The sequence below is a fragment of the Crotalus tigris genome, unplaced genomic scaffold (genome assembly GCF_016545835.1).
Source record: "Crotalus tigris isolate CLP2741 ecotype Arizona unplaced genomic scaffold, ASM1654583v1 scf7180000023636.1099087, whole genome shotgun sequence".
Taxonomy (NCBI): domain Eukaryota; kingdom Metazoa; phylum Chordata; class Lepidosauria; order Squamata; family Viperidae; genus Crotalus; species Crotalus tigris.
This window is the reverse complement of record NW_024100093.1, coordinates 38,155-179,440: the sequence shown is the minus strand read 5'-3', so window position 1 is coordinate 179,440 and position 141,286 is coordinate 38,155. Positions and strand designations below refer to the sequence as shown.

Genomic DNA, 141,286 nt, shown 5'->3' with positions numbered 1-141,286 from the left:
CCACCTTGTGGGAACACCCTCATCACACACCACACTTGCCTTCTGAAGACCTTATATTGTGGAAGGAGGACAGGCTTGTGTCCCCAGGCCCTATGGTGGTGATCTAAAAGGCCACCATTTTGTCCCACCCATTTGTGGGAGGCACAAAATGGCAGATACCAGAGATATGCTTCATTTTGCTGCCTTAAAGGGATATGCCTTAAAGAGGTATGTACACTGCTGCAGAAGCTTCTGAACGCTGAGGTTTTGGTGAGACAGTAAAACAAAGCCCTTGTCCCTGGGCTGTGTGACCCTAATGCAGCTGCCATTTTGTCCTGCCCACAAACTGGTGGGGGCAAAATGGTGGCTGCCAGACAAACTGTTTCATTTTGCTGCCTTAGAGAGGTCTCCACAGTGCTCCAAAGGCTTCTGAATGCTGCAGAAAGCTTCTGCAGCACTACAGAGCTTGTTAAGCAGCAAAATGAAGCAGTTTGGCACTGAGACATGTGACGGCAACTTGGCTACAGCTGCCATTTTGTGGGCAGGACAAAATGGCAGCCGAAGCTTCCAGGCTTCCAGTTCCGGGTTGCGGCGCTGATGGACATTTGAAGCAATTGCTCCCCCCACCGTCGACCCTGAAAGGGGTCAAAAGTCACCTTGGAGGGGCGATGACCATGAAGAGGACCTCCTGTTTGATTGCAGAAGGGCGACAGCCCTTCCGTTTGTTCCAGAGCAGCTCTTCGGACCGACAAGGAAAAGATCGGCCATTCACATGACCCATCATTAAACTGCTACCTGCTGAGGCCAAATTCAAACCAAGAACTTGAAAGCAATGCGGAGGAACTGGATGAGACTTTACCTTCTTGTATCCCAAGTACTTTCCTCTCAAAAGTCCTCTGAAATTTCTTCCCCCTGTGAAGAGAGAGGGAAGGGAACGCTTCTTTCCCACCCTCCAAGATGGCGGCTCCTGATTACGCAAGGAAAACAAAGCCCTAAAAAATACAATTAAGCAGCTGGATTTATTTTACCTTGATATCTGGGGATCCAAAGATGATTAGGGGACTGGAGGCTAAAACATATAAGAACAGTTGCTGGAATTGGGTATGTCTAGTTTAACGAAGAGGACGAGGAGGGACATGATAGCAGTGTTCCAATATCTCAGAGGCTGCCACAAAGAAGAGGGAGTCAAGCTATTTTCCAAAGCGCCTGAAGGCAGGACAAGAAGCAATGGGTGGAAACTAACCAAAGAGAGAAACAACCTAGAACTAAGGAGAAACTTCCTGACAGTTAGAACAATTAACCAGTGGAACAACCTGCCTCCAGAAGCAGTGAATGCGCCAAGTTTTTAAGAAGAAACTGGACAGCCATTTGTCCGAAATGCTATAGGGTTTCCTGCCTGAGCAGGGACTAGATGACCTCCAAGGTCCCTTCCAACTTTATCATTATTATTATTAAGCCTGGCTGGCACAAAAAGAAAGCCAGAGTTAGATTTTTAAAAAATGGGATTTTTTGATCTATGATAGTAGATTCTAAAGTCTCAACTAATGGGCTAAAGGGAGATTTTTAGAGGAAGGGAAATATGATTATTGCATTTAAATATTCTTGTTAAATGATAAAAAATAAGGGATTAACTGGCTTAATATTTAGGATTTAGACTTATAAGGGAAATGAAAAATAACGATTAGGAATTAGCTTCGAATTATTGTTTAGCCCAAATAATATAGATGATGGGTTTGAGACAATAAAGAATACTCTACCAGCAAGTGATGATATATTAGGATGAGAAATAGAAAATGTTTATGAAATAAGATAAAAATATATTCAGGTAAGTAATATATATATTCTAGATATGATAACTTTTATGTAGTGAAATAAAGGAAATTTGGATTAACCTTAATTTAAACACTATGGATATTAAAGGTTAAATTGGAATATTATAATAAAAAAGTAAAAATTAGGTAAAACTTAAAAACAGGATATGGATATGTATTAGCAAAAATATACTGATAAAGGTTGTAATTAACTTTGTTATAATTAAAAACCTATTAGCCTAAATGTGATATAACAAATGTTAAGGGAAATAGAGAAGGAATTTCTGATGATGTAACCTGAAATGTGTACTAAAGATTTTGTTATTGGACCACTGACTGCCCAGTCACCATGCTGCTTTCTGAATACTCAACGTAAAATTTGAAAACCAATAAAATTTGTTTTTTTAAAAAAATGATGGCTGCTTCCGAAAATGTACCATGAGACCCCATGGAAAGAGAAGAAAATTATTCCAGTGCTCCAGAAGGCCTCAAAGTTCTTCAGACGGTAAGGAAAAGGGTGTTTGTCTGAAGGGGTGGGAATTAGGTCTAAGGCTTGGTAGGACCTGGTGAGAGTAAGAAAAGACCTGTTGGGATCTAAGGCAGGGAAAGTGGAGCATGACATATCATAGGGATGGGGTGGGGGGTTGGGAGGGCTAGAGTAGGCAGATTTGGGCTTGTATTAGGCTTTCAACAGCCCCCCACCTGTCCAGGAGACACCCTCATGCTCCACTTAATGACCCAAATGTTTGTTTTAGGTTTTGTGGAGACAGCAGGGATGGGGGGACTACTGCAACATGTGACTGTAATGGACAGGCTCCATTATGGTCGTATCTTGAGGATTACCTATAGCAGATTGGGCTGATAAAAGAACAAGGGAAAGCTCAGTTGTTACAGTTAGTAAAAGTGATATTTAATTAATAATTAAATAATTGATCATTAATTAAATATCATTGTACAGCATCGAAACTCAACAATATAAAAATCCCAGAAATCCGCACTCTCCATTGACAGTGACAAACACAATCATAGAAGCCACTTGATCAGCTCAAATCAACCGGGGTCCGCTGACCAAACCTTGTTTTCAGGGCCATTTAGAAAAGGAGGAAGCCAACCTTATTTGTGAGGGAATGGTGTTTCAAAGGGAAGGAGACACTACAGGTAGGTCCTTCTAGGTCCCATCTAGTGGACTTTCTTAATAGATGGGACCTGCAACGCACCCTGCCTTCCTGCTCTTATAGACCAGGTAGATGTAACTGGCAAGATGTGGTTCTTCAAATAGCTTTAGAGATATAGATTTCGATTCAGATAGATTTAGAGATAGAAAAACAAGAATAGGAGCTGTTTACAGAGAAAGGAAAACACAACCTCTATTTCTAAGTTGTTAATAGAAAAACTAAAAACATATTCTGGTGCATGGACTATTTCAGAAAGTATGGATTAGAATCTGTGATCCTCCAACCTGTGCTAAATCCAGGATTTATTTTTTTTTAAATCTGTGCTTTATTTAACAAGCCAATATAATCTGCTTCACTCAGCAAGCAATCCACAGTTTGGATGTATAACCTGCTTATTAATATCAGAATAACTGGGAAATTCTACTAGTAAGATTTGCTTTCTTCTGGACAATGTGATATACAGTGAAATCTTGTTTTAATAATAATGATTTATTAAATTTATAGTCCGCCCAACTACCAATGTCTCTGGGTGGTTTACACGGTTAAACCACTTATAAAAAAAAACAGAGAACCATACAACAAACAAGAAAACAATGTCAGGCAAAGGAAACAATGAAAAGAAAATAAATCCAGAGAGGAAAGGAAGGAAGAAATGGACATCAGTCATCTTCTGCAAAGGGCTGGTCTTTAAGGCCCTTAGGAGTGGGAACAATTTTGAATGTTGAGGGAAACTTCATTTCAGAAGGCAAGTAGTGGTACAAAGATGGTGTATTCCCATAGTCCAATAGGTGACATTGTTTAATTATTTCCCTGGAGCTTAATAGACTCATTAGAGGAGCAGGCAGTCTCCATTATTGCCCATAATTTGATAAATCAAAGTGTATGTAATGGAAGTGACACAAATTATGACAGTTATTCAGTGATGTCATGATACAAATGGCGTCATTACCCAAAGGACACACATTGCAATGGAATTTGGTCTATTGCTAGGAAAATCAACATTTCTCTGGACCTATATTAACAGCTAGAAAGAGAATGTTTGATGAAATGGCTGTAAACTAGATGAAGGATTCGTTGTTAAAATGTTTTATTCTGTGGAATTGAATTTTTATTTTTATTTTATTTTTTTTGAAATGGGAATATTTATAACATTGGTCTGAACAACAAATTAAATGCTCAGGAAGAGGTTGTTGTTGTTGTTGTTGTTTTAAAAAAAAAACAGGATCCTGGTAATTAATTACAGCTAAAAATTAATGTATCCCAAAAACATTTTACAATTTATAAACTAGGGGGCAATGTTTTCCGTAAGATATTTAACAGAAAGAAATTTTCATAGGCAAGAAATTCTTGCTTGGAATCCAAAAGTTGCAGTTATTTCAATTTAGATTTATAAATACCACACCTATTGCCTATATAGGTAACCCTCGACTTACAATCATTCATCCATTGACTATTCGAAGTTACAACAGCTTTGAAAAAAGTGACTTATGACTGTTTTTCACAGTTACAACCACTGCAGCATTCCTATGGTCACGTGATCAAAATTAAGGCACTTGGCAACTGGTATGTATTTATGACAGTTGCACTGTCCTGGGATCATATGATCACCATTTGTAACCTTCCCAGCCAGCTTCCAACAAGTAAAGTCAATGGGGGAAGCCAGATTTGCTTAATGACCACATGATTCACTTGACAGTTGCAGTGATTTGCTTAACAACGGTGGTAAAATGGGGTAAAACTCACTTAATAACTGCCTTGCACTTAATTGTGGTCATAAACTAAGGACTACCTGTACAGTCATGTTTCTCAACCTTAGCATCTTTCAGATATGTGGACTTCAACTTCCAGAATTCCTCAACCAGCCACGTTTGTTGACAAATTCTGGGAATTAAAGTCCACACATCTTAAAATTGCCAAGACTGGGAAAAAAAAATGTTTATAGAGTCTGGTGTATACCGCATTTTCACCCTCTTTGACCCCTAGCCCTCATTTGACAACTTTTTAGGATTCAAGAGTCAGTCACAGGAAAAGTTCTCTTGTTCTCTATCGCTGCCACCACCTGTATTTGCAAACACTGCCCATGTTGTGAAATTCCATTGCAAAGCTGAGCAAGCTACTTCAGATACAGCAACAAATTATTGCTTTGTGCCGTAAGAAATAGGCTGCCTTTCCATCAAAATAAACTTCTGTCTCCCAATTCCTGTTGCAGTGATGGGCCGCTATGATCTGAACATTCAATTACTGCAATGTCTGCATTACAGATCACAGGGATTTGGAAGACAATAGAGGTTTGTTGCCATGGAGAGTTTGTTTATCTATTTATTTATTCCTCAGATTTATATAGCCACCCATCTCAGAGAACGTGACTTTGGACTGGAAGTTTCTGAAGGTTTTTAATATGTTTAGGTGTGTGTGTGTGTGTGTGTGTGTGTGTGTGTGTAAAATCAGTTTCCTTTTGTGCAAATTTCCTTTACTGTGTCATTAGGATGTTTTGTGCCATAATTGACAGATGTTCAATTAAATTAAATTAAAACAAATCAATTAAATACTTATGCCAAAATATATGGTGCACAAGAAAGGAGTAATAATAGCATTTTGTTTTTACTCTTTTTTTAGAGATGTTTTAATAAGATGGGTAAGAGACTGAGTAGACCCTAAGAGGATAGGACAAAGTAATAATTTATTGGTCAATAGAAAAATGAGCATTACTTAACAAGTATGCTCATCTATGCTCAGTAACTGGGTCAAAAGAAGAGTCTTGACTGGCTGATGGTTCTAGGTTCAAAATAGTTAAGATATGCCCAGGTTTATAGTGTCTTTATATCCGAATACATCTATAATAGTCAATATACCTGGATCAAACTCCAGTGGATTAAGTGAGACTGGGAGGCAGAGAAGTTGGTCATCTCCCTGCAAACACAGTTATATTCCAACTCTGATGACATCGATAGTTTGGCCAATGAAAGCTTTAATTTATGTATAAATTAAAAGAAAAGCGAACACCAGGATAAAATAACCAGACCGTTTAATGCAAACAAGCCTGTAGATAAAAAGTCACTAAGCTTTTGTTGGCCAAACTACCAACGTCGTCACAGTTGGAATAAAAGGAGATTTGGGAGCTGATTTATGCAACCGCCTGCCTCTGCGCCCAGCTTCTCGAGCTCGTCATGGGCCCATTAACTGTGCTTGACAGTAATGCGTCGAGTTGCTCCACACCTGGTAACTTGCCCATGGCCCCAATGGTTGTCTTCCGATCCTGAATCGCTCTTCTGGCGCACATACAAGCACCCTGGGGGCGACTATCTAGCCATGTCTGTGCTTTGTATATGTATACGTATATGCATATGTATATGTATATGGAACTTCATTTGCAGAGACCAGCCAACTATGCTTTGTGTGTGTAGTAGTAGTAGTAGTAGTAGTAGTAGTAGTAGTAGTAGTGGTGGTGGTGCCATTACAATATTAATTATCTGAAATATTTAATCAACCTTAGGATTTTTTTAAAAAGGAACTGGCGGAAAGGGTAAAATTGATAGTTGCGAAAGTGTCTGTTCATAATTTAAAATATTCATTTATTTCAGATACCAGTTAAATGAAATCTTTATTCTGGTCATATACCAGCACTGAAATACCAATCAAGATTTCTCAATGGATGAAAAACTGTGAACCAGACTATAAAAACCACATAGGGGTAGACACAAAGTTGGACAATCACTAACTTTCCTTATGTGGCTGTCTTCCTTCTTATCAATGGCTGATGGTGAAAGTTGCTGGAAATTATAGTCTAGCTAGATTTGGACTCCCAGAGCACCTATCCCCAATACTGAAGAAAGAATCCTTCAGATTGTGCCAATCTCAGACATATTCTGGCTTTATTTCCACAAACTGTCATTTTATTTGAAATACTGGCTGCTTTTAAGAGACAACGTCAGTTCACGTAAAAATGCATCAAATACCAAATCTGACAAGTTTCAAAGCAGTCGAATGCTAAGGTACCACTTTACTCTTCAGATCAAGATTATCAAACAGGATCAAACTGTGTTGCAATCCTGATTTGAAGCCATGCCATAAACAAAGGAAAACCTCATCAAAGTGTGGCTGATTCTAATGGCAATAGATGGCCACGTTTGACATTAAGCATAAGGAAGACAACAACAATAAAAGGACATTTTTTTAAAAAAGAGGAAACACTGGCCTGGAAAACTATACACTTTAAGTGCAAATTACTACCTGTATTTTCTATCTGATTGTTTATCTGTTGTTTACAATTACCTGAAGGGTTATTTTATTTAAACATAGGGCTTTGGTGAAAATGTTACTTAATTTTCAAATCAGCTGAAATTTTATTTAATTGTGGAATTTACTTTTACTTTAAATCTGGGGCAACACATGTTCTTTGTTACTGAATTAAGGCCCAAAGCACTCATCCAGGCAAAGTGGGCAGGAAACAGGACTTGTTAGCACAATTGTCTGGAACATCTTCTCTGCACAGCCCCTTGAACTAAATACAAGGTTGTGCAACAAGATGCTTCTGGCTGCAATCCACCTGGACAGTCTTTGGTCTTTGAAATTAATTGGAGGCTGTCAGGCACCAGATCAATTAATTTTGTTGTTGTTTTTCCTAGGAAAATGTCTGATGGTTTTTGCTAATTTTTGCTCTTTATTCCTTTCCATTCGAGGGATATAACAAATTGTGGTTCAAGACAGGGACAGACAACATGGTACTTTCCAGACATTAACATGGACTGCAACTCCCACAATGATTTTCTATGGATCATGCTGGTGGAGCTGCTGGTAATGTAGAGGAAAGCCATTTAGAGAGCATTGGGTTGTCTAAATTTGCATTACCTGAATGAGAAGAAACCTTTTGCAACCACCTGTTTCCTTTAATCTTAATGCCCCTTCAGGTTTTCATTTTAATGATTAATCAGCTCCTAGTTTACTATCACACTTGAACACACTTTCTAACATTTTCTTCAAATCAGGATTGCAATACAGTTTGATCCTGTTTGATAATCTTGATCTGAAGAGTAAAGTGGTATCTTAGCATTCGACTGCTTTGAAACTTGTCAGATTTGGTATTCGATGCATTTTTACGTGAAAATTATGTCTCAGTACTCGTTTGTTTGATGCTTAATGCACAAGCTAGAAGTATATGAAGATTCTCAGTCATGCAGGTCATGGTTGTCCCAAAGGTGCTTTTTCAGGAGGCAACTGGACTTTGTTTTCCTTTGGGACAGCCATGACCTGGATGACTGAGAATCTCCATAAACATTTAGCTATGCACTTTGGGATGAACACCCTTCAAATGGTGAGACAGTATGACTGGGTTTCCAGAAAACATGGCAGACTACGAGAACCATTTGCGCTGCAATCTGAGGTGCAGACAACACAGACTCATTCCCAACAGCCTGGGCCTGTCTTCAACAGTGAAGGGACACAAGGCAGAAAAACACCCTGCAGCCAAGAAAGCTCCACACACATTTGCACTACTCAAGTGACCCTGAGGACACAGACAAACCTCCAAATGGCCTCAGTGACTCTCTAAATGAATGCAAATGACCAGCTGTCTGCAAGGAATATAAATCCTTCCATTCCCCACCATCTAGTCAGAACTGAAGTAGCTTCTTAGATGAGAAGCGAAATGTCTTCAAAGAAAAAAAACAAGAAATTCCAGTTGCCTCCTGAAAAAGCATCTTTGGGGCACACACTAGAACCTGTCAGTGTCAATTGCCTCATGACAAATACATTATTTCTTACAGGAACTTGTTGCATCTCCCAGAAACAATTGACAAGTACCAAGGAACCACTATACAAAAAACTATAACATCCCAGTTCACATTTCACAGCTAACTAAGGTTTCATCAACCCAGAACTTATTTCAATAAATAGGCCAAATGCAGAATAAGAACAAAAGAAAAGAAAGGAATGCACAAGCACAAAACTAGTTCCTGTTATTATTTTTCCTCTTTGACTGAGAAATGTTATGTCTGAGCTGTTTCCTTGTCATTTGGGTTGGGAAAAAGAAATCCATCAGATATTTTTAAATGGACAGAGAGATAATAAAGTGATGGCAGGTAAGCAACTTTGGTGGAGCATTTGGTAATAGGGAAGAGCAAAGTAGGTACAAATAAATAAGGTGCAAGGAGATTTTCCTTTTTTTTAATGAACTCCAGCAAACTCAGATACATTATGGCTGCTATTTAATCATCCGCATTAGCAGCATTCCTCAGACATAACATCTTGCAGGGCAATCTCTCAGGAGATTACATTATTAATTTTGATCCAGGGAGAAAGGGAAACAAGGGAAGGCAGGGATAAAGGGGGAGGGGGAGATAAGCTATTTCAGTTGCATGTTTCTGTGGGAGCTGAAACCCTACCAAAGATTATTCTCTTAGGTGAGTTTTGAGGATGGTTTTGAATGCTGTAAACAGTAAGTTGGCAAACACCTACAAACATATCTGGAGATAAAGAGAGAAACTATACCCTTTTAAAAGAGCAGGAAATCGCTAGACTACAAAGGGTGTTAGAGAAGAACAGGGCTATTTCAGAAGAGGAGAAGGAAGAAAAAAACAAGCATCTATTTTGTATTGTATATTCCACCTTTCCCAAAGTAGATCAGAAAAAAGACTTCTGCCATTACATCTGTAATATACATCATGTACATTATCTCCCCATGTAGTCTATGTCATGGAGAAAATCTATGTGATCGCTAAACCGATAAATGACTTGATGGCACATAATCATTATCTCCATGCCCTTCTATTGCTAAAGAAAATTGCTTTGGGTAGCCATACTGAACCCTAATGATTCAGTTGCCTGGTTGAGCCTTGAGGTCACAAAATTTCCAGCTGGTACATTACAACTTTTTAAAAAAATTAACCTTTGATGCAGGAAAGCTTTAACAGCTATTTGTTGGCAACAGTAATGCAGTTGTGCTTGGCAACATTAATCACTGCAAAAAAAAATCTATTTGCATACAGGAAGCATCTGCAAAATATACTTCATTAGAATTGTGAGAATATTGTAAAGATTAAATTGGTTTGGAATGTTGTGTTTTCTCATCAGCCACACACAGTAAGTAAAAGTGTTAAGTCATCCTAAATATTATTTAGAGAACAGCAGGTACAGTCCTAATTTTTTATTTTAAAAAGTACTTGAAATTAAGAATTAATCCTTCCAAATATGAGGTACTCTCTTTTTATGCATCAAAATGCACTATTTAGTTAAACCATTTCATCCATCTCTTCCATTATACTCTATTTATTTTCCATTGTGGCACACTTCTTCTGTTTTTATTTATTACTCATCCATTCATGGATATTAAACATCTATTATTTTCTGTAGAATGCCAGAATTACACTTATTATTATACTGTTGTCCATTTCTAAAAAACAGAATTGTGGATCCTTTAAAAATATGCTTCCTGGAAAAATAGGAATATAGAGTTTAATTATTTAAATTAGCATTACATCTTCTTCAGAGTACAGATTTATCCAGGAAACATTCCAGTTCCGGTTTACCTAAAATTCAGAAGTGAATCTCAAATTTTAGACATAAATAATACATTTTGATTTCCGTGAAATTATGGAACCCTTCACATATAAGTGTAATCCTCCAGGATGTACCAAAATAATGCCTGTCATGAAAAGATATTTCTGTACCAGATACAGCTGATTAGAAATGGTGGGTGTTAGGTTTGACTCCATCTGGAAATGTACCTTCTTCAGCTATAGTCTGCGAATTTACTGGGATTCCCAGGAACAAAACAAAGGAAATATCACTGTGATGTTGCTGAATATTCTTTCATGATATGAGCAGAAATGCTTTGTGAAAGTGCTCTCCTGAATACTATACATAGAGGAGGATTGGCTATTTGATTTGAACTAGCCATTTCCATAAATAAAACTAGTTGTAAATAGAAGAAAAAATATCATCTAAATAAGACAGGCAATCTTAGTTGGTTAATTCCAAGAAAACATCTCAATGATTTCCTCAAGGTAGGTAGTCCTTAAGAAATGACAGGCCATTTAATGATGTTCAAAACAATGGTGGCTGCTTGCAGAGTTTTCTTTACTAATCAGCTGTCCACCCATCAGCTGTCCATGGGGACTCTGCAAAGCTCTCCTGCCTCTCTAGGCTTTGAGGAAAGGGTCCTTGCATAAAAGACAACTTTAGAACAAGCTTCCCAAACCTTTCCCTCCCTTAATGGCCCCCTCCTTCCCTCAGAAAGTCACATTTCTTCGGTTTTTTTAAAAAAAGCTGAGAGGAACAGACTTGTTGGTCTTTCCTCCCCCTGCTCCAATTAGGTACTAACACTACACTTTCCTTATGGCTTCCAACCAATATCCCTTTTAAAAACCTTACATTGATTCCAGGCTGAAGAGTAGAAGAACACAGCGAGCAAGGAAAGAAAGTCTTTCTGCAGTTTTTTCCACCCTGAAGTAAAAAAAAAAAAAAAATCCTAAAAGTTGTGTCAGAAAATGGAGGATGCTGGGTCTTTGCAATCTTTAGCTGTCCTGACTGCTTATAGAAGGCAATCTACAGTCTAGCCTTTAAGTCCTAGCTGGACTCTACAGGCAGTCAGGCGCCATTAGGGTCATAACTTTGAGGACTACTTGTAAAATAAAAATGAATGTTCACTTCTGTATTCAAAACCTTTGTTATCTTTTCCTTTCCAGATGTTGAGCAGTTTTACATTCTAAACTACATCCATTTGGATGCAAAACTGAGATGGTGTTTATAGTTCTTAGAGAGATAGATGAAGATAGAACAGAAATAAGTATTCTTGAAGTCCATGCATTCAACACAATGTGCTTTTAAATAAAAAATGATTCTGAAGCCAGAATTCAAATTTTTAAAACTGAGTTTTCAACGTTTTGTGTTTTCGCATGTTGCACCAAAACCTCAGGAGCAAAATTCTTGTGGTTCAATTACCACTTCTTTCTCCACACCACAGAACTCTTAACACTAAGCATTATTGTGCTTTCCACTTTTATTGAGAACTTAATAGGGAACCACTCATACTGTATAACATTATTCAAGCATGGAGCTTAACATTTCCTAAGGGTCAAGTCTGTAAATTACCTATCATCTGCCACATTATTTTCTTACCTGACTGGTGTAGCAACAATACTATCTAATTAACAGGAGGTCTTATCTAACTGAAGTCCAACCAACATTTACCTTGATATAAAGCCTAAGATTACAATAATTGCTTATTAGCAAAGAGGTTTCTAATTTTACTTTGTTTATAGCAAAAACTGTCATGTTTTAACATTGAACAGAAAAGTCAGTTTTCAAAAGTAAGGCCCATAGCAACAAAATGCCTTTTATTAGCCAAGACATATGGTGCTTCTATCAGTACACAGGTTATCCTTCAGGAACAACTGGATCCAGAAGTTGCTTCACTTTGTTTCAGCTGCTAGTCTTTTATTTTCGGTTCCATCCTTAGTGCAAATAATTTGGCAGCCTATGAGATGGTTCCTGGAATTTAATATTCCTGGAACAATATATATTAAAGCATCTTTTTATCAATATGTTTGAACAATTAGGAAGAAAAGAAACCACAGAGAAAGTTAATATGTCAAAATGAAATTGAAGAGGGACGAACTCATCCAAGAGAACTTTGCAGACTATTCCACAGAGGCAATTTACCATGAAATTTGGAGGCCTATGGTCTGAATGAACTCCATGCGGTTGCACATCATGAACTTAATCTTGTTCAAAGTCTTCTTTCTGCCTGGCATATACCAATAACTACTTAGTTAACAAGGCTCAGGCCCTTGGCACTAAAGGAACACTTGGTCAGGATTTAATGAGCATTGCTTGTCGCTCATAAAGGGTGGTTTATATTGGGAATCTGCAAGTAGACTCAGAGACTCCAAGTGCCCACACATATGCAAAGCATGAATCACGTGGGTTACATACCCTTATGCAGAGTCACAAAGCCAATGGACAAAAAGAATCTCCTTTCTACCAGAAAGTACCCAGTTAAGCAATGGTCTTTGGAGGCACGGTCCTAGTACAGTGTAGCAAAATAAAAGAGAATTTTTTCCCACAAGCAAACATTGTAGAGATGTTGTGTTTTATCGGATATATGCCTCTAGTGCAGTGGTTCTCAATCTATGGGTCGGGACCCCATTTGGGGTCGAACGACCATTTCACGGGGGTCGCCAAACAACACAGTCTGCCATTTTCCCCCCTTTTCCTTAGCTGTGCTACTCCCTTTTATTCTATCGGCTTTTGAAAGCCAATAGAATAGACTCTCTTGAGTAGAGTCTAATTCTATTGGCTTTCAAAAGCCAATAGGAATTGTCCAGGCTGTCTCTGCCCTGCTGAGCCCACCAAAAGTCCCATTCTGCAAACGGTGCTGCACCAGTTGAGTAGTCCTGGACTTACGATCGGTTGAGTAGTCCTCGACTTACAATCGGTTGGGGGTCACGGCATTAAAAAGGTTGAGAACCACTGCTCTAGTGTTCCTTAAATTAAAGGACAATAGAAGAATAATGTACGCACTTTAAATTAAAGTTTTCTTCAGTTCTCCTAACAATTGTTCTATTAACTAAATTATGTTGCAGCTTGGTTCTGTTAAAATCCAATCCACTTTCACTGTGCCACAACAGTAGAATAATAATTTTAATAGACTAGTTCCCTGGTTCCTCTTGAGATAAATCATTGGTATTATTAGCAGACTAAATATCTCTGACTTGGATTGACATATCTTGAACCATGTTATCTCAGTCATTTAATTTTATTCATGTGTGACTTTGAATTAGGTAGCCCTCAACTTAGGTCCACAAGTGAACCTAAAATTTCCATTGCTAAGCAATATAATTGAATTTTGCCACATTTTATGACCTTTGCCACAGTTCAAAGAATCACTGCAGTTATTAAGTTACTAATATAGTTGTTAAGCAAATCTGGCTTCCCCATTGACTTTGCCTGTCAGGAAGTTTCAAAAGGGGATCACATGACTCCGGGACACTATAACTATCATAAATACATGCCAGTTGCCAAGCATCCAAATTTTGATCACACGACCACTGCAATGGTTGTAAATGTGAAAAATGGTTGTTACTTTTTTCAGTGCCATTGTAACATTGAATGGTCACTAAATAATAGTTAAAAATCAAGAATTACCTGTAACATATTCAACATAATCCATAACCCTCTGCTATAAATAGTTGCTTCAATCAGGCACAAGAAATCAGAAGTCCAGGCAGTTCAAATGAATATAAATGTTATTGCATGTTAATGCTCTCTACAAGAATCTGAAGTACTAAAGGTCAAAGCAAATTGGTGGTAGATAAGAATCAATGGAATTCAAAGTGGGCTTGACTTAGGTCTCTTGTGGACACAAAGGGACACGGGACTGATGATGCGCTTGACCCCTCCCTCAGGCTCAGCCTAGTCATCTCCTACACAAATATATGAAGAAGCAAAGCACAAAAACCTGCTATCCCAACTCGTTGTTCTTATGAACCTTGCTTTGGCTAGAATGATGAGTGATGGCAGGTTCTGTTCAGGCACTAGAAGGCCCAGCCCAGCCTAAAAGAATGTCTAACTGCATAATAGGCCTACTTACTAGACTATTTCATGAGGTGTGCTGATAGCATTTTCACTACATTGTCATTCTAAACTTGTATGTCTTCTGTGGTTTTTTATTATAAAAGTATTGAATCTTGGTATCTACTTGATCTTGAAACCATTTTTGTGAATTGGTCTGATGAATAGGATAGAAAAACTATATTGTATGTATTAATTCTATTCATATAATGACTATTATAAAATCATCAATACAAGTAAACAGAACATCCTATGTGATAATTGTTGTGTCCTGAGCCTGCAGAGGCAGGCTCGGGACGTTGCAACAGTCCCAGGTAGTTGCAAGCTGCCCGGGACCAGACAGGCTGGTGCTGGCTTCGCGCGCATGCGTGAGGTGCGGAGCGCGCCAAATGTTGCTATTTGGTCGGGGAAGCGTTCTTAAGAGAGGCAGAGAGGCCTGCGTGCCTCAGAGCTGTAATGGAGCTGAAGAAACAACAATAAAGGCTTCTTTTTTATTAAAAGTTTTTTAAAATTTTACAATAAAAACCCTTTCCCCAATCCCTCCCAACGCTCTCCAAAACCCTCCCCTTCTTGACACTACGAGATGCTCTGTGATTATTCACCATTAAGCTGAGGACTCAACACTGGCGATGAAGGTGGGATGCCTTACAATCAATTAAAAGAATTGTAAGCTTACCCAGGAGTCCTGAGAGCAGCTAGGAAGATGGCGTTAAATTCAGCACCTGCCTGCCAATACAGCGTTGTTGGAGGTAAGCTGGCTGATAGACCCTTTCCTTACAAAAGAGAAAAATGATGAAGATAGGAAGGCTCTCTGAATTTGAAGTCACGCACCCAGAAAGATGGGAGTCATATGTGGCCAGAGTAGAAAACTACTTGAAAGTAAACCAAATAAGAGAAGATGGCTTAAAGGACGCTACTTTGCTCTGTGTTTGTGGTCAAGATGCATTTGAAATTGCTGAAAATTTAGCAGCCCCTGCGCCTCTTGAATCTGTAACCTACACAGATTTTAAAAAATTACTAAAAGAACATTTTCAGCCCAAGTTGTCTTTTATTGCATGGAGGCATACTTTTGAATAGAGGGATCAATGAGCTGGTGAGTCAGCTAAAGAATACATTGCAGCTTTGAGAAGAGCAGCTAAGCATTGTGAGTTTAAAGACTTAGAAGAAAGGTTGAGAGACAGATTTGTATGTGGGCTTAGAAACAGAGACTTGTAGCAGAGACTTTTTGCAAAGGAAGACATATCGTTCCAAGATGCCTTGAGAGAGGTTACTGCAGAAGAAGCAGCAGGTGGGGCAATCAAGAATATGAGGCCTATCAGAAGTACTCCAGAAGCTGTTTCCGTGCACCATGAGGGAGTCCAGGAGAGCTCGGAAGAGAATCCTGAAGAAGAGGTGGATCATCTCTACCCAGCCAACGAAAGGAAGCAGAAGGAAGGCAAAGAAAAATCTTCAGCTGTACCCAAGTGTTTCGGGTGTAGAGGTCACCACAAGAGGACCGACTGCAGGTTTCATTCTGCAATCTGTAGAGCATGTGGAAAGCAAGGCCACATAGCAGCTGTGTCTCTGGGCCGTCAGAAGGTACAACCCCGAGAAGAATTGCGCCTGAAAGGTACCAGGGTCCCCAGCCAAAACAGGGTGGGTTTCTGTGCTTCATGAAGAAGCATTTATAGGACAGGCACACACAAGCCACTCAAAAAGAAACTGTCACTTAAAGTGAAGTTGCAAGGAGTTCCGTTGGTTATGGAACTAGACACCGGGTCTGCACTTTCAATTCACACATTCAGAAAGATTTGCTCTAGCAGTGGGTTCCAGGCCAAGCTTAGGACATCCAATATAGTTCTAACAGACTTTCAAAACTCCAAAGTGTGTGTTAAGGGGGAGGCCACCCTTAATGTACAATACAAGGATTTTGAAGGTCCATTAGATGTATTGGTAGTTGGGGGTGAGCGCACAAGTCTCATAGGACTCAATTGGTTTGAGGCCTTGGGAATACAAGTTACAGGGCTTAACAGTTTGCAAACAGTAGGTCTACAAGAAGTCTGCAAAGAATTTGCAGATGTCTTCAGCCCGCAGCTGGGTACATACAAAGGGCCCCCAGTTTCCTTAAAGTTGGACCCCACTGTCACTCCTATCAGAGTAAAAGCAAGGAGAGTACCTTTTGCTTTAAAAGGAAAAATTGATGCTGAATTGGACAAATTGATTCAGCAAGGAGTCTTAGAACCTGTTGACTCAAGTCCTTGGGAAACTCCCATAGTCATGCCTCTTAAGGCTAATGGGGACATTTGCATCTGTGCAGATTACAAATGCACTCTAAACAAGGCATTGCAACAACATGCATATCCTGTACCTTTAGTCAGCCATATTCTGGCCTCCCTCAAGGGGGGGCGTATTTTTGCAAAGCTAGATTTAGCACAGGCTTATCAACAGTTACCTGTTGATGAAGCTGCTGCTGTAGCACAAACCATTGTAACACACAAGGGGGCATTCAAAGTCAAAAGACTACAATTTGGAGTAAATGTGGCTCCTGGAATTTTCCAAAGCATAATGGAAAATACCTTGAGGGGTATACCAGGGGTTTGCCCCTATTTTGATGATGTCTTAATAGCTGGAGATTCCACTCAAAATTTAGCTGAGAGATTGGGGGCTGTCCTGCTGCGGTTCTGGAAAACAGGCCTCAAGCTAAAAAAAGACAAGTGTAAAATTGGGGTACCTTCTACAGATTTCCTGGGATTCAAAATAGATGCCAATGGGATTCATCCTGCTGAATCCAAATTAAAAGCTATCATGCAAGATCCTAGGCCTAAGTCCAAAGCTGAACTACAAGCTTTTCTGGGCCTCTTGAATTTCTATAATGCATTCATTCCTAACAAAGCTAATGTAGCTGAACCACTTCATAGGCTTCTGGACAAACAGGCAGTGTGGCAGTAGTCACAAGCACATGAAGCAAGCTTCAATGAGGTTAAGGCCTTACTCACACCCAATAATGTGCTTGCACATTTTAATGAAACTCTCCCTGTGTGCATCACTTGTGATGCTTCCCCTTATGGGGTGGGAGCAGTACTTAGCCATCTACAACCTGATGGAACTCAGGTTCCTGTTGCATATTACTCCAGAAAATTGTCTTCTGCTGAGCGAAACTATGCTCAGATAGACAGGGAAGCCTTGGCTGTTGTTGCGGGCATTAAAAAAAAATTTATATGGCAGACATTTCACAGTCTACACTGACCACAAGCCTTTGTTGGGGTTGTTTACTACAAACAAACCCTCATATCATCTCCCCCAGGATACTGAGATGGTCCATCTTTCTGTCAGCCTATGATTTTTCTTTAGTTCACAAACCTGGCAAAGAAATGGACCATGCTGATGGCCTCAGTAGATTACCCTTACAAGTAGTGGAGGCTGATCCTGCCCCTGCCATCAACATCTTTTCCATTCAGGCGCTGCCCGAATCATCTTTAAATGCCAGGGATGTGGCTGCTGAATAAGCCACAGATCTCACACTCTCTCGTGTATTATCCTGAGTTATGTCTGGATGGCCAGAGAGTTGTCCGGGTACTGAGTTTCAGAGTTTCTGGCTTAAGAAACATGAGTTATCCACTTTTCAGGATTGCCTGCTGTGGGGCAGCAGAGTTGTTATTCCTACCTCAATGAGGTCTAGGGTCTTAGGTTCCCTTCATGAGGGCCATCCTGGCATTGTAAGAATGAAGGTGCTTGCGCGCAGCCATTTGTGGTGGCCTGGGTTAGACAAGGAAATTGAGGCTAAGGTGCACGCATGCCACCTTTGTCAGCGCTCACGCCCAGAAATGCCCCAGACTCCTGTGCATAGATGGGAGGACACACAGTCACCTTGGTCTAGGGTGCATATCGATTATGCTGGGCCCTTTCAGGGTCAATTCTTCTTGGTCCTGGTTGATAGCTATTCAAAGTGGCTTGAGGTTGTACCTGTCTCTTCAACCACCCATGCCAAGACCATTCAAGTACTGAGGGCAATTTTTGCTGCACATGGGCTTCCGGATGTGTTGGTGTCTGACAATGGCCCTCAATTCACCTCTTCCGAATTCCAAGCTTTCTTACAGGCCAACATGATTCGTCATGCCACCTCTGCACCTTTCCACCCTTCCACCAACGGTATGGCTGAATGGATGGTCCGCATCACCAAGGATGCTTTAAAGAAACTGACCTATGGAGACTGGTACCACAGGCTGGCAGACTTTCTTCTTGCATACTGCACCACACCTTCAACTTCTACTGGGAAAAGCCCAGCTGAACTTCGCTGGGGGCGCAAACTGACTACTAAACTTGACCGGTTGCACCCGAACAGACTGCCTCCTAAGGCTACACAACCAGGCACTGAGTATCTGCAAGTGGGTGCCCCGGTATGGACCCGTAATTACGGGCCAGGCCACTTGTGGGTTCCTGCTGTAGTATGCAAGGTTACTGGTCCCTTGTCGTACAAGGTCTCGTTGGATGACGGTCGTGTCCTACAGCAGCATATCGACCAGCTGCGTACAAGATTGGACTTACCCTCAGAAACTCCTGGGCCTTTTCCAGGGGGGGAAGGGGACCTCCATGGGCAAAGGGATGGGTGTTGGCAGCAGCCGGGCCCCAACAGAGAGGCCACAGATGGCCTATTCCAAGATTCCACAAGTGTTCCAAACAGAAATCCATGGGAACTAGGAAGCACAAAGGCACCAGTGCCTACTCCAGCCAGGGAATCACCCAGGGGGCATACTCATCATTCACCAATACCATTCAGCACTCCAGTCAGGGAGAATAACCGGGAGCATCCTAATAACTCAAACATTGCAAGAGAGCTGGCACAAAACCAGTCTAGTTGGCCCAGTACTGCTACTGTTTCCAGAAGGAGGTATTCACACAGGGAGGTGGCCGGAGAGGCACATCCCAATTCTGACACCTCCGGCACAGATGGGGGGGCAACTGAGTTTTGGGGAAATACTGAAACCCCAGACAGTCCCGTTACGGGACTGGGGAGCGAAGGAATGCAGCCCCTTGATAGGTCCAGTGTAGGCCTGGGAGGCACTACTAGAGTTGCCTAACAGTGGCAGTTTTATAGAGGGGCCAGAGAGCCTGCAACTAGGCAGGTCAACCAGGTTATTGGGAGAACAAAGTCCTGGTCTGACGAGCCCGGTGGGCAAGCAAGCAGACCAGGCAACAGGGCACGGTCCATGGGGACCACCAGGGTCTGAAAGAGGGGGCGAATTCATGTCATGGATTGGGGATTCTCAGGGTCTAAGGAGGTCACAGAGAGTCAAGAGATCTCCTAAGTACCTTGAGGACTTTGTAACTCTGCTGGCAAAGCAGAAACATTGAGAGGGTGTCTGCTGTTGGGAGCAATGGAAATATGGGCATTTGGTATTAATGCCCAGAACAATAGCCCAGTACCATTTGGAGCATGGGTTGGCACACCACGCTCATGTTAAGGTCGCGTGTAACTATTCATATAGCTTATTAGTCTTAGCCGGTGGGGAAGGGGTGTTGTGTCCTGAGCCTGCAAAGGCAGGCTCGGGACGTTGCAACGGTCCCAGGCAGTTGCAAGCTGCCCGGGACCAGACAGGCTGGCGCCGGCTTCGCACACATGCGCAAGGTGCGGAGCGCGCCAAATGTTGCTATTCGGTCCGGGGAAGCGTTCTTAAGAGAGGCAGAGAGGCCTGCGTGCCTCAGAGCTGTAACGGAGCTGAAGAAACAACAATAAAGGCTTCTTGACACTATGAGATGCTCTGTGATTATTCGCCATTAAGCTGAGGACTCAACAATAATGGTTAATAAATTTTAATGTAATATAATTATAACTATAAAATGTTTCTTAATCATTCAGAAGCTATTTACTTGCAATAATACATTTTTTGGAATGTGCTACTCAAAGCTCCCAAGTTTGTTCCCCCCTTTTTTCTTTGTTTTCACAATGATGATTTTAACAGTTAACTAAGATATTTGCAATTTTATATTTTCAAAAAATGCAATTATAGTTAACATGATTTTTTGGGGCCCAATTAATATAAAGAGAAATTTAACACTGGGCAAAATATGTGTTCCAAAACTTCATTATTCAAGCATAATTGTGCATACAAATTATGTTTACAAAGAAATATTTATGTATGTTGTCTAGCAAGCTGTGGATTTCATTCATATTTAATCAGAATTTGGAGGCCTCTTTTTTAGCCAAAGTTCAGTATAATTCAGAATCTAGTGATTTTAATTGATTTATAATATCCTTTATCCATGGTCAGCCTCTCCTAAAATGTCTAGAAGACTCAAGTGGGGGAATAGGAACTGGGCAGCCTATCTGTATACATACACACACTGATCCTTCCTCTCCAAGATCCTTGGCCAAACAATTTAGGGATGGCATAGTGTGACAATCTTTATTCTTAATACCAAACACTGAACTGGGTCACATTTTAATCAAATATTGGTATCCAGATGAGCAACAAAACCTCTTAATTTAAATGGACCCGTACTGAGAATGGTTTTAATTCAACCCAATGAAACTTGAAGACAGCAAGTAAGAAATCCCTAGGAAATAATTTGGGACCATCAGTGTAGATTGAAACCATATTGCCCTCAAAGTTTGAGTTACAGCTAGATCAATCCTGAAAAACAGATCATTTATTTAGTCAAAGGATAGAGGGATATTTTCAAGCTTTTCCCCAGGCTATCAGCATTTTTATTTGTGGGAGAGCAGATAGAGGCAACAGATACTGAATGGCTGAGTAAAAATAAACATGTTACTGGCTTCCACTATTCTAAGCAATAAATGCAAAGACTTATTTTACTAGCTATCCAAGGATTGGATAATTAAGTGGACATAGGCCACATTGAACAGAATATGGGGAGTCTTTGATTTATGACCGTAATGAAGCCCGGAATTTCTAAGTTCTAAAGCGAATTCATTCATCCCTATTGGGGTTTTTTTTTTGCCCATTGAAACCCATTGAAAAGAATAGAAACCAGCAAAAATGTAAATCGTAGTCACATGACCGTAAAGCGCTGCAACTGGCTATAAAAATGAGCTGGTTTCCAAGCACATGAAATGTGATAATGTGACTGTAGAAGAGATGCAGCCATTGGAAATCCGGAACTGGGTCACAAGTACCATTTGGAGAGGATCCATTGTAACTTTGAACAATTGTTAAGCGATCGGATGTTAAGCGAGGACTACCTGTTGAACTAATTTCTAAATATGCCTGTGTTACAAAAAGTGTCTATGGCTCAGTATGTTCAAATCCTTTATGTTTGTTCTGATCTGTTCTTAGTGTTCTACTGAAGAGGTAGGATTTTTACACCTGAGCAAGAAATTGTACCCACCTTCCCCCAATTAGAAATTCTTTTTTACTGTCCTCCCTATGAGAAAATGGGGGGGGGGTTTGGTAACAATCACTAAATTATTGCCTGCAAATTGCTTCCATACTGGATGCTATTAGTACAGCTATAAATAATAAATAGTGTAATTATGATAACATTTTCAAGTGAAGTCACTATCCTATTTAGATTCATGTCCCTAAAGGAAGCATAATGAGCATGAATTAGTCCATATGGAGTCTGGAAATAAAACTAACAATCTTCATGATGAATCAGTTTTTGTTTTGCTTCTATAAAGATAGTTCCTGCTATTTATTCTTCCTTGAATAATTGTTACTCCTGACTAAAGAGTAAACAACATTTCCTTCATAGGACACTCGGAAGCTTCTGTATTCTGCAAGTCCACATCAAGCATAAAATTCAGCAATATCCTCCACCTTGCTCTTTAAAATCTTGAAAATAATATCTTTAAGCAATACGTTTATTTTTTCCCCTTTGCATCATTGCAGTAGATAATTTTTTTCTAGCCAAAGCCTTAAGCAGCCTAGGTGCTGAAGCCACTTCACATTTTAGGCCTAAAGGTCAAGGAGCCAAAATCTTATCTACTTGCATTAGGCACATCAAAGGGCATCATATCATAGCATAGCAAGAGATATATCTTCTCTTTTTTAAAGTTATCTAGACAAATGCACATCCAGTTATGAATTCCAGCTGTAATCGGACATGGCATCTACTCTGTCCAAGAAGAAAACCTGATTTGCAAATCCAGTGCACACAAAAGAGAAATTCTTTTGCTTGCTGCTTCCTGATCTCATTTTCCTTTAAAACTGCCTTGTTCATAAGCACCCACAGGAGCAGAAAAAGAAAGCAAGTGGCATAATCTATGTGGCAACATTGCAACACAAATGTCTTTCCATTACGTATCTCTGTGTAGTGTCACAATATAGGTATGAAGAGAACATACGTCGCAAAATCACAAAGGTTGGGGAAACAAGCCAGTTTGATCTAATGGTTAAGGCATCAGACTAGAAACTAGGAGACCATGAGTTCTAGTTCTGCCTTAGGCATGAGAGCTAGCTGGGTGACCTTGGGCCAGTCACTCTCAGCGCAACTCACTTCACAGAGTTCTTATGAGAAAATAGGAAGAAGAAAGAGCATTAGATATGTTTGCTGCCTTGAGTGTTTATATATAAAAAAATAGTAAAGGCAGAATATAAAATAAACAAATGAAGTAATTTCTCCTAAGGAAAAATCAAGCACTCCAGCAAGGGTTAAGCTGATTTTATTCTAATAAAGATCATATTTCTCCACAAGGGAAAAGGGCACTTGAGAAAAAAACATGGAGAGAATATGTATGACTCCTGTATGCATATTCATTTAATTTCATTCATTTAAATTAATTTTCCTATATATAAATTATTTTTCCTATGTATAAGTAACTAAGCAAGGTAGTATAATGTCATGCACAAATTGTTTATGTAGAAAATGCACCTGCTATCTGTAGGAACATTTTGACTTGAAAGGATAAGGACTGATTCTCATCAACTTGGACAATGGTAGTCATGCCAACTCTCTTGGTTCGGCTGGAATTAACTTCAGGAGAGCTCTTCAAGGCCATCTCACCTAGCAATCTCCTGTTCCTGTCTGCAGATTTTGCTTTCTTCATATTTTTCCTTTTGAGCCAAACCCTCTCCAGATGACGCAAATGTCATCTGTGGAATTTTTAAGAATCATAAGTAGAAATTTCAAGCTGTTTCACAAAAACACTTTTCCTGTTTTTCATAAAAATTCAGTGAGAAATGGGGGAAAGGCAATAACATTAGTACTTTATATTCAGTAGAGTCTGCTTCACAACACCCTCATCCAGGGGTCCCCGATCCATGGACTGGCACTGGCACTGGGCCGTGGCATGCCAAAAAACAGGCCACACAAACAAGCCCCAACCAGGGGATGCAGGCAGCATGTGAAACCATGGGCCATCAGTCCACGGAATAACCTCTCTCCACGGAACCAGTCCCTGGTGCTCAAAAGGTTGGGGGCCGCTACCCTAGTCAACTCACAATTGAAAACGTCTTCTCTTACAGATATATTGAAACTAATGTGTAAAATGCCTTTTAATTTTTCAACACCTTCTGCCTCAAAGCCCCAAAGTAATTTGAATTTGTTCAAAAGTTTGTTTTAAGTATTTTTATGGAAGGACATTCCATTACACATTCAAAAATTGTCAAGGATTCAAATATTTCTTTTGGCAACCTTCTCATTTCAGTATTTTTTTACCTGACATACTGGCAATACAGCTGGAAGACATATTTTGCTATCCGCATGGAAGAAAAATTATATTGCAGCTTTTCTGGCTAGTGTTTTATATAAGTAAAGGCTTACTTCTTTTAGTATCAGCTTAATATCAAAGACACTCACCCAAAACTCTTTAAAAAAAAATCAAAACATATTGCTAAAAACATGAGGAAGCTCACTCCCATTCTGGAAGTATGTGAAGTCTTGAAATATGTGGCCATCTCTTTTAGAACTCATGTAGCTGAAGATATTTCATTATTTGTTGCCCTCCTGCTTTGTGGGATGCCTTGCTTTAATGAAATGGTTGCATAAGAAAGACAAGACTGCTAGTTACTAAAAGATTATATATATATTTTTTCTGCATAAGAGCCCTTAGTGTGAAAAGAGATTGGTTTGTTGTCAGTCTGAATGATGTTTTTTTCTTTTTTCCATTCAGTTAAATCCTCCTTAATTTATGACTAAGAAAACCTGCATGAAAATTTATGTTTAAACGTATACAACATAGCAATTAAAAATGTAATAATGTACAGGTAGTCCTTGATTTATGACCACAATTAATCCAAGACTACTTTTTCTAAGCAAGGCAGTTGTTAAGTGAGTTGTGCCTCATTTTACAATCTTTTTTTGCCACAAGTATTAAATGAATCATGCAGTCATTAATTGTGTCTGGCTTCCCCTATTGACTTGCCTTGTTGGAAGCTGGCTGGGAAGGTCGCAAAAGGTGATCCCATGACCCTGGGACACAGCAACCATAATAAAAATCATGAACCAGTTGCCAAGCATCCAGATTTCGATCCCGTGACTGTGGAGATGCTACAACAGTCATAAGAGTGAAAAATGGTCATAAGTCACTTTTTTCAATGTCATCGCAACTTCAAAAGGTGACTAAATGAATGGTTGTAAGTTGAGGACTACCTGTAATCAGATCATCCACCAGTCAAAATAATCGAGTTGGCAACTCATACCATGCCACTCTGGTTTCATCTTCTATATGTGTCACCCTCTTCACTCTTTTGCCTGCCACCTTATGAATGCCATTAAATGTAGCCAGCTACAATCTTTGATTCAGGGTTTGAGTCATTACAAGTATCACTTCACCTACAATTTCCTAACTCCCTCCTGTGGCTCATAGGCACATTTGGCTATTTCATATCTATGCAGAAATGCTCTCTTCAAATTATCCCGCTCCATCTGTCCTACTGGAAGACTAGTGAACTCTGAAGGTTTTTCTAGGTGCCAGATGTGTCACCCACTCCCCTTTGAGTCACTTACATGCCATTGCCATCCTCCCACTGTAAATAAGTGAGGTATGGGACCCATGGGGGCTGATGTCCAATCTCTGCAGAGTCAGAGATTTCCCACTCCAAAATCAAGTGAAAAGCAAGGACCATACCTTTAAAGAGATGGAATGTAACAACAGGTAGACTGGTTGTGGATTTAATGTCAAGCTTTGGAGCTCTCAGCCTTTGCCCTGTATTAGATTGCTCTTGTATAGTGCTTTTTAGGACTCGCCTAGATTTGCTGCCTTTTCTTTTAACTAGGAGGGCAGTCTTCTTATGTGTCAGTCAGAGACTGCCATTTATAGAGGACATGAACACAGGCCTTTTTTGTTCTCTGAAATTCAGTTAGTCTGTTCCCCTACCATCACACACACACACTTTTAACAGCCAGGGAATCAGGGAAGACATGCATATTTTAACAATTCTTGGGTAGCAGGGTTGTTATAACGATCCCTCTGGATTGTTTAATGGTGTTTTGGAGGGTGTTTGATTCCCGGTGCACACTAGGCTTATACTGCAATTTTTGGTTTTAATTTTCCACTTTTATGTATTTGCTTTACCAAAAACTACAGATATGGGGATTTGCATGCCATTCAGAGTCAATAAATTGGAACAGCCTATATGTAGCCTGTATCTGACATGAGTAAGGAAATAAATGTACTGTTCTGCTATTGTGGATTTGTTGATAATACTTTTATTGTTGTTCACCATTTATGACCAAAATATCCTACCCCTGCCATTCAAACAAATGTGGACACACATAATTTACATATTTCATCAAGCAAGCATGACAGGTTTAAATGATCAAGCTATGAATTATCTGTTTGCAGATTGTCATGGAAGGAATTGTATTTCAATAATGTGCATAACTGCCACTAGTATAAAAAATATCTTGAAATTATGCCATTTAAATGTTTTCCCCAAAGCCCCAAAATAATGGGCATAAACACAATATTAAATTGTCTTGCATTTATTCTGATCTGTTTAAATATTTTATAATTAAAGAACACAGAGTTTATAGGATTAAACATTCTGTGCAGACTGAAATCTAATAACAGCAATGGCAAAATAATAATAACTTGATGAGGTACAAAATGGTAAATTCATTTAAAAAAAAAAGAAACAGAAAATCTGGCCTCTTTTGTGGAAATATGCTTTCTACTAATTCAATAGCATACCCCCCACACACATTTTCCATTATCTATCCTCCTATAGAAGAATCTTACACAACAGGCCCTCTGTCAGGTAAAACAACAAACAAAACCTAAATGTGAAGCAATAAAAGGCTATGTACTCTGGATGTATATTATTTCATATCACACAAAACTCAGCAATTCATAATTACAATTTATAAGGACTAGAAATAAAACAAATTGGAATATATATAGATAGCAAGCTCTGCAACTGAACTCTTCTTTGTAGGTCTTCGTTAATTAGATTGGTAAAAATGGTTTCAGTGTACTTTGTTTTCAGATGATTACAGTAATGGTGGTGATGGAAGGAGAATGCAATTTTCTATGATTTTCCCTCAAACCACTGTTTTTTGTATTCGTTTTGTAAAGTAACTCTTGCAATTAGGCTATACTCTAGTGAACATAATTAGCTTGTTGTTTTTCCAAGATCTCTTTCAGAATATGATTACCGCTTCCAGTCTCCCTGAGTCTTTTCTCAGATTAAAAAAACCCAAAACTATACTTTGCTGATTATGAAAAACTGTAATCTGCTTTGGCCATTTGTTACTGATAATGACAAAAGCTGCTAAAAGCCAAATAACACATTGCACCCATCAAGCCTTTTAAACACATCAGCTTCAGCTGCTGCCTTGTAGTGAGTGCAGAAGGAAAACAGCTGGAGAAGTCCCTTGAATAAAATGGATTTAGATCCAGCTCAGGAGAAGCAAAGTCTAAAATGAGTTTGTTTCTGACTTAAAAGAGCCAATTTCTGCAAAGTTTATATATTTTAAAACTGCATATTTAAATAATGCATCAGGATTATATATATCCTGATGCATTATTTAAATATGCAGTTTAAAAAAGTTTCCCAGTCTATTAAGTCTTGTAAAATTATTCTACGTGTGGACAGCACTGCTTCTATAGAGTGTTTACTCTTAAAACTTGTGTTTTTATCCTGAAATCTAATTTGTCCAGTAGTTCATCCTCTCAAATGAGCATAACAGCCATTGCAGCATAAAAGAATCCATATGCTGATTCAAAGCTGTCAGGATTTCTAACACATCCAATCCATCAACTTCTCTCTCAGGAAGCAGCAGCCAAGGAACCTGCATGTTAGCAGATGATATTTTTCTACTTAACAGATAATCTAGACGTAACACTTTTTGTCACTGCCAAGACATCTATTTTTTCTTATTTTTAAAATTAAAGAATTGTTATCAATATCTTCATCTTCTTGAGTCATTCTTGTACAGCATTAAGAGAAACAAAATAAAGCCTCAGCCTTCCAGAATCTTTGGACTATATGTCCTGAAAGGTGTCATTCCCAGTTTCCAAAATGGACACCAGTTTAATTTTGGGAATGGGAATGAGAGTCATAAGACAGAATATCTACTTTACCTGCTTCCTCTGCTTAGGGTGAAAGAGAGTGGATCTTGGCTCAAGGTCACCAAACTGGCTGATGTCCAGACTCTGCAGCTTCTCTTGTTATCTTTCACTGAAACAAGCAGCCCATTTGGCCTAGTGCAGGGGTAGGCAACTTTGGCTCTTTTATGACAGAGCCAAGGTTGCCTATCCCTGGCCTAGTGGTTAAGGCACCAGGCTAGAAAGCTGGGGACCATGAGTTCTAGTCCTGCCTTAGTCCTGACTGACCAAGCCAGTCACTCTCTCTCAGCCAAGCTCACTTCGCAGGGTTGTTGTGGGGAAAATAGGAGGAGGAAGGAATGTGAGATATGTTTATATAATATAATAAAGGCAGGATACAAATAAATAAATAATACAAATGTAAACTGTGAGGGATGATCCAGTTAGTTTTTCTCTCTTGGCAATCCTTCCTAGATAGCCCTTTTTCTTGTTTTGTGTCCTTCTTACAATGATCATATCCTGTAGCTTGTTCTGTTGATTTGCCTTTTTAAAAAAAAACAAAACAAAACTTATCCCTTTATTGGTAGCACAAATTAATAATAGATATTTATTTGCCAAAGAATATTAATATTTTGAAGGAAAAGAAATAATTTGAACTGGATGATTTAATTCAAAGTACTTTTGATTGCCGCTCTCTGTTACATACTATTTGGCCGCTATTGTTAGAAATGTTATCTCTCTGGCTTATTTTCAAAGTAACAAGAGTTTCAGCTTTTCCAGTATGGAGTACAAAAGATATTTAAAGTTCTTTGCAAACATGCAAGATTTCTTCACAAAGTTTAATTCAACCTTCTTCAACCCAGGGCCAATAGTCTGTATTTGATTTCAACTATCCTAATTTTGGGCCAAAAATCCACTAATACAATAAAGGTAATCTAAATTCTGCAATTTTAAGAAGAATTATATTTCTTTGCTTGCTTGCCAAGGCAGGACTGGCTATTGTTTACCTACAGCTGTCTACTGGATTGGTTTAATAGGAAGAACAATGTAGTGCTGTATAATACTGATCCTATACCTTTATCAGAACAGGCTCCTAACCATCAGTTGCTAGAAGGAGGGATCATTTCATTCTGCTTTGTGAATATTTAAATATATCTGTTTTTTAATATATTTCATAAATCAGGTATAGCAAGTGATGAAAGAGTTCTTTTTTTAATTTGTGCAAAGATTTCACATCTTTATTTTTATTAATGTATTGGTTGTTTAGGACACCCCTGCATATATGCTCATATTATTATTTATGCTTCATGAAAAAAGGAAAAAAATATAAGAATTAAAGAAGAAAATCTGGGAGAGAAAAATTACATATCAGTTTAGTATATGCAAGATAATCCACACCAAATTATAGACGGCTTTTATAAGCGCTAAAGGAGAATTTGATTTCCTTCATGCACTAAAAACAGAATATTCAAGATATATAGAAAACAAAGATTCTAAGAATAAAATAAAATATCTGGCAATTTATTTGCAACCATATTGAAACAATTACAAACAAGCTATTAAAGGCGCTCAGAGTGAAATATACAATGTTTTTACTCAATAAATCAATATTTTAATGGTTTATCTCAACATACATACAACAAATTAATATATATGTAATACACAACTTTTGAAAGTTATGTATTAACAATCATTCCATACTATGTAGTTCTATAAAAGCAAAGTCATCACACTTATGATAATGTTAGATTATTAAATGAGTTTTGATTAGAAATCAAAACCAATAATAGCTCTTTCAATGAATGTGGAAAAGGACTCTTATATAGTTGACTAGATATTTCTGAAAGAAGTTTAATGTAAATAATCTGTTTTTACCTTTTTATCAGTTGAATGCCTAAAATTACTAATATATAATATGAGCTCTGGAATGAAATGTTTATTTAGTAATATTATTTTGTATCCTGCCTAGCCATAAGATTCAATTAGAATACCATTTATTAATAAACCAATGGTCAAGGGAACTTAAAGGATAATTTATGAATTTAAAATCAAATTAATTCAGCAAAATATTCTTCACATTATACACCCCAGTTTTTTAAAAAAATAACTATTAATTTCAGTATGTTGAAAGCATAAAATGAATGAGAGGACTCACATATAGATGTCTTATTATATAGAGGTCTTATTATTGCATAGTTTAGATCTGATATCCATAAGTATTATTATTACTAGATTTTTTTATCCTGTTCTATTTTTGGTAAACTCAAGGCAGTGAGCATACAGTACCTAAAACTTCTGCCTCCCATTTGCTCCCATTTTCTCAACAACATTTTTTCCAGACTTGATGGAGAAGAACAGGGATTGTCTTTTCCTACCACAAAGATTCAAAATGGCAGAGGACCTGATCGATCTCTTAGTTAAATCTTTAGGAAGCTTGGCTCACCTACAGCAGCTTCTTCTCTTTTGCTGTAATGAACCTGTGGCATACTATATAATGCGCACATCCAAGAAGAACAGTTAATATTACAGCCACTGAGTCTGCATTGACCACTGCAACCCAGCTGATACGGATAAAAGCAATTTTGTGCACAGGCCGACAAGCAGATTCATCACAATAGTTCTTGTTCTCCTCTTACTGATCATGTTTTTGATTATCTGAAAAACTCTGTTGATTGACTTTGAATTAGTGCAATAGTAGTTGAGAAGAGTACTTCAAATGCACCCAGCTGTGGTCAAATTTGCCTGAATTTTTGCTGCTGTACCTGCAATAGTATCTAGGACAGGAGTGTCAAACTCACAACATCACGTGACATGTTGCGATGTATTGCAACTTTTTTTCCATTGCAGGCAATGGGGTGGGCGTGGTTTTGGCATGATGCATCTGGCCTGCGGGCTGACAGTTTGACACCCCTGATTTAGGATAATCCCAACTCTTAGATATTTGAGCAGATATTGCTGCAACTTTCATTCTTATTTTCCTTAAGTCTAAAGGAGTTAATTGTTGTATATTGGGAGGGCTTGTTCCTCTGATATTTTTAAAGGCAATCAAGGATGACTACTAGTTTGGTTCATTCTGTTTTTAACTCATGGTGATATTTGGTTAAATAATATTGTGATATCTACTGGAATACAGTAAGTTGTACATATTTGTAAATTCATGATAAAGGAGTTTTCTAAATTTCTAAAATGTGAGCACAACACTTAAGATATATGGTCATGTTAATTTGTTACAAATTTTTCTTTAGTTTGACGTTTAATATTTAATGTATATTCTATATGAATAAAATTCATATATTCTAATGTAAAATTTAATTAGTGTTTACATTTTTTATTTTAATTTTTGCTAGCCATTTCATACACTTTGAGTAGAAAGATATTTATACTGTCAACCTTCCTTCCTTCCTTCCTTCCTTCCTTCCTTCCTTCCTTCCTTCCTTCCTTCCTTCCTTCCTTCCACTTCCACTTCCACTTCCACTAAGATATTTTTAAAACTTCTTTGCTAGTTGAGTTCAGATTTAGCAAGAAGAAACTGGAAGCTGGTTTTGCGAGACCAATTCCTGGCCTGAGCAGATTGAACTGGGAGTAGATCACACCGATTACAAGAAAATCACTTTGGCTCCAGTAGTGTCTTTTCCTTGACCAGTTGACATGAAAACTAGGCAGCCTGTGACTATTCATTGATTTGGAAGTTTACTGAAGTATATTTCATTGGAAATTATTTCCAAATAAGTGTGACAGAATTGCAGCTTTCAAACCAGTGTCAACTTTCTCAGGTGTAAGCTGGTTTAATGGGACTTACAGGCATATTTGCATCCTAATGTTTCTTTAGACATTACAATTGCCCATAAAGACAATCTCATCATGAAAACACCAGAAAACAATGGAGATGAGACTCACAGCATCTAGTTATATTATACACCTGCTTGACTTCTTCATCTTTCACCTTCTCTTTTTATGTGATGCCTTTTAAACAATAAACCAGGGACTTTCAAGTTTTAAGGTTATTCCTGAATTTATATAAATTATTCTGGAAGGCCTATCATGTCTGAGCTGAAAATTACAGATGACCACAAGAATGCAGAAAAGTAATCAAAATTTGAAGTAATATCTTTGCTATCCTCTAGACCAGGGCTTTTCAACCTGTGGCAGGTGGTACACGTATGATGGGTTGAAAAGCACTGTAAAAAAAGATGTTAAAAAAGTGTAAAAGTGGAAATGGCAGTAGCACCGCACAGGCTTGTGGGAGAGTCAGCTAGAGCTGCAGTGTTGCTGGGCCTCTGCTGAGAGCCCAGGATTTGTGTGCACAGCTCCAGCTGATCAGTGCTTCTAGTGACCTTGGGGGTGGCAGGTAGCCACACACGCTCTTCAGTGCTGATTCAGCTGGAGCTGTGTGTGGTGTTGCCAGAACTCTGCTGAGAGCCCAGGACCAATCTAATCAGTAAAACCCAAAATCCCCCCCCCTTTTTTTTTAGTCATCTAGTTTTTGACACAATGCTAAGCATTGGTGGTACTCGAATATTGTCGTGTCCTAAAATTGGTACAATCTGTGAAAGGGTTGAAAAACCCTGCTCTAGGGGCCATCAGGATTCATGCAATCCAGATAATGATAGTTCTACTGAAGACCAAGATTTAAAAAGACAACGAATGTAACTAATTGGCATTTTGTGTATGTGTGTGTGTTGCACACAAGGACTTTTGAGTCACTTTCCTGGTGACTGCCTGGAATAGTCCCTGAAGTTTTCTTCGCAAGATTTCAGAAATGGGTTTCCCTTGCATTCTTCTCCCTATGATTGACTGGCCCTAAGTCATCAAGCTGGCTTCATGCCCAGGGCATGACTAGATCTCATAGTCCCCCCCCCCCGTTTCTAACCTGATTCCAGAATCACTAGACTAAATTGGCCATAGCAGCCATATGTAAAGAATAAAATATTACATTTGCCTATTCAAGAAATAAATGTCGTAAGTGCCTTGTCTATTAAATGTGAATATATAATGATGAAATTTCAATTTCATTTTATCATCTATTAATATAAGAGAAGTAATAAAAAAACTGATTCCAGGCTGTGGCTGATTTCTGGGAGTAAATAACATAACTCATATTTCTAAATTACTACCAAGGGTATATTATCTAACTTAAAGGGATGGCTTCATTCTGTGAGCATTATTAGTGCCAAAGTATTTTGTTTTGCTGCCATCTGCTGGCTATTACATATTAAGGAAAAGAAGACATTCATCTCTAGCACCTTTTCAAGCAATCATATAAGTATGGGGAGACAAAGGAAAACTTGTCATTTCCTGATGATAAAACAACAGTTTCAGTTTCATTAAGCTGATCCTCGAGATTTTACAAATTAAAACTGCTATCTACCATGGCTGTTATTACATTTAATCCTTTGCTTCTTAAGTCTTAATCAAATGCCTTAAACACTAAACCACATTGACTCTAAAATTATATTTTACCAATTTTTTGTTTACTGTAGTCCACATTTAATTATAGATTAAAAGCCTAACCAAAAAGCAATTTGAATCCATAGAGATTCAGCCTCTTGCTATACAGAGTTATTTGGTTTTGCAATTCTTTTGCTCCTGGTCTACCATTCACTCACCAAGGGACTTTTTCACCTAGCCTCTTTGAGAGCAAATGCACTGCCTAAGGATTTCACCCCACAACGGGCAGTGTCTCCACCTAGCCCCACTTTTGTTCTCAAGGAGACAGGGTGAAAAAGTTCCCCCAGAAATCCAGGCAGATTGATTTTTGAGGTAGCCTGCAGGGAAGATTGCACATGGTGATCACATGATCATCTAAGCCAGAGGTCCCCAACCTTTTGGGCACCAGGGACCGGTTCCGTGGAGAGAGGTTTTTCCACGGACCGAAGGGTGCGTGGTTTTGTGTGCTGCCTGCATCCTGTGGATGGGGCTTTGCTTGTTTGTGCAGACTAGTTGGTGGCATGCTGAGGTCCAGTAGCAGTCCATGGACCGGGGATTGGGGACCCCTGATCTAAGCCATAAGTGCAAATGAATTGCCAAATGCCCAGATCACAATCAGATGATTGTGAAGATGTTGCAATGGCCGTAAGTTCAGGCATGGGTCTTAAGTCATAATTTTGAAAGATGGCTGAATAAATGGTAATTAAGTGAGGAATACCTGTACTGAAAATCGGGAAACAGAGCACAGAAATCCTTCTGAAAATATTTGGCTAGAAATAAGAGAGAGTTAAAAACGATACCACTGTGAGATTTCAGATGAACTGGCAAAAGGTACTGATGAGGCCTTTCTGGATCAGTGATCAATCTTTTAAAGAGTCATAAAAATAATGATAATCAGACATTATTACAAAACTGGAAAAGCAACCAATCTTTTAAAAAGACTCAAAAAGCCCTAGAAAGGCTTGAGTAGTTTGCTAAAACAAATACTGCACTATTGAATTTTACAAGAAGAAATGTTATACTGTACTCCACATCTGGGTTAGAAAAAAGTAAGCCACAAATGTAGCATCGGGCAGACTTGGCCTGGCATTAGTACATATGAGAAGGATCTTCATACTCTCATCGGCATGAAATTAAACACGAACTACGATGCAGCTGCCAAGAAGGTAAATGCTATCTTCATGTGCATTAACAGGTGCATAGAATCCAGAACACAAAATAATTATTTGACTCTACTCTGCTCTGGCGAGACCTTATTTGAAATACTGTATCCAGTTCTCAATAGCACCATTAAAAAAAAAAAGGACAATGCCAAATTGAAGCAAGCTACCGAAATGAGAAGGGACTAGGAAATCCTGTGAAGAACAATGAGAGGGTATGGGTATGTTTAGCACACAGAAAAGACTACAATACTGTGGGGAGATAAGGTAGTAGGCTACAAATAACTGGGGTGTTGTTACATAGAAGAGGGAGTAGGCTTATTCTATATTGGCCCAGAAGGCAAAATCAGAACCGATGAGTTAAAACCCAAAAGATCAGGCTGACAGTACAAGCTGTCAGTCAGTAGAAGAGGCTGTCACATGAAATGCTATATTCTGCTTCCCTGGAGGTCTTCAGAACAGTGGCTGGATTGTCATCATGATCAAGGGTTGGATTACATGTCTCTAAAGCCCTCCCACCTCCCCAGTTCTATCAAATAGTAATAAGACCCAATAAACTCACTTTTATTACCAGAAACTCCACAAAAATTTATTTAACCTTGAATGTCCAGCATATTACAAATGTCGACAGAAAAACCAGCAACCGTAGCTAGTTAAATGCAGTTTAACGCTTTATGTAAATGCAATTTACTGGAAATCTTTGCACTAATATTTAACACAGATCTTGATGGAAACTGTACAACTGAGTTGATTACGATGCCAGAACATTTCTTGAATGCATCTCATTTTACAAAATGAACACTGAAAAAAAGCAGCATGGCAGAGACTGTAATTACAAGGAAGCATCAGAGGTCTCTTGTAAATTTTTGGCTTGACATTTGCAATTCTATAGAAAAAAAAATGGTTACCTCACCTTCAGTAATCAGGATGAACAGATTAAATAAGGTTATGCTTTATTCTGTGAAGATTTGCTTTTCAACTACAGAAAACCTTTGCCAGACTATACTTGGAAACCAAAATTGTAAATGCACATTTTAATCTATTTTAGAAGCTTCCAGAAATGTTTTTCTTGTGGATAGAAGCATATAATTGAATATTTTGCATAAATTCATTAAGGTCAGCATAGCTAAAAATACACTGCATCAAAGTGCCCAATGATAAATTAAACATTGAGAAACAGATAGTTTGTCTTTCTCAATATAAAAAGACACAGAAATTGGGGAAAAACATCAACATGTGAAATAACAACCAGCAATGTTCCATTAAAATTGTATATGCTGGCTGAATATAAAAATCTTCACAGTGATTTACACTTGATTACCAAGTGCAGAGGGTCCAATCTAGATTCCAGCATGTGCTGCTGGGCAAACATAACAATCAAACTAAACTCATTGGAGAACAGAGCTGGAATACAGAGAGCGAGCCATGTTTGACAAGCAGTCATGATTTAAGGTAAGGAGAAGAAACTGCTGTTGCTATTTTTTGTGAAAACTAAATTCAACTGGATCAGAGCCCCAAAATCCCATACATTAAATATGGGAATTTTTTACTATATTATTTTACACCATAAGAGGTACTTCAGTTCCTAGGAATTGGAATTATTGCCAGTTTTCTTCCTGAGTCTTGAAAGATCACCAAGAGCAAGTATCAAGGCTAGTCTGCCACTTATACACCTCAGATTAATAATTTGGTCCCTTTCTAAATGGATCTCTTCCTACAATTGCACTGAAGCATAGAGATGGATCACAAATTCCAGGCTGTCCAGTTTGCCCTGGGATTCCAGGAATTCCACGTTCTCCATCTTTCCCAGGCTCCCCACGTTGTCCAGGATGTCCATCTTTACCAATTCCAGGTGGGCCTTCAGAACCTAGACAAAATGTGGAATATATAGATGAAGAATGGTTAGCATCAGTACAATATTGTAGTTGGGTAAGAGTTGTAGCCTGAATTATCCCACTTAGATAACCTACTCCTATTGCTTACTCCTGCTTTACAGCTTCAGAGCAAAAGAGACAAGTTATGAGGAAACTCATTCTTACAACTATACCAGGGGTAGACAACCTTGGCTCTTTTATGACTCAGGGACTTCAACTCCCAGAATTTCTGGGAGTTGAAGTCCACGAGTCATAAAAGAGCCAAGGTTGCCTACCCCTGAACTATACCATTACAATACCCTTCTTCAGCCATCAAATTTCAGGGGATCATGTCCTAATTCTGTCCTTTTCAGTCTTTCAATTTAAAAAAATATAATTGTCTTTCCTGAATAAAATAACTTTTCAAACCATGCTCCCAATGGCAACTGCTACAGAAAGATGCTATTCAATCGAATTAAGCTTCGGGTAACCCTCAAGTTATGATGGTAATTGGAACCAGAACTTTCATCACTAAGCAATGTGATTATTAGGGGAAACATCACATGATTGTATCAATTAGTGACAGCAACCCCAGTGCTCCCTGTTGCCATCATTAACCAAATCATTAGGCGAGGACTCAGCCTGGCCCGAGCCATTCTCGGCTTGGTCTGTCCCAGCTCTTGAGCCTCAGTAAGATAAGCTTCCTCCACTTCCTCTTGAGCTACCCCAACCACCATTCACCAAATATGCACCCCATAATACTTCAGAAAAACGTTTGAAAGCTGCTGAGGCCTACTGAGGTATCGAGAGACCAGTGACCCCCCCCCCCATTCTCCAGTGGTGCATCCTGTTCTCATAATACTTCAGAAAGCTTTTGGAAAACTGCTGAGCCCTTCCAAAGCATCACAAGAATGGGGTGCATATTTGGAGAATGGCACAAGCGACTTTGGGAAGAAGGCCTGGTGGAGCCAGGGCCAGGCTGAGCATACCTCATCAGGAAAACAGCTAAGGTCAGCTGGATATGGCGGGGCCTGCAGAAAACAGGGTGGCGGGGCAGCTGGGGCTGTGGGCTGAAATATGGGGCCTGAGGCAGCACTCTTCAGTAGGGGCTCTGGGGCAACGGCTGGCAGCCTAGACTACTGAAGGCCCCAGGTTTTTACTTCAGCCCTAACATCACCGTTGAGGAGTGCCGTTGTGTACAACAGTCAAAAGAGCAGAGATGGAGGGGGCACAAGAGGGACAGATGGGGGGATTTTAAGTGCCCTGTGGTCGTAGGTGTAGACTGATGCAAAGTGCTTAAATTTTGATCATGTGACCATTGCAATAAACATAACTTTGGGAACCAGGCATAAGTACCATTCTTTCACTGCTGCTATAACTTTGAATGTTCACTGAACAAAGGATTGTAACTGGAGGACTACCTGCAGAAGTCAATTAATAGTTATATTCATTACAAAAACCTACAGAAATGTCTGGCTTCCCAAACAATACCTGGAGGTCCAGGAGGGCCTTGAATCCCAGGGACTCCAATACCTTGGTTTCCTTTAGCTCCATTTTTTCCTGGCAGTCCTACAAGATAGGAAGCATAGGAGATCACTAATTCTCAAATAGTATATATTAAGGCATATTTCTACGCTAAATTACTATACAATGTCCTAGCTGTACCTCCTATTGGAAGTTACCAGATGGAGCACATAATTCTATATTTTACAATGGATATTTAATCACTTGCAATTCATTCATTTGCAGCTTCAGAAGAAACAGCCTCAGTAACTCTGAGTGTTGCAGGTTTTTTTTTACTGACTACACAGATGAAGTAAAAATTTGCTTCAAATAATCTGGTAGTTCGTGGCTATATCACAAAAATCCATGCACCACAAAGGAAACCCTGCGGTAGAAATGAACAGAACATAGGCAAAAAAAGTTACTACGCAAGTCTTTGGTTCAGGTAGCTGAAATTGGAAAATGGAGATCCACTTTTGCAATGATACAAGTAGTCCTTCACTTATGACCACAATTGGAACCTGTCATTGAGGTGGTGGTTATGCCAGATTCTTCAGATTCTCTTTCCCACTGTGATTGTTAAGAAAATCACTAGGGTTATTAAGTGAATCAGATGAACATTAGGCACATCCAGCTTTCTCCATTGGCTTTGCTTGTCAGAAGCTGACTGGGAAGATGGAAAATGGTGGTCACGTGACTACAGAATACTCCAAATATCTTAAGTTCATACTGGTTACCAACTACCCCAATTTTGATCACATAATTGTAAGGACTGCAACAGTTGTTAAGTGCAAGGACTGGTCACTTTTTCAGTGCACTTGTGACTTTGAACAGTCCCTAACCGAATACTTAGTTATAACAGTTCATTTAGTGACTGTGTGAAGTTACAATGGCACTGAAAAAAGGAACTTATGACCATTTTTCACATGACCATTGCAGCATTCCCACGGTCACATAATCCGAATTCAGACACTTAGAAACTGACTCATATTTATCACAGTTGCAGTGTCCTGAGGTCATTTTGCAATCTTCTGACAAGGTCAATGGGGAAGCCAGATTTGCTTAAACAGTATCACTAGGTTAACAATTGCAGTGATTCACTTAACAACTGTGGCAAGAAAGGTCATAACATGGAACAAAATTCACTTAACAAATGTCTCACTTAGCAACAGAAATTTTGGGCTCAATTGTGGTCATAAGTTGAGTACTACCAGTATACAGTTGTAAATAAAATTACAACAATCTCAAAGCTCTGCTTTAGTGATGGGTGATGTGCTTTAGCTGTTGCCAATGGATAGCAGCTTATATTAATGTCTCTTAAGTACTGTTGATTAAATAAGGAATAATAAGATTAAATGTCAGTCCTTTAAGATGCTCAGAAGACACTTTTGGCACTTTTTATCTTCCTTATGAAAATAGATTTTTTTTAAATTGCCCCGGTTTTATTACAAAGAGGCAAATGACTAAAGGTGTGCAGTGATGTCATCATGCAAATGCCGCAACTCCCATTCTTGTATCAAATGTTGCATTTTTGGAAACTCATGTAACTTTGAACAGTCTCTAAACAAAGAGTCATAAGTTGAAGACTATGTGTATATAGTTGTAAATAAAATGGCAACAACCCGACAGCCCTGCTTTAGTAATTAATTGCTGATGTGTTATTATTTTGGTTTGCAGTTTATTGCTGCAGGGAGTTTTTTTCCTGCTAATTATTACAACTAAAGTTCAAAAAGCTTTGTGTAGGTTGCAAGCACTTTTTCCAATGTATTAGCCTTCTATTTATGACAGACATTTTCCACATAATTGCTCTTTCTTGGCTCAGGACAACCCTCAAGGAAAAGTGGCAATTTTCCCAGTCTCCCAATTTAAAGCACACAAAAGTCCACTCTGTTTCTTAAGAAGGCAAAGGAACCACTTTTTAAAGAGGGAGTTTGAGAAATAACCTGATCCCCAGGCCTACATTTTGCCTTAGAAAACTACCATTATAAACTTGTCATAACTTTAGTTAAACAGTTAAGTATGTATGACTGGACAATGGCTTTAGCAATGACACGAAAACAATTTTAAAAGCACAGGCTTGTAGATGTGGGTATCACAAACAGAGAAAACTCCCTACTGAAGGCAAGAAAAAACTTTATTGGGTCTGAACCTTTGAGTCTGTGAACCATTTAGAAGGTGACAGGTGATTCTTAGGGGGATTTTGAGGGAAGGATATTGTGAATCAATAATCAAGAAAGCATACAAGTTGCTTTAGAACTGACCCAGCCCCATGTGACAAGGGCTATGGCCTATTCATATATTTTATTTATTTATTAAATTTATTTGCCACCCATCTCGCTTTGAACTGACTCTGCATGGCTTACAGCATTAAAAAATATTAAAATCATCAACAATAAATATTCCTAACCCAATAAAATGACAGTACCATCAAACTATTGCCAAAATAATTCAAAAAAAATTTCTTTTTTTGTCAAAAAAGCTCAAAATTCTGGCAAGCTTTCTCAATAGAGAATCTTCATTCTTGGACCCTTTTATCTCTCCTTGCTCAGTTAAGAGCTTTCCTCATTTTATTTTTTTTCTAGCCACATAATTGCTTCTTCTTGGTCCTTAAATAAAATCTTGTGTTTGTTATTTTTGTGAATCCAACAACAACCCACTAGCATTCACCAAGACCTGACAATGATTCTCAAAAGCGTGCCTGTTCTCACAAGATTTTTGGAGGCTGTGGAGACTGCACACAAATGGTGTGTGCTCTTGCACAACCTCCGGGCCCTCTGAAAATTGTGAGAGGGCAGGGCATGCTTTTGAGTGGCTTTCTGAGGCTACACAGGCTATGGAAGTGATCATCTCAGGTTGGAATTGGGAAAATTTGTTAAAGGAATTGTTGAAGTAAAAAGTTGCAGCTGCGATGAGTGTAACAAATGGTGCAACACTACTGCCTAGCAAGAAGAAAGTTGCAAGTTAGAAGAACACGCTAGAAGGATGCTAGCTAAGGCATATATAAACTTTGGTAAACCCTAGTTTATTTATTACAATAGTAAAAGACACACCTCTTTTGATAAGAAAGCTTATTAACATAAACATGTGATGTATGAAGAAGGAGGATAAAGTAGAAGAATCCAATCAAAAGAAACTTGTGTCAAGGAACCAATGTGAGATTCTTAGGGTGTTAACTTTCTTAATTATAACTCTATAAAATTTGTGCTTGTGCATTGTTCGAGGTCTTGGCTCTTTTGAGGCTGTGACCCTTTTGCTGGAGTACTCCAATAAAAGAAGCTGAAAATACCATTCCTCGTGTCTTTATTGGCTTTGGCGCCAGGCTAGGACCCATTTTAGGTACAACAGAAGAGCATTCTCTGAAAACACTGCAAGAACAAAGAGCTTGGGCAAGCTGGAGCAGCCTCAGGTAGGCCACAGGGCCTGTCAACAGAAAGAGAGAGTTACGTGAAGGCAAGCAGCGCTTGGCAGATCCCCGGGGAGTGCAGAGCTGGGGGAGAGGGGCAATTGCCCCTATCTCCCTATCCAGGAGAAGGAAATACGGTAAGTAATTTCATTTATCCCTTGTGTTTTTAAGATTCTCCTTGCCTAAAACTACTAACAGGGTCTGTCTCTCAGAAGAAGCAATTATCTTTGCTTAAGAGATCATTAAAATAGTTATTCTTTAAAAATATATTCACACACAAAGGTACATAGGATAAATAACTCTACTTTGGTGAGGAGGAATTTGGCAGCTTTCGTCCATTTATAAAATATCAGGATGGAATAGTAGTCTAATTGTTAGAGTCTAGTACATCCAGAGAGCAGTGAATTAGAGAAAGTTGCTTGCATTCCATTCCTGTTCAAAACAGATTAAACTAGAAATAGGTTTGTAATGCATTCATATACCTTTTATACCACGAGATCCAGGACGCCCAGGAATTCCTGCCAGCCCTGGAGTGCCATCATTTCCTGGCAAACCAGGAAAACCTCGAGGACCTTGTGGACCAGTCAGGCCCGGTGGACCAGGAGGTCCAGAGACGGTATCAGGAGATTGGCAATGATCGCAATGCTGCAACCTTCTGTCCCTAAGTATAGTAGGCAACTGGGCTAAGAAGAATTCAGACAACAAATATTTAGACCAAACAGAAACATCTCATTATCAAAGCATAACATCTATTGACCTCAAATTTTGGGGGTTAAATTTAGACCTCGATTACCTAAACAATTTAAAGCTACTCAAATTTCGCAAGAAAGCTTCATGCACAGCACATTTCACCTCACAATGTATTTTCCACAATCCTTTGCTCACCGTTGAAAAAGTAGGGCTAGTAAGCCATGAACTGGGAGTAAGAAACACTTTAGGCACTTTTATACCTGAAATCTGACCCATCAGTTTTGCCCTCTAAACTGTGCCATCACAAGTATCCTCAACAGTTCCCACTGAGTGGCCAGCACTTCTTCAAACTTGCCGGCTAAAATATGTTTCATCTAGACCTTTTGAATTTCATCTCACCAAATGTTTGTCTACAGCAAGGTAGCAAACAAATGTGGGGAAGGAGCAAAGTTATCACTGAAATCATTCAGAAAATATCAGGGCACTGGGAGAATGAGCAGCCACTGTACACAAGTAGTGTGCTTCAATAACAGCCCTAAGCATCCAGCACAATGGGACAATAGCATCCTTTCAAAACTTTATTTCAGATATTTGCTTTCAAGTGGTGAGGCACTAAAACATATAGGGTGATTGTGAATTGGTAGCCATAATAAAGTTATCCAAAGATGGGGAAACAATTCATTTAGAAACAGGAAATCACTAAATCAGTAATTGTTTTTTTAAATAAATATGTCAATTAGGGGTGTAATTCATCAGTTCAGATATGAGTAGGATGCGTTATCATTAGGTTGTATGCTTATAGACAGGAAAGGAAAAAATGATATTAGAGTAGTTAATTTTATTTGGGCATGGCTTGTTTTTTAAAGTGTGGAACAAACCACCCATTTGATTATGTGATTATGTTGTTCTTATGAATGGCCATGCCCAATGGCAACCATTTTTAGGGTGCCTTGACACTTCCTAAAATTCCAAGACTGCCTTTGATCTCAAAACAGACTGCTTTGCCTGCCTCTACTGTAAATCAGTTCTGTTGACTGAGGACTCACTTCTCAGCACATCTGCACAAACTTGCCGAATAAATTCTTCTGAAAAACCTCTTCCCTGCAGGGAACAGAGATATTTTAGAAAGTTTACAGACAATTTTACCATGAAATGAACAGTAGTTTTTTTTAAAAAAAACAAAAACCATCAACTGATATACGCACAGGTTTTCCATCTGATCCAGGGATTCCTGGAAACCCCCTCTCTCCTTGTATTCCCCTTGATCCTGGAGAACCCATCAAGCCATTCACCCCTGGTTCCCCCTTCTGACCATGGTTGCCATGGAAGCCGGGATTTCCTTTCTCACCTATCTGAAATCCACAAAAAAGACAGTATTAAGCCACAGTGGAGGTTGCTATCAGCACATTAACATTTTCAGCATCATGTGTGGCCATTTTACCAATAAAGAACGCAACATACTTGTATGAGTCAGTCTTGCTATTTACTGCTACAGACGTAATGTTAATATTTACCTCTATAGTATTAAAACTCTATTTTCCGTAACCTTTAATTGGGCAAAACAGTGCATCATAGGGCAACCCTTTTTGAACTAAGATACCTCAAATGACCTAACTTAGAGACTCATGACTCAGGAGGAAATGAAATTTAGGAAGATTGTAGCTGCTTCAGTGCTGCTGGGCTGCTGCTGCTGCTTTGGCTCTGCCTGTCGGCTGCTGTGATCACATGATGTTCACTTTGAATATTCTGTGACAGTTTCCCAGCCATTCTCGCAATTATTCCCTCACCCAGCAGCAACCACTTACATGCCTGCTGGGAAGGGAAGGAAGAAAAGGAGGATTTGAGAGAAAGGAACCCTCGCGTACCCTTCCTGGCCCATACCATCCCCTGTGCTCCCCCAACTGCTCCTCCTTCCTACATACCTTTCCCAATCTTCACAGCACCTCTTACATACCACGACTCACCACCCTTTCTGAATTTTCTCCAACCTGAGCGGCATCTTTTCTGCATCCCTACATATCCTCCCTGAGTCACACCGCTTTGCACATGCCTTTGTTGACTTTCATGGCACCTCTCGCACAGCCCTACATACCATTCCTGATTTCGCACACCCCTGAGCTCCCTCCCCCACCCAGTAGCAGTCACTTACCTGTGTGCTCGCCAGCTTCCCCACTGACTTTCTCCTTGCAAGCTTCCCACAAGCAAAGTAAATGATGAAGCTGGCTGAGAAGGAAGGAAGGAAGGAAGGGAGGGAGGGAGGGAGGGAGGGAGGGAGGGAGGGAGGGAGGGGGGAGGGAGGGAGGGAAGGGAGGGAGGGGAGGGAGAAGGAAGGAAGGAAGGGAGGGAGAGAGGGAGGGAGGGAGGGAAGGGAGGGAAGGGAGGGAAGGAGGGAGGGAGGAAGGGGGGAGGGAGGAAGGGAGGGGGGAGGGAAGGAAGGAAGGAAGGGAGGGAGGGAGGGAGGGAAGAAGGGAGGGAGGGAGGGGGAAAGGAAGGAAGATTTTGATGCTTCCTGCCAGCTTCCCCCAGGGAAACTCAATGGGGAAGATGTCAGGAAGTCAGAAGTCGCTCCCATGCAACTTTTATGCCCATGCATGATCATTCTGCTTCTCTGTTCAGTAAGGAAATATCTCTGAACTAATGACCCAATGGGGCACATGTTGTGTAATGCTTTACACCAAAAGTTAAAGTCCATTGCAAGAATAATCCTTTTTTCTTCCCCCTTTGTCATGATAGACAGCTTAAATGCTGCTTAGATTGTTATCAAAACTGGAAAATGTGAAATTCCAGACTCATAGGTGACATAAAAGAGAGAGAAGCAAGGTGAACTGTATTTTGTTTCAAGACAGTTAATTTATATAACTACTAAATCAGCCTTTCCCTATTCATTTCCTCCCCGATGTTTAAGAGTTTGAGACTTGGCTGGGACTTTGGAGGAAGAACGCACTGAATGATATGCAAACCTAGGAGTCAACGTTCTGAAGCCTCAGCACTTCTTCTTACAAGAGGTCACTGTGAGTGCAGTCAAATGCAGATCCTGAGTGCATTTCAGTTCATGTATTTCAATGGCTCCAAAATACAGTTAAGTCTATGCTGGAAAATCAGTCAGGAATTATATATTTTTTCTAAATAGAACGCCAAATCCACCTCAACCACAATGGAACAAACACTTGGGTAGACAGGTTTTCTTTTACTATTGTGACGGTGATTAGTAGCACATCCTAATCCTGTTTTAACTTCCTTGCAAAATGAAGTAATCCAAAGCCACAGACAAATCTGCAGAAATGAGATGGTCCTTAAGAAACTGATACCGTTTCTCTCATAAGATGTTCCCTCCTCTTGTCTTCTGCCAGTCTTAGATAATACCATGTTGAACTAAAATAAACTAAAATCAGAGCGGTCAGCTAAGCTACTACAGTACATTCTGGCAGGGCCCATTCTTTCCTCTTGGCGATTTATTAGCAGCTTTTTGAATTTTTGAAATTCTGACCAAGTGCTAACTTCGAAAAACAGAAAAGTCTGACAAAGTTGGCAAGACTCACTCTAAAAGAACTGGAGCGTAGCAGCCTTCTGAAAGCCACTAACCTTCTATTCACGACCTTTCATGCCAACCTTCACTTTCTGGCTCAGATAGTTTAAAATAGATAAAAATGCTAATCTTATGATTGGAAAAACTCTTCTCCTATTCAAAGAATATAATATAGCTTACAAGAAGAAAAAGGAAGCCAAGTAAAATAATTATACAGTATAAATTTCATAAACTAAAATAGCAGATTGAAAATACCTATGAGGCATTCATTAATAAGGTATGCATGTAGCTTTGGTCTAGCCCTGAGGAGATTGCTTCTCCACTTACCAAATCTTTCTCAAATATTTAAAGGTTAGAAGAATAAACTAAGAAGGGGGAAAACGAAAGATGATCCAAACCTTGTGCTTCTTGGGAGAAAGAATAAAAGTCAAATACAATAACTAAAGTTGAATGTAAAGAGGGATTTTTTAAAATATATATATATGAAAAAATAGGATATCCTACAACCATTAGAATATAGCAAATCTTTTCTGCAAAAAAACATACTTTATCAAACCAAAGGGGGGAAAAATGTGCTTGTTAAATAAGTTTGCAATGTAGTTGGGAAAAAAAAGTTACTTAGCATTCTTCTCACTTTTTCAGAATCATGAATGGAGGTAGATGGCCTTTTCTAAGTCTGAATGTTAAGCAGAATAAAGCTTGGCTAGTTCTTGCATAGGTCTTTGCAAGGAAATACCAAAGCTGTAGGCTAAATTGGGAAGTGAAAAAGCATCCCAGGAGACAAAGGTAAATCTCTTCTTTGTAAGCCAATAAAATTACACAAATTGTCTACAAGGCTAATCAGGTGTCAAGGTCAAAGATAATGAGACTAATGTAATGAAACCTCACTGGAGAAGGCCTAATGCTGGGAAAGATTGAGGGCAATAGAAGAAGGGGACGACAGAGAATGAGATGGCTGGATGGAGTCACTGAAACAGTAGGTGTGAACTTAAATGGACTCCAGAAGATGGTAGAGGACAGGAAGACCTGGAGGAACATTGTCCATGGGGTCGCGATGGGCGGGACACGACTTCGCAATTAACAACAACAACAATGAAATCTTGAAAGGCTGCAATTACAGTTACAGTTCCCAGTAAGAAGGTTGTTCACTGGCTACACTAGTTGGGAATTCTAGGGTAGACTATAGTAATTAAACACATCACGCAACTAATGCTTGAGATTGACTGATATTTGAGTCTTTTCTATTTGAGCTCTAAGTTATATTAAGCAAAATCAAGCTGACAAATTTATATTCAATAATGCAACATAAACTTCATGCTCCAACTAGCAGCTGAAATACTCAGAAAAAAAACAGAAAAGAAATGAGCATAAAACTAAAAACAGCACATACCTCTCCTTTATCTCCTTTTAATCCCATAGATCCCTTTTGGAATCAAAATTGCAAAACACATAATGAGTTATTGTGACACTGTACTATTTCTACTGACACATAGTTAAATTTACTTACATTAAAACATACACTTAAAAAAACAACAACCCATCTTTTTCATTCTGACATCCAACAACTTGAACTATTATTTTTTTTCCAACAAGGAAAAAAAAATCACTCTGCGAGATGAAGACGGGGAAAATGTCCTCTTTTAAAACTAAACATATAGACTTGGATCTAAAACTCTTCTTAGAAAAATTCAGTTAATAAAATATTCTCCCTTTGTGGATGCAAGCGAGAGGCAAGAAATTGTAGCTGACTCCTCCTTCTCTCCGGAATCACCCAAAAAATGCTCCTGGAATGGTCAGAAAGAAATGGGACTAAGGTGTCCAGTTTAGTTCCCATGGAAAATGTGTCCATTGTTCCAGTCAGGCTTCCTGCTTTACCATCCTTTTAAAAAAATCTTTTAATTAAAAATAAAAGAATGGGGAGCCATGAAAAAAGGGCAGGTCTCCACCATCATTTTTTTTTGTTTTGTTTTAAAAATAAAGTTAAAAGTAGTAAACTTTGTTTAGTTGGCAGCAAGCAAAAGGCACCCAGGTGTCCCAAAAGTAAGTTGGGTCTGGCACAGAACATCCTGAGGGAGGGAATGTGGTCTACGTGTTGCAGAAGAGGAGCACATCCGTTTAGTTTGTGATGAAAACATGCATGTTGTGACTGACCACTTACACCATGGCAGCTATTTATGACAATCTAGGTATATGCTGTTGGCACAGGTAGTCCTTGGCTTACAACAATTCATTTCGTTCAAAGTTCCAATGGCACTGGAAGAAGTGACTTATGAACTTTTTTTCACACTTATGACCGTTGCAGCATCCCCATGGTCACATGATCAAAATTTGGACACTTGGCAACTGGCTCATATTTATGATGGTTGCCTTGTCCAGGGGTCACGTGATCACCTTTTGCAACCTTCTTACGAGCAAAGTTAATAGGGAAGACAGATTCACTTAACAACCATGTAAGTAACTGAACATCTGCAGTGATTCATTTAATAACTGTGGCAAGAAAGGTGGTAAAATGTGGCAAAACTCATTTAACAAGTGTCTCACTTAGCAACAAAAGTTTTGGGCTCAATTGTGGTTGTAAGTCAAGGACCACTGGCATATTCCTAATATGTCCATCAACTCAAAATATTTCTAGTGTCTGGTGTAAGAAATCAACCAGAGCCTTACGAGAATTGCCAAAATCAATGGGTGACAAGCTTTGTTTAAGGACAAAAGAATGGAAAAAACACAAATATGTGATATAGGAAATTGTGAAATTCAAAGGGGGCTTGATAATCTCTCCTTCTTACCTTATGGCCTGGAGTACCCGTTTTGCCTCCTTCGCCCTTATGACCCTTAAGAAAAAAAAACCCAAACAGTTACTGATGTGAAATGGGATATCCACACACTATCCATAAATTGGATCCTAACAAACTTATTCATTTATTTCAATATATCTGCTTTAAGGATGATTACATGCAGACTTGACTGCTTGAATTATTAAGTTCCCTTATTTACATTCCAACTGTGAAATTTATGTTGTCCAAATTTCAGTACATTGTTTTATATCACATTTATATTGATTCAAACAATATACACACCACACCAGATATTTATAAACCTGAAGCAAAACAATGGGAAATGACAGCAGAATTAAGTAGATCTTAATTTTAAGGAATATTTAAGCCAAAGGTGTAAAAACAGCTTAAGAAATGTCAGAAAAAGATATCGGAAAAAATTTTTCACAGGTGTAAGATCAGATAGGACTTTCATTAATATATATATATATATATATATATATATATATATTATATATATATATATATAGATATATATATATATATATATACAGTGCTTTTTTTCTAAAAAAAAAAAAAAAGGTGCCGGAACTCAGACACATTATACAACCCGCCTTGCCTACCCTACAAGGTTCCATCCAAAAAAGGTGCCAGAACTCTGTTCTGGGCATTCTATGAGGAAAAAAGCCCTGTATTGATGTTTGTGTGTGTGTGTGTGTGTGTGTGTGTGTGTGTGTGTGTGTGTGTGTGTATGCAGGTCTTGGTGTATTCAGGACTTTTCCTGTGTAAGATTGAGAGTATCTTGGCGACGTTTCGACAAAGTCCCACTCATCATCTTCAGGCTGGGGTCTTCGGCTTCGTGCTTGTGCGAGCAAAGTGTGATCGGAACTGCCGTCTCTCTATATATATTGGTGGGGGGTGTGGAGTGCTGGCTTAGTTGCTGTAGGTGGATTGGTTGGCTGTGTAGGAGCTATTGTTTGTGGATTGTTTGGCTGTTTCATAACATCCTGAGTAGTTGAGGTGCTGGCTGTGTGCCCATTAGTCTTTTGTGTTGTAACGACCTGGGTAATGTAATGACATCCTGAGATCTAGTGTAGTGATATCCTGAGTTCTGTGTTGCACCATCCTGGGTGGTTGGCTGTGTTGTAACATCCTGAGCTTTGGCGTTGTAGCCTCCTGAGTTCTGTGATGTGATGTCCAGGGCTGAAGGCTGTGAAGTAACATATCGGGCTTTAGTTTGGCTCCGAGTTTGCGGTCTAGCTCTGTGATCATGGCGTGTAGCCGTTTGCTTTGTGTGGGGGTCGGAGGGAGGTACAGCAGCTGGTGATGTCGTCATGGTTTGGCTTCTGGATGGTGGTTGCGTTTCGTCTGAGAGATGGGTTTGGGCTTGGGTTTGGGTCTGGTGAGGGTGAATGGTGGTGGCGTACTGTGTTGTTCTAGGTCCGGTGTCAGTTTTCGTGGCTAGGACTTGTTTCTTGATTAGGGCTAGTTTCCAGATGTCTGGTAGGCGGGAGGTATCGTCACGTTTATTCATGTTGTGGGGGTGTTTTTCTATTTCGATGGCTTACATAATTATTCTCTTGTTGTGGTGTTCAGTTTTGGAGATTAGTTTGGTTCCTTCAAAATCAATTTCATGTCCTGTAGCTTTAAGGTGCTGGAAGAGGGAGGAAGTTTTTTCTTCTTTTCTGACTGCGTTCTTATGTTCTGCAATGTGTGCATTTATTCTCCTATTACTTTGTCCAATGTATGTGGCTGGGCAGATTTTGCATGGTATTTCATAGACTCCTTGGTTTTCTAGCTGGATCGTGTCTTTGGGGTTTCTTAAGAGGTTGGCTATTTTTTGGTCGGTGCTGAAGGCTGTCTTGATATTGTGTTTGTGGAGAATTTTGCTGATTTTATCTGTGGTGCCTTTGATGTAGGGGAGGAGGGCGATGTCGTTGTACTGTTCTATATCTCGATCATTGGGCGGGTGTTTCCCTTTGGATTACGTTGGTAATAGTATTTCTTTGGAATCCGTTGGAGATTAATACGTTTGTGAGAGTGTGTAATTCAGTTTTCAGGTGGTCTTTGTCGGCTAGGCATTTGGTTCTGGAGATGAGGGTCTTGGCTATGGAGTTGATCTGTGCAGGGTGGTGGTGGGATTGTGCATTTAAGTAGCGGTTGGTGTGTGTTTTTTTCCGGTAGATGGTATGTCCTAGGGAGCCATTGGGTTTTTTGTAGATTAGGACGTCCAGAAAGGGGAGTTGGTTGTTAGGTTCTATTTCCATCATGAATTGTATTTTGGGGTGTAGGCTGTTGAGATGTGTGAGGAAGTTGTCCAGTTTTTCTTTCCCGTGTGGCCAAATTACAAAAGTGTCATCTACATATCTGAGCCAGAGTTTGGGTTTGTGTTCAGATTTGTCTAAGGCATTGGTTTCGAAGTGTTCCATGTATAGGTTTGCGATGACAGGTGAGAGGGGTGATCCCAAAGGTGCTCCTTCTATCTGTTTGTATCTTTGTCCATTGTGGATGAAGTATGTGTTGGTTAGGCAGTGGTTGGTCAGATCTAGGATGTGCTTAGGGGGGTTGTATTTGTTTTGGATAGCTGTCAGGGCTTCTTTGATAGGCACTATGGGTTTAAGTGGTGTTCCTTCTTTGACTACCAAGCCAAACTATCCAACCTACTCCAAGACCCCACTTACAAACCTCTAAACCCGACCACCTACCTGGAAAAAACCACCAAATCCAAAATAAAAGCCTCTCCCATCAGTGAAGAGATCCAGCAAAGAATCATACCCAGAGAGAAATCACCCAGATGCCCCAAGCTCTATGGCCTCCCCAAGATTCACAAAGAAGGAACACCACTCAGCCCATAGTCAGCTCCATAGGCTCACCTCTACAGAATCTTGCCAAATTTCTTGCCAAACAACTTCAGCCCTACACAGAATCCATCTCCTCACACGTACAAAACTCACTCCACTTCACAGAAACAATAAAGAAACAAAACCTACAACCCTGCGACCTACTCGTGAGCTTCGATGTCACATCCCTCTTCACCCAAGTGCCTATCAAAGAAGCCGAAGCCGAAGACCCCAGCTTAAAGATGACGAGTGAGACCTCGTCAAAACGTCACCAAGATACTCTCAATCTTACACAGGAAAAGACCCGAATATACCAAGACCTGCATACCTATACCCGTGAAAATCTATGAAAACGTATATATCCTCTACATACTGTCAGCTAACAAACTGACCAGCTTAATTAACTCTACAAGATCACATTTATGATCCTGGGACGGTAGTCTTGTTCTTTCTAGCAGAGATCAGAGAACAAAACCTAAAAAAATCTATGGCTTCTCTGACTGAACAATAAAGCACAGATTCACATGTTATGCAGTTTCACAGCTTACATTCTTTACATCAAACAAGCATTATTCCTAGTTATATCAGAATTGAAGAAAAAAAAAAGCAGCATACTTGGATGCCTTTTTCACCCTGATTTCCTCTCTCTCCCTGAAAAATAAAAATCAATTTCTTGTTAAACTGTTATTTGTAACAGTAATGATGAAATTAAACTAAAGAAATTAAAAACTGTGGCAGGTGGTCCTTGACTTACAATCACAATCGAGCCCAAAATTCCCATTGCTGAGCAAGGCAATTGTCAGGCAAGTTTGGCCCCATTTTACAACCTTTTTTTTTCAGAATTGTTAAGTTAATCACTGCAATTGTTAAGTGACTCATGTGGTTGTTAAGCGAATGTGGCTTCCTCTATTGACTGCTTGTTGCAAGCCAGCTGGGAAGATTACAAAAGGTTATCACATGAACCTGGGACAGTGCAACTGTCACAAATATATGCCGGTGCCAAGCGACCAAATTTTGATCAAATGACCATGGGGATGCTGCAATGGTTGTAAGTGGGAAAACCGATCACAAGTCACTTTTTCAATGCCGTTGTAATTTAAAATGGTCACTAAATGAATGGTTGTAAGTCAAGGACTATCTGCAGTTGTAGTTGTAGAAATATCTTGTGCATATGGATGGATTTTGCCCTGACATCATGAAATACATTTGCACAAGGCAATGTGCAATCTCTCAAACAATAGTTTGCACATCTTAGAGCCATGCTACTACAATTTCCATTTTTAATTTCACATCTCCAGTCATTGTTGGCAGGCCAGTTCATTAGAACACATCACTGTTAGAATTTCTTTTGCGCCCACATTTCTGGATCCCACTTATTTGCTTAAACAATTTTGAATGAAAGTCCTCAATGCAGTAACAAGTATATCAATGTATCTTTCTGCTTTGATTAAAAAGCCTGTGATATAAGAAGAAAATCTGATGTTAAGGAAGGATATTGCACTTGTTTAAAGTCTTCAGATACTGAAAGGTCTTCAGAAGACACTCATCTTCAACTGCAAATAGGATGTTACCGTTGCGTTCAGGTAAATCTTGCCCAGTTTCCCTGAAGGGCACTAAAAGTCCTTTTAAACAAAGATGTCAAGTGATGTGTAATTTTAATACTAAGTTTGACATACTTATTTCCCCAAATGTAAATTTATAATATTGAAAAGAAAATACGTTGATCCTAAAAAGCTATTTCAGAATACTATAAAGCTTGTGTTCTTTGGATAAATGTGTCTTTTGGGATACTGAATTAAAGATTAGGAAGAAAATTGTTTAAAAGTGATAAAAACAATATTAATACATAATATATTCATGGCCTTTGGACTGACACAAATGAGGAAAATGTGGTGGAGGGGTACAAATTAGACCTCATAATAGAAAGATCTAATTTCACCCACCACTCTTCAGTTGTTGTTTTTTTGTATCCACATCCCCACAGACCATGTATCATGTGGCCTTGTGGAGAGATTGATAAGACAAACCATGTCATATCTTTCTCTTCAAGTTATTATACCATGCAAGCGGGACTATGTCAAATGTAATTTTCCTATGTCAAAGCTTTCAGTGGCCTTCAGTACCACCAGCCACGCTATTCTTCTCAACTGCTTAGGAGGGCTGAGGATCAGAGATATTGTTTGAGGGTCTACAGGATGGTGATGAGATAAGAGAAATGGTGACTTTAGCCATCCAATGTAAGATAGTCACGGGTATAATTGTCCTCATATTTAAGTAGACCTCAGGTTACAATAGCAATTTGGACCATAATTTCTGCTGTTAAGCGATGCAACCATAAAGTGTGACATTATGTGACTGCATTGCTTAGCAACAGTTGCCATGGTTAAGTGAAGCTTTCAGATAGTTAAGCAAGGACCCACTGCTAGGTCGGGAGGGTCTGAAAGTGGTCAGCATGGTATTCACATCACAGTGGTGAGAATGGCTGCCGCTGCTGGTATAAGGGTACATGTGTGACTTGACATAGCATGAACTCAACAGGACTGAGGACAGCTGTTTCCAAGTGGAGGGGTGTGTGCATGAGGGTGCTCAGGTGCCAGAGCATGGTCTGAGCATGCTCATATTGGACATGGTTACAGGTAGGTGCATGGGTAGCCATCAAGACTTGGCACAAAGGTGGCAGGGCCAGGGGTGGCTGCTGCCAGATGTGCCAGGTGGCATGAGTGGACATCAAGGAGAAGCAGAGGTGCTATGGCTGCCATAGCCAGGTATCTCAGGGGAAAAAACAGCAGAGTGCGAATTCCAACCTTCCCTGCCAGCTTTCCTATTAACTTTGTTTGTCTGAAGCCAACAAAGAACATTGCAAATGATGATCACATCATTTGCAAAGGTGCTTTTTCAATAGGCAGCTAAACATTCTTTGTCTTTCCTTGAAGACATTTCACTTCTCATCCAAGAAGCTTCTTCAGTTCTGAAGAAGAATTAAAGAAGCCTCTTGGATGAGAAGCGAAACGTCTTCAAGGAAAAACAAAGAAAGTCCAGTTGCCTATTAAAAAGCACCTTTGGAACAACCATGACCTGGATGACTGTGAATCTCCATAGACATGATCAGATATGTGGGACACATATATTATCGTAAGCCCAAGATGGTTGTTAGCATCCAGATCACAGTCACAAAACTGCAGGGTGCTGGAATGACTAGAACTTCAAGGACCTGTCTTTAAGTACCATTATTATAACTTCAAACACAAAATTATTGGTTGGTTTTTTTCTTAAATTTTGTGGCCTTTCACACATGAGAGCTCCCAAAGTATGATGGTTATATGGGCACAAAAGCTGTCTAAATTAAGCCAATAAATATTAACTAATGTTTCTTCTCTTCTAAGGAAAGCCAAACATGGAATTTAATCCACTAATCTCTACTTTTGTATTGATATTATACGGACAAAACAAATGATTCTAGCTGGATATTCACCTGTAGAAGATAAGCTGAACGTTAAAAAACAATACCATCAGAGGTTAAGGGAATTGTCTGAATTAGATGTACTTTTCATTGATAAAAGTAAGCAGTGCAACCATGTATTTTGAGAAGAATCCTGCAATTTCTGGTTCTGATTGGGAGAAATGTTAACTACAAGTTAACTTTTTGTCTAATGATCTTAAGCAGTGGTGGGTTTCATATATGGGAACAACCGGTTCTCTGGGTGGGTGCCACTTCCGGAAATCCATTCTGGGCCTGGGCAACAAAAAATTAGCTACCGGTTCTGGCGAAGTGGTGCGAACTGGCTGAATCTCACCACTGGTCTTAAGTATTAATATGTAAGGGTATTCCACAGCTAAAGGCTCACTGATTCTTTGGGCTTTGTTATAAAAGGAAATACAGGTCCATAATAATAAATAAATAAATAAACAGGCATACCTTCAAACCCGCAGGACCAGGCATCCCAGGATATCCTGGTTCACCTGAATCACCCTGTCTTCCTTGTTCTCCCTAAGTAACCAAAAAGAACTCCATAAATAGGAAACTACACATGATGAAAATGCATTGTTCTTGTGCAGCTGTGGACACAATATATGATTCAAAAGCATATGGGTGGTAATGACGGTGGACTTCTTTTTTTTCCTGGGTCTTCGCATTACAGTCATGCAAAATCTTAAGAAAAGGTTCTTCACAATAGGAGGGAGCATGAATGAAATGGCTCTTTAAACTCTTTACATAGTATTAAAGTCACTATATTATTCATGGAGCATACTGTATGCAGCTGTCCCACTTCCCCAGCAAAGTGTTTCTTTCATATCCTTATTTCACAACGCTTGTTAGAGAAGAAGACTCATATCTTTCAGGGGGGGAGTTCCTGAATATTTCTACCACAGAGTAAATCCCTGCGATATTTTGACATCAAATGAGCCGTAAACATAAGAAGCTTGATGAAAACTCATAAGCACATTCATCATTCTTGCTTTTGCTCAGAATACTGAAAATATCCATCAACATTAAGAAAACTGAATTGTTTACATAAAAGCACAGCTCTTTTATCACAACCCTGATAAAATTATTTTAGAACTTAATTTATGCAAACATTTAAAAGAACTGCAGTGTTAAATAATTTTTAAAAATCACCTCATTTCTAACTGCTACAAGCATTTCGCCAACAAGTTCCCCACCGAACCATGACAGACAGAAGTTTAAATTGGCAGTGAAGCTCTAGATACAGATAGTCCTCCACTTATAATCACAATTGGGACTGAACTTTCCATTGCTAAGCGAAGCATTGTTAAGTTTTCAATTTTGTGGCCTTTTCTGCTATGGTTGTTAAGCAAATCACAGGGGTCATTAAGCTAATCACACAGTGTTTAAGTGAATCTGTCTGACTTTGCTTATTGGAAGCTGGATGGGGAAGTTGCAAACAGCAGTTATGGGATCCTGGGATACTACAAGCATCATAAATACATTCCAGTTGCCAAGCACCCAAATTTTGATCCTGTGACCACAGAGATACTGCAACGGTCATAAGTGCAACAATTGGTCATAAGTCACTTTTTCAGCACTAATATAACTTTGAATGGGTCCCTAAACAAATGGCTATAAGTCAAGGATTATCTGTACTTTCAACAAAGGTTATCTTTCACAAACTTTAGATGTAAAGGGCTCTGGTTAAACTTTGTGCAGATGTCACATGGTTAAAAGTGACAAAAATTAACATGGAAAAGGAGGTACAAGACCTGAATACACTGTGTATGGGTACTGGTCCTCCATCCTAGAACATATACATGGAGCTTCTGCATAAGGGAACTCCTTCCGTAAGGATAGTTCATACTTTTTGTTATTAATAAGGAGTAGCTAATACATGCAGTTTGTCCTTGGATTAGCAGGAGAAGCTAAGTATTTAAGTAATCACAAGTTCATGTCAGGAAGAGAGAAATGAACAATGAACACAAAGCAAGCATAGTTTTTCATGTTAACCAAAGAACGTAATTCCTTGCCTCGCAACACACCGAAACTTAGTCAAATTTACCTTGATACCTGGAATTCCTGATTTCCCTTGTGGTCCTTGTTCACCCTTGTTGCCCTGCAAATGTGAGACTTTAACTAGTTAATGGAGTTACTAAAACAAACTGAACAAACATTCAGAGAGGCAAATTAAATGAATAAACCATGCTACATCACTACAACTCTTCCTCTCTGGAGCTACTGCTTTTCTGAAATTCCCCTATCGTAATGAACACAGAGTAATTTAGAGCAGTACTATGAATTGTGGCTGTATCTGAGCGTGCTGGTGTGTGTAAGAGGATAAAGGAACGTATTAGAGAATGAAAGGGGGATGGATACAGTTCAGTTTACAACTTCATCCTTTTTCATTTCTTACATACATGGAGATGCATTGAAAGACTGCAGTACTGGGCTTATGGGACTTACAAAATCCCATGCAATGAGCATGGGCAAAGACGCTTCAGTGCACAGACTTTTATGTTCCAAGATTTCTACAAGAAGCACATAGACTTCACCTATTCAGATGTGCAAGCTCTTGCTCCCCCTTCCAATTTAAGGAAAGAGTTTTCATATATTTGATTTTTCTCTTGTTACTTATAATTTGGGTAACATTTTTAAGACTTTCTTTTTTACAAGTCAAAGCAAAAAAAATGTACCTTAGGACCTGACTCTCCAGGTAAGCCTGATGCTCCTTCAAGTCCAGGAAGACCCTAAGAAATAGAAATAAAAACGGACTTATACAAACAACCCTCAAAATCTATTTTTAAAACTAAGAAGGAAGGGACACAATCAAGACAGATTACAATTTCTTCTAATGCAGTGGTTCTCAACCTTTTTAATGCCGCGACCCCCAACCGGTCGTAAGTCGAGGACTACTCAACCGGTCGTAAGTCAAAGACTACTCAACTGGTGCAGCACCGTTTGCAGAATGGGACTTTTGGCGGGCTCAGCAGGGCAGAGACAGCCTGGAAAATTCCTATTGGCTTTTGAAAGCCAATAGAATTAGACTCTATTCAAGAGAGTCTATTTTATTGGCTTTCAAAAGCCAAGAGAATAAAAGGGAATAGCACAGCCAAGGAAAAGGGGGAAAAAATGGCAGATTGCGTTGTTTGGCGACTCCCGTGAAATGGTCGTTCGACCCCAAATGGGGTCCCGACCCACAGGTTGAGAACCACTGTTCTAACGTGAACTCTTTCATTTCTTACATTTGAGTAACACAGATTGAAAATGTGCATATATTGCAGTGTGTTACTGCACTCCACCTCTTTTTGCCTTATATTTTTTGCTTTCAATTGAACATTTATCATTAATTCCTTTCAAATACAAATACATATAAAGTTTACATATTTATTATTTAGAGACTGATAATCCCTTTTCCTAAAAGCCTTTCCAAAAGATGAAGTGCTCTTTCAGAGTTAATATGCTTGCTTTAAAAAAAACCAGGCATTTCTACCACTCTGCCAGCCCATGTTCATCTGAATCAATTCTGCCTTATATGTATACAATTTCCATTTATTCAATAGAGTGGAAAAATTTACTCACAATGGAAAAGAGAAATAAGAGGTGGATGAGGGACTAGCTGAGTAAACAGCATTGTCATCAATACTAGACTTAAAACCTGACACTGAAACCAAATTAAACAACAAAGAGCAGAGTGATCCAAAAATATATTGTGTGAAGTGCTTGACCAGAAAAAATGTTGAGAGGCTTCTCCAACATGAGCAGCACCAGTGGGATCCTGTTTGGACTTTGGCAATCACAATAGAAATTTGGGCTTAACTCCACTAAGTCATGATTAATTTTCTCTCTCTTCATCTGCAAGGGCCAATTAAAGTTACATAGTTGTTAGTGCCTCTTAAGTGCAATGATCCATTAATTAAGGAAGGTTAGAACATAAATATTTAATATTACCAACAGTTATAAAATGTACAAATGATAAACTGGCACAGAGGATACACGTTCGCTCCTTCCCTTGCTCTCTTTCCTATCCCTTTCCCATAAACAGTGTTTACGTTATATCTGCCCAAGCATTAAGTACAATGAATTCAAACAGTCAGGGTTTGCAAGCCTATTTCAAGCCTTTGCTTGAAAATCCTCTGTTTATAATAGATCAAGTATGCATGTAACTGGTGCTTTATGTATGGCTCAGGTTCAAGCCAGACATAATACTAAACAGACTATCAAAACTACATTCTTAAAATTAACGGCAAGCACAAGGTGCTCAGATAATTCTGTTTTCACTGGAATCATGGGGCGATTTAACCTTTTTGAAGGTTAATGAAATAAGCCACTCTAGGAAAAATTTCTTGTTCATTTGAAAAGCCTGGTATTAAATGGGTGTGTGTGTGTGTGTGTGTGTGTATGTGTGTGTGTATGTATATATATATATATATATATATATATATATATATATATATATATATATATATATATATATATATGCATATCCTTAATGGTTGTAAAAATGCGAATCCCGGGCATATTTGTTCAATAATGCAATCTTCGATCTCCGGGAAGGGTATAATCTAGTTATTTATTGTTAAAACAGTATTTAACTGATGACCAGCAAAAGCTAAGTTCTTTTAACCTTGTATATAACTGTTTTTTATTGTTTTAAATTTTATTGTTTTAAATACTGTTTTAACAATAAATAACTAGATTATACCCTTCCCGGAGATCGAAGATTGCATCATTGAACAAATATGCCCGGGGTTGGTTTCGTTAATAGCTAGACTAAAAAGCCTCCCCATCTCCCACTCCCCCCCACCCAAAAAACCAAACCTTGCAGAACGCACAAAACTAACACAATAATCTCCACGTGTTCAAAATCAAAAGGGCCAATCCCACATCTTAAGTTAGGAAAGTTTAAAGAAAGTCTTTTGGGGGGGGGGGATATTCCTTGAAAATAGGTTTTTCTTACATAGTATAGAGCAGTGGTGGTGAACCTATGGCACACATGCCAGAGGTGGCACTCAGAGCCCGCTCTGTTGGCACACGCACCACCACTGCCAGCAGCAGGTCCATCAGGCCGCCACCACTGCCTGGAGCAGGAGCCCCACCCAACACAAAGGAGGCGAAGCAGCCGACTAGCAAGCTCGAGTAGAGGTGGTAGAGCAGAGATCACCAACCATTGTCAATTGGTGGACTGGAAGAAAAAGGAGGGGGAAACATTTTACATGCATGCATGCATGCACGGGGTCGTGAGCACACACACGCTGCAAATGGGGCAGAGCTAGTGCCTGCATGATACTCACTAGCCCTGCCCCGTTCTTGCGTGGTGCAGCTCCTTGAATCTGTACCCCGCGATGTGGCAGTGGCCATTTTTGCACTTTGCAGCAGGTGGCCCAATTTTGCGCCCCTGGTTTTTGCGTGCCAGAGGCAGCACTCAGAGACACCTCCCTGCCCCCCCCCCCGAGTGCACCACAATGCTGATGCGGCCCTGGCACTTTGCGATAAATAAGTGGGTTTTGAGTTGCGGTTTGGGCACTCGGTCTCTAAAAGGTTCACCATCACTGGTATAGAGCACAGACATGAAGAGCCTGTACCCTTTCAAATGCTACTAAATCCCAACTCCCATGAGCCCCTGCCAGCACTACAAAACACAAGAGATGCTAGGAGATATAATGCAGCAACATCTGAAAGTCCCCTGGCCTCCCACTCATGATGTAGCATTTTTACAAAAGTAGCCAAAACTGATGCAACAAGAATGAAGCAAGTTTTTAAAATACAGCATAACAAATTATTGTTGCTTCTTTCTCCAAAACTGGAGTTGCTAATGGCAAATATAACAATAAATGATTGAATTTGGCAACTATAATGAGAATAATTATTCCTTATTCCTGATGAAATTTCCCTCAGGTATTACACATGAATTGTCAAGAAGATTTTCATCCATTCTCTTCTGGAACAACTACTGTAACTAACAGCAAATAAATTTTGCTTTATATTCTGGCTGATTTCTCTTCAGCCACTCTAAATATTTAAATAATCCATGCACTTGAAAGTAAATGGATCCTATCATGGGAAGAAGAAACTGAAAAATAATCATAATAAATGATCTGGAAAAAGTACTATTCAAACTGATATAGTGCTTCCTGCACATGCAGAAACAATCTTGGAGAAACCATAACCACCATGCTGCAAAGCAACCCTCCTACACCAACCATTTTATGGATGTGCCCACTACATGCTTTCAAAATGCAAAATGTATCCTAGTCTAAAAGGATGCCTGCCCAACTTTGAGATTTTAGGATATGTATGTAATATCTTGAACACTGGGTGCTATCTAACAAAACAAAATTCAATGGTGAAAAAAGTAAGGTTCTACATTTAGGCAAGAAAAACCAAATGCACAGGTATAGTATAGGTGGTACCTTGCTCAATAGTAGTAACTGTGAGAGGGATCTTGGAGTCCTAGTGGACAGTCACTTAAATATGAGCCAGCAGTGTGCTGCAGCTGGCAAAAAAGCCAACACAGTGCTAGGCTGCATTAACAGAGGGATAGAATCAAGATCATGTGAAGTGTTAATACCACTTTACAATGCCTTGGTAAGGCCCCCCTTGGAATACTGCATCCAGTTTTGGTCACCACGTTGTAAAAAAGAAGTTGAGACTCTAGAAAGAGTACAGAAAAGAGCAACAAAGATGATTAGGGGAATGGAGGCTGAAAAATATAAGCAACAGTTGCTGGAATTGGGTATGTCTAGTTTAATGAAGAGAAGGACAAGGGGGGACATGATAGCAGTGTTCCAATATCTCAGGGGCTGCCACAAAGAAGAGGGACTCAAGCTATTCTCCAAAGCACCTGAAGGCAGGACAAGAAGCGATGGATGGAAAATAATCAAGGAGAGAAGCAACCTAGAATTAAGGAGAAACTTCCTGACAGTTAGAACAATTAACCAGTGGAACAACCTGCCTCCAGAAGCGATGAATGCTCCAACACTGGAAATTTTTAAGAAGAGACTGGATAGCCATTTGTCTGAAATGGTATAGGGTTTCCTGCCTGAGCAGGGGGTTGGACTAGATGACCTCCAAGGTCGTTTCCAACTTCACTACTACTACTACTACTACTACTACTACTACTACTACTAATTATTATCATTATTATTATTATTATTATTATTATGGATCATCGCACAGTCAGCCAGATTTTCAGACTGGATTTGGCATTTTGTCTACCTATCGAGTCCTTACCCAGGACCTGGGATAGGCAGATGTGGATGTTTGATGGTATTACAGATATCGTCGCAGGATGGAAGCGGTTCCTAGTAAGGCCGCCTTTTGCAATTGACTAATAGCGAATTTGTCAATGCCAATTGTGTTCAAGTGGTGCTCCATTTGTTTTGGGATTGCACCCAAGGAGCCTATGACTATTGGTACTACCCTTGCTTGCTTTTGCCACAGTCTTTCTATTTCTATTTGTAGGTCTTTGTATTTTGTTATCTTCTCCATTTCTTTCTCGTCTATTCTGCTGTCTCCAGGCACTGCCACGTCCACTATCCAGACTTTTTTGTCTTTCTTATCGACAATTGTTAAGTCTGGGGTGTTATATTGCAGGTGCTTGTCTGTTTGAATTCTGAAGTCCCAGAGCAGTTTAATTTTATCATTTTCTATGACTTTCATTATTATTATTATTATTATCATCATCATCATCATCTAAATGATAATTCCGGACATCCCAAAACCAGATTTCTCTCTATAAAAATGCTGTCACCCACATGCAAATTGCCACAAAGTGGCAATACTTTAAGTGCTAATATAGCAGGAGCACTTGGCAGACTACCTAAACTTATTTATCACTGCTTTATATTACATTAATGAAATTACACCCCAAACCACAACCCAACTTAGTAAATTCCATCTTGATTTATTTCAGTGGAATATACTTCATCTTCTGATCTGAAAGCATCAGGTTTGCTCAAAAATCTCAGGGTACCAATCTTGTGTAGTGCAAATTTGCTTTAATAATAGTGATCTGACCAAGAATAAAAGTTTAGGTCTATATTGCAAGCTCACATTCTTCCTCCTCTTTATTTATTTACTCTAGTTATTTATCTAACATATATGCTGTTCATCTTGCAGTGCAAGCCAACACTAAGCAGCTTACAACATGATAAGAATCATCATCTTCCTATGATATTTATGAAGATATAATAAACTGTATATATGCACTGGCATTCTCCTTAGTTTGAGTAGGAAAGGACCTTTTCTTTCCAGAGATAATGATAAGCACAGGATAAATATAAATAAGCAAACAAGGATCAGGCACAGCCTTAATTCACATCTTCCATTCACACACATATTCAAATGTGAGAACTTCTATGTAAACTAGAAGATTGTTATTATTAAAGTGGTAAGTGACAATAATTAAACTGAAACCTAAAGCTAAATATTTGATTTTAAAATATGCACTGAGTTCATGAATCTTTTTAACAAAAGGCAAAAATTGCTTATTTGGTAAACCTGTCACAGGGATCAGAATACAAATTCAAACAGGCAGGAAAAGATGGGGATTGCAGTAAGAAGTCTTTGTTCAGAGAATAAGTGGAAACTGCTATTAAAATGGCAGAGAAAAAGCTTAAGTGGCAATCTTAAAATAGATGACCAATCTATCTTTATGGTGGTCACCACAAAATAGAAAGCCTGACTTGGGTATATATAATCTTATACCAGCACAAATATCAAGAAGAGGGGTAATAGAGTATTTTGCAAAGGGACCATGTGAAACCATTGTATGCTTTTTGTTTCCAGATGTTTGTCATGTCATTCTCTAGTAATAGCACTTTTTCTCCCTCACTGATTGAACTCCTCAACTATTATAGTACTTTCTGAGATTAAATCTACAGTTGAAAGATGAAGCCTCTTCCAAAATACTTCTTTATTAAAATGGAGTTAGTATGTCTACATGAAGAATACCCATCACTTTGAATTTACATTAGTGACAGCCACCATCTGTTCAAAATTAACGTACCATCCATTCTGGAAAGAGAATCATTTTGTGGAAGCTATTAACAGGTCAGAATAGAGGCGCCTCCTTGTTCTAAAACAGTTCAATGTGATGGAAAGAATCATAATTTTCAAGTTCCCTAATAAGTGAATGACAGAACATTTGAAAGGATCCTTAAGGCAATGAATTGTCTCCCCCTTTCAAAAAAGCATTTAACTTCAGTTTCCATGTAGTATTCAATATGCATTAATTCAAGACAGCGCATCTGCAGCATAATTAGTTTGTTTTAATGAAGTTATACTGGTCTCTATTTTAAAACTAGCATTTTTGCCTTCGTTCCATCATTGTCTCCAATTCATTCAGACATATTGACTTCTGGATTTTATAGTTGCTGTGAAAGTACAATACAGAACTGGGTAGCGTGATTTTCTTCAGGTCCATGACTCCTATAATCTTGGCATTTTGCCATACCCACTTCAAAAAATATGGAATAACCAATATAAGCCTGAGACATTTTTGTTAGGAATTGTTGAAGAAAATGTTAGTAAAGAGGATATGTATTTATTCATGTGGTTACAGCGGCAAGAATAGTATTCGCTCAGAATTGGAAAAATTCAGCTGTACCTAGTGAGGAAATTTTAATTTATAAAATTATGCATTGCGCAGAATTAGATAGGTTAACTAAAAGACTCAAAAATCAGGATGTTATGGATTTTTACCAAATATGGAATAAATTTTATAAATGGTGGGGGGAAAAATTTGGAGGTCACTGTGATGAGATAAGTTAAGATTGAGTTTAGAGTGATGTTTTTGTATAGAGTTTAATTAATTATGAATAGGAATGAACTGAGATGTTGGTCAAGTCTGATTTACCATGTTCAATGTTTTTAAACTTTTTCTTTTTTGTTATTTAATAAATTTTTTTTAAAAAATATGGAATAACAAAAACATACAGGTAATCCTGGCGATCCTTTTGTTCCTTCTTGTCCTGGCAGCCCACTTTCACCCTATGATAAATTTAAAAAACAAAATAAAACATTATTTAATTTATTATAGAATACACTGTGGCAGTAATGTTTTAAAGCAAAAAAAAACAGGAAATGTCTCTATATAAAGTCTACATCCTGATAAATACCTTATCTCCTTTTATTCCTTGAATTCCAGGGATCCCAGGAATTCCCTTGGGAAAAATAAATTAAAGCATATTAAACAGAAGCACCACTGTGTTTCTCACGTGAGGCTCTTTACTCCTTCTTTAATTATCCATGGAGATAATTATGCATTTATATCCCACTGTGATATCAGACTTGAAACAGAAGTTGTAAGTGCATATTTATGTGTGAACGACTATCCATTATAAGGAAACACAATCATGAACATTGGTTAGAAATAGCTGCATGTTGGCAGTATCGCCTATTATATTTCTATATACCACTTTGCATGGTATATAATCTTTGAGCTGTGAATCAACAGGGGAAATTAGAATTCTTGACTGATTCTTGAGCATGACTCAACAATGCACAGAGGGAAGCATCTGAAAATTCTTGATCTGGATCTTTAACCACATACATAATTATTCTTATGAAGCATTAAACTTACATAGCTGTTTCTATCCTGGGCTTCTAGCTCATTAAATAAAAACTATGGAATCACTATGCATAATGTATCTTCAAAAGTATTTTTAAATTGATTTTGATTATTTTCTTCCAACATAATAATGTTCCTTGTGTCTGCAAGATACTAATCTTTCTTTCAAGAGAATGTTTTTGCATGAAACTTTCTCTGCTTTCCTTTTTTTCTGTTTTATTTTAGGGATATTGTAAAATATTAAGAAAAAAGTGTTTCATCTCAAAAACAGCTTTTATTTTTGGACAGAGTTGTTTTCTGGGAAACTAACAAAAAACAATGAGGTCTTTATTAAAAAAAGAAAATCTAATTTCCATCCTCATTGTAGCAAGGTTTGGGTTATGACCCTTTCCTCCTACGCCATAAAAAGCATTGGCAAGAAAACATTCAGAAAAGTACTTGGTGTCTCTGTGGAAAACCCTGACTATCTAAATGCAGTTGTGCTTTTTGGCTTGGCTGGTTTGAGTTTACAGAACTCTCCACATTCACAGTGGCTGTGACTCATTTAATGACCACCAAGGCTCATGGCACCCACAATCATTTAACCTTAGCAGAAGTTTCTTCATCACACAACTTGCATACCACAAACAGAAGCTGCCAGTTCACTTTGCTACTGGAAGCCACATGAAAAAAACCAAGAGTTCTTGCCAGGGGTGAGCATATCATAGGATTTACTTGCTAGCAGCCAAGAACAGCCACATGCTGAGTTTTACAAGGGGATCTTCAACCTAGACCTCACCTATCCCATTATGCTGATCATAAGAAGCAGAGGAAATACATTTGTGTGCAGAGTTTACAAGCACACTTTGCCTCCAAAGGTGTAACACATAGTAATTAAATTCTTAAGGCAATATTTTTAAAAGAACAGAATTTATTGTTCTAATTAAAATGTGTAGTATACTTGGATATACTAAAAGTGGCATCCCCTACTTTCTACATTTGCAATTGCATTCAGGAACAAAGACCATACAGTATATCACTATTAGCTGGTGTAACTTTTGCTTATGCACATAGATCCCAAATGCTGTACTGCTGAATATATTGATGTCTTATGAGACTGCTGTTGGAGAGACCTGCACTGCATTGAAAACAACTAGATTTGTAACAGAAATCACAGATGGGAAGAATGTGACTGATGGGCATTCTTTCATACATCGGGGTCCCAAGACTTCTCTAACCATTTTGCTTGGGGTGATACGAGTAAAAGCCTAAGACATCCGGAGGGCTTCTCTTTACTTATTGAAATGGACTGATTTATACATTAATAAATGGAAAACTAACATAAATTGATCACTGTTAGAATTGAATGGTCCATCCGATCTAGAAGGTCTGTTTATGTGGCCTGGAAGAATTGAAATAGACTCGATCAATCAATCCATCAATCAAAAGTCCTATCAAGACAGCAATCTGGCACTCATATTTATCTAAAAAATATTTTCTGGCTAACCTATCACTACAACAAGGAAAAACTATGCACAGTCTGAAACATATAGTCTTCTGGATATTGTTTTTCATCAAGGCACTTTTAGATTTTTTTTTTTCATTCTGAGTTTTATGAAAAACTATTATGTTTATTTCCTGTAATATTTTTCTGTTAATGACTGATTTTAGTTCATTTAGCTGAAGATATACCAAAGCCCATATTATATATTTTCTATGCCCTGGGATGTCAAACCACCTAATAGGGCTGTATTACTTATTATCCTTCTCATCTGTCCTATTACCATATCCTTAGATTCTTATGACTATAACTTGTTGTATCTCATGATTTATGTTGATTGCTTTTTAGTAACCTATTATGATTTATGCTGATTGCTTTAGTATCCTATGACTATCATTGAGTGTTGTATCTATGATTTATGATGATTGTATTTTTATGATTATCATTATGATTGTCACTTGTTGCTTGTATGTACTATGAGAGCTTATGCACCGGAGACAAATTTATTTTGTGTGTCCAATCACACTTGGCCAATAAAGACTTCTATTTCTATTTCTAATAGATTTTGTTAGACTTCAAGTTGCAGTTAATTCTTGTTACCACTATTCTTTAAGCCTGCCTCAGAATAGCTGAAAAATTAGTAGCAATCATGTTCAGTTTCAGCTTAAAAATAATATATGTCCACCAAAACTGTGATCAGAAATAGCCTTCACTTTGATTCTTCTTATGGTATCTCCACACGAGAATTCACTATGGCTGACACCTACATTTTTATGAGCAAAAATTAAAGAAGGAAGAATCACTTCACATCTGGGTGGATCTTATTAACAGGCAAATCCCTTTTATTTTCTGTTCAAAATTAAATTTCCTTGTTACATAACATTTATTCCTTGATACACAGAAAGCTGCCAGGAGAACAACCAGAGCACACAGCATTTGACAAAAATTATAGATGGAAATTTTAAACGAAGAATGCTCTGTAAGTCACATAGAAAAAAAGGCATGGAGTTCTAGGAAGAAAGGTCATTCTAAAATAGGTAGTATTTTCGTCCTCTAATCTGTCTAAAACCATCTGGCAAAGGCTGGATATTTGGTCAAATACTGGCAAACAAGTCTCATGTTTTTTTAAAAAAAAATTCTTTTTTTAGAATAACAAATACAAAATACTTCAGCATAGTTATGAAATTGTTGTTTAATTTCAAAAGTGAATTAACTTTTCATCTGAACGAATTAACAATGTATTCTGCAACTCGAGTGAACTTTTTCACTGTTCTAAAGCAGATTCAAGGAATTTGTGGAGTGGAAAGGTATATCTGCTTTGTGATAAACCACCCAGATGTCTATGGAGATTCTCAGTCATCTAGGTCATGGTTGTCCCAAAAGTCCAAAAGGACTTTGTTTTTCCTTGAGAATGTTTTGCTTCTCATCCAAGAAGCTTCTTCAGCTCTGACTGAATGGTGGAGGATGGAAGGAGGACACATTTCAAACCCAAAAATACACTAAGGCAAAAGATTGTCCACCCCAAGGGTAAAATACCCAGACACAAACTGAGCAACATGCTATATGTAGTACAATGCAGTGAGACATGTACTTATATGATCTGTACATTGAAGAAACAAAACGCATGGCACAACAAACGCATGGCACAACATAGGAGAGCAAAGCCATCAGGACAAGAGTCAGCAATTCATCTGCATTTGAAAGACAAAGGTCACTCTTTTGAATACATCAAAGTCCACATTTTGGACAGAACACTGCTGGTTTGAAAAAGAGGTCAAAGAGGCCATCTACAGCTCTCTCTCAACAAAGGGGGAGGGATATGACACCACCTATCTCCTGTTTACTATATAATCCTTTCAGCAGTTCCAAGAAGGTTCCACACCCATTTGCATTATTCAGGTGACCCTGAGGACACAGATTAACCTTCAAGTGGCCTCAACAACTCTCAAAAAGAACGAGCAGATGACTGCAAGGAATATAAATCTTTCATTCTCCACCATTCGGTCAAAGCTGCTTGGATGAGAAGCGAAACGTCTTCAAGGAAAAACAAAGTCCAATTGCCTTTTGAAAAATTACTTTTGGGATATACCATTCAGAATTTCATCATTGAAACACTTCTGAATATTCTAAATGAATAAACTAAATGAATAATAAGAATGCTTGTAGTGACATGAGAAATATAAGAGCTGAGGTGGCGCAGCAGTTAGAGTGCAGTACTGCAGGCCACTTTAGCTGACTGTGTTCAGCAGGTCAGCGGTTCAAATCTCACCGGCTCAAGGTTGACTCAGCCTTCCATCCTTCCGAGGTAGGTAAAATGAGGACCCAGATTGTTGGGGGCAATGTAAATATATATATACATTGCTTACTGGTGTACACCGCTTAGAGAGTACTTGCACTTAAAGCGGTATATAAGTCTCATAAATAAATAAATAAATATGTTGGTGGTGGGTATAAATGTTCATGTACGTTTTTGTTTTGCTTATGATGTTGTGCTATTGGCTGATGACCCAATTGAGGTGTATGGTGATTTTTAGACACTATAGCTCCTCCATGAAGAGGATCAATCTGAAAATCAGTATGTCAAAGACCAAAATGGTTATTAAGTCCCTGATATTTTGTTGTGGGTGTAAGTAATATCTTCAGGGCTACCTAGCTACAGTGCTAGCACTGATGTTACCTAGCTAGTTAATGAAAGGTCTGCAATTAAACAATCAAGCTCAGAAAGCACCAAGGACCCCACAACTGTATATCTGTCCAAATGATATATAGGATAAAGAAACAATGGGTGATAGATTAAACAATTGCACAGTAAATACAGATAGGAAATTAAACATGAAATGTAAGTTTCAATTTAATGTTTCTAAACAATTAAAACTGCTGGCTTTATTCAATTTAATCTGTACCATATAACATCTAGCTTTTGTGAACATTACATTAACCAAAACGATAAAGAATGTCGGCCTCTGATCAAACACTAACTCAAAGCAGATTATCCATTCAATGGTTAAATAACTGAGGGAAACAGAATGTTTGGATGCTTTACAAATGGGAAAAATGCCACTCTCTGGGAGTTTTATAAAAGTTGTATGGAGCATTTCATGAATCATTGGCTTTAGGAAAGGCAGTCTTAGGGGAAGTCCTTTGTGGAATTAACAGGGTATATCCTCCATTGGCATATGAGTGAAGAATTTTAATTTGCAATCCAATTCTCTCTCCTGCTCTAGAAAAATTGTTTTTTGTAAAACATGCAGTGTAGGGTAGGTCTACAAGTACTTCCTGGGCTATGACTGTAATTGAGCCTGGCAAATATGATCATAAGTTGTGAAAGTTGTAAACTGGGTGAGTAAACCCAATGTTATGACCTTTTTGCAGTAGTCATTAAGCAAATACTACAGTCATTAAGCGAACGCTGCAATTATTAAATGAACCCATTGTCCACTATGGGGCGGTTTTTGCCAGAAATGGGAAGTAAATGCCTGTTTCTTGCAAAATCATTGTAAATTGAGGTCATGCAACTGCAAATGGCCATAAATGCAGTAAGTTGCCGAGCACTCAAAATGGGGTCATGTGACCAGGGTGGAGGCAACATGGGCACTTTGAAATGGGGTAGTAAGTAGATTTTAGGGGTCTACCATGCTTTCAAATGGTAACAGCCAGTCATAGGTTGAGGACTACCTGCACTAAAAAGGTATTGAAGAATCACAGAGACTAAAGTAATGGGTAAAATGTTGACAGTACCTCCAAGAAGGAAAAAATGGAGATGTGGAGCAGAAAAATGGAAAGGTCCAGGAAACTCTGGAACATGGGCTGAGCAGGCAGAGTTTAGGAGGAAGAATACTGGCAAGTTAGAATTTTGAAGAACTTGGAACTACAGTAAAAAATATGCACCTCGCAAGGATGTTTGGATCAAAATTCTTTAGTTCCTGACAGACATTGCTTTATTGTTCTGTCTGTCTGTCTGTCTATCTCTCACCACTCACTTTTGGGGGTAGATTGAGATGCAGATCTTACTGCTAGTTAACGATACTCCCCAGGGTGAGGTTGGGTGGAAATGATGAAAGCAGCACTGTGAACCCAAGCCCTGCTCCTTTAATATGTGTGCTAAGATGTCATAGAAATGTATGAAAGAGTTATAACTTGCATTATGATGGCACAATGACTCTTTTCATCACTTTAATCCGTAAAGTGGTGTGTCCTGCAGACACCAATCTCAGCTTCCATTCCTCAGAACTCTAACTTCAGAACGCCCCCAAATATTAATCATAAACCACTTTGAGTCTTCTTTTGATGGAAGCAGTAGAAAGTTGTTTTAAATAAATAAACAATATAAAACATTACGCCAACAAGCTCCCTATGAAAGCACTACTTTGCAAAGATGGAAAGGAAGAAATAGTCATGTTGATGAATGTCAGTAATTGCTCATCAAAAAGAAAAGTACAGTAGTGACACAAAGAAGAAAATCCTCCCTAATCTCTTAAAGCAACATTAAAAGATCAGCTGCCAGGATTTGGTATGTGGTTGTGTTCTGTTTGATGCTCAACTTTTAAAAATAGATTTTAACAAGGAAAAGTGAATGCCAGTAAAACAACCTCAAAAGATAAAGAACTTGACATAAAGGTCATTGAAAAACTTACTGGATTCCCCCGTCTTCCTTCTGGTCCTGGAGAACCCTGTTGTCCAACTTCTCCCTTAATGTTAATAAATAATCATGAAACTATTAAATTTCCAGTAGCACACTGGGAACTGTAACAGAATGGACTTAACTCAACCAATATATGGGAAATATCGAAAATCTGCCAGTAAAATACACACAGCTAAATCTTGCTGCTACACAACATGTTTCTTTAAGCTGTTTTTTTAATTCTTCCACTTGTATTTAGTTACAGATCTTGCCAATGATGCAAAATCTATATTCAGGCCTGTTTCCTATGAAATAAATCTCTGGGAAAGACCAAGAGTCCATCCACATTGAGTAGAACATAAAAACTGTGCTGATGTATGCGGCTCTATTGGTTTCTGCCTCCAGAGGGCATAGCTAACAAAATGTGGATATCCTTTCCAAAAGAGTCAGGGGGGTAGTTGATTTGGCTGCATTTGTCAGCTAACAATGACCCAGTGATGTAGACCTTGCTGATTTATGGCTCTATTATCTGCATTTACAGCAACTGGAACAAGTATTGGTTCACACTGGAAAGCATTAGGAGCACATACATGAGATTAGTCAGGAAAATATATAAAAATTTGCCTGGTTATTTTATCAGAGAATTCAGGACAATAGTACAATAGTACAAAAATGGTTGCTGTGTCTGAAATTTTGAAATGACAACTTTTAGAAGAGGATCCAAGCATATTATTTCCCCAATGCTATCATTCTGAGTTGCTCAATACTGCTTGCATTCCATATATACAGTATGTGTGAGAGAAATTTAGAGATGGGGAGGCCTGGAAAAAAACCACAACAATTGGGGGGAAAGACAGGTTATTTTCCTTTTTTTCCCAAAGCCATTTGGGGGAGAGAAAAAGGGGGGGAGACTGTTTTTTCCCTAATTTTTCTGTGTGTGTGTTTTTTTTTCCAGACCTTCCCATCTCTAGACTGAGAAAGCATGTCTGGGCACACTCAAAATAGAGATTCAAGCCATTATTGCCCTAAAATAATTAGCAGCAGCTAACAACCATGACTGATCTCACCCTTCCAAAGCTCATAATTTGGACTTCAATGGGAGATGAACAAGAAATCCCAGAAATGTAAGCTACAGTATGTAAGATTTAGTATGGAGATGGCATCGGTCATGCTTATTCATGATCTGTGCTGGACTCAGGACATGGGTAATGTATCCATCTTTGTGCTCCTTGATCTGCCTGTAGCTTTTGAATTGGGGTTGGGAGGTTCAATTTATCAGTGGTTCTTCTCTTTTCTTTGTGACTAGTTTCCACCAGTGTTGACAGATGGGGAGAGGTTTCACTTGCAATCCCTCACATATGGATGTCAAAGAGCTCCACACTCCCTCCCTGTCTATTTAACATCCACATGAAACCATTGTCTCAATGTAATCCAGGAATTACTGTAGATTTAGTTGTTCTCCCAGGCCTTAGGCGCTGTGTGTGGAGCCTCCTTTTCATTTTGTTTTGCTTTGCTTTGGTTTTTCTCCCTGCTTCAATTAATTTTGTTTTAGTTTGATTACTTCACTCTGTTTTGTTTTTTACATGATGTGTGTGTGTGTGTGTGTGTGTGTGTGTGTTTAGGTTCCTGGTTATAAGCTGTGCACAATTGTATAGGAGTTGGCCATCCCATAAATGAATAAATAAAAGCATTCCAGAAGGCAGCAATACCAAACCACTTCTCTACTGCTGTCACCAGCAGCAGCAGCAGCAGCTCAAGTCCTTGACCTACAATCACAATTCAGACTTTCAGAATTTCCATTGCCAAGCAAGGTGGTTGTTAAGTGAGCCATGCTCAATTTTACAACCTTTTTTTGCCAGAGTTAAGCAAATCACCGAAACTGTTAAGCGAATCATGCAGTCATTACATAAATCTGGATTTCCCCATTGACTTCGTTTATTGGAAGCTGCCTGGGAAGATCATAACACATGTCCACAGGATGCAGCAACCATTGTAAGTATGTGCCGGTTGCCAACTCCCAAATTTTGAAAATGTGACCCTGGGGATGCTGCAATTGTCATACGTGCAAGGACCAGTTGTAACTCACTTTTTTCAGTTCTGTTGTAACTTCAAACCATCACTAAACAAAAGGTTGTAAGTCAACCAGTAGTCATTAACTTACAACAATTTGTTCGGTGACTGTTCAGAGTTACAACGGCACTGAAAAAAGTGATTTATGGCCATTTTTTCAAATTTATAACCATTACAGCATCCCCACGGTCACACGATCAAAATTCAGAAGTTTGGCAACTGGTTCATATTATGACGGTCGCAGTGCCCTGGGGTCATGTGATCACTGTTTGAGACTTTCTGACAAACAAAGTCAATGGGGAATCCAGATTCACTTAACAACTGTGTTACTAACTTAACTACTGCAGTGATTCACTTAACAACTATGGCAAGAAAAGTCGTAAAATGGGGCAAAACTCACTTAACAAATATTTTGCTTAACAACAGAAATTTGGGGCACAATTGTGGTTGTAAGTTGAGGACTACTTTTATTCTTATGATCCATTCTGGCTGGGAATTTAAAAACTAGTGTAACCTGTGGATAGGATAACTATATAATGTCCATTCCCTACATTTTGAAGAAAGTCTAACTCTGAAGTACTCATGCTCTGAGTTTCTTAAAGAGGGGGGGTTATGAACAGTGGAAAATTGATAAATATTTGTTTTCCCATCCAATGGAAAGAGTTCCCAATGAAAACTCTTCCACAAAGAAGGGTGGGATTTGATTATTCCACAGCAGAGTGTTTGCAATGTATGGGTCTACAGAGGCCATCTTATGGAGCACATGATTTTGATGTGTAGCAGAGTATTTACTGTTTTGGGGGGGAAGGAAAACCCTATTTCTGAATTTTTGGGAAGAAACTGAAGAAGATTCCAGAAGAAATGTTCAAAGATGCTTTTCTTGTTAAAATATTCTGACTTTGATTACAAAAAACCCAAGTGAAATGATGTTTTATAGACAGCAGATGTTAAAAGGCAAAATGGTAGCATTTTAATCCAGCAGAAACAAGAGATCATTGCTTTTATAATTTCAAACTATTCAGAAATAAATGCTATACTTCTTGTTTCTGCTCTGTATTATAACCTAGGAATGACTGAAAGAATACAATGTATTTAAACAAAAGCATATATTAAAAATTAGATTTAAAAAAAAATCAGATCGCAAGAAGGAAATCCAGACGATGCACTTGCATTGCTCTTCAAATTTCCTATGCTCCCCGTTTATTGCTGCCAGAGCTACGCTACATGCCAGAAAGAGCAATTTAACCTGATTAGGGAATTTCCAAGGTATGTAGCAAGGGAAAGGATGGAAGAAGTCCCAGCACAAACTTCCTAAGAATTCCATATGCAATAATAACATACGGAAGAGAGCCAAATCATGCAGCTGATGACTGCAAGAGTCTCAATTCTTATATTGTACCTGCATGCCAATAAGCATGGATCAGCTTTGATGTATTGAACAGTCTTAATTAGGTTCGTCCTCCCTTCCATGGAACAAATTTAAGAGCACATAAACATGTTTGGAATCCTTGCAGGTCCTATTAGAAGGTCAAGACGATGAGTGGTGTAAGTAGGAGGGAGTTGTCTGATGCTCCTTTTTATATTATGAATTGTTTCCTTGTTCCCCTGCCAGATGGATTCCCAGTCCACTGAGTCCATTGGGTCTCATTTAATAGCTGCACTTAAGTAGCTGCACTTAAGTAGCTGCACTTAAGTAGCACATTTGTTTAAAAGAAATATAAACATACAAGAATAAGATTAATAAAATAAAAATGCATTAATAAAGTAGAAAAAAAAGGATATGCATACAGGTAGCCCTCGACTTACGACCACAGTTGAGCCCAGAGTTTACGTTGCCGAATGAGACAGTTGTTAAGTGACTTTTGCCCCATTTTATAACCTTACTTGCTACAGTGGTTAAGTGAATCACTGCAGCTGTAAGTGTGAAAAACGGTCGTAAGTCACTTTTTTCAGGGCCACTGCAACTTTGAACGAATGGTTGTAAGTCGAGAACTACTTGTATACGTCATGCATATACAGGAAGTTAATTTCGATTCCAGTTATGAATACAATATTTGCACAAAATCAATACATTGGGTACCTTAAAACCTGGAGTTCCAGGTACGCCATCCTTCCCATTCCTCCCAGGTTCTCCCTGTTTTTATAAATAGAGCTAGAGTTAATCACCAGTTGTAATAGAGCAGGAAAAAGGAAAAACAAATAGAACTTCCCCAAATTTCTCCGAAACTTACAACCCGTCCAGGTATTCCAGGAAATCCTGCAGAACCTTTTTCTCCTTTTGCGCCCTGGTTAAAGAATAGGAGAAAGATAAATAAGAGCAGCAGTAAATCAAACTGTCAGCACCCTGGCAGTGTTTCTCAACCTTGACAATTTTAAGGCATGTGGACTTCAACTCCCAGAATTCCTCAGCCAGCAAAGCTGGCTGTGGAATTCTGGGAGTTGAAGTCCACATGCCTTAAAATTGTCAAGGTTGAGAAACACTGCTTGAAGGCTGACAGAACACCTGGGGAGTTGAAGCTGGCTCATTAGTCCTTCTCATAAAGTGCTAAATATACTTGACCAGTTGTGGAAAAACCTGGACTTAGCACTGTGAAGAAAATTTCTCCCTTATTTTTTTTTCTTTTAGTACTTATTCAAGGTGATAACATTCTTATGGGTGAAGTGTAGTGTCCTTGCTCTTGTTTTAAGATACAAGTTGGACAAGGGATTTGTGGAAATAATTATACAATAATTTCTCCAGCAGTTTACAACCACCTAGGTTTCCCAGGACTGAACTAAAATTGCAAAGGAAGGTCGCCTATGGGAACTCTTCCCATTGGATTTTTTAAAATCTCTAGATAAATGTTATTAAAGTTTTAAAAAGAACATAAAAACTACAACAAATAGTTTCGCTATATATTCTTTTATATTCTATAAACTAGCGTTGAATGAAAAGAAAGAAAAACAAGAGAAAAGATAAAAAGAAATAAAAAGAAGAAGCATCCAATTTCCTTTGCAGCAAATATAAGAATGAATATAAAGCTAACTCTTATTCTACGGTTACAAAAGAAAGCTCACTTTTTTCTATTATTTATTTTTTCCCCTAATCATCAAAACCATGTCATAAATTCATTTTTTTCTGTTTCATGCAAAAAATCTATAAGGGGTTTCCAGTCAGCCATAAATGTAGATATTGTCTTTTCTCTAATCAAAGAAATCGATTTGACCATCTCTATAATTCTATAATCTTCAGCACCTTTCCTCTGCTCTGTGTGGTATTTTTTATTTTGGAGTATATAGTAATCCAGTTGCTTATCTATTAGTCCCAAAAGAAAGTCTCAATAGTATATTAGTCTTTAAAATCTTCTGAATTAGTGTAATTATTTGTACACCCTCCTTTTTTTTGCTTTTTCACAGATCTATAACAACATGATAAAATGTCCATGTTGTTCACATTTCCAGCATAAATTTGTAGTACCTATATACATTCTATACAATTTCTTTGGTGACAAATATCAAAAATATATCATTTTATAAAATTTTTCTTTAGGTACAGAAAATAATATAAATTTAAATTCTTTCAACCACATATTTTCCCACTGAACCATTTGTACATTTTAGCCCATTTTATCATACATTCTTTCACTTGTTGTCTCTAATATTTCAACAAAAGTTTATATATTTTACCAATAACATGTCCATAGTTTGTATATAATTTTATTTCAAACTCAGTCTTGTATTGTTCAAAATCATAAGTCTTTTATCCATTTTAAACATCTTTGAGATTTGTGTATAAGAAAATTATTGACAACTATATCCTTTTGTTGATAAATCTTCCCTTGATTTTCTTTTGCAATCCCTTTGAAAAAAATCCAGTACATTATGATGCTAACCATTTGTATTAACTTTTATTTCTTGCCTATAAAATACTACACAATATGTTTTCAAGCACAACCTAGATTTATATTCAGTCTTTACTCTAAGAATGGCCCACCTGACATAATGTTTTTTGTTGAACTAAATCATTTGTTCTCATATTAAGTTTAAACTTGCCTTTTTCCCATAAATTCCTGGTATGCCTTGATCGCCTTTAGGTCCTCTGTCCCCCTTAATAAAATAGATAACTTTATTTTTCTATGCAAAGAGGCAAATTAAATAGTGCAAAATAAAGCATGAAAACATAGCTCACAATATCTATGGTGATAGTGGCCATATCTTTTAACATAGTACAAATATGGTTTAAAATTAATACTTATATATACACCAGAAATAAAATATCTTCATAACTGTGCATTCAGACCACCTGCCTCTCAAGAGTTTTTACAGCCAGTATATCAGACTCAAAAGACCAAGGCCATGCATTCAGTTCCAATTAAACTGATTTATTGCTTATGTCTATGCACAGGAATCTAATCAACTAACAGTTAGCACCAATTTGGCACTAGATAAGAGTTGGACTTCAAGATGGGTTGGACTTAGATTGCTTGTGGGAACATAGAGATTCTAGGCTGATTTCTCTTTGACTCCACCCCCAGGCTCTGCCACTCCTCCTACACAGCACTAGAAAACATATAATAATATAGCATATAAACACATATAAAAACAACTTAATGCGAAAGAGTAATAACTCTAATTTACCTGTATTATAGTTCCAATTTACAATATTTTTAGGAGGTCTATTGTTAAATAATGAATTAAAATTTCAAAAACAAATCTATCTTCTTGGAGGTAGCATCAATGGAAGGATGAGCAATATTTCACGTAAGACAAGCTTTCCACTGATGTTGAGGTGATAAATAGACTAAGCATTCCAGACCTTCAGAGCAGGCTAGTTTCAATGATCAGGAAAGAGGTGATAATATTGAAAAATAGTTCCCCTAGTATCACAACCTTATTAGATAAAGGATAACTATTTAAAATTGGATAAACAAGTCAGCCTATGTGATATCATCACTTCCAGAAATATGGTTGTCTACCTCTACTTATCTGACAATCTTCCCAACTAAAAGTTGTGTTCCTGAAGACAGAAAAGAAAGCATGGAATAATAAGTCCTATGTTTGTTTGTTTTTACTCTGAGTGAGCTAAAAAGCACAGGGTTTTTATTATTTTGAAAATCCCTTGATTTTTTTTTAACATCCTACCCATTGTTACAAGAAGCATTTGGTTTGAACCTTAGATGCTGGCATTCCATGTAATCCAGGGAAACCTGGAACTCCACGTTCACCCTAGAAGGAAAAAAAAAAGTAAATCTCTGTGAAGCACCGTAACTAAATAAATAGGTATCAAAAGGCATCACTTTGTAAATGAAACAAAGGTATTTATTCCACTGGGCTTGCTTTCTAAATGAGAATTATACCACTGTTTTCTTAGGACATGAGGAAATGATGTACACAAACAAATGCAAAGGGCACTGCTTTGGCTAGGAAAAGCAACCTAGAGAATAATTAGCCATCAGCCAGAAGCTCCAAGCATCTGCATTTTGAAATAATTAAGAAATGAACTATCTGGAATGCACAAAACATAGAAGCAAACAATCTATGATGTTCTTCCTAGAACCAACCCCCACTAAAATATTTGTTGGGAAATATCTTGTCACAGCAGATATGTCACATAGAAACATTAAAAACATATTTACTATGTAGAATTATGGTTAATAAAAACATTTGATTATTTCAGAGAATTCAGTAAATATGTATGCATATGGCTTTATTCATGAAGTTAGTTTAGCAGGTAACTTTATTTATAGCTTGATTCTTTGCTGTTCTCCCTCCCTGCCAGATGTTATGTTTCCCTCCCTGTTTTATTTTTAACTACCAATGATTTATTTGCAAGCTCATCTTAACCTATTCCGATAAGACAACTGAGGAGTATATTGCCAGTATGTGGAACAGTACATCTGTACCAGCACATATAAATCAGCATCCGGACAATAAAGTCCTGTTTATTCACAATTTCTGAAACATTTTAAAATAATCTCTACCCACAAACAACTGAACATGAACAATAGTCAATTTTGTTTTGAAGAAGTAGGAAAATGTTCTTAAACGTCTGAAACTGACATTTTGCAAAACCATTAGTTTGTGTAAAGACAAGCCCAAACAGCTTGAACTCAAGTGACTTTAACTCAAATTTCAGTTGATATACATTTTGAGGTAGCTTTAAGCTAAATCACAATGGCATCTAATCCAGGTTTCCAACTCAGTATATTCTATAATCTTTTCCTCCTTTTCTACTGTACTTTCCTCCCCCACCCGATTTCCCATTTATTTATTTATAAAAAATCTATATGGCCGCCCAACTCACTCAGTGATTCCAGATGGCTTATAAAGATAAAAAAAAAATCAGTACAAAAACAATAAAAAGGAATAAACCCATCCCAGCAATAATAATCAAATGAAGCATTATATTCTTTGCTATGTTTTGCTATGTCCATGTTGCAATTGGGTTGGACCATAATTGCCTTAATTTCAAGAATCCCTAGTAAGTATTCCGCAAGTATTAGGTTTAATAGAGGTTAGCATTGATGCCTTTGAACTATGGTGCTGGAGAAGACTCCTGCGAGTCCCTTGGACTGGAAGGCATTCAAACCGGTCAGTCCTAGAAGAGATCAACCCTGACTTCTCTTTAGAAGACCAGATCCTGAAGTTGAAACTCAAATACTTTGGCCACCTAATGAGAAGGAAGGACTCACTGGAGAAGGGCCTAATGCTGGGAAAGATTGAGGGCAATAGAAGAAGGGGATGACAGAGAATGAGATGGCTGGATGGAGTCACTGAAGCAGTAGGTGTGAGCTTAAATGGACTCCAGAAGATGGTAGAGGACAGAAAGACCTGGAGGAACGTTGTCCATGGGGTCGCGATGAGTCGGACACGACTTCGCAATTAACAACAACAAGCATAGCTTTACATTTTCACAGTGTTTTATAAATCCTAATACTTCTTATGTCTTTATCTACTGTTATCTAAATTAATTATATGTAGCATTCCAACTATAATTTTTACAGGTCTTTTATAGGGAATCAAGGGTTTGATTCCTTTGCAATTTTAGATTAATGTTGTATTTTTACTTCTACTTTAGACTGATTGCTATATTATTAATTTTATGGTGATCCACAACCAAAATAAACAACAACATTATTAATCTTACAAGAAATGAAAATATTAAACATCTGGCTCAAATGCTTCTTGCATACCTTAGAGAAATAACACTCATTAAAGAGCCACAATGAATATCTCATTATTATTACTCTTGGAGTCATTGCAAAATTCATTCTTTACCACAGCTGACTCTGATATTATAAAGAATGGAAAATCATTGCTCACTGAGAGCTTTCTGAATACTATACAGAATACAAAGTAATTTGGTCAAGATGAATTTTCAGTATAATTATATAATGAGTGATGGCTATAAAGAAGCTATGATATATGCAGTATAAGTATGCTATATCCCATAAAAAACTTTGAATACAGTTCTAAATGCTTGTATTTTTCAAATGTGCAGAATGCTTTCCCAAAAAATGACTTGAAATCTATTAAACAATCACATATAAGGTCACGTTATTGTGAACTTTACAAAAATCCCAGTGTCTTATACAGTAGGGTTATAAACATATACAAAGCCTAACTTCCAAATACATTGTATTTAGACACTGTCAAAATTGCACAGATGCACACAAATGAACCCATCTTTTCTATGTGTCATTGGTTGGACATCCAGACTTATTGGTGAAATTTAAAATGCAGCAAATAAAAAGCAAACTATGGTAGAAAATGTCTCTAAACTAAGAAGTATTCAGAAGCAATTTAAAATTAATGTAAATAAACTAGAGATTTCCCTATACAAAGATGCCTCTGTACAGCCAGTCAAGTAAATTTTAAACAGAAAATGTATATGTTAGTAACTATCTTTTGAATATTTTGAGTATTAGGTATGTGATGCAGCATTTATTGATTAAAATGAATTATAGGCATTAAATTAGCCTTACCTTTGTCCCATCTGTCCCAGGTTCACCTTTCACACCTGGCAGACCACGTGGACCCTTGTAAAAATAATAATAATTTAGATTAGGAACCTTGTTTTTGATTTTTATGGATTTTATTTATAATTACAAAACCATTATATAAAATGTTGCTTAACAGAGGCTCTTAGAATAGCTTTTCTCAATTTTGTCCATGCCGGTTAAGAATTTTGCAAATTCTCCCCCAAAACATTAAGGCACTTAAAGAAGCATTTTCTAGTGTAAAAAAAAAAAAAAAAGACATAGTGAGCTTACTTGAATCCCTGGTGATCCTGGAGTACCTGCTACTCCTTGATAACCCTAAGAAGAAAAACCCAAACATAATACTACTGTGTGTTTGAGCACTTTGCTTTAAATGATTTACAACATTTTCATGGCTCAGCCTTGAGTTTCTGTCAGGTGCACAGAACTGAGAATATTGTTGTGCCAATAGAATTTGTATGTGTGTATGTATATGTATGTATGTGTATACATACATACATACATACATATACATGTGTATATACATATATACCTATATATATACATATATGTATACATATACATACACAGACACACACACACACACACACACACACACACACATATACATATACATATACATATACAGCAGAACAGTAAAGTACTCATTAAGGATAATTTCATTATCTTCCAAATAAATTGAATTAAATGTATCCATCCATTAATTTGATGATAAAGAGACTGAACTTTACACAATTTGCCCCATTCTAAATCAGAACTACATGGAAAGTAACCTCCTGTGAGGAATTCCCATACACATTTGTAATGTACACTTATTAGTACATTTTTCATGGATGATTGACATAAGAGGATCAGAAATCTGGTTCCTAAACAAATGTGGGGCTTTCTATGTTACTTCTGCAAGCGTAAATCCTACTTTACACTCAGTTATAGAATAACAACATGACACATCATAGAATATACCAATTCACATATGCAAATCGGATTTAAAAAGGTCCACAATGATTAAGTTGCTATTTAAATCTCTTCTGTATCTCAGTGGAGGAAATGGGTTGAATGTCCCCTTTGTCTTCATTAACAAAACCGATTATTATGAATAACATAAAGTTCATTTTCACATGGAATCATAAAATACATTCCGCAAAAATTAATTCAAATTTAAAAGTTGTTGGCAATAAATAATAAATAGTAGTTAATCGCATCTTGCCAAAAAAACAAAAAGGTCAGGAAAAGAGATGAGCTGCCAGGAAAAAAAATCCCTATGACCGCATGGCATTCAGGGAATGTAAAAATGTGGTGGCTGAATTGTGGTCCAAAGACATCCAGCCAGCTTTCATGCCTAGGGCAGGCCTGGCACTTCCACTCTCCTGGTTTCAAAATACCCTCTTCCCAAACTCCCAACTCTTCAATACTTGACTCTTACTATATCCCAGTCAGCTGCCCATACTGGATGACAACTAGATGGCAGCCAAGAGATTAAAAGAAAACAGCTTTCTTGCAAGGGCAATAGCAATAGCACTTATACTTATATACCTGTTTCACAGTGCTTTACAGCCATTTCTAAGCGGTTTACAGAGTCAGCCTATTGCCCCCAACAATCTGGGTCCTCATTTTACCGACCTCAGAAGAATGGAAGACTCGGTCAACCTTTAGCTGGTGGCAGCCGGCAGTCAACAGAAGTAGCCCGCAGTACTGTATTCTAACCACTGCGCCACCACGGCTCAACTTAGTGGTCAACTGATCAACCCACGTACAAGGAATGGGGGGGGAGTTCAATTAGCCAGTGGTATAATGAGAAAAAAAAAGATTTTTAAAAATGCAGTGCACAGAATTACAAGACTGTGGTCATGCTAATTGGTGAACACTTTTTGGACTGTGGGTGACGCTGCGGAGGGCTGGAATTTCTGCCAAAGAAACAACCAATCACAGTCCTTGATATAATGCACTTTAAAGCTGCATTGACAGTAGCCCAGACAGACCCGTTTTGGGTACACAGTAAAGATGTAATGTGGAGAGACCAAGATTTAGCATGGCATGCTTTCCTACTAGTTATTGGTCAGCAAGGATACTCAGCAAAGCAGCTATGTGGATATGGCTATAGAGGAAGCTGCTACCTCTACTACATTCATCTTTACAGGTGGTCCACAGGTTACAATAGTAATTTCCACTACTAAGTGGTTGGCTATAAAGCACATATGTCATCATCATTCCAGGATTATGCAGGTTATTAAGCAGGAAGGGCTGGGAGTCCCTGGCCAGCAGGCTGGTGGATGTGTTGGATATATATGCCATGGGGGTAGGGAATACTGTTGAAAGGTGCTCCAGAGCACAGGAAAGTGTGTGGGTGCCACAGGGAGGTAGGGGATGGTATGGGCAGGCACTATGGAATGTGAGTGGGCAAAAAAGTGAGGGAGAATAACTTCAGACTTCCTTCTGGCTTCCTCATTGATTTTGCTTGTGGGAATCTGTCAGGGAATAGTAGAAAGTGCATAACAGTAAAAAAATGCAATTATGAGACCTCCACTTGCTGTGACGTAATTGTGAGCCAGGCACAAAGTACCCAGATTGCCAATACATGACCATGGGGACATGTTGACAGCCAAAACTCTAAGGACCGGTGGTAAATCTCCTTCATTCAGCACAATTGTAACTTTGAATGATTGCTTGAATAAGTAGTTGTAACTCGAGGACTACTTCTATATGGAAATCTACCTATTATCTTTACTGTATATATTTGGAAGTTAAATTGGGATCATTTGATACTTATCACTGGGTTTTTTAGGTCATGGTTCTTGGTTTTACTATCACATATTTTGTTCTGAATGCTTTTCCCAGTTGGGCAGCTTAAATATTACTTCAGCAAAGTATTTTTCTATTTCAATTATATTTATTGTGAATAAAGCAATGTGGTTCAGGCTATTAGCTATCAATACATTCCAAACAATCTTCAGTAGGCATTCTAAGGCATTCTTTATCCTAAATCAACATTTTTCAGTTTCATTTTTTTTGATACGTTTCATATTTGTTGATTTTCCCCAGAAGACCAAGGAGCACTTCAATGGAAATTTGGATTAGGAAAGTTCCCTCATTCTATGGCAATATTTATCTTTAAAAAGGGAGGTTTAAAAATCAACATAGTGAGAGTCAGTTAGTTCTATTAGTGAAAGCATCAAGCTAGAAATGAGGAGAATGTTTTAGTCCCACCTTAGGCAGGAAAGCCAGCTAGTGACCTTGGGCCAGTCACTCTCTTTCACATCCCAGCCCACCTCACAGGGTTTTATTGTGCAGAAATAAAAGAAAGAACAAGCACTGTGTATATTCATCGCCTTGATTTATTCATAAAAATAATAAAAAGTGGAATATAAATAAATAAATAAGATAGCCAATAACCACACATTCTGATGTTCCATATGCTACTTACGTCAGAATTCAAAATTCATTAGAAAAATAGTATATAAATAAATTAGGATTTATTTCAAAATCAAGCAAACATTCCCAATTTTTTCTATATAAACAGTCTGGAAAGTTGAATTTGTATACATGGAAGGAATATGGCTCTAACTCAAATAAATATTTCATGATATTTAGAGTTTATTAGAAACGGCCTCTATGCCTTAATAAACCTGCCCATAGAGCAAATGTTCATTAAAAGAAGCATATGACTTTGGGATGCAAGGTTTTGTATTATTACTTTACAGACCATTCCAATTATGGCTAAGGAATAGTCAAAGACTGTTTCATTTACAGCTCAATTACTAACTGAAAGACAACAAAATAATTAGGAATAGGTTCCAATGAGAGTATTGTATAGGACTGCCACTTAGGCAGACCAAGAGCAGCATCATGATTTTAATATTCCTTCTTAATAGCCCTCTCAATTCCTAAAATAACTTTTTAAAAAATTTCCATACTGTGAGAAATGTTCAACTTGAAAAACTGACTCATCTGAGGAAAACATGCAGAACTGCCAGATTATAAATCTACAAGAATGGTTGATATTTTTTTTCTTGCATGGTTCATTATAATGTTATTTATGTCATTACTAAGAACCTTTGTCCACAGCTAGAATAAAAGCTACAACAAGGATGTGGCTCTCAACTTCTAAAAATACTAGTAGTGTAACTTCCCACTTCCCACTGGTAGCAAAAAGTCTTTTTATCATTAATCCAGAGGCTATACTACATTATGGAGACTTTATGAGCAGCACGGTATCTACTTTTACATGATATTATGATTAATTATATTAAGTTTCTGTATTTCTTATAACTAAAGTGTACATGGCATCTATTTCCTCAGGCATGTGATCAAAACAGGCATGAATTTATGACGATTGCAGTTGCACCTTTTATAGCCTTCTAACAAGCAAAGTCAATGGGGACGCCAGATTCACTTAACAATCCTATTATTAACATAATAACAGCAGTGATTCACTTAAGAAACGTGGCAAGAAAGGTCATAAATTTGGGCAAAGCCCATTTGACAAGTGTCTTGCTTAGCAACAGAAATTTTGGGCTCAAATTGTGGTTGTAAGTCGAGGACTGCCTGAATACTGTCCGTATTGTGAAGAATATTGGTCTGAGAAAATCTAGGCTCAGGTTGCTAATCAGTCACAGAGCTTACTGAGAATATTGACAAAGGGTTACTCTGGGGAAGATGAATTATGGGATGACGTCATGTAATCTACTACAGCTCCTTACGGTAAGCTTCGCCAACCTGTGCCCTCTTGTTGCTTTCCAGACAACAAGAGAGTTAAATAAAATGGTATAAATATCTTTCAATTTACATGAAGTACTTTTCCTTTTTTTGTTGAAGAGTTCAGCATTTGAGCAAACTCATAGATTTATAATTAACTGAACTATTCAAGTAAATCCTCCCCCATAAAAAAGCAACCATTTTTTTTTTAAGATCTTGGTTCTGCTAGCTGTTGGTCCTCTCTGAACATTATACTAGGATTTATTTATTCTTGGACTCTCTCCCGTTACAGTCTTCAATACATGGAAATGTGTATTTTTGGTACTGCTACTCATAACAGTACAGTGTTAGCATCCAAAGGGAACCACCATAATAATTTCAACCATCTGTTCTACCTATAAGCATGGCCAAAATGTAACTAAGGAACCAAAATAAGAAAATTTGGACAACTTATAACGTGGAGCTCCTCAAGCAATTGGCAATATCCCTAAAATTTATATAGTTTCCAACAAGCATTTATCTCAGATTTTCCATGTAGAACTGATACAGAAAGCAAATATACTCTGACCAACAAAAAGAGACAACAGCCTTGTAGAAATATAGAAGTATTATCAAACCAGGGGAAACATATTGTGAGCAAGAAAAGTGCACCCAAAGCAGCATTAAAAACAATAAAGATCAGGCTGTTTTATTTGTTAATTTAAAAAAATCTAGGAACTTAATTAAATTGGCTGATTTCATTGAATATATTAAAAAGAACTGAATATTCTGGAGAAAGATCAGAACTTTGAAGATATTCCATTTTAGTATTTCATTTGTCTTTACTTTAATTGTTAGGAAAGAGATTAAACTAATTTAAATTTTTAGATATCTTTTGTAATATGCTTTAATCAAAAGCATGCTAACTGGATTGGCCCATACAAGGTTCTGCAATTTATCTTATAATGCAATTATGAAGCTAGCATTTCTAAATTAATTCAACATAGCATCCAAAATATTTTCATTGCAACTTTTATAGCAGAAGAGTTAACCATTTACGAATATAAAATAATTTCAAATTGTGAAAGGCTTCTATACTTGCCTTTAGTAATCTGATGTTTTTGGGATATTTTTTATTTTATCATTAAAAAATGCCCAAGATAGTTTGAGGGCACCAAGCTGAGCAAAATTCATTTTATGGGGGGTGGGGGTGGGCTACACTGCAAGTGTCTTTAATAGCAGTAGAATTAAAGGACTATGAAACATAGAATTAACTTTGGGAAATGATACAAAAAGCTGAGCTAAATTTTAAGGAAAATACTAATACTCACTTTTTGGCAGATCAAACCTTTTAATGTAGGAATCTTAATTCTTTGTATTAAGGAGTATTTCTAGGCTCAATTATTTGTTTATTCACAATAACATTCTGATCCATTTTATTATCAGTTTTGCATTAAAAACTACTGAAGATGACTAAGTTTTTAGTACTCACAGGCTTACCATCTGGACCAGGTTCTCCAGGGAAGCCATGATTCCCAGGTTGTCCTGAATCACCCTAGAAATAAGACAAAGTACAGAATAAGGTTGGACTCACAAAACATTTATCCAGCCTCTAAAAAGGATCTTTCATTGCCAACAGTGCTTACAGGATGAAGAAAAAGTTCGATTTTGGGTTGTTGTTCTTTTTGGGAGAACAATTTTTTTTAAGAACAATTTAAAAACAAAAATGTTTTTTTTTCCTTTTCTGATAGTTTTTCAAGTAGCATGAAAATAATTCAATTATCTATTATTGCTTTATCTTGCTAAATACTGAGCCGTGAGTTCTGAAAAGGTGAGACGGAATTCTTTTCTCTTTTCCTTAATCTGTCACTCTTGAATATAATATAAGGAAGATGGTCTTTTTTTTCACTTCATGCCCTGTATCTCATTCACTTCTTCCTTTCTGTACCAATTTAAGTTATTGTGATATACTCTGTATACCAAAAAAGCTAGGATGTTGCATACCTGTCTTGTACACAAGGATGTCTTCACAGAATTAACCCAATATAGCATGACATTTAATTTAAGGATGTAAAAGTCGTAATACTTTGATGCCACCCAAAGTCATAGAAAGTTAGATGGCACACAAGTTTAATGAACTATTATTCTTCCCTCACACCCATATTTATACAATATTCATTTTATAAACTCAGCCAACATGTACATTTTAAGAAATTCAAATAGCAGCTTCAGAGAAGTCCAAGGAATCTTGGGACTCAACTGTATAGGGATTTTTTTAAAATAATCCTTTGTATTCTGTTATAATCCTAATTAAAATTATAATATCTTGCACTGGCATCAACAGAGGATTTTCTGTCAATGGCAGCTTGGGAAGAGTAAATTTTATGAAGACCACAGTAAGGAAGAAAAATCAAACTCCCATTTTCTATATACTCTTGGTCTACCATTATGTGGGCCTTATTATACAAGTAGTCTTTGACTTATGACCACAAATGAGCCCAAAATTTCCATTGCTAAGTGAGGCAGTTGTTATTTTGTGCCTCATTTTACAACTTTTTTCTGCCACAGCTGTTAAAAGAATCACTGCAGTTGTTAAGTGAATCATGCGGTCATTAAGTAAATGTGGCTTCCCCCATTGACTTTGCTCATCAGAAGCCAGCTGGGAAGGTTGCACATGGTGATCACATGATACCAGAATAGGGCAACAGTCATAAATACATGCCAGTTGCTAAGCACCCAAATTTTGATCACATGAGCATGGGGATGCTGCAATGGTCATAAGTGTGAAAAAATGGTCATAAGTCACTTTTTTCAGTGCTGTTGTAACTTCAAAAGGTCATTAAACCAATGGTTGTAAGTTGTGTACTATCTATATTTACATTTTAAAAAATATAGATATTAATTATATGCACATAAGCAACATTTGGCCTGAAGTTGTGCTTCATATGTGCTTAGTGACCATCAGAATGGGTTTCATATGATAAGAGGATTGTGAATGAACAGCTCTCCTCATTCTAACATATTCTCAAAACTGTAAAACCTGGGAAGTAAACCAAACATATTTTATGCAGGACTTGTCTTTACAATCCAGCCCTTAATTTTTCTGTGGGAAACATTTTCATCAATTGCTCTTACTTTCACAAGAGGCAGTGATATTATGCTGGATATTTCAGCTGTTACAAACTTTCCTAACATGCATAATTAAATAAAAACTTTTGTAAGTATTATATTAAAAGGGCATAATAGTTGGCTAGGGCCTCAGAGTTGGCCAGATTATTTTTTTTTATATGCTGATATATATGAGACTGTAAGAACATTATAGGGGAACATTCAGCACCAAATCAAAGATGGTAGGCTTTTTTTAGCTTCCATATCTTAACCAACAGTAATATGAACCAAACCCTGGGAAAGCTATAGTGAAACTTAAACATATTAAATAAACATTAAAATTGTGGGACTTTGCTATAGTTCTGACAAATAATATAGCAATAAACCAGTTCACTAAAAAACTCATTTACAATTTCAGTCTAACAATGAGATAAAAGTAAATGTAAAAAAGTCCCTGCAGATTTTATTCCGCTAGTCGTAGCTGACTATAGGGGGGGCGGTGCTCATCTCCATTTCAAGCCCATTTAGCCAGTGCTCTCTGTGGTCATGTGACCAGCATGATGTCACAGAGCGCTGTTACCTTCCCACTGAAGTGGTACCTATTTATCTACTTGCATTTGCATGCTTTTGAACTGCTAGATTGGCAGGCGCTAACAGGGAGGAGAAAATAAAACACAGTTTTTGTAGTAATTAGTGCTTAGTCATTGCAGGGTGCAAATATGGCTGACCGCCTTCGCAGCGTTTATTCTTTTATACAGTTTTCCAAGCAGCAAAAGTTTAACATGGCAATAGCGTAGCAATAGCATTTCATTGGTTAAACTCCTTACCAATCCTTAAGAATAGAAAGCCAGAGGCCCAAAACAGGGAGCAGTTTGCTGCAACATCCTGTTGGTGTAAGCTAGCTGATATCAGGCAGGTGAGGTCATTGTACCAGCCTGGGGTAGTAGTTCACATTGCCATGGTGATGTGAAGGATGAGATAATGTAGAGGGAAGAGGCATGCAGGCTTTGGAGGGGCAGTTTGCTGCTCCCGACCTCTACCTGGCCCCCATCTCTACAAGTTTTGTTTATTTTACTTTTCTCCATTCTTTCCTCCTACTATATATCACAAAAGCAATAATTCCTTTTTTTTTTAGTACAGCAAAGCTTTTCACATGGGAAATCATAATGTTGGCATTTCATTGATTTTTCTGCAATTTAGTCTTCTAGAGGACTGCTAAATTCTGAAATGACTATTTAAACTTAAATCTACACACATCTATCTATTATTTCAACTATCTCTAGAGTGATTAATTCCATTGTAAACTCAAGTCCTACTTAGTGGCTATTAAGACTTTCATGAAGACATTAGTGGTAAAAATTGAGGAGAATGGACAATAAGAAGGGCAAAATAGTCGGAATGTGGTTTTTGAATAAAGTTTCTAGCACTGAAAAAGTTCAGTTCTTGACAACTTGATTAGCCAGTAGTGCACTAATCCACAAATACTTCTATTATCTCAACTGTATATATAAACTACCACCTATATTAGATCAAAAGTCCACTCACTTTGGGGCCTGGGGGTCCTTGTCTTCCTGGAGGACAAATACAAGGAGGTGGTGTAGATCCTACATCGCTGGGTCCATTCTTGCACTAGCCAAGAAAAGAAACTCCAATATAATTTTTACACTTGTTCCACTAAAATAACCAAAGATAATCAAACCAGCTTTGATGATATAATCGCAATTTCATAATCGCAACACAAAATTCACTGTAGAAATCAGAGGGCAGCTTCTGTTTCCTAGGATATAACTTAATTATTCCTACAGATTTTCTATGAAAAAATTATAATTTAAAATCCTGGGTGCCTTTCACAGAATGCTATAAGCCTCTCTTCTCCCATCTGGAGGAGATGGATAATGCTGAAGGATCCATCAATCAGATATAGACAAATTAGCTGCAATTCAGTATGGACTCTATTGACTGGAGTAAGGATACATAAGGTGCACCCCTGCGTGAAAGCCTCTTGGATCATAACGGCTGAAACCTGAAGGCACAGTTTCTTCTTATCTTGAGGAAGGGGGTAATTGATTCCTGTACTATAAGTATTAAACAGGCACATCACAATTAAAAAAATGAAGACCCTCCCCAAACATAATCCTTCCCACCTATGTAATATATCCCCACCTACATAATAGCCCTCTCCCCCCCTCTCCTGGGTCAAATGGAGAAACAGTCTGGGTTCACTTGGCAAATTCTGCTAAGGTTGGAACAAAAAAAGTATCAAGAACACTAAATCATACAGACTGCTAAGGGAAGGTCTTCTCTGAGACAAACAATTCTTGCTCGTATTGTCTATAAAAATAAGTCTTTTTAGCACCCACAGTAACATCTATATTAGAAAAAAAAAAAGTATCCCGGCTTTCAGAATGTTTCACATAGAAGTGCTCAAGCATTATCTTTTTTTTTGCAAAGAACAAAGTAACAAGTCCGCACTTTTTTAAATGTAAGGATTATCCATCAAGGATTTTTTCCTGGGCCTATAATTAGAGAAATTTCCACTGAATCATCCCTTATATATTCTAAATTCTAGATATTTTCTCTTTTCATGTATAATTGAAATAAATCACCAAGAATTCACTCATAACTGCAAAAAAATTGAATACTTTCTAGCACCTTATTTGCCTTAAAAACAGAATATGTTCATTTTCTACATTGTATATATATTTATATCTATGCATTTGCAAAGAATATAAATATGAAATAAGTATGCATGTGTATATTTTACATACATAGACATATTTCATCAATGTGAGCACTGAATGCTCCTAGTAATATAAAAATAGTTTAGTAATGAGTAATGGAAGATAGTCTGTACATCAAATTTAGTTCAAGATAACATAAAAATTGAAACAAATGTCAACTGAATTATTTACTTAAAGAAGAATGCCTCAGCGTGGAGGTCAAAAAATGTTTTGCAAACAATAAAATTCCACATTTCCTTCTATCTCATATTCCAAATACACAATACATTCCTGTCTCACCTGATTAATAGTAAGTTTACTAGAAATGTAAGAAAAGCAAATGTTACCTTACATTTGTACGAATATTATGCATTGTTTGGCCTACCTCTCCATTCTGAAATGAAAAGGGGGGAAAAATGATGGGATTAAAACTTTTTTTAAAACATGCACACACAAGCAAGCCTTTCTTTTGCATCCTTTGAAACTGCCAAAAACCAGAAAACTAATTTCTGACCATGGTCTCTCTGGATCTCCAACGCCTCAGCAAAGAGATCTGTAAATACTCGTCTCAGCAGGAGCAATCAAGCACATTTTGGGAGGAAAAAAAAATCATCCCTGTGGAATTTTAGACAAGTTGTCTGATGGAGAGCAGCCTAAATTCCTAGAGTATTGTTTATGTTAACATAATTTTAGCACAGGCTCCTTTTTTTTTTCTTCCAAAGACAAACCCATTCTCAGAATCTCTTTCCTCAGCTCTTTTCCCCAATTTTCCCAGCTTTTTAATTGAGAAATAGCCAACAGTTCTTAGTAATCTTCTATAATACTCACAACGCCAGGTATCTCACAGGCTGTTTCACGGCTGTTTTGTTCTGGGCTGCAATAAATCCTTAGCTTTTGGACATCAAACTGTAAAGCAGAAATTATGCATTCTTTAGACAAGTATTTCTTATGACATCTTAACAGGCTTTTATATAGCCAAAAGGTTCACCATTATCTGGTCCTCCCCCATGGTCCGTGACAATGACAGAATACACTCTTGGGGTTTCAATGGGCTATATGGACATATGGACATGAACTGAGGTGATGTGATCCTGTTCCTGATGATCACTTGCCAAGTGCTATCCAACAAGGCAATTTGGATAAAGGGGAAGAGGAGGGAACAAATAAAAAAGTCCTACAGCGAAGTCTGTTTGGTGTAATAGTTAAGGCACCAGGTTAAAAACTGGGAGAACTGGGAGTTCTAGTCCCACTCTAGGCACTAAGCTGGCTGAATGACCTTGGACCAGTCTCACTCTCTCAGCCCTTGGAAGGAGGGAACCACTTTTGAAAAACCTTTGCCAAGAAAACTGCAGGGACTTATCCAGGCAGTCTCCAAGAATCATACATGATTGAACAGAAGAGGAAAATAAACATAAGATATCCATACATTTTTAGAAGCGATAGGGTTGCACTCTTTGTTTTGGCCAAATAATGCTTAGTAGAAGATGCCATTTAACAGTAAATTAAAACATGCCTTTGAAAAGAGGTTGACCTGCTGGGACAAGCAGCCTATTGACTGAACCCAATTAACAGTGTCCAGCCTGAGAACTATTGAAGAGGCCCATTCTGCAGATCTCTACATTCCACTCCCTCTACCATCCCCCCCACCAATTCTTTGCAGAAGCACTTTAGTTAATTTTCTTCTAAGAGGATTTTAAAAAGGTGCTTCCAGACTTCACCTGTTTTGCTGCTGAATTTTGTATGTCTGATCCCAGGATGCTTGAAGGCCATAAATGGGACTGAGGGGTAAGTCATATAGCCCACAGGCCTTGAGCTGTGTTTCCCTCCACTCACAGATGTCACTCCTAATTTCTTTAGCCAAAGTACCTGGTTAGCAATAAGCCCCTCTAGGCACAGCAACTCCCCATTCTGGATCAGAAGATCTAACAGCCCTCAGGAAGAGCTTTCACAGATAGCAGGGTCTTAAATGGGTAAAAGAAAACAGCAGCCAATAGGTACTGGTATTAACCTGAATAAAAGTGCCCTTCACTAAATCAAAGCAACCAATGAATATAGCTCATTCATTGCAAAGTCCATTAAATTTAACTGGACTAATTTTAAGCTATGAGATCAGGTTATTATACTAATGTGCGTAGATTTATTTCTGTTTCATAAAACACTGCAATCTGAATAAGTCTATACCTGCACAGTCTCTTCTTTCCCTGTATATTTTCCTATTTGAGTCACTCCACTAATATAGATTCCTGCAACAGGATGCAATGGCTTCGTTTCAGTTTCTTGATCATCTATGTACAATGTTACATCAGCTTCAGTTACTAAGAGACGAATTTGATGCCAGCCTTGATCAAACAACGTCTAGAAAAACAAAGTGAGAGAATAGTAAACGTATGTATGTTTGTCTTTCTGTATAGGACCTGTGAGACTTACACTGTCATTCATATAACCTTGAAGCATCATTAATTGCAACAACTTAATATAGCCCACTATTCATGTAAAAACCAATCAGAGAGACTCAAAAATCTTTTTTTCTAAAAATACATTCTTAATATTGCCAAGTAGTGCCTATGTGGAAAACAGAATAGGCAGAGCAGAACAAATCTATCTTCTTTAGAAAACGTTTGTATCTCAGTTTTGAAAGAGTAGCCTGCCATTCTTTGTTAAAGGCCTTCAGGGACCATAGAATGTTTATTTATGTATTATTATTAAATATATTTACTATCCATCACATCATGGGGCTATCCTGGGTAGTTTACAATAGTAATAAGGGTGATACCCTCCAAATGTTGCAATACTACCCCTCCCAGCATTCCCAAGTCAGGACAGGCAATAGTGAGAGGTGCTAGGAAATGGGATCCAGCACTATCTGGAGGATGCTGTCTATGGCCGTTCAGAGGTCATCTTCCCAAAACAAACAGGAAAATCAAGCTGAGCAGCATGAAAGCCATATAAGGCACCACTTTTTTATAACCTACCCCAGAGAAAATTGAATCTAGGTCCTTAGTCCAATAAGTTAAACCAAAGTTAAACTATGTTACTAAAATGCCCGGGTAAAGACTGCTGCATAAGCTTGGAATGAAGACACCTATGTCACATCAAACATGCCCCAAGTGGTGCTGACCTATCTTTATTTTAGCCAATAAATAAAGGCTTTCTAAAAATGGACAAGGTGCTCCTAATATGGAGGCAGCATTCATTTATATACATTAGTCCCGAACTGTTAAGGCTTTTACATCAGTACCAATAGTTATGATTTGGGTTTAGAAATGTACATTTGGACAAAGTAAAATTTCCAATTCCCCTTCGAAAATAGCTGCTGTGTACAATACATTGTATAAACTCCAGATGAGAATCACCAATGCAGTCAATACAACAGATGTTACGAATTAGCCATCTGACCACATCAAAGAGCTATTTAAAAACTACTGAAAAAAATGGGACATATTCGTAATAAATTGCCACTCCTGTAGTCAGTCCCATTCTTTCTAGGTAGACTCTTCTCTTCAGAATAGTCTTTAATATAAAACCAGTCCATATTTAACAAATGCTAGAATACCAGCCTAGCACTCTTCAAATAGGTTGAATAAGCCAACAGCAATCCAAAATCAATGAAAAGTGAGGGTGAAGGTTCATTCTCTGAGCTTGTGGGTTAGTTTCCCACGTTTCGTTATCAGGCTAGGTAACATCTTCAGCAGAGTTTAGGGCAGCGGTTCTCAACCTATGGGTCGCGACCTCATTTGGGGTCGATCGACCTCTTTTGTGGGGTCGCCAAACGCGGCGATCCGCCATTTTGTCCCCTCCGGGGGCGCGCTGCGCCTCCGGGGGGCGGTGCCGCGCACGCGCACCGTGCGTGGGGGCGGCGGCGCGCCTCCGGGGGCGCCACCGCGCATGCGCGCCGCGCGTGGGGGCGGCAGCGCGCCTCCGGGGGCGCCACCGCGCATGGGGGCGGCGGCGCGCCTCCGGGGGTGGCGCCGCGCATGCGCACCGTGCGCAGGGGCCCCGCCCCCATGCGCGGCCGCGCTGCGCATGCGCACGTTTGTGTGACGGGGGTCGCCGTCACACAAACGTTGAGAACCGCTGGTTTAGGGGATGTCGGTGTCAATGATCTTCTCAGCGTCAATAGTCAATGAGAAGTGTTAGGTAGTCACTGAGGTCACCTGTGCCTTTAATAAAAATATTGCCTCCCAGAGAATATCCTTATGCTTTACCTCAGTGTTTCCCAAACTTGACAATTTTAAGGCATGAGGACTTCAACTCCTAGAATTCCACAGCCAGCAACGCTGGCAGTGGAATTCTGGGAGTTGAAGTCCACATGCCTTAAAATTGTCAAGTTTGGGAAACACTGCTTTACCTGATCAATACCTTCCGGAATGTAACTGCAAACATGGGCCTAAATCTAGGTTGAATTTGATCTGAAATATTGGACCTCCTTGCATTTAAACACACCATAGAGTTGTAGATTTTTTTCAATTGACACATGATACGCTCTTTACCTTTACACGGGGTGCAGTAAAAGTAACAACCTGATTGCCATTGACTAGGTTAGTTGTAGTAAAGGATAATGTTTTCTTTTCTCCAATTACAGTGACAGCTATTTGTGGTGTTCCATCTTGGCTTAGAATCCTCCACAAATCCCATGTTTTTTTTACTTTAAATCGCTGTGTAGATACAAATACATATGATGGAGGAAGGCCTTCTGGAAATACATTTCTGGAAAACATTTTTTTTTTCAAAAATTAAAACATAAAATAATTTTAGAATTAAAAAATTCTAAAATGTATATTATACACACACACACACACACACACACACACACATTTAAGGAATAAAAAACTGGCAAACTTTCATAAGAACATTCAGCTCAGGAGAAAGACGTACCTTGTCAATTCTGACAAATCAATCCGGGAAGTGATTTCATAAGCTTTTACATTAGTGCTTGGAATCTGAATTCTTTTCTTCACCTTTTTTTTCACATCTAAGCCTAATAGGATATCAAATCCTTTTTCGTCCCGAGATGCCACAGGAATTCTTGTTGGGCAAACTGATTCTATAAAGAATGCAAAGAATAAATCACTTGCAAATGAAGTAATAACATTAAATAAGTACATAACATTAAACACAAAATAGGAAAGCTTTTGTCTTGCTTCAGGATAAATTATTGCATTTTTTGGACTGGATAGCTGAAAAAGCACCTGAAACACCTTTTTAAACATGTTGTGAAAAGTTCACTAATGATAATCATGTTCTCATATTACATTTTTTTTCCTAGTGGTAAATTCTCTTGAATTCTTGATATTATTCTGCTCAGTCAACACTTTAGGATAGTGCACTATACAGTATATCAAAATATATCTAATTTTCATATAAGTGGCAGACACATGTTCCATAATTACTGTGGAATGGAGTGGGCATGGAGTGTGTATACGTGTGTGTGTGTGTGTGTAAGCCAGCCATTTGATGTGAAATATTTTTCAATCTAGCCCAGCAGCTCCTCACACTGGATTTTACTTGCATTAGTGGTGTTAAGATTGACTTAAATTATGAGGAAGTTGCACAAAATATTATATCAGGTGAAATTTCCATATTTTTCTGTATTGGAAGAGTGAAAGCATTAAATAGAATAATCCATTCCTGTTGTTAACATACAGATCAAAACCTGCAAGCTATCAGCCTAATTTTTATGCAATGAAAGGCGTACTCTACAATTGCAGTGGGATTGCTGTAATTACAATCAGGATGCTAAAACTTCACAAAAACTGCATGACCAAACTGTTGTTTTAGGCTTGTGTGCATCTTTGCTTTCATCTTGTAATTCACACAAAAAGGGAAACTATGAAACTTCTCTGTGCTCTTTTCAATCTGCTGCAATTTCCTGATTGGTCTGAAACCATTATTTTGTTAACATAACTGGACAAATAGGGCTGGCATCAGCTACAGTTTGTTAAAAACTAGGAGCTGAAGTTTTCCATCCTCCCTTTGCATAGAAAAGAGAGCAGAGCTGAAGACATGAGCCTGGAGTTATCACTGGGGAATTAAACACTGATTATCTTTACATCTGAATATTACCATGGTTTGCATATTCCTTCTCTGGAGGTATTCCTAAGCAAAGAAAGGGGAAACTATCAGCCAGACTAACATCTAGTCTTCCTTCAATCTTAACAAGCCATTCTAACTGCAAATGTCCCTTCATTTGTAGAACTTGGAAAGAGATAATCCATTGCAGATCCCATATTGTAGACCAGGGATCTTGAAACTTGGCCCTTTTATGACTTGTGTACTTCAACTCCCAGAATTCCTCAGCCAGGCACGCTGGCTGAGGAATTCTGGGAGTTGAAGTCCACAAGTCATAAAAGGGCCAAGTTTGAAGACCTCTGATGTAGACCTTCAATAAATTTAAAGACAAGGAAATTACAATACCAGCAAGTAAGTCCACCTGCATTATATGAATTGTGGTATTAATGTATTTGTATCTCCTGAGCATGCTTTGGGCCTGAAACTACTTTCATTCTGAAAAAGCATGAAGTGCTTGTGAAAATATTCAAAGTTGCAGACTACTGTTCAAAAAACTAAAATAATAAAAAAGCACAATAATGGGCATGGAAGCAAAATATTAAAGAGTTTTTAAAAAATAATGTGCCCATATTTATGTTTACTGGTATGAACATATAACAAATGCTCATTTATCTTAGAGAAGGGGAAAGGAATTTGTTTCAATAGGAAAAGCAAAGGATACAGCTTAGAAAAAATCTCATTCTGGGATATTATGAGACCATTTCTCCCTTAAGACACAGCAACAGAATATTAAGGTTTCAAAAGATCCTTTTTTTAAAAAATGCAAAACTGAAAGATGTTCCACAGGAAAAGCTCATAGTGCACAATAAGTTCTTAGTTGTGCAGAACTATGTATGTAATAGGATACAGAATTTATGCAGCTCTTCTTAACAGAATATAAACTTTCAGCATTCACACAAGAGATTACATTCAGTAGAATGCAAAATCAGATCAACCAACTCTTATGATGTCTTCCTAACATGGACTGATCAAGGGACAATTTCTGCAATCAGTTCCAGTTGCCATTATTCATATAGACCTCCAACAAGTGGAAACACAATGAGTGAAAGCAATCACTTAGAGTTAGAAGCGCACATTCACTATTTGTGATGCAATGAATTTTAGTAATGTATGTCATACCTAAGAGCAATTTAAAAAATTATCCTGTAGTATCAACCTTCATCCAAATCCTCTAATCATAGCAATGACAGTTAAATCAGAATAATTTAAAAGAGGGAATGACAATTCAAAGCAAGTAAGGCAATAGTCAGGAAGCCCATGGCTACCATGGATGAGTTTCCGTATTAAGAACCAGTTCAATAACATCCAACAACCTTGAAGGAACTTAGGAACATCATCACAGAGGTCCTTTCTATGATCTTTGAGAGATCATGGAGGACAAGAGTAGTGGTAGAAGGCCATAAAATGACAAAAGTTGTTTCAATTTTCAAAAATATTACACTGTAAACAACCAGAGGTTATATGGACTAGGTAGTATAAAAATATTTATTGATTAAATTTATTAATCAAATTTATATAGCTGCCCATCTCACAAAACTTGACTCTGGGCAGTGCACAGCGTGAATAACAACAAAATATATGTAATTAAGAAATAAGTGGAAATGCTTGTTATCAATATTAGATTATTAAGCCATTTCTAAATAAAGGGAAGGTATTGCTTAGCAGTAACCAGCATTAATTTATCTAGAATAAGTCACTCAAACCAACCTGTTCTTTTTTGACAGCATGATCAATATTGTTAACTCTATGAGTATGATGGACAAATACATTGTGACTTTAAGGCTTTCAAAAAGTTTTGATAACAGTGTAAGGTGCTAGTAAAGAAGAAAGGAAAATTTGGTCTGGACTCTGCTACCATTGGATGGATAAAGAACTGGTTGAGTAATTGCAACTAACAATAGTACATCAAGTGTTTTTCAACAAGGTGAAAGTGCCATATGGCTTATTGCAGTGCTCTATTCCAGGGCTTTTCAACCAGTGGTACGGGTACCACCTGTGGTACATTGGCACCTGGCAGGTGGTACGCGACCATCCCAGAAAAGTAGTAGAGGGGAAGGGAAATGAGCTGAACCAGGGCAGCACCGCACAAGCCTGAGCGAGAGACGGCTGGAGCTGCAGGGCTGTCAGGTCTCAGCGGAAGCGCCAGGATCAGTGCCAGGTTCCAGCTGATCAACGCTTCTTTGGGACTGTTAGGGCTCATGGAAGCCCCAGGATCAGCGCCAGGCTACAGCTGGAGCTCGGCGCTGATCCTGGGGCTTCTGCTGAGCCCAGAAGAAACACCAATCAGCTGGAATGTTGCCTTATCTCCAGGGTCTTGTGATTTACATTCAGATGCGTGGCAACTGATTTATATTTATGACGGTCACAGTATCCCAGGGTCATGTGAAGAGACCAAAACCTGCTTCAACCACCCATCAGATGGGGGGAATAAAAACCACACACACACACCCCACCCCTGCTGCCAATCTTCAACAGAAATGCTCACAACAATGGAAACCTTGGACAGGAAGAAGAGCGCCGCCGGGTGGCAGGCAGGTGTGTTGCTTGGCTATGGCTTGGGGGGCACTTTTTCAGTGCCACTGTAACTTCGAACAGTCACTAAGCGAACTGTTGTAAGTCAAGGACTACCTGTACTTCAACACTTTTTTCCTTTTTTTTTTTTTTTTGGTCATCAAGTTTTTGACACTTTGCTAGGCGACTGGTAGTACTCAGATGTTACCATATCCTAAAAGTGGTACTGTAAATGGGTGAAAAGGTTGAAAAGCCCTGTGCTAGGCGACTGGTGGTACTCGGATATTGCCGTATCCTAAAAGTGGTACAATGGGTGAAAAAGTTGAAAAGCCCTGCTCTATTCTAGGCAATAGACCGTTCAATATATTTGAAAATGATTTGGATGAGGTTTTAGATAATATTTTTCAGATTTGCACTAATTTATACAGATTTGCAAAAACACTCATTAGATTTGTAGAAAGCTCATAGATAAATGAAGATAGTATCATGACTCAGAAGGATTTTATAAGCCAGAAACCATTTATGTGAGTTTCAGCATGGACAAATGCAAAATCCTTCATTTGATTCAAAAAATGAAAGGCCTGACTATAGGATTGGGATGGTCATCCCAGGCAACAGTACAGGTAAAAAGAATCTATGTGTCTTGGTGGAAAACAATATGAATATAATTCAAGAGAGTCGTGCAGCTACAAGAAAAAGCAAATGCAGACCAAGTCCATATCAAGAGAATCAAGATAAAAAGAAGACATTATATCTCTTCCGTATTATTCAGAAAACATGCAGTACTCCTGAAATATCTAGAACTCTTAAATTGTTTAACCCAATTACCCATTTCCCCAGACTCAAATAATGTAATTAACCCCACACTCACCCACACAAAACAAATTGTCTCTGTTGAAGGCCTCATCAATAGCAATCCCAGCTTGATCCCTGACTCACATACAAGCAATTAAAATAGCTTCATTATCCCCAAGATATGTCCAAATTATCCCAGTTTAAGAGCAATTGACCTATAATATAGTGTCTAATTCTGGCACTATAGCTTTGGAAAGACTAACAAAATGGAGTTTATTCAATAAATCAGAATAGGGCTGGAAGGGATCTTGGAGGTCTTCTAGTCCAACCCCCTGCTCAAGCAGGAGACCCTATACCATTTTAGACAAGTGATTGTCCAGTCTCTTCTTAGAAACCTCCAGTGATAAAGCACTTACAACTTCTGATGGCAAGCTGTTCCACTGGTTAATTATCCTCACTGTTAGGAAGTTTCTCCTTAGTTCCAGGTTGCTTCTCTCCTTGATCAGTTTCCATCCATTGCTTCTTGACCTGCCTACAAGGTGCTTTGGTAAATAAGTTGACCCCCTCCTCTTTGTGGCAACCTCTCAAATACTGTAATACTGCTATCATGTCACCCCTAGTCCTTCTTTTCTCTAGATTAGCCAAACCCAAATCCTGCAAATATTCTTCATATGTTTTAGGGTCCAGGCCTTTAATCATCTTAATTGTTTTTCTTTATACTTTTTCCAAAGTCTCAACATCTTTTTTGTGATGTGGTGACCAAAACTGGATGCAGTATTCCAAGTGTGATTTTACTAAGGCTTTATAAAGCAGTACTAATTCCAAGGAAAGGAACCAAGACAAGGAGATTGAAAGAAAAATGAGTAAGAAACCCTGGATATATGTCACCTGGAGAAGAAAAGACTGCAAGACGACATGATAGATGTCTTCAGAAAGCTCAAGTGCTATAGATGATGGAATAGATTTGCTTAGTGTTCTTCCAGGAGACAAGAAACAATGAATTTACAATTGCAAGATAGGAAATATTATTGGAGAGCAAGAATTCCCTAACTGTAATAATCATTCAACAAAAAAGCCAATTGCTTTGGCTGGTGGTATCCTCTCCTTCATAGCAGCTGTTTAAATAGAATCTGGATGGTTATCTCCAGTGGATGCTCGCACTGGAAAGAGGGGTGGACCAAAGCCCCTTCCAACCCTTACCGTTTATGATTTTATGTTTTATGAACTTTCTGGAACTAGCTTGGAAAATGAGTTTGCCATCTAATAACGGTTACCAGTTATTTATGATTAAAGATCAAAACTCATAGAATACAATTACATGAAACAAAAAAAAAGCTTAACACAGAAACAACCAAATAATAAAATAAAAATGAACTGTATCCAGATAGAAATTAATCAAACAATAAACATTTTCATTAATAAACCTCATTCTTTCTTGTAACAATTACAATTGCACACATTTGGCAACTTTCTCAGTATTTGTGGAGATTGATCCAGAGCAAAAAGGGGGGGAAATTTCAAACTAAAAGAAACATAAACATACTTATACTGTAATGTGTAAACCAATACTAGTTGAAACTTAAATGTGAGTGCAAAGCCTTATTATAATGACAAAGTACACTATTAAGACATCTTACAAACCAAATACCAGTATTATTTATATGATACAAAGATTTTTAACCTCAGAAGCAAAACTTTGTTTTTATAACAAATGTCGACAAAGTAAAGGATGTTGCCTCATTGTTACATAAATATTTTTATATTTGACTTTGTTCATATACATATTTTAAAACAATAGAATAAGCAAGAAGATTTTGTTTCCACTAAGGTTTTTTTTTAACGGAGGAAACTGAAAACAGTTTCTACACACAAACAGAATGGGACTGGCAAATTATATGCTTGTTATTCATGGACTGTCTCTCAAGAAAAACCATAACAATAATAATTAAATACCATCTATACCCATATCACTTTTCAAAGGAATGTAAGCCATAACAAAAGAGTTGGAGGAACGAAAGTTGCCTTAAATGGCTATTATCACAGCCCACCAAGAAATACAAAATAATAGAGGTTCACGATTACATCCTCTGTGGTTTCTTAAAAGTATAAATGTATTGGCAAGAAGGATACAGTTTTATTAGGAGTATAGAACAATGCACTTAAAACTAATCACCAGGGGACCATTCTCTTAAGGAATAATACAAGAGAAAAATGAACTTACTTTGACCAAGATCTAAGCTGGTCATATGGTTTCGTTTATCTTTTTAAAAAAATATATGGAAGCTGCAAATACTGAGCACCCTCCAGGTTGAATTTTATGTCTTAAATTTGTTTCTGTACATTTGAGATTATTTTTGCCAATAGCACTGCTCCAGAATCATTTTAAAAGATGCTGCATTTCCAAGGGAATCTCTAAAGACTTCTTATATACAGTCTACAATTCAGAAACAGGTTCTTTTCGTGAACAGAATGGAATCTCTGAATCCCACCCAGCATGTATTGTTTTTGAAAAATAAGAAAGAATACATTTTGAATGCTAGGGATTAATTTCACAATGATCCCAAACAATTGCTATATCATTTAATTCACTAAGGTTGGTCTCTGCAGCACCAGGAATGGATACAGAGCCCAGAGTGAATCAGATTTTGCATATCTCTACCCCAGAGATCAGCATGCTTTCATCAGTTGGACTCTACAGCAGAAAGAACGAACAAGAGGTATAGCATGAAAGATTATGAGAATTTTTTCAGCTCCAGAAGCTCATCTGAGATCACAATCCTTCCCAGTCACCTTCTCAGGTTAAGATAACTCATTCTTTGTTGGCATTCAACACAGCATTTAGGATCATTCTTTTCTGCAGATCCTTTGGAAAGAGAATGTTACACAAGGCTGACAACATCTAATTGAGACTACTGTACCCAATGCGATGCTGTTTAACCACAGCTTATCATTGTGGTTTCATGCATAATTTCATTCTTTTAGGGGTATAAGCTACCTGTAATCAATAGAGCAGGCGTACAAATGACTGTATAACTAGATTTTTAAAAACACAGACAATGTAATTTGGGAATTGCTATTTATTTTTTGCAAAAATCACAAGCCAAGTAATTCGATTAGCTTCCATCGGGTTTAATCCCTTGACATCTCTTTCCAAAGCTCTCTAAAGAAGCAAAATAATTGTCAAATGATAACTGAATACAACCACCTCTGCTTATATCACTGAGACACCATAGCATTGGTCCTCCAGAGAAGATATCACTATATTCCCCTTCAGGAGTAAATTTGGAGGAATCAAATTCCTTCCTTTGGAAGAATCAAAAGGGAATCACATCCTTTTGCCCTCTTCCTTTTATTGTAACATCCCCAGTCCTTCAGTGAGCAGGCCAACATCTGATGAATTTTACACATACTTACATTGGCAAATCAAAGACATCAACAACTCTCAACAAGGCAACAGTCTTGGTTGCTGCCTAAACAGTTAGACAAATGTTGACCCAAAGGTTTCATTACAAGTAATCCTCAACTTACAATGTTCGTTTAGTGACCATTTGAAGTTACAATGACACTGAAAAAAGTGACATGACTATTTTTCACTCTTACGACTGTTGCAGCATCTCCATGGTCACATGATCAAAATTCAAATGCAACTTGGCAACTGACTCATATTTATGGCAGTTGCAGTGTCCCGGGATCATGTGTTCACCTGTTGTGTCCTTCTGACAAGCATGTCAACGGGGAAGCCAGATTCATTTAACAACAGTATTACTAGCTTAACAACTACAGTGATTCACCTAACAACTATGACAAGAAAGGTCATAATATGGGGCAAATCTCCCTTAACAACTATCTCGCAATTTGGGGCTCAACTGTAGTCATAAGTCAAGGATTACCTGTACTGTTAATTCAATGCTTTAGGGAATGGTGATATTTGACACAGAGCACAGTGGGTGCTCTTGATATTTCCATGACAGCTAACCCAATTTCATATTATATTCAATATGTAGATCACTGTAGCCGAACATGGTTGGTTTTTTATTGATTTGTGATATATCTTTATATTTTTGCTTGCTGAAAAACTGAAATCAACATTTATGTCACTGAAATACAGGTTGTTTTAGTATAACTGCAAGAGAACAGTCCTTATTAGATATCTCCTGTCACCCCACCTAAGCGTAATACTTAAAACGTTATATTAGTACACAACAGGACCTCATATATTTAAAACAGAAGTGCTCTACAAAGAATGATTAATATTTACCTTCACAGAGTTTCTGCTTTATTACTTCCCTTATTCTGGATATTGCCATATAATCTTCAACATGGAACACGTATGTGGAAGCGGGTTTGTTGGCAATTGCTTTCAGTTCATCCTCTTCGGTTTCAGAACCAACACCAATGGCAAACAATGTGATCCTATTTCTCCTGGCTTCAGCAGCAATCTCTTTGACTTCATCTTGGGACTTACCATCAGTTAGAACAATTGCAATTCTTGTAAGGAATCTTTCTGATTTAGCAAATAGATGGTCCATTGCAAATTGAATGGCTTTGCCTGTTCTTGTATTTCCACCCAAATACTGTACATATGCCATTTCTCTGATTAGATTCTCATTGGAATCATAAAAACCCAGAGGAATTTCAAGTACAGGATAATCACTGTACTGTACTACTCCAACCTGAATAAATTTTGGTCCTATGTTAAAGTTATTTGTAATATTGAACAGCCATCTTTTGATTATTTCGAAGTTTTCTGGGCCAACGCTGTAGGAGCCATCCAAGATGAAAACTAAATCTGCTGGGGCTGTTCGGCAACCTAAAACAAATAGAGAGAAAAATATTTTAATTGTGTTTTTATCACCATAATCCAAGATGGTTAGCATCCTTAGACTATAAACTAGGATGGAAACCTCATCAAATGTAACTCTTCTTATTTCTAGATAAAAATACATTGGTTTTTTTTTTCTGAATCTCATGCCTAGACAAAATAAGCTACACCCTACTGTAACGACAAGTTAGTTAATCACAATTGACTTGAAGACTTAGTCATTTCAATCCATATTGTGGAATTCAGATAGTCAGTCTTAAAATGTGATTAAAAATGGCAGAAACTTGTACTTTATTCTCAATTTTTGGGAGCTAGAATTCCAGAATGGCCTTAGTACATTGAATCAACTTTTAAACAAACTTATAGTAAATATGTGATTAGAAGAATAACGCCACATCAGTAAAAAATAGAAAGGCACTCATAATTCATTATTTTTGTACTTCATATACAGGAGTACAATTTAAAAGGATGTTTATGAGTTCAGTTTTTTGGGAAAAGCTCAGTACTGGTAGATTCTGTAGCTATGGTTATATTCTATGCCACATGCCTAGTCACAAGTATATTTTATTTTCTCTTAGAAAAAAATGGGTATTTTTTCCTAGATTTATTAATTAACTAAACTAGTAGAATCATGCTTTGTCTTTACATATTAAATCTTTCAAACAGATTAGTTAATCATCTGACTAATGGAAATATAGCAATACACATCATTTTTCCACACTACGCACAATATGGCTAAATACTGTTAAAATCCTACTGAGCAGTTTGTGGGTTTATTATAGGTAGTCCTCAACTTACTGCCACAAGTGTGACCTGAATTTTGGTCATTAAGTCATTGCGATTGTAAGTCAAGGCACCACACAACCTACTTTTTCGATCATTTTTTAATGGCAGTTATTAAACATATCTGGCGGTCATAAGTCTGCATACAATCTCCCAAATGGGCATGTTTTGCCATTAAACAACTGGTCATAAGTAGAGGACCATCTATACTTGATTAGGGAGAAAGCACTTAGTAAAACACTCCCACCTAATCCTCTGAGAACATTTCCCAGAGCAATACATCCAGAAATTCCCTTATAGCCTTATATCAATTCTTGGTTCTCCACAATTGATACTCTTAAAATGAATTATTTAGCAAACGTTTCCAGTAATTCAGGATTCTCCATAAATGTTATATTCTTCTCCCAAATGATATTCAAGTGTGTAGATTTCTAAATTCTCCATATTCATTGAAAATAACCTTGCAATGCAAAACTACTCTGTTTCCCAATCTTACAACAAGAAAAGACTAAGATGGAAGTCTAAACACCCCACTTCACAAGGAAGTCTTTGGGCCAAATGACCCAAAAAGGTGAAAGGGAGCCCAAATCTGCATTAAAAAGAAACTTAAAAGCTGTTCAGGAATGGAGCATGGGATTGAATAAAAGAAGCAACATTTGAAAAAAGTTTTGTTCTCCTGAGCTTTTTTCCCAAATTGTGTAACAAGGCACATTCACATTTTCATGGAAAAGAATAAAGGACCAATCTGAAAAAGGGACACATCTGAAAGAGATTCATAAGGATTTTTTAAAAATGTTTACATTTACAACTTTGCTTTGCAAAGGAGAATTCCAGGGCAAAACCAAGAAGAACTGGTCAAAAACACGTTCTAACAAAATATCTCAAATCAAACAGTGTATATAAATTTATTTTTAAAAGACTAATTAATTGCCATACTTTTCACATGAACATGAAAAACTATGCATTAAGTGGTATCAGTTGTATAATAAAAGTTTGTGACATGTTTGGTGTAGTGGTTTCTAGTGGCCTAGAAATCAGAAAGACTGTGAGTTCTAGTCCCTCCTTAGACATGAAAACTGTTGAGTGACAGGGTTGCCATTGTGGGGAAAATAGGAAGAGGAAGGAGTATTATGTATGTTCAACATCTTGATTTACTTATAAAGATGGGATTAAAAATCTAATAAATAAATAAAATAAAATTTAAAAATTAAATGACCAAAAAATTAAATGAGCTTTTGAAAAAAATAAAGGAATCTAAAGAACATACTGTATGGCCACTGTAACTTAATGCCCAAGTCAAAAGGGTTTCCTTGAGACATAATAAGACATTACAAATAGCATAATAACTTTTAAATTTTAAATCATATTTACTGCAACTTTATATTTAGGACTGAAATATTTGATAGGAAAATTTTGAGGAAGTCATGGTTGAAAGGATCTTCTCAACCATGCAACCTTGTTTGTATTTTCCCCAGGTACTTGATAAAGACTTTGAAAAAAGAGTCCAGGCTTTTAACATCTGTAAAGGAAAAAGGTAAAGGTTTCTCTTTTTCCAACTCTAGGGGGCAGTGCTCATCTCCGTTTCTTAGCCAAGGGAGCCAGCATTATCAGAAAACATTTCCGTAGTCATGTGGCCAGCATGACTATATGCCAAGGTGCACAGAATGCTGTAACCTTCCTACTGAAGTGGTACCTATTTATCTACTCGCATTTGCATGCTTTCAAACTGCCAGGTGGGCAGGAGCTGGGGGAAGGAACGGGAACTCACCCCGTTGCACAGCACTCAGATCTCGAACTCAAATTGTCAGCTTTCCAACTGACAAACTCAATGTTTTTAACCACTGAGCCATTGCACCCCTTCTTAACCTCTGCACTGGTTTACAATGGGTTTTGCTGCCATTCCATTGATTTTACTCATTGTATTTGAAAGCATTTTATAACTTTAACTTCAAAGCTACTCTAGAAATATTGTGATATTTTCAATGAACATCTCCTGTCACTTCAGGCATATATAGAATGTCCTACAAAAAATAATTTATAGATGACTCAGAATTCAACAGTTTTTATTGTTGGGTTTAACCAATTACAATGTATAAAATAAACTAGCTTCAAGATATTGCAAGTTGTTGACATATTGTTTCTCCTGAGCATCATTCTGTATAATTTTCGCTGAAGAGGCTAAAAATTGACTATTGGGGTATTTCAATAATGTACTGTAAAACACAAGAAATTTAGATTTACCATCAAGTTAGAGTTAGGCTTAGGGTTAAGATTCAAAGAATCCTCAACTAAACCCAGTACAGTACTTTTTACATTTAAGTGTTCTATAAAAATGCATCATCTAAGAATTCTGAATGCTACTGATTATGCAGCCAAAATGGAATCATGTATACATGAGGAGACGTTATCAGTCTCTGTGGAAAAATCCCGGTCCGAAAACATAAAGCTTTCCTTAGAAAAATTATTGAAAAAGGTAGCAGCTTAAATAATGCTTAAACAAGCCCACTGAGGTCTGTGAATGCTTAATGGGCGTAGATTGTTGAGAGAGAAAAATATATATGAAGATAGAAATGGAATGAAAGCTAGGCTTCCTTCCATACTGCAATATTTTATTATAGCTTTAATTCACATATGTCACTCATCTACAGCTTAACATTATGTAACCAAAGGGAATAACTTACTATACATGAAAGACTATTGGCTTAGGGATAAGTAATATGGTATGTTCCTGCAGCTCCACCTAATCATATTTTTTTCAACAAGAGACCTGATATTCATAGTGAGTCAAACAAAGAAAAATAGCCACAGCAGACTCTTGAAGGTTTTCTAGTTTTGATCTAGATACCAATGAAATCATACACAAATATAAAATTCTAGAGGCTTCTGTTCCACTTAGGACTATCTTAAACATTGTAATCAGGCAACTGCAAAAACTGCAATGTGAAACTGCAATGTGATATTAACAATATCAAGTAGAGATCATATCAAGCAGAACAGAGAATGGAGATCTGTCTAAGGATAGTTTCTATATTTTATTAAGTCGCTCTCGTTAGCAAAACTCTTACTTGCTCTTGTATCACCGCCTTCAGCCAATATGCAACCGTGTAGTAAGAACATTAAAACTGTCTGAAGAAATGTTATGTTCTTTGCCATGTATACAGTATTTTGTGTCCTTCAAATCCTAAAATAGACTGGGGAAAATACAAAATATTTTAAAACAGTATTATAATATTAAAACAATGATATAAGAAAATGTGAAAGCAATGTATATAAACAGTTATGGCTTCCTGTAAGATTAATCAGTGTAATGGACTAGTTCAGCTAGTTGTATTATATAACTAAATTATCTTTAGTGAGTTAGGACTGAAGATAGACCTAAAATATTAATTTTTAATCTGAAGAACCTTAATCATAAGAAACTAATGTCATTAGGGTCCTCTATCACTAAGTGTCATAACAGTCAAAACTTCAACACAGTAAAACCTCCATCTATAATATACTGGGATATTCTATCATTGTCTTGGATTGAGCCATATCTGTCAAAATTTCTAGGTATATCAGACATTTAGTAACTACACAATCAACTGCATGCGATACAAGCCTGGTTATATACAAGGAGTTGAGGAACTCTTGCACATTGCTCCTGTGGTAAATACTTATTATTAGAAATCAGTATCACAAAGGCCTGCATTTCAAAACTTAAAATAGATCAGAATACAAAAATTGCCTCGGGTATACAGAAATATGTGCACATTTTATTCTACTGTGTAGTAAAATTTTTCTACAAGATAAAATCATATGAAGAATCCAGTACAGGTTGAGCTCCAAGACATTCTTTTAACAAATTGGTACCTTCTAGAAATTTTGTTCTGTTACGCAAGTGTGGGGTAAGTAGGAAGACTAATCCAACAAAGTCCCAAAAAGAATGTGAAAAATACAAAACGGCCTTCTGCAGTTTACTAGAACCAGGCTTAGTTCAAAAAATTATATAAATCTGTTCAAATAATTATAGAACATTTCAGGGCAAATCACACAGCTTTATAAATCCAATTTACAGCTAGAAAGGTGCAAAACATTTCAAGTTAGGAATAGTTCTTTGAAATCAGAAATTGTTTTTGTGACTGTTCTAGAACTGCTTTCCATTCAAAAGCTCTTTTCATGCTCAAAGCTGATAAGATTTGAGCTTGAAATATTTCTGAATAATTTGAAACTAGTGTTTTGAATTCAAAACATTTTGTATATCTCCATTTATACCTGGCTGCCAGATGCAAAGATCAGGATCATCCGCATAGACTGCAGTATAAACAATTATTGAAGCCTATACCCAAGAATCACATCAACCAACAGTCAGCACTAAATTGGAGCTAAATAAGGATCGGGGGCGGGGTGTGCTGGACTTGGATCTCTTGTAGCAATGCAAAGAATCTAAACTGAAATGCATTTTACTCTACCCTCCACCACCTCTACCTGCTGTTCTCTTACAGCAGGGGTGTCAAACTCAATTTCATTGAGGGCCGCAGCTTCACTTACCTCCTCCTCCTCCTGCTGCTGCACTTGCTATCCTTACTCAGGTTGCTCATGATGGATTCGAGGGCAAAGTAAGAGGGAGGCCCATTCCCTCTCCATGGGAGGAGACCCGGCTTTGTATCCAAAGCTTCCTTAGCAATAGGATGGGAGACCCCCAGGATAGGCCAGGAGGAGGAAGCCAGGGGATGGTGAAAGGGCAGCAGGGCAGGACTAAGGTAGGACTTCCCTCAGACACTCCCTCTCTTTCTTTTTTTCCTTCCTTCCTTCCTAAGTACAGAGTGGTGGGAAATATTTGAGATGAGGGAGGGAGAAAAACAGGCAAGAAACGCAGCTGGGGAGATATCACCATTTGTGAGGAATGAAGAAATGCACCATCGCCTGGAAGTGGCCAGCACATGGCCCTCACCTACTTCACATTTCTGGCTTGGTGGGATCTGAGGGAGGGAATGCCATGAGCAGCGTGAGAGTCAATGTTACCTGCACAATGCTGCCCAGCCCCCAGCCTTCCCGGTTTCGGCAGGCAGAGGGGCACTTTCCTCACAGCACCGAGAGGCTGAAGTGGGCGACGCAAATCCAAAATGAAGCACGACGACGCCAAGCCCCCAGCCTGCCCGGTTTCGGCAGGCAGCGAGGCGCTCTCCTCACAGTGTCAAGAGGCTAAGCCAGGCAGCGCGAATCTGAAAAGAAGCACAATGCTGCCCAGCCCCCAGCCTGCCTGGTTTCGGCAGGCAGCAGGGTGCTCTCCTCACAGCGCCGAGAGGTCGAGCCGGGTGGTGCAAAGCTCGCCAGCTTTGCACCTTGCTGTCTGCTGAAATTGGGCAGGCTGGGGGCTAGGTAGCATTGCACTTCTCATCCCATACTACTGCTCTCAGCGCTGTGAGGAGAGCACCACGCTGCCTGCCAAAACCCCTCCCCCAGAGCCCATCAAGCCGCATATGTGAAGTAGGCGAGGGCCATTTGCTGGCTACTTCCAAGCGATGGTGCATTTCTTCATTCCTCACAAAGAGTGACACCTCCCCAGCATGCACCCAGGGCACGGGGCCGACGTGGCAGGGGCTGGTTCCTCATTGTTTCCAAACGGCCTTGTGGAGCTAAGACTGAATGTGTTTCAGCATAGATGGCCACCACAAAATTGTACATTGACTCCTGGCCAGCCTAGGCCAGGGCCAAGGAAGTGGGAGCCGTTCCCTCACTGTTTCCAGGATGGCTTCGTGGGCCACATGAAACTACTTTGCAGGCCACATCCGGCCCGCTGGCCTTGTGTTTGACATGTCTGTCCTACAGTAACTATTGTGAAACATTTTTCCCGCTCTATATGCTAAGCCAATTTAAAATGTATGATTAGGGTGTGACCAGATTACAAAGAATTAGTTATTTTGCCAGTCAGCGCTAGCTTCAGGATTCTGCAAGAGCTAGGGTAAGATACTCTAAGTGAATTGCTCATGCTAGTATATTAGAAAGATACTGCAAAACCACTGATGCTACTTCAGCTTGATATGGCATATCACTCTTTAATCTGTTCATTTTCTCATAAGGGCCAAAGATCTCAATTTAGCCAAGCCTGGCACTCAGACAAATCAACCATCAACAGGCACATAGAGATAAACAACATCTAGATATCATTCAAAACTGACAATCAAAAAGCCAAAAAGGAAACAAAAGGAACAAAACACCTCCTCCCCAGCAATCAACACCCAAATAAGCATAAATTAATACCAAGATTAATACTAATCCAACAATCAAGCAGTAAACAATACTCCAGTTAAGGAACCACCACTCAGACAAACAATCAAACAATAAGCAATAGCCCAGTCAAAGAACCACCAACACCATTCCCACCAACACTGATAGGGCAAGCCAGTTGTATACTGTATCAACAGAGAGTTACCCCATTTCCTTCCAACACTGATGATGTTGCTGGGTTGAATAATGAAATGTCTGTAAGCAAACAGCCAAGCTCAGAGAGCACTACAGACCTCACAGGGCTCAATTTAAATGGCAGTGGTATGGGCCTTTAACTCTACATTTGGTCCCACTTCTAAACTGCAGTTTTGTGAATCATGTTATATAAATCTACTAAAAAATCACTATATATGATTACAGAAATACTGTCTATTACTGAATTTTGATTCAGATCAAAAGGTTAATGTATTTTGTATTTGTAACTGTTTAAAAAAAGCATCAGAAATTATGCTTTTTTAATTTTCTTTTTCCCTTTTCCCTTGCACTTCTCCCTTTCCTATATTTTTTTCAACATTCTGTTTTTTCATTTTTTGTAGAATTTTAATCAAATATAATTTTAAAAAATAGTTATACAACGACAGATTAACCAAATAAATATAGCCGTATAAGCTTATTTTTTTCCTTTCGTCATCATCAATATTATGAAAGTTAGTTTCTTAAAGCCCATAGCCATCTGTAAAGGGCCAAGTTCAACAATAGCTCAACAAAATATTCTTCAATATTTGTGGCATTTGATTTAAATACAGAAAATAAACATTTATCCAAATCTACAAAACAGAAATGTAACACAAGATATTTCTGGAAAGGTATCACTATTTATCCAGGACCTGGTACCAATCACTCTGCCAATGACCTGTTACAAAACTTCTCAAGCACTATAAAAATGTGCAGACCTACTTTAAAATATGCCAAATTTTAATCTAGCATACATAAATTTCCTGAGGGATGTAGTTCTATGTAACTAAATAGTCATTTCCTTTCTTTTACAAAGAGCAGCCAAGGGAACACAAAGGATAAGAGCAATCAGCCATTATATATATCATCATCTAGCAGAGAATGCATGTTATATTAACAAAGATTATAACACAATAAAAAAGCCACTTTTTACAAGCTTTTGACTTCACAAGCAGCAATCCAAGTATTCAGAATTTGATAATGAGTGAATAAGATTGAGGAAAGAGAACGTGATGGAAGAAGTATTAAGATATTAAGACAGTATTAAGATATTAAGTATTAAGACAAGTAGTCCTTGACTTACAACCATTTGTTTAAAAAAGGTTCAAAATTACAATGGTCTTGGAAAAAGTTCTTTATAACTTGTCCTTGAAGTTAGAACCTTGTCAGTACCCCCATGGTCACATCAACTGGCTTGCATTTACAACAATTGCAGCATTGTGTGGTCATGCAATCACAATTTGTGACCTCTCCAGTTGGCTTCCGACAAAGTAAATTCACGAAGCTGGATTCACTTAACAGCCACATGATCAGTTTAATGAGCACCGTGAATTGCTTAATGACTGTGGTAAAAAATAGTGGTAAAATCAGATCTGGCCATGTGAGGATTTGCTTTAATGACCATAGTGATTTACAATGGTAACTCAATCCCAATTGTGGTTGTAAGTCAAAGACTACCTGGAACAGCTGTAATGTGCTACAGTTGGTGAGTTTAAACAACCTAACTATATGCAAAATTTTAGCTGGAATATGTTTCATTTTAAGCATCAAGGGGGCATGACCACTGTTTTCTTTCACTTGCCTATTTACCCTAAAATGCTGTAATGTGTAGTTTATGATCACATGTCAGTGAAATGCTGTATCTTGGATTGTCCCCAAAAACGTAATAATGATTGATTGATTGATTGATTGATTGATTGATTGATTGTGTGCTGGCTGACTGATCACAATCCAATGGCCAAGCACTGTTACCCATTTTTTAAATTCTCTATGAATAAAGATTTGGTCATTTTAGACCTGAATTAAGCTTTGCTACAAGATAAGGAAGTATAGACCTAAGGTCTATATTAACCATAGTGTAAATGGAACATCCATTTCTGACATCAAACAAAAAATTGCCACTAATTTTTAGGCAGAAGTTAAAATAAAGGACCATAATACACATGATGAAGGAGCAGAGATTCCTGTAGGATGACAGGTTTTTGCCCTTATTATGATCCCTGCCCGCCCCCAATAGCTATACTGGAGATCCATACGTTAAGATCTATCATATTTTTCTTCTTATTTAGAGCATACGCAGGAATCTCTGTTTTTTACTCCTAGCAAATGATAATAGGGATATTATCATATAGGGATATTCAGATAGGGATAGGGATATTCAGGCTCTATTTGCTTGCTATTTTTCTGATTAATAATAATATACAGTAATGAAAATATTATTTTTATCATTTGTTTGTGTTGACACTAGAGTGGAGGGAGGGAACAATGTAATGTTCTCCTGGGGGAAATAAATGCCATTTTTTACTATTTTAGTCCCAGTACGACTAATAACCATTTAGATGAAGTGCTAGAATTAGTTAAGCAATATTTACAGAAGAAAGACTCAATCATCAACTTTCCATAAGCCAATGTCCCAATCAAAACTCATGCCAGTTCAGTTTTAGACAATTTAATAAAGCAGTCTATCAAACCTTGCAAACAAACTTGTTATGGCCCCGTAAGTTTTAAAATAAGAACTGTTAAGGGCTATTGCAGCAGAACCTAGCAAACATCTGGCATCAAAATATTATTCAGCAAGTTTTGCAAACAGGTAGATCCCTAGGCATCTGGGAGGATTTAAACCCTAATTCTTACATCAACTTGAGGAAAGTAAGAATGAATTATGAAAGAAATCTGCCCTTCGCTTTCCTATTATTTCAGAAACATGCCTTTCTACTTTATTCCCAGATAATGTTAGTTTGAATATAATTAAAGCCCCAGCGTGAAGGAATCAAACCCCCATACTGTATTCATATACAAAAAATAATTATTATCAACAGTGGATAAACCCTTAAATGCAGGTGAAATTCTGAAATTCAATCAGTTCCAGGGACCCAGCCCACTTCACCATAAGAATTCTAGATAAAGTCCAAAAGCCTTTGCCACAGAGGACACTTATTTGTCAACTGCGGTTAAGAAATTCTGAATCCCCCACTGCCAGATCCACTTGCTATTTATTAATTTTGTCAAAATAAATTTGCAGAGTCCAATTCTTTATTGCTGCTAGAAGAGGCAGTGTCAGTGACATGTGTCACCTGGGAATTATTGAGTTGTTAAATTCAATTCCCCTCCCCCCCCCCAGGTTCCAGCCAACAAGAGAGCAACTTTCTCCAGGAACGAAAGATATTTTCAGATATAATGAGGACAAACAAGCCCAGAAACAAAATACTCACTGTACAAGTTGTTCATCTGGTTGTATGGTTCGCAGTAATCAGTGAAATTTCTTCAATTAATCTTATGGGACTTTCTCCTTATATATCTAGAAGCCAGCTGGTTTCCTGAACACAGAGTGCATACGTACCAAATCTCATTGAACATATAGTGAGGAAAGAAATGGCAAATTTCTTTCAATTGCACATTTCAGCAAGATTGTGACATTAAGTCATTCTGGCAAGAGCTTTAGTCAATGGGAGAAGACTCTCAAAGGATATTTATGTGAAGGATCTGGAAGCAGCTCTCCTCCCAAAGCCCAACACCTTTATTTGCAGCTTAGAAGACACTTCTAGGATCATTCGTATGGATGCCCTAAACCACAAATAACTCCAAAAGAAAAAGTAAAACATTCTTCTCAATTATAAACACTGCAAAATCAAACAGCCCACAGCCAATCCTCCAGGTAGCAAATGGCACTTTCTTCTTAGCGTCCTCTTTCCAAATAATTCTCGCTTTCCAGCCCAAGATTTGTATTTAGTGGATCAGCAAGCCTCAAAACGGTACTGAGTTTGAGATCCTTACTGTCCTTTTGCTAGCCTGCTTTCTTAGTTTTAAAATTAAAGCCGTATGATTTCAGCCTTTTTTCAGTCTTCCAGAAAATAAGTTAAAGGTCATCCAGAGCAGCCTGCGTCCCAAGAGAACACTAACACTTCTCTCATGTTGCACTGTGATGTGGAGAGTTTCAAAACTGAGCCATTACATTCCACTTGGCAGACTTATGGGAACCTATTTTAAAAAAATCACTGAGATAGTTGATGAAAAGGCATACGAGATCTAGAGGACCAGCTTGCAATAATACTTCATTTATATCTTTGCACAGAATGAAGTGATGTAGCTAATAGCCTACAGAAAAGCACTCTTTTTTTCCAGTTTCCCTACTACAGCAACCCTACAAAATGGGGTGGGCTGAGAGAGAATGACTGGCCCAAGATCATCCAGCTGGCTTTCATGCCTAAGACCGGACTAGATCTCACAATCTCCTGGTTTCTAGGCTTGCACCTTAACTACCCATTTTTATCAGAGAACACCAAAGGCAGCTAAAAGTAAGATAAATAAACAGTTAACCTCTAATAAAAAATGTTTAAAATCACCCTTCAATCTAGCCAAACTAGGAAAATAGCAGAAATAAAGGATTTGACTCCTTTCCTAAATGTAGGACTGTGAAATTTCCAGAAGAAGGCATTTCATAGATTCAGAGCAACATAAGACAAGATGTCTGTCCAATGGATCCCAGAAGATGGAGGCACTTTAAGTGAGTACTCCTTCCCTGCATTTAATTATCAGGAAGCTTCCTATGGAGATAGGTACGTATTAGGTTCAAGCTTTTAAGGTAGAGGTCCCCAAACTTTTGGGCACCAGGGACTGGTTCCATGGGGAGAGGTTTTTCAACGGACCGGAGGGAGCGTCGTTTTGTGTACTACCTGCATCCCACGGATGGGGCTTTGCTTGTTTGTGTGGACCGGTTGCTGGCATGCCACAGGCAGTACCGGTCCACAAACTGGAGGTTGGGGACCCCTCCTTTAAAGTTTTGAAGATCCAAGCCAACAAATTAAATTGTTCTCATACAACCACTGGCAACCATAGTCACCCAATATGATGTAGCACTTAGCAGTTCGGCCACTGCATTTTACATCAATGGAAGCTTCTGAGTGTTCCTCAAAGACAGAGCCCCACATGGAGCACAATGAAATAGTCGAGGCATAACATAACTAAGGCAGAAATAGCTGTACAAACTTACTCTTTGATAATACTGTCCACCGCTAAATCCAAAGGAATGTCAAAGACCATTCCTAAGTTATAAACTTGCTATTTCAGAGGAACTGAAATTCCACCCAGAAGAGGTTAAATCTCAAATTCCAGAGCAGACTTTTTTTTTTTACTATAAAGTCACTGTATATAAAATCTTACCTAATTTTAATTTAAACTCCAGAAATAGAAAGGAAAGAAGGAAGGAAAGTTCACAATGTGTTTAAGATGATGAATATAAAAAATAAATCACACTGCATGTGAAAATCTGAAAGGGAACAAGTATACCAGTCTCATATTGTGAAAAATGAGGAGAAATCTGTTTAAAATGATTCTTCTCAGTGGAATGACTTTAAAAATATAGATTGCTTACTTTTTATTTGCTCTTATCAAGATTAGAAGCAATGACGAAAAAAATATGCAGGAAGGGTCTCGAAAATTTAATTGATGTTTATTTCAGGAATGCTGTTTTAGTTTTGTATGAATTATACAGGTAGTCCTCAACTTACAACCATTCATTCAGTAACATTTCAAAGTTTCAGTAACTCTGAAAAACTAATTTATGTCCGTTTTTCACACTTACAACCGTTGCAGCATCCCCATGGCCACGTGATCAACATTCGGACGCTTGGCAACTGGCTTGTATTTCTGACGGTCACTGTGACCCCGAGGTCATGTGATCACCTTTTGCAACCATCTGACAGGCAAAGTCAACGGGGAAGCCAGATTCACTTAACAACTGTGTTACTAACAACTGCAGTTAACAACTATGACAAGAAAAGTCATAAAATGGGGCAAAGCTCACTTACTGTAATAACTGTCTTGCTTAGCAACAGAAATGTTGGGTTCAATTGTTGGGCTCAATTGTTGGCTCAATTGTTGTCGTATTTCATTACATGTTGACTATTCTGAATTTGCGAATATTTTTCACAACTTTTGACTTGATTCAAAATGTTATTTTGCTGTATTTTGCTGAAATCAAACTATCTGAAAATGGACTATCTGAGCTGAGCCCAAGAGCACCTTGTCAATAATTTTCATTTGTACTTTCAAGTTTATTCTAGGAATTCACAAAAGTCAAATGTATTGCTTTGGATATGTAAGAGCTAAATTCTATTATTTTAAGAAAAAAGAGGGTAGATGACTAATAACATTTCAGACTGAAAGACACATAAAAACCACTGAAAACATTCTGTCAAAGATGGAACTTAGGAACGTACAGATCCATCTAAATTCAGCTCAGTTTTATATGAACTCCATCATACATCTGTTTCATCAAATGTCTACATTATTATGTGATTTTTTTAAAAAAAAACATTTCATATTTGCTTGCATAGATAGTATTCGTCAACATATGCATGTCCATGTAACTTTCCTAATATATTCAGTTTGGTCTGCAAATGTGCCGAAAACTGCATCACAAAATTTGGCAAAGTGCAAACTCCAGACGAAGACTATGCTCCAATGTACACAGTAGTCTGGAAAGTGTAAATTAGGCTCGTTTACATAAAAATAGGGCCTGAATGAAGTTCTCTGACATCTCTAGTGGAGCCAAAAGAACCACAATAAAGCTGGGAATGACTCAATTTCAAATTATGTCATGACTCAACAGAGGCCCTTGAACCTATAGACTCCTTGTCTACAATGGAGGAAGTTCCTGTTGTGTGCTCCAGGATTTGATGCAAGGCAGAAGGACTGTGCCGCTAAATGCAATTTGTTTTGGCAAGCTGTACTGACTGCTGAATTTGACCCACTTTAAGATTACGCTATGCCAGATAACATGAAGAATAAACCATTAAGAAGCAAGTGGGGAGAAGCTTTGACCACAGCCCAGAACACTTCTGACTTGATATGAGTGATTTGTGGGAAACCATGTGGGAGATAGAGTAAATGGATTGTGGGGTATGCCAGACTAGCTCATTTAAAGTGTTTAGCATAAGAGCTAGCTAAATCAGTGGCTTGTGGAAATCAGGATTTTATACCATCTATGAAAAAGCTTTTTTTTTTTAATCCAATGCTAGGAGATTCTATAGGACTTTCCTGAAATGAAAGACATATAAGACAAGCTCATCAATAAATGGGAAAGAGGGCATTTTTTGTGTGTGTATGTATGTATATGTGTGTGTGTGTGTGTGTGTGTTTTCTGAGGTTTTCACGGGTGTTTGTATGTAGGTCTTTGGTTATTCGGGTTTTCACCCGCATCAAATTGGAAGTGTCTTGGCGACGTTTTGACGAAGTCTCATTCATCATCTTCAGGCTGGTGTTTTCGGCTTCGTGCTTCTAGGAGCAATGTGTGATCGTAGCTGTTTCTTCCTTTTAACTGCCAGTGGGGGTATGAACTGATTGGATGAGAGCTTGGCTGTGTTCTGATTGGATGGAGGTGTGTTCTGATTGGTTAGGAGCTTGGCTGTGCTCTGATTGGATGGGGGGTTAGCTGTGCTCTGATTGGTTGGGGGAGCGTTCTGTTTGGGTGGGGGCTTTGTTGTGCTCCTAACCAATCAGAACACACCTTCAGAAAACATATATTTATAAACATATATATAGCTATTTCAAGTTTCTTAACTGTCTTCAGCCAAACTTACCCTTCTGAGATTCAAGCCTGGGCTGTGTGCATGTTAGGCAGCTGTATTAACCTCTAGGCCACAGGCTCTTTCTCACTATGTTAGCTATACCAGGGAGGGAAGAGACAGGGGGAGGAGATTTACCTTGAGTGTTTCTAACACTCTAACATCTTTTCTACCCTCGCACCCAATTTGAATGTATACAAAGACCTCACAAGAATTCCTGTGAGGATGTCAATATAACGCAGATGATCAATATAGCAACAGGGAGGGTGACTTATCAATATTTATTTATGCATTAACTAGGTTTCTATATTAATTAAGCTTTAAGAACAAGGGAAAGCAAAAGTTGCCAACAGAACATCATTATCAAAGGCTTCATGGAGAGGAACCAAGCATCCCTTCTACTCTGTCTCAAAGCAAAACCAACACTAAACATCTTATCTTGACCCCAAAGATGATCATTTGACAGAAACGAGCAGTAAGAAAAATGTTGGAGCTGAAAGTGTTCCACATTTGTGTGTTCCTAAGATGGAATCTGATCTGAGCAATGATTAGGGGGAGCCGGTTTGATAACACTAAGGAAGTAGATTTATTTACAGGAAATACAATTTAGGGATAGCTCATCCTATCAGAAGGAGAATGAAAGAGCACATGCTGGGTAGTGTCTCCTTGGGAAGAAAAGTACCTCAGATTAGCAATCTCTTAGATCAGGGGTAGGCAACCTTGGCTCTTTTATGACTCATGGACTTCAACTCCCAGAATTCTTGAGCCAGCATGGCTCATCTTGGAAACTCTCCCTTTCCCCTCAGCATGGCTGGCTCAGGAATTCTGGGAGTTGAAGTCCACGAGTCATAAAAGAGCCAAGGTTGCCTACTGTTTTTCAAATTTGGCAACTTTAAGATGTGTGTATGTCAATTCCCAGAATTCCCCAGACAGGAGTTGAAATCTACATCTTAAAGTTGCCAAGTTTGAAAAACACTTAGACGAAGCAGGCAGGCAGAGTATGAACCAAGAGTGGACACATAATAAATCCTTAACTCGCTATCTATACCCCATTGTCCCCTTATGGTCATGAAGAATCAGTGCCATTATAGGCACCTCCAACACAAAATCATGTCTGTTAAGTCCTTCGTTCGATGGCGAATGAAGATCACACATGGTAGAATCAACAACTCTTTATTTCTCCTTCTGCTCACTCCAACAACAGCGAGGCTCACAGGCCTCCTTTTTAGTGTCCGGATCCCCGGGCAAAACAGCAACAATTAATGGTGCGCTTTCGTGCCTCCCACATGCGTGCAAGGCTGGTGCCTCTCAATCTGGTCCCGGGCAGCTTACAGAAACCCCGGGACCATAGCAATGTCCCGAGCCTGCTTTTGCAGGCTCCGGACACAACACCCCTTTCCCCTAGATGAAACTTCTTTTCCGCACACATGTGCAACCTCCATAGGGGATGTGGTATCTAATTTTCATTAATCAAATGCATGGACTGTGGAACATGGATGTTACCCTTAAGCCCCACCTTTTTTCCGTGCTATCATTTTAGGAATAAATGTATCTGAACTCCAAAATACTACAACAACTCTGCCATTCATTTATGGCATTTATGCAGTGTTTCCCTGGAACTTGACAGCAACTTCACAAACTACCAAAGGTGTTTGGGTGGGTATTTAAGTCATTGCAACCTCCTCGGACCCGGGGAACTCCCTTGGCTCCCCAGCTTACCTACCAGGCTAGGTGTGCCCACTCATTGCTGCCCCATGTTCCCAGGTGACTCTGGTTCTATTGCCTGGCCTACTTGGTTGCCCACCAGGCTCAACAGGCCAGGACTTTGCTCACCCCCATACCTGGTTGACCTGCCCCTCTGCTGGCTGGCTGGACCCTCTAAGTCCAAACCAGCATCCCTAGGAGGGGTGGTATTTTCCAGGTCCACAATGGACCTTTCTTGGGAACACAGTCCCTCGACCCCAAAACCAGCAGCTGGTTGGTCCGGGGTAGCTGCTGTGCCCCAGTACCCTGTGGCCCCCCAGGCCATGCCAGAAGTGCCAGAGTCAGGAGTTGCCTCTCTGCTTATTCCCCTTCCAGTTGGCTTCCTTCTGGGAGCAATTGCAGTATTGAGCCAGTTCCTTTGTGGTGATGCCAGTTCTCTTGTATGTTTTGATTTGTTTGGATACCCCCGGTCAGTTTCCCTGTCTGGAGTGCTGTTTGATGTGTGTGAGTAGTGTGGATACCCCTGTGTGTCTCCCTGGCTGGAGTAAGTGTAGGTGTGGGGAATGACTCCCTTCCCAGTGACTTCCTGTTGGGAGCACTTGCGGAAACTTGGGATGGGCCTTCCCCGGCCTCCTCAGCGGCCAGTGACTGCTGATATGGATTCCCAAAATGCACAATATAACCCTCCTCCCCCCCCAGAGCAGAGTCAGGAGCGGAAGAGGAAGAGTCCAGTCTCGTACATAGCTGATCTATGTGCCGCCGGAGAACGCAGCCATTGTCCAAGGACACCTCATAGGACAAAGGTCCAGACACCTTGCAGACCACAGCTGGAATCCAAAGATGACCGGGCCCATAGTTCTGAGTCCAGACCGGAGCACCCACTTGCAAAATCCTTGGTGCCCATGGCTGCGATACCTGAGACGCCACCCAATCAGGGTGCAATCTGTCTAGCTTAGTTATGAGCTGGCGGCCCCAACATAGTTCAGCAAGGCTCTTCCCGGTGGATGTGCAAGGTGTGGTGCGATGTGCAAGAAGAAAGTCTGCTAACCTGTGATGCCAGTTACCGTAAGTCAGTTTCTTGAGGGCATCCTTGGTGATGCGGACCATCTGTTCAGCCATTCCGTTGGTGGAGGGGTGGAAAGGAGCCGAAGTCGCATGGCGAAGTCACATGGCGAAGTCGCATGGCGGCCTGAAGAAAAGCCTGGAACTCAGAAGAAGTGAATTGAGGACCGTTATCTGAAACCAGAACATCTGGAAGGCCGTGTGTAGCAAAAATGCCTCTCAGCACCTGGATTGTCCTGGCAGTAGTAGTGGAAGAAACAGGAACAACCTCTAGCCACTTGGAATGGCTGTCAACAACAACCAAGAAGAATTGTCCCTGAAAGGGCCCAGCGTAATCTATATGCACCCTGGACCATGGTGATTGCGTTTCTTCCCACCTATGAACAGGGGCTTGAGGCATTTCTGGCCGTGACTGTTGGCACAAGTGACACCTGTGCACCTGAGCCTCGATCGCTTTATCGAGCCCAGGCCACCAAAGATGGCTGCGCGCAAGCGCTTTCATCCTGACAATACCAGGATGCCCATGCAGACAGACCAAGATTCTAGACCTCAATGAGGCTGGGATAATTACCCTGCTACCCCATAACAGGCAACCCTTAAAAGTGGACAACTCATGCTTCTTGAGCCAGAAGCTTTGGAACTCTGTGCCTGGGCACTTGTCAGGCCATCCTGACAACACCCATGAAAGCACGCATGTAAGAGTGTGATCAGTGGCAGTTTCAGCAGCCACATCCCTGGCATTGAGGGGCGATTCTGGCAACTCCTGAATGGAGAGAATATTGATGGCAGGAGCCAGGTCTGCCTCTACCTGTTTTAGAGGTAATCCGCTTAGGCCATCTGCGTGGCCCATTTCTTTTCCCGGTTTGTGAACTAAAGTGTAGTCATATGCTGACAGGAAAATGGACCACCTCAGCATACGAGGAGATATAATGTGTGGGGTCTGTTTGTTAGTGGTAAACAACCCCAGTAAACACTTGTGGTCAGTATAGACCGTGAAATGACGGCCGTATAAGAAATCATTAAATTTCTTAATACCGGCCACTATGGCCAGTGCTTCTCTGTCTATTTGAGCGTAATAATGCTCAGCAGAAGACAGAGTCCTAGAGTAATATGCCACAGGAACCTGAGTCCCATCAGCCTTCAAGTGGCTAAAAACAGCTCCCACCCCATAAGGAGATGCATCGTAGGCAATGCAAACAGGCAATTGCTCATTAAAATGTGCTAACACAGCATTAGACGTGAGCAACACCTTTACCTCGTTGAAACTCTTTTTGTGGACCTTAGTCCACTGCCAAGAGGCCTGCTTGTCTAAAAGCCTATGTAATGGCTCTGCTACTGCAGGTTTATGTGGAAGAAAAGCATTGTAAAAGTTCAAAAGACCCAGAAAAGCCTGCAGCTCACTTTTAGACTTGGGGCTTGGGGCCTGCTGTATAGCTTGCAGCTTAGATTCAGCAGGTGAATACCTTGAGCATCTATCCTGAACCCTAAGAAGTCAGTAGAATTGATTCCTATCTTACACTTATCCTTTTTTAACTTAAGGCCTGCTCTTCGAAAACGGAGCAAGACAGCCCTCCACCTCTCTGCTAAGTTTTGAGATGACTCCCCAGCAATAAGAACATCATCAAAATAGGGGCAGACTCCAGGAATACCTCTAAGTGTAGTCTCCATGACACTTTGGAATATGCCAGGAGCTACATTTACCCCAAATTGCAGTCTCTTGACCTTGAATGCACCCCTATGTGTTACAATGGTCTGTGCCTCAGCGGTTGCTTCATCAACAAGGTAATTTTTGATATGTTTGTGCCAGGTCAAATTTTGCAAAAATTCGCCCCCCTTTGAGGTAGGCTAAGATGTGACTGACTACTGGTACTGGATAAGCGTGCTGTTGCAGCACCTTATTTAGTGTGCACTTGTAGTCTGCACAAATACGTATATCCCCATTAGCCTTTAGAGGCATTACTATGGGAGTTTCCCATGGACTAGAGTCTACAGGTTCTAAAATGCCTTGCTGGAGCAATTTATCCAGCTCAGCATCAATCTTGCCCTTGAGTGTGAAGGGTATTCTCCTAGCCTTAACTCTGATGGGTGTGATGGTTGGGTCTAATCGTAAGGAAACTGGAGGCCCCTGTAGGATCCAAGCTTCGAACTAAACACATCTGCAAACTCCTTGCAGGCTTCTGCTAGGCCCAACATTTGCAAATTGTGCAGCCCAGTAACTTGGATTCTTAAGGCCTCAAACCAATCGAGTCCTATAAGACTCATGCGTTCACCCCCAACAACCAACACATCTAATGGACCTTCAAACTCCTTGTGTTTCACTGTAAGGGTGGCCTCCCCCTTAACACACACCTTGGAATTTTGAAAATCTGTTAGTATTATGTTGGATGGCCTAAGTTTGGCTTGAAATCCACTGCTGATGCAAATCTTTCTAAATGTATTGAGAGAAATAATGGAAAGAGCGGACCCAGTGTCCAACTCCATGGATAAAGGAACCCCTTGCAACCTAACCTTAAGTGCCAGTTTCTTCTTTAGGGGTTTGTGTGTGCCTGTCCTGCAAATACTCCTGCGCGATGTGCAGAAACCCACCCTATTTTGGCTGGGGACCCTGGTACCTTTTAGATGCAATTCTTCTCGAGGTTATACTTTCTGGCGACCCAAACAAACGGATGCTATGTGGCCTTGCCTGCCACACGCTCTGCAAATGGCGGAACGAAACCTGCAGTCAGTTCTCTTATGGCGTCCTCCACACCCGAAGCATTTAGGCGCTGCTGGGGCCTTTTCTTTACCTTCCTTCTGCCTTCTTTCTGCTGTCTGGTAAAGCCGATCCACCTCTTCTTCAGGATCTTCTTCCGATCCATCTTGAACGCCCTCATGGTGAATGGTGGCTGCCTCCGGATTGTTTCTGATGGGCCGCAAATTCTTGACTGCCCCACCTGCTGCTTTCTCAGCCGTCACCTCTCTAAGAGCATCTTGGAAAGAGATGTCTTCCTTTGCAAAGATCCTCTGCTGTAAGTCTCTGTTCCTTAACCCGCATACAAAACGATCTCTCAGCCTTTCTTCCAGATCTTTGAACTCACACGGTTTGGCTGCTCACCTCAAGGCCGCAATAAACTCCTTAGCCAATTTGCCTGCCCTCTGGTCCCTTTGCTCAAACGTGTGTCTCCACGCAATAACAGACAACTTGGGCTGGAAATGTTCTTTCAATAACTTCTTTAAGTCTGTATATGTTACAGACTCCAGAGGAGCAGGGGATGCCAGATTTTCCACAATTTCAAACGCATCTTGACCACAGACACACAACAGAGTTGCAGCCTTCAAGCCATCTTCTCTGACCTGGTTTACCCTGAAATAATTATCTACTCTTGCAACGTAGGACTCCCATCTCTCTGGGTGTGAGACATCAAATTTGGATAAACGACCAATCTTTGCCATCCTAGCTTCTTTTGGGAAGGGGTCTATCAGCCGAGCTTACCTCCAGCGATGCTGTACTGACAGGCTAGAACGCTGAGTTTAACACCGTCTTCCCTTCTTCAGGATTCCTTGGGTAAGTCTTACAGCTTTTCTTCTTTTAAGCTTGTAAGCATCCCACCTTCATTGCCAGTGTTAAGTCCTTCATTCGATGGCGAATGAAGATCACACATGGTAGAATCAACAACTCTTTATTTCTCCTTCTGCTCACTCCAACAGCGAGGCTCGCAGGCCTCCTTTTTAGTGTCTGGATCCCTGGGCAAAACAGCAACAGTTAATGGCGCGCTTTTGCGCCTCACGCATGCGCGCAAGGCTGGCGCCTCTCAGTCTGGACCCGGGCAGCTTGCAGAAACCCCGGGACCGTAGCAATGTCCCGAGCCTGCTTTTGCAGGCTCAGGACACAACAATGACGTAATCTCAAGTGACAACATCTTCTATGCTGGAGCATATTTACAGTCTACAGGTATATTAAGGCAGCTGGGCTACCAAAAGATACAGAGATTGAGCCTTAGTGCCAGAGATGATAATTTAACAGTTGCTGTGCTGTTTTAAACTGGACTAAGTCCAATGCATTGAAGTAACTTTAAATTTACTTCCACTTTTCCTTAAATTTCTCTCCAATTGCCACCTTATCCACATTAGCTATAGAAGAAAGCTTTCCTATTTTGGGAATGAGAGATTGGGCCCAATATTAAAGTTATTTATCACAAATAATAGGGGGACTGGAACTCAGTGTGACTAACATATTCAAAATATATGCATTATTTGTACTGAGAAAATCATAACCCCAATTTATTTTCATAAATATAAGTTCCATTGGAAGCACTGGGGTCAGTACCACAAAACATGATGTTTCAATCAAGTCCAAATATCAGCAAACCTCCAGTCTATAATTGAACAACGCCTACAAAAATTTGTATTATTTATTTTATTTATTTATATCCTGCCTTTATTGTTTTTACAAATAACTCAAAGTGGTGAACATATCTAACACATCTTTCTCCCCCCACTTTCCTCACAACCTCCCTGATGTGGGTTGGGCTGAGAGTGAAACCCATCTGGTTTTTATGGCTGGGGGGGGGACTAGAACTCACCATCTCCCAGTTTCTAGCCTGGTACCTTAACCACTAGACTAGACCAAACTGGCTCCTTGAAACTTTCCGTATCTTACCATGGAGTCCAGTTGTTCAAATCGAACTTTTAAAAAAGCCTTTCTAGGATGCTGAGGCATATAAGTTGTCTATTTTTCTAATTGGGAGGTTCATTTGTATTGAGCAGGCCACTTCAAAGACGTAACATATTTAAGTGCTGCAATATCACCTTAGGCAGTCCCATCCATAATTTCTTGTTTGAAAGCATCCTTGGCTTTTGGATCTGATTAGGCTGGGAATTGGATGGAGAATCCATATTGAGAGATGACATTTGAAAGTTGAGCAGCCTAAGGGTGAGGTTGCATGTTGTGCAACTGCTCTTCGAAACACAGCTTTAAAAATAGGGTTTCAATTTAAAAATAGGAAACAATTAAATCTAATTACTCTGAACTTGTGCTATTAATTTCAATTCTATTGTTACATCACAGCAGCAACTAGATTGAAAAAGGGATTGGAAATTACTGCAAAGTAAAATCTTTAGCTGTAGCAAATGTAAGGCAGATAACATTTTAATATTATATAAAGTGCTGAGGTTTTCATTAATCAGCATTGCTTTAAGACTGCTTTTTTTTCACTTTTAACTATCTGGCACTCCAAGATCTAGGAATAATTTCAAAAGTAATTGTTTATCTCTGACTGTGCCAAAATAACTTTTCTCTCAGTGTTATAGCAATAAATGTCCTGCTCAGTCCTATTTCAGTTCTAAGTGACTATATATACATTTACTAGGATTCCTTATGCTTTCTTACTTATATGGATTACTGCCTTGTCGTGGCGAAGGGGCTTGCGTAACTCAATGAAGCTATAAGCTATGCCGTGCAGGGCCACCCAAGATGGACAGGTTATAGCAGAGAGTTCTGACAAAATGTGATCCACTGGAGAAGGAAATGGCAAACCACTCCAGTATCTTTGCCATGAAAACCCCATGGACAGTACTAAAAGGCAAAAAGATATGACGCTGGAAGATGAGCCCCTCAGGTCGGAAGGTGTCCAATATGCTACTGGGGAAGAGCAGAGGGCTAGTACTAGTAGCGCCAGAAAGAATGAAGCGACTGGGCCAAAGCCGAAAGGACGCTCAGCTGTGGATATATCTGGTGGTGAAAGGAAAGTCCAATGCTGTAAAGATTTTTTCTCCATAGGAACCTGGAATGTAAGATCCATGAATCAAGGCAAGCTAGACGTAGTCAAAAAAGAGATGACAAGACTGAACATCGACATCTTAGGAATCAGCGAACTAAAATGGACAGGAATGGGTGAATTTAACTCAGATGACCATCAGGTATACTACTGCGGGCAAGAATCCCTCAGAAGAAATGGAATAGCCTTCATAGTCAATAAAAGAATAGGAAAAGCAATACTGGGATACAATCCTCAAAATGACAGAATGATCTCTATTCGAATCCAAGGCAAACCATTCAATATCACAGTAGTCCAAATCTATGCCCCAACCACTGGTGCTGAAGAGGATGAAATTGACCGGTTCTATGAAGCCCTACAGCACCTTATAGAATTAACACCAAAAAATGATGTCCTTATCATCATGGGGGATTGGAATGCTAAGGTAGGAAGCCAAAAGATAACCGGAATAACAGGCAAGTTTGGCCTTGGAGTACAAAATGAAGCAGGGCACAGGCTAATAGAATTTTGTCAAGAGAATACGATGGTCATAACAAACACTCTTTTCCAACAACCCAAGAGACGGCTCTACACATGGACATCACCAGACGGTCAACATAGAAATCAGATTGACTATGTGCTCTGCAGCCAAAGATGGAGAAGCTCTATACAGTCAGTAAAAACAAGACCAGGAGCTGACTGTGGCTCAGATCATGAGCTTCTCGTTGCAAAATTTAGGCTTAAATTGAAAAAAGTAGGGAAAAGCACTAGGCCACTCAGGTATGAACTAAATCATATTCCTGATGAATATACAGTAGAGGTGACAAATAGATTTAAGGAACTGGATCTGATAGACAGAGTGCCTGAAGAACTATGGATGGAAGTTCGCAACATTGTACAAGAGGTAGCAACTAAAACCATCCCAAAGAAAAAGAAATGCAAGAAAGCAAAATGGCTGTCTGAGGAAGCTTTGCAAATAGCTGAGGAAAGAAGGGAAGCGAAAGGCAAAGGAGAAAGAGAAAGATACACCCAATTGAATGCAGAATTCCAGAGAGTAGCTAGAAGAGATAAGAATGCCTTCTTAAATGAACAGTGCAAAGAAATAGAAGAAAACAACAGAATAGGGAGGACCAGAGATCTCTTCAAGAAAATTGGAGATATGAAGGGAACGTTTCATGCAAAGATGGGCATGATAAAGGACCAAAATGGCAGAGACCTAACAGAGGCAGAAGAGATTAAGAAGAGATGGCAAAACTACACAGAAGAACTATACAAGAATGAGCTTAACATCCCAGATAACCACAATGAGATGGTCATTGACCTCGAACCAGACATCCTAGAATGTGAAGTGAAATGGGCCTTAGAAAATCTGAGCAACAACAAAGCTAGTGGAGGTGACAGTATTCCAGCTGAGCTATTCAAAATCTTAAAAGACGATGCAGTAAAAGTGCTACACTCAATTTGCCAGCAAATTTGGAAAACTCAACAGTGGCCACAGGATTGGAAAAGGTCAGTTTACATTCCAATTCCAAAGAAAGGCAATGCCAAAGAATGTTCAAACTATCGCACCATTGCACTCATTTCACATGCTAGTAAAGTTATGCTTAAAATCCTACAAGCTAGACTCCAGCAGTATGTGGATCGAGAACTACCAGAAGTACAGGCAGGATTTCGAAGAGGCAGAGGAACTAGAGATCAAATTGCCAACATACGCTGGATCATGGAGAAAGCTAGGGAGTTCCAGAAAAACATCTACTTCTGCTTCATTGACTATGCAAAAGCCTTTGATTGTGTGGATCACAACAAATTGTGGCAAGTCCTTAAAGAGATGGGAGTACCAGACCATCTCATTTGTCTCTTGAGAAACCTATATGCGGGTCAAGAAGCAACAGTGAGAACTGAACACGGAACCACTGATTGGTTCAAAATTGGAAAAGGAGTCCGGCAAGGCTGTATACTGTCGCCCTGCCTATTTAACTTATATGCAGAGCACATCATGAGAAAGGAAGGGCTAGATGAATCAAAAGTTGGAATTAAGATTGCCGGGAGAAATATCAACAACCTAAGATATGCAGATGATACCACTCTGATGGCAGAAAGTGAAGAGGAACTAAAGAGCCTCTTGATGCGGGTGAAGAAGGAGAGTGCAAAAGTTGGCTTGAAACTCAACATTAAGAAAACCAAAATCATGGCATCCGGCCCTCTCAATTCCTGGCAAATAGATGGGGAAGAAATGGAGGTAGTGACAGATTTTATTTTTCTGGGCTCCAAGATCACCTCAGATGGGGACTGCAGCCAAGAAATTAAAAGACGCTTGCTCCTGGGGAGGAAAGCTATGGCAAATCTAGGCAGCATTCTAAAAAGCAGAGACATCACCCTGCCAACAAAAGTGCGTATAGTCCAGGCCATGGTTTTCCCAGTTGCAATGTATGGCTGTGAAAGTTGGACCATAAGAAAGGCGGAGCGCAAAAGAATTGAGGCCTTTGAACTATGGTGCTGGAGAAGACTCCTGCGAGTCCCTTGGACTGCAAGGCGTTCAAACCGGTCAGTCCTAGAAGAGATCAACCCCGACTGCTCTTTAGAAGGCCAGATCCTGAAGTTGAAACTCAAATACTTTGGCCACCTAATGAGAAGGAAGGACTCACTGGAGAAGGGCCTAATGCTGGGAAAGATTGAGGGCAATAGAAGAAGGGGACGACAGAGAATGAGATGGCTGGATGGAGTCACTGAAGCAGTAGGTGTGAACTTAAATGGACTCCAGAAGATGGTAGAGGACAGGAAGACCTGGAGGAACGTTGTCCATGGGGTCGCGATGGGTCAGACACGACTTCGCAATTAACAACAACATTATAGGTAGCCAGGGCCCCACCCCAACCAAGTTTGCACAAATTCTGCACAACTATTTTATTGGGCCAACTTAACTCTCCAGTTTATTCCAGTCTTGTGTATTTATGATATTTTTACAGCTGTGGTTAAAACCTTTAGGTATCAGATTAAAATATCCAAGAGCTAAAGCCACAAGGTCAATTCTAATGCCATAAGAGACAAAGCATCATAATTAACATACTATTGCAATAATATTAGGAAGATCATCTTGATCAAGAATCTACAATTCCTACTTCCAGCTAACTGTTATGCTTTATAAGAAAAAAAAAACATTGGTAGAAAATACATATAGTTATTCCTCACACCCAGTTCCACCTCTTTGTTAGTTTACTGGCAAAAAAATTTTGCTATGCCATACATTAGCATTTATCTGGTTTTAACCAAGGATATTGTGTAAAGCCATCCTTTATGGATTGTAAACTATAAATTTAAGATTTAAAGTGTTAGGAAGCCCAGTCCATCATGGCATGTTCGATAAACATGATTGGATATAAGATAGCTTCAGAATAATGTATGAATCTAGCCTTAAAGTGATAATTGAACTAGCCTCCAAGGCAGATTATAAATTGTTTTCTATAGCAACTGATTTTTAAAAAGCCATTACTTTTTATTGACTGAGTGAGGTGGGGGACCCAGAGTTCCCAGAGGATGCTAGGAAAGTATATAAGGTATATAAATCTACACAATTGTAGATTTATGAGTAAAGTATATAAGGTATATAAATCTACACAATTGTGATGTAACAAACCACAGTTCAATTGTATGTTAGTACAATGAGTGAAACAGTTCATAATTCCAACACAGAGTAACTTACCAAAGACCTAAATTTAAGACCTACAAACTCAATAATTTTACAATTACACATTAGTTCTGGTATGGGACCAAGTGTCAGTAGAGTTTTTATATGGGCCAACATTTGTTCTTCCCAACCCCCTCAGGCTGCAGATTTAGCTGGCCCCAAGAGTGAACAAAGATAAACTTTCAAACAAAAATGTCCTATGCTGCATTGGAAGAACGCTGTATCAGACATTCCAGGACACTGAGGAAAGCTTTAATTAACAGCTCATAGCAGCTCAGTAGCCAATATCAGCACCGGTGTGCCCAAGCAAGAGTCAGGAACATTACCAGTTGCTCAAGAGTGAGAGTGGCTAGTACAAATACATGAAGCAATGCAGATAAATAAAGCATGAATTCCCTCCTTCCCACCATCATTTCTTAAGCATTGGGGAAGGGCTCATTCTACATTTGCAAAGAATAAAAGATTCTGCTGAAACCAAGCCCAGGTGGAAAATCCTGGTATAGATACCTATAGATATGCTGCTTAAAAGTGCAGAAACCCTTTGAGGATTAGCCATTGGCTGGAAGGCACTATCTGCCTGCTGAATTTTAATCCTTTTTGTACTGTCTAAGCCGGGCATCTCTCTCATCTCTCCTTCCCTGTTCAGTTACTTCTACTTAAACAGTATCATTATCATCACTGGTTTTGTTCCTCCCTGTCTCTTATCCCTTCTTCTCAGAGCAGCCATCTCATCTCCTTATCCCACAGCTCCATCCTGGTGAAAAGAGGAAGGAAAGAGAAAAGTATCTGGGACACAAAATGAATGGTATAATGCACACTGGGGAATCAATCATTTAATTTTATAAATGGAAGCCTTACTTTATAGGCAAATAGCTTGGATTAGTAATTCATTCAACTAATATAACTTTTTTTTACCTGATCCTTTGACATACACATGTTCTATGGCATAGCAATCCTGAGATATCAGCAGGGGCCCAACTCTTCTAGATCAGTGATTCTCAACCTGTGGGTCGGGACCCCATTTGGGGTCGAACGACCATTTCACGGGGGTCGCCAAACAACGCAGTCCGCCATTTTTTTCCCCTTTTCCTTAGCTGTGCTACTCCCTTTTATTCTATTGGCTTTTGAAAGCCAATATAATAGACTCTCTTGAATAGAGTCTAATTCTATTGGCTTTCAAAAGCCAATAGGAATTGTCCAGGCTGTCTCTGCCCTGCTGAGCCTGCCAAAAGTTCCATTCTGCAAACGGTGCTGCACCAGTTGAGTAGTCCTCAACTTACGACCGGTTGAGTAGTCCTCGACTACTGTTACGCCAGGACGATATGAAATACAGGACATAATTGATTCGCGAGTAAGGGGGGGTAGACTCTATTATCTGATATTGTGGAAGGGATACCCTCTGTCCAAAGCCTCTTGGGTGGAAAAACACGATATATCCGCCCCTGATCTAATCCGTCGGTATCACAGAGCACTACCACACAAACCAGGGGGTGACTAGAAAGGTTATTGTATGTGAACATTGGCATGATTAATCAATTTCCCATTTCTCACCTTCAGGGGGCCCTGTGGTGAGGGGGGCCAAATGTCAGACCCGGCGTGATACTTACCTTCCAAGTCCAGAATGTTCCAGTTAACCCTGTGTTCCAGCCGGGTCCGGTAGCTTCATGAGCTACATCGCCAACAGCGGCGGCCGAACGGGTCACATGAACATCCTATGTTGCCAGCACATAACCGGACGGAGGCTACATAGAAATGGAATATGGAGAAGCCGACTGCTGTTAAAACTGTTATGGCTTATGTTGCTGGAACCGTGACTCTGTGAATGATGGGAACTGGGACGCTGGGTCTGACAACACTTGGATACCGGGAGGGGGTATTATAGGAAGAGGTTGAGTGGGACATTAGGGATGAGACTGGCGTGAACGGAACGCATGGACTCAATGCAAGGTTTGAACATAAGTACTAGCTGGATCGGGGCGTGGACTCAATGCAAGGTTTGAACATAAGTACTAGCTGGATCGGGGCGTAGGTAGGGTGGAGGACTATCACAAGGCAGGTATGGGGAGGGGGACAGGTGGATTCCAGATGACCAATTAACCGTCAATTGGGGTGTGTACTCTGGGTGTGGTGGAGGAATGTATTTAGGGCAATGAATGGAGCTTCGTTCCAGTGCTAACTTAGTTTCAACATAGTGAATAAAGCTTGTTGAATACTGCAAAGTTCCTGTTTCCTGGCTTTTGCGAAGCGCGGTTAGGACGTTCTGTTAGTCGCAGCATTAAAAAGGTTGAGAACCACTGTTCTAGACTTTCATAAGGCATTGAAGACCTAGATGTTCCTACATCTATTATTAGAGCCTGTAGGTTAAACCAGTCATGTTGGTGGAGCGTTGTTGGTCTGTATGTATTAATGTTGGAATTTTAGGCTCACAAATATGTTTCGTATTGTTTCTTAGGTTCTATTGTTATAATTTGTTGGCTTTAATTCTCTGTGTGATACCCAGCATCACTATCATGACAAGGTGTCCCAAAGGTGTGGCTTTTTTTCCTCAAAAGGCAGCTGGACTTTCTTGTTGTTGTTTTTCTTTGAAAACATTTTGCTTCTCATCCTAGTTCTGAGGAACTGAAGAAGCTTCTTGGATGAGAAGTTAAACGTTTGCAAAGAAAAAACAAAGGAAGTCCAGTTGCCTTTTGAGGAAAAACAAAGCACCTTTCGGACAGCTATGACCTGGATGACCATCTCCATACACATATACCATGGCAAGGGTTTTCAGTATAAATGGTTAATGAACAATACTTAATACATACAGTACAAATAAATACAATAAAAGGTGTGTCACATATATACATACGTTTCATTGGGGTAAATTATAGGATCGATTTTACTTAGAATTAGCTATCTTAGTTGGCAAAATATAAAAACTGAGCAGACCACACTTCATTTAGTTTTAACTGGCAGGGTTTTGGGTTTTTTTTTTTTTCAATCCTTTAGAATTGGAGATCATGTTAAATTCAGGGTTGTGCTCCTTTGAGTTAACAAAGATGCATTTCTGACAGATGCATTCGTTCAATATGCCAGTCTTTTCTTAGGCATGGGTTGCCCACATGCCAATGATATTATACAAGTACATACTTAAGCTTGATGAGTTATCTGAGTTCTATAATAAGCATTGCTCTTGTAATTATCAGTAAACAAGATGGCCCACTTAAGACCAACAGAGTAGCCAAACATAGGTTTGACTAGCTTAGGACCTACAAATAATGAAAAAAGAGACTGCTTGGGAAGTCACCATTTAGTTAAAAGGATGCAGAAAAGGACACTCAAACTGTTTAAGAGGCTAAAACAATTTCATATGAACAGGGTTACAGCATTTGTATTATTTTTTCTTTTAGAAAAGATAAGATGGGATCTCTGTTTATAATAGTACATACAGTACTATACAGTATAGCTATATACAGTATGCTGTGTATGTGTGTCAGTGCACAAATGTATCTAGAATCTAAAGTAATCCAATGAAACATATTTATCAAGACAGATCAAATATAATATTTCTCCACAGAGTAATGGCCCAGCTGTGGAATTCTCTGCAAGATTTAATGTTGGGTGTGAATGTACGATGACTTCAAGAAATATAAGGCAAATTCATAAGCAATATTAAAGCAATCTTTACTTGCAAGATGGACAAATGTTTCCTTTTGATTCAGAAATAATTCATCATCTGGAAAATAATTCATCATCTCAGATTATTCATGAAAAAGAAATTTCCAAAGTTGAGGACAATAAAGCAATCAAATATTATAAATAAAACATTAAAACACAGATTAAAATCTAGTTAGGAAATAAAGCAGCACTAGATTAATCCTATTTTACTGAATGAACATAGAATACCCTACTAATAGAAGGCCAACAGAGATGGAACTAATCTGGCTTGACTTAGAAGAGAGCGCCAGAAACTAGGAATAGATACATCATTTATTTAAATCCAAGTTTATTTTAATATGTCCACCAAATATGTATTAAAGGCAGGGGAAGGACTCCTCTCAAGGACCTGTCAGAATGGTGCTGGTATATATAATCTGTTCTCCCTTGAAATTTCAGAGGACAGAGTTACAGATGTTATACTACCCAGATGTTATGCCTTCATGTGCAGAGTTTTACACAACTTACACCACCACTACTTTCTTCCTGAAGGACAAGAGTATAGGCTAGGGACCTGAACATTCAGTGTTGGGACAATACGGTTGTATGAGGTTGTACAGTCACAACCAACATCTTAACTTGCAAGCAGAAACAGAAAGCTCCTAAGTGCAAATGTTGGAGAAATGGATTTGCCTGTTCTCTGGAGCCAGCCAACTGACAGAGTGCTGGACTGGCTGAAGCCTCTGAAGATTTTTCCAAGAAAGTTTCCATGTGGCGTGTGTTAAAACAACCCAAATGAGATAGAGCAAAGGCATTTGGTGTTACAGCCCGATATGAAATCCCTAAGAACTGGCGATGGTGCCAAACTAACCTTAGTTAAGACAAAGCTCTTATAGTCACTGCCAAAATCTGGTCATTCCAGGGCTGAATCCAGAAGTACATTCAAGCTATGGATCTGAGTGTTTAAGAAAGCTGGAAACTTTGCTCCTTGGGTTGCCTTTTCTGTCCTGCTTGAATTAAGTTTTAATAAAAGCAGTAGTGGACTGTCCACAAGTCCTGTCTGTGACCATAAGCATCTGAGAATCCTTTTACATTCCAGGACTGTTAGAATAAAAATTGTGTTTAATGCAACATCCCCTTACTTTCAATAGCTTCGGTTCTGGATGCACAATGACTATAAAGGCACAGCAGAAAATATTAAGGACCCCCAAATTCACCAAAGTTACACGGATTTCAGGGTGAGGTTTTGGTTTTTTTTTTTTTTTTCTTGTTGCTTTTTGCTTTTAATTTATTGGCAAAGCCAAGAAATACGAATTCAACAAGTGTTATATTCCTGGTTCTTTGGAATAAACCTTGCCAATCTCAAGGAGATTTACAGTTCAGGCCCCAGGAACACAATTAGATGCTTCGATCAGCATCCCGGCTCAATGGACAGGAGGACAGCCCCAAATCACTCACACAGGTGCTTCCTCAGAAAAAAAAAAAACAAGAAGATTCCAAGAAAAAAAAACACAGACAAAACCCATCAGCTTTGATCCTCTTCTTTACCCACTTACCTAGCACTTCAACTGCAACTCCTCAATCACGAGAGAGAGAGAGAGAGAGAGAGAGAGAGAGAGAGAGAGAGAGAATGATTACACTTCACTTTGCATCCTGCAAATGCGACTTTCGTGGGTCTCCTACCTGCTGCAGTTTGCCCCCAAAAAGAAACGGCTTAATGCTGCTTCAGACTGACTTTGCTCTGCTCTTAGATCCACGCTCTGTGAAACAGCTAGATGATGGGCAAAAAGACCCACCGGGGGGAAAAAAAGAAAAAGCCCCAACGACCTCAAACGGGCAGACTCTGTTAGCCTTAGCAGAGCACGGTTAGCGCTCTCTTCCAGATTCCCAAAGAACTGGCACGTGAATCTCCCTTGGCAATTCAAAAGCTACAGCTGGAGAAGGTGGGGGGGGGAACCCAGCCTCTCTCCAGATTGCCCCGAAACTCGCTTTAACCAGGCGCTTTGCTGGGGGCGGAGCCTGGAGAGGAGCCCTCGCGAGGAGGAGGCGGGCCGGAGGGCTTCCCCGTCAGCGCTGCGCCTCCGCGTGGATAAACTTTTGCTGAGGGAGCCCCCTGAGCAGAGGAGGGGGGAGGGGGGGCAGATAGCGCGGGGGAAAGTGGGAGGATAGTCGTATTAAGCCCGGAACGGTGCGGCTTTGTCTTTATTAAACGAACCTCAACTCCCTCGAGAAAGGTTAAATCCTGTGCAAGAATATTGGAGAATATTGTACGCTTCGACCGTTCCCGAGTGTAGACGGATAGCTGAATAATCTTACTAACTAGCCTGTAAATATCAGCTTGGGTTCCCTTAGAGATCTATCTTGGTACCTTGTGCCAGTTGAGTGTTATGGTTTTTTCCTTTCCTCCCCCCCCCCCCTTTATTGGACATGGATTTATTAAATGACCATCTAGCAGCCCCCAGCATCGTTCTTACTTCCAAGCATGCCTCTAAGCTACAAATGAGCACTCCTGTCTGGCTTAGAAACTAAAAAGGATCTCGTTGTTTTCCGGCGATATTTCCGCAGGCGTGGAGCTGGATGTTAGCAATTTCCTCGGTAGATTCTCTTTGTAAAATGATGCTCTGTGATAGTTTGTGTGGAACTATGGTGGACATTTTATTAACGCTGTTTCTCCAATAGCAGCTATTTGGGGAGAAGTCACATATGGATTCTCAAAATTCCAGATGTGTTCACTATAGAATAGAATAGAATAGAATAGAATAGAATAGAATAGAATAGAATTTAGAAGACTGATTTCTCCTCTAGCTGGTAAGCCATCATATTCTGTGAAGGTGGCACAATTGGGGCCTGTGTGGTTAGGGGATATATATAATTTGGCAGCAAGCCATTCTAGCTTGGTCTAGTGGTTAAGGTGCTGGACTAGGAGTAGAAAAATTCCAACCCTACTTAAGCAAAAGCCAGCCATGCAATTTTGGGCCAGTCATTTTCAGCCCTTGAAAATAGACAACAACAAACCATTTCTGAAAAAGTTTGCCAAGAAAGCTACATGGAGTTGTCCATGTATTCAGCAGGAGTCCAAATAGACCCAAATGGCCAAAATGCCCAGACACATTTAGACTATGGTTCTAGCATACAATCTCAGGATAGAAGCATGAGGGCAAATTCATATAATTCAAAGATTCATCTAATTCCCAGCATTCCGTTTCTGTTCTTTCCATTGATAACAGTTTCAAAGTCCTAACAAATAACATGTTGTTGGCATTTAAATGACCAATTACAACATAGATTGAACTGGTTTACATTACTTGATATAATTGGGAAGGGTAAGCCTCAGCAGCCCCAGATGTCACATCATATTCTATTATTTCACTTGAGTGTGGAAATATTGTGGGGGTTTTTTCCTTTAATATTTGTGGCTAAAATGAAAAGTAACTGACTATTTAACAATTGCTTTGGCTTCATGGCTAAGGTTCTTTGGATGAAAATCCCCTGGGAAAAAATTGTAATATGAAATCTATGTCAGCTAAAAAGAATCTAGATGACTGATTCCAGTTTGCTGACAGAGTTATAACAAATTGTTTCTGTGTCTGTCTTAAAGAAAATCCAGTAGCCCAAGAAAAGCTTATATCTAAATTTTCTAATCTAATCTAGATCTAATTATTTTACACACACACACATAAATACATACACATGCATGAAAAATACATGTGCTATATAAAATCAATACTCTGCCAGTACAGTGGTTAAAACATTGTAATGCTGGATGGTACATGTTATAAGTTATAACTACATTCTCATATGGAGCATATACTTTATTAATATTTTTATTTCTAATAGAAATGCCAGGGATGGGTGCCATTATTTCAAAAGCAGCAAAACAATCTGATTAGCATGACTTGTCAAGATCAAGACCATAAGTTAAGTTGCAGTTCAAAAACCTATTGCTCAAGCCTATACACAAGGATCTAGTCAACTAAAGTTTAATATTAAATTGGCTCTAGGTAAGGGTCAACAGAATTCAAGTGGGTTTGGACTTGGACTGTTTGTGGCAATGTAATGACTCTAAGGTGATGACATGTTTAACTCTGACCCCCAGCGTTGCCTGCGCTTCTCCCACAGTCTTGAAAACAAAAGCACCTCCAATTGATGACAAAGGTGCAGAAAAAATGTGCAGCACAATACATTGAGGCAAAAATAAAAATCTTCTTTCATTGTTGGAGACAGGCTGTTGAAACTTTGATGTGATGTTTGCCAATTGTCTGCCAAGCCAAGAAATTACATTTTAATTCCGCTGTGCCTATAAACTTGACATTTTTTCAAATGTTCCCATTAATAATAATTAACATCTGGAGAAAACGACTACATTTGACAACAGATTATGAGTTCTAAATTATATTAAAATGTCACTGGTGGTAAGAAGAAGCAGAAAAGAGAAGCTCCTCCAAGCTCAATTAGAACTCCATGCCAGCAATAGAAACTGCTTTTGATTTATTCTCATAATATTTCCCCTATGTGAAAATAAAGTAAACAAAAGAAAGGTGTTGGAAATGTGAATATAGCAGGATGTGCTATTCCAGGATCTGCTTTTGAATATCAGCCAAGTGCTGAGAGAATTCTGACCAATTAAATGGCAGGAAGTCCTATTAAAAAGGGAAATAAAATGTTTA

At 38.7% G+C, this 141,286-nt stretch overlaps 1 protein-coding gene across 6 annotated transcripts; it reads right to left on the bottom strand.

The window, feature by feature from the left end:
- Positions 1 to 35,116: 35,116 nt before the first annotated feature.
- Positions 35,117 to 138,562, bottom strand: COL21A1 (collagen type XXI alpha 1 chain). 6 transcript variants are annotated; one of them, XM_039320348.1, is made up of 30 exons: positions 138,303 to 138,562; positions 109,854 to 109,979; positions 105,442 to 105,993; positions 96,684 to 96,852; positions 96,299 to 96,515; positions 93,990 to 94,163; positions 92,637 to 92,714; positions 92,194 to 92,202; positions 90,634 to 90,717; positions 87,473 to 87,535; positions 81,583 to 81,627; positions 81,295 to 81,348; positions 78,482 to 78,535; positions 77,363 to 77,416; positions 75,562 to 75,615; positions 75,411 to 75,464; positions 71,274 to 71,327; positions 64,708 to 64,752; positions 64,526 to 64,579; positions 57,283 to 57,336; positions 56,652 to 56,705; positions 55,055 to 55,126; positions 51,754 to 51,789; positions 48,311 to 48,355; positions 46,915 to 46,947; positions 43,204 to 43,350; positions 43,045 to 43,099; positions 41,791 to 41,991; positions 37,894 to 37,971; positions 35,117 to 36,416 (listed from the first exon to the last, which is right to left on the bottom strand). In XM_039320348.1, the coding sequence occupies exons 2-30, from the start codon at positions 109,939 to 109,941 to the stop codon at positions 36,229 to 36,231; spliced, it is 2,865 nt and encodes a 954-aa protein (XP_039176282.1). In that variant the 5' UTR covers positions 109,942 to 109,979; positions 138,303 to 138,562; the 3' UTR covers positions 35,117 to 36,228. The 6 variants fall into 6 exon arrangements, with proteins under 6 accessions (XP_039176282.1, XP_039176284.1, XP_039176283.1 ...); XM_039320350.1 differs by lacking the exon at positions 138,303 to 138,562 and adding an exon at positions 133,491 to 133,790; XM_039320349.1 differs by lacking the exon at positions 138,303 to 138,562 and adding an exon at positions 116,445 to 116,505.
- Positions 138,563 to 141,286: the final 2,724 nt, after the last annotated feature.

Coding starts and splice junctions, on each gene's coding strand:
- COL21A1 (XM_039320348.1), bottom strand. CDS start 109,941: ATGGCAAAGAACATAACATTTCTTCAGACAGTTTTAATGTTCTTACTA. Junction 87,536..90,633: donor AAGGACCCCCAGGCCCCAAA/GTGAGTGGACTT, acceptor TCTTATTTCTAG/GGTGATTCAGGACAACCTGG. Junction 41,992..43,044: donor TTGTGCAGATGTGCTGAGAA/GTGAGTCCTCAG, acceptor AATTCTTCTTAG/CCCAGTTGCCTACTATACTT.